General features: G+C 43.8%; 7 protein-coding genes across 11 annotated transcripts in view; 1 reads left to right on the top strand and 6 right to left on the bottom strand.

The window, feature by feature from the left end:
• rabgap1l (RAB GTPase activating protein 1-like) overlaps positions 1–24,521 on the bottom strand; it is a 63,529-nt gene extending 39,008 nt beyond the window's left edge. Inside the window, exons 1-13 of one of the 2 annotated variants that reach the window (XM_080006777.1) lie at positions 24,406–24,521; positions 20,248–20,467; positions 20,045–20,156; positions 19,451–19,646; positions 18,587–18,761; positions 18,020–18,174; positions 17,761–17,871; positions 12,411–12,477; positions 11,723–11,825; positions 11,300–11,466; positions 9,759–9,855; positions 4,083–4,176; positions 3,343–3,493 (exon numbers count right to left, since the gene is read on the bottom strand). In XM_080006777.1, the coding sequence (XP_079862903.1) occupies positions 3,343–3,493; positions 4,083–4,176; positions 9,759–9,855; positions 11,300–11,466; positions 11,723–11,825; positions 12,411–12,477; positions 17,761–17,871; positions 18,020–18,174; positions 18,587–18,761; positions 19,451–19,646; positions 20,045–20,156; positions 20,248–20,358 (1,539 nt within the window). In that variant the 5' untranslated portion in view covers positions 20,359–20,467; positions 24,406–24,521. The remainder of the gene's footprint in view (positions 1–3,342; positions 3,494–4,082; positions 4,177–9,758; positions 9,856–11,299; positions 11,467–11,722; positions 11,826–12,410; positions 12,478–17,760; positions 17,872–18,019; positions 18,175–18,586; positions 18,762–19,450; positions 19,647–20,044; positions 20,157–20,247; positions 20,468–24,405) is intronic. The other variant, XM_080006778.1, reaches the window with a different exon arrangement.
• Positions 24,522–31,602: 7,081 nt separating this feature from the next.
• Positions 31,603–45,507, bottom strand: fam163ab (family with sequence similarity 163 member Ab). 2 transcript variants are annotated; one of them, XM_080009548.1, is made up of 3 exons: positions 45,262–45,507; positions 34,081–34,194; positions 31,603–33,112 (listed from the first exon to the last, which is right to left on the bottom strand). In XM_080009548.1, exons 2-3 carry the CDS (start codon positions 34,171–34,173, stop codon positions 32,771–32,773), a joined length of 435 nt encoding a protein of 144 aa, XP_079865674.1. In that variant the 5' UTR covers positions 34,174–34,194; positions 45,262–45,507; the 3' UTR covers positions 31,603–32,770. The 2 variants fall into 2 exon arrangements, with proteins under 2 accessions (XP_079865674.1, XP_079865675.1); XM_080009549.1 differs by lacking the exon at positions 45,262–45,507 and adding an exon at positions 34,752–34,761.
• An 18,151-nt stretch (positions 45,508–63,658) lies between these two features.
• Positions 63,659–70,481, top strand: nphs2 (NPHS2 stomatin family member, podocin; the record flags this gene model as incomplete). Its single annotated transcript, XM_080024131.1, has 8 exons — positions 63,659–63,903; positions 64,214–64,344; positions 65,001–65,104; positions 66,039–66,111; positions 66,476–66,558; positions 67,547–67,806; positions 68,416–68,494; positions 70,266–70,481. The coding sequence occupies 8 exons, from the start codon at positions 63,659–63,661 to the stop codon at positions 70,479–70,481; spliced, it is 1,191 nt and encodes a 396-aa protein (XP_079880257.1).
• An 11,472-nt stretch (positions 70,482–81,953) lies between these two features.
• nrd1b (nardilysin b (N-arginine dibasic convertase)) lies at positions 81,954–107,952 on the bottom strand. 2 transcript variants are annotated; one of them, XM_080018941.1, is made up of 31 exons: positions 107,923–107,952; positions 105,227–105,436; positions 104,459–104,699; positions 104,147–104,228; positions 103,819–103,972; positions 102,968–103,041; positions 102,657–102,752; positions 102,245–102,367; positions 101,361–101,418; positions 101,033–101,106; positions 100,033–100,102; positions 99,754–99,831; positions 96,874–96,994; positions 96,673–96,731; positions 96,447–96,501; positions 96,238–96,342; positions 95,669–95,792; positions 95,441–95,527; positions 95,190–95,309; positions 94,429–94,480; positions 93,777–93,927; positions 92,699–92,826; positions 92,330–92,492; positions 89,423–89,454; positions 89,190–89,328; positions 88,972–89,019; positions 84,387–84,439; positions 84,182–84,265; positions 83,594–83,801; positions 83,400–83,489; positions 81,954–83,056 (listed from the first exon to the last, which is right to left on the bottom strand). In XM_080018941.1, the coding sequence occupies exons 2-31, from the start codon at positions 105,409–105,411 to the stop codon at positions 82,838–82,840; spliced, it is 3,273 nt and encodes a 1,090-aa protein (XP_079875067.1). In that variant the 5' UTR covers positions 105,412–105,436; positions 107,923–107,952; the 3' UTR covers positions 81,954–82,837. The 2 variants fall into 2 exon arrangements, with proteins under 2 accessions (XP_079875067.1, XP_079875068.1); XM_080018942.1 differs by lacking the exon at positions 107,923–107,952 and adding an exon at positions 107,777–107,898.
• A 6,213-nt stretch (positions 107,953–114,165) lies between these two features.
• On the bottom strand, positions 114,166–124,128 carry tdrd5 (tudor domain containing 5; the record flags this gene model as incomplete). Its single annotated transcript, XM_080024115.1, has 17 exons — positions 114,166–114,212; positions 114,295–114,376; positions 114,591–114,674; positions 115,887–115,934; positions 117,129–117,251; positions 117,352–117,552; positions 117,754–117,820; positions 118,009–118,218; positions 118,498–118,712; positions 118,802–118,950; positions 119,397–119,553; positions 119,754–119,810; positions 120,299–120,382; positions 120,840–121,006; positions 121,516–121,777; positions 122,215–122,420; positions 123,900–124,128. 17 exons carry the CDS (start codon positions 124,126–124,128, stop codon positions 114,166–114,168), a joined length of 2,388 nt encoding a protein of 795 aa, XP_079880241.1.
• Positions 124,129–128,667: 4,539 nt separating this feature from the next.
• Positions 128,668–137,574, bottom strand: rab3b (RAB3B, member RAS oncogene family; the record flags this gene model as incomplete). The annotated part of the gene is made up of 5 exons (XM_080007652.1): positions 137,453–137,574; positions 136,498–136,722; positions 135,366–135,484; positions 134,320–134,444; positions 128,668–128,852 (listed from the first exon to the last, which is right to left on the bottom strand). Exons 2-5 carry the CDS (start codon positions 136,720–136,722, stop codon positions 128,668–128,670), a joined length of 654 nt encoding a protein of 217 aa, XP_079863778.1. The 5' UTR covers positions 137,453–137,574.
• Positions 137,575–138,194: 620 nt separating this feature from the next.
• atpaf1 (ATP synthase mitochondrial F1 complex assembly factor 1) overlaps positions 138,195–144,179 on the bottom strand; it is an 8,097-nt gene continuing 2,112 nt past the window's right edge. Inside the window, exons 3-10 of one of the 2 annotated variants that reach the window (XM_080014500.1) lie at positions 143,431–143,493; positions 143,200–143,262; positions 141,395–141,445; positions 141,035–141,082; positions 140,781–140,876; positions 139,944–140,048; positions 139,616–139,772; positions 138,195–139,576 (exon numbers count right to left, since the gene is read on the bottom strand). In XM_080014500.1, coding sequence (XP_079870626.1) covers positions 139,563–139,576; positions 139,616–139,772; positions 139,944–140,048; positions 140,781–140,876; positions 141,035–141,082; positions 141,395–141,445; positions 143,200–143,262; positions 143,431–143,493 — 597 coding nt within the window. In that variant the 3' untranslated portion in view covers positions 138,195–139,562. Of the gene's footprint in view, positions 139,773–139,943; positions 140,049–140,780; positions 140,877–141,034; positions 141,083–141,394; positions 141,446–143,199; positions 143,263–143,430; positions 143,494–144,179 lie in introns of both variants that reach the window. The other variant, XM_080014499.1, reaches the window with a different exon arrangement.

The raw sequence follows: 144,179 nt of genomic DNA, 5'->3' as shown, positions 1-144,179 counted from the left end.
CCGGACAACAGCACTCAGCTCAGATCAACGCGGATCATCGATGGAGGGCGCCAAAATGAAATGAATGAATGAATAAATAAATAAACGAGTGCTGGGCTGAGCTGATGAAATGAGGTGCCTGTTCTGCGCAGAGTGAGGCAAAGGGACGCTGTGTCTCTCTGCCGTGCTGCAGTCACAGGCAGATGCTGAGACTGGCTTGCTCTGCCTCCCTCCCTCCCTCTCTCCCTCCCTCCCTCTCCCTCTCGCTCGCTCTCTTGTCCTGCTCAATCCCTTCCTCTCTCCAACTCTCTCTTACCGTGTCTCCACACACAAACCCCCCCCCTCTCTGTCTCTCTCCCATCTGTCTCTCTCGTTCTCTCTCTTGCTCTCTCAGCTATATTTGGACACCTTTCCTATTATCTCTTATTAACACTTCACTCTCGCAGTCCATTTCCCAGACCTGCCAACCTTGGGAAAATATTTTGAGTAGCACAAGAGTGGGAGTCTACGTGGCGTTTTACTGCAGCTAAATTACATCAGTAATTACCATCAGTAATTCATACTGTAGTCATCTCCTAATGAGGCTAAGCATATCGTATGCAAGCTACTATGGCTAACTATATACAGTCTACATATTAATCTCATTAGGATATACCCTGTTTACCATCTAGAGATGCATTGATTGGCCGATTCTGATTTCCGTTTTTTTAAATATCTGACCTGCCGATTCTGATGTTCATTCAATTGTATGTTCATAATAAAACATATTCTATTAACTAACTTTGACTTTGTTGTCCGATCATTTTGAGTTTATATCCATGATGGAACGGTCACTGAGTTCCAATAAAATGGGACTCCAAATGGGTCACCGGGTTTCAGTATAATGCAACCTTTAACTCTCACTGAATTATAGTAGGACACAACATATACCTAACATGGAAATGTCCAGTTCAAACTTCAAATGAAAGTCTTTCACTTTAAGTGCAAATATACATTTCTATTGTACTTATACGGTACTTGCCATTCCAAAATAAATTGCAATCATTACAAAAAAAAGTTATTATAATAAATGGCCAACTCTTCTCACTCTCATTCACTGGAAGTCCTCCTTCCCTCACCGTGCATTAAACCAGTCGGTGCTCGGGCTCAGTGGATGTTGATTGAGAGAGAGGAGAGAGAGGAGTTACAGAACCACAGGTCGTAGCATCTGGTCCAATCCAAGGGATGTAGTTTAATTGCCCAAAGAATGTTGTGAGAGAAAAATGATTACGATCAACTATTTTGAATGAGGACAAAGGCCTCTACCTCCAAAAGGGGTTTTTTAAAACATTTGTCTCTGTCTCCCCAGGAACCCCCCAGAGTTTATGTAAAGAGAAATGTTTTGCTCCTACAATGTCAATTCTAATATGAAAGAATCAGATCACACTTGGCCCTGTTTACCTTCTATAGAGATGAGGGACACTCAACAGGGTAGCCTAGAAGTGCATTGTCATGCAACCCGCTTCTGCCAGGTCAAGTTTGCAAGTGCCTGTTATTTCCATTGTCTGGGGGGGGGGGGGGGGGGGGGGGTGCAGACTTGTTGGAGACCTCTGACCCAAACCACACCCTGTTTTCCTTAATAAAGCCTCCTGTCTTTTTCTGTGATATCAGATTGATCCGAGATTAACCTCACCAATCATTGAAGAAGAATTTCTTCAACAATGTCCCTATTGTTTTGTTTGATTGATGGTTTTCCATAATTAAAAACATAAATGTTTGCCTAGTTCCAGCTGGCATTTCGTACCTGTGTATCTTAACCAAGATTGAAATTGCATGGTTGGTACACAAAATGCATGCTGGTCTCTGCATGCATGCAGGATGAACTGACGGAATCATAGAAACAGACAAGTGGAGTTCTACCACAGAGATGTGCTCGCTCTCTCTCTCTCTCTCTCTCTCTCTCTCTCTCTCTCTCTCTCTCTCTCTCTCTCTCTCTCTCTCTCTCTCTCTCTCTCTCTCTCTCTCTCTCTCTCTCTCTCTCTCTCTCTCTCTCTCTCTCTCTCTCTCTCTCTCTCTCTCTCTCTATAGATGACTGAGGGACTTGGTGGTCGCAGTGGACAACCTATTGTATCTTTGTTGTAATTCTGATATAAATTTTGATGATAAACATATCACAAAGGGCTCCAAAACAGCCAATCAGTAAAATGTATATATTATCAAACCAAATGCAGACTTTCATCACAGCCATTTGCATCAATGGCGTAATCATAGAGAGGAGAAGATGACAATGGGATAACCATAGCAACATGTGAAAACAAAAATTTAGTGAAGGTGAAAATGTCAGTGGAGGAGACGATTTGGTTCCGAAAGGGGAAGAACATCAATCTTTTGGTGGAACTTTGAACAAGTGACTCTCAAACAGAAGTTCTGTTAAACATGCAACAGCCGACCTGAACCATGAGTTAAAACAGACACAATGAGCTCTCTAGCTCTCGAGGAAGCAGGGTAGGTGAAAAGACAAAACCCCTAATTTTCAGTCCCTTGCTGAGTTTTCTTTGTAAATATTGGGTCTAAAATGATTGAATTTGCAGGATATTTCATTTAAAATGACAGTCTGATTTGAGATCTTTTAATTGTGATATAAAAAATATATGGGAAAGGTTTGGAAACTGCAAAAAAAAGATTGCGATGGAAAAGTTAGTGCGTTGAGGAGTTTTATTTGTGTTCCACATAAATTGTTGGGACTTTTCAACCTTCCTCAAAGCGTTTTTCAATTTTTTTGTCTCCAAAAGATTTAATCCATTAATTCCTCGAGTCAGAGCAAAACAGAGCAAACAGAAAACGAGAGAGGAAGCAAAGAAAAGAAGGACGTTTCGACGGGTGTTCCTTGTTCAGAAAACTACTGAGGAAGCGTCAGATGCAAAACACAAAGACCATGAACGCTACACAATCTCATCATTAGCGGAGCATAAAGGAAAGTGGGGGGTCGGGATTGAAAAAAACCCCATATTTTTTACAGTCGAATAATCGGATGGTGGTGTGAGCGATTAATCGTTTTAGGACCAGACAGGATCAGAACACAAAGCGCAGGCCGCTCTGAATCACAGGCTACAGATCAGATCCGACTGGAACTGACCATTACAAAAAATACTAATTACTGGCAATTTTCCAGAACCGACCTGTTGTCGAGGGAGATACCCGGATCCGAGCCGGGTCGGGTTTCATCTGGATCCGAACTAATATTGCAACAACAATATTGTTCTTGCAGCATGAAATGGAATTTTCTTTTTGTGATCTGAAACGGTGAATACATTGTGATTTCATCTCTCGGCACAACCCTCGTCCTCCCCACGAATACTGTGTGTGTACAGTGTGGTGTGTTACCTTGGTGATAAGTGTGCGGTAGTGCTCCAGCAGCGCCTCCTGGCTGTGGCCTCCACTCAGCAGCTGCCACACTTCAGCTCGCAGAGCTTCAGGGATGCCGGCTCTGACTAGAGAGGAGAGCGAGCGAGGCCGGCACGCCAGGTTAGCATGCCTACACACACACACACACACACACACACACACACACATACACATACACATACACACACACACATACATACACACACACACACACACACACACACACACACACACACACTTAATTCTTGGTGTCAAAAAACTATTCCAGTTGATGTTTTAATACCGTCCAGAACGTCGGCCAAGTTGCCATTTTCCCAGATGACCAAAGTGATTATTCCATTACCAAAAACCTGCGCTGAGTGTCCCAGTGGTGTGTGAGAGAATTACACCCCACATGTTTGACAAAAGACTGGAAATCGTTTCTTCTTGTTTTCCTCTTCTGTTGTCGAACTTCACATGCTCTTGTTGTGAACGGAATATGTGATACGTGTTACGTGTTGTGGTGGGCATGTGACATGTGCATCGTGTAAAAAAACATTTTAAAATCATTCTAATTAGTGTTCAATCTGCTTCCTCACATGTAGCAAATTGAGAATCATCACTGATAAATACTGTCAGGATATTCATCACCATTTAAAGTGCCCCCCCTTCCTCCCTCCCTCCCTCCGCATCCCTCCCCCTTAACCCCCTCTCACTCCCTCCCCTCCTCCGTCCCTCACCATCGGTTCAGCACCGCACCCCAGGATTCCAGGATCTTCTCAGGACAGTCCTTGGAGACGTCTCCTGTCCCGCTGGAGATTTCACTGTCGCTGTCTACAGTAAACAGGAAACAGGAAGTTGAGCCAGTACAAGCTACTCTGTAAGGTCGTTGTCAACCTTATTTAAACAAACAGAATAATCTACAACAGTTGACAGATTACAGTTGGATCATCCCCCCTGGTCTGGTTGACTCTTGGGAGCCAGCTAGGTTACTATGGCAACTCAAGCTTTCCCCATGCGGTGGCTATTTAGCGTCTGAAAGGAGAGCGCATGATAGGTTGCGTGTGGACGATTTCCAAAGGAGGAGGCCTTGGAAATCTTTGAGCTTTAAGTAAATTTAATAAAGCTGGGTACACTGCCCAAGTGATCACAACATGCTATATACAGTCAAGGACGAGCTTAAAATGAGGCATGCTTATACATAAAGAGTTGAGCGTCGTCTTGTAACTACGCCCCCAATCACATGTCTTGTTCCTTATACAATTCTGAGCAGTTTTAGTCTGATCGCTTTGAGACACGTTCAAGGTCCACTAAGCACATTGTGCACGAGCAGGATGATTATAGCAGTTAAACAGGTACATCTGTATCTAAAAGTGAAAAATCAGTACTTGAGAGTGGAAAATCCATATACAAGAGGAGAAAATCTGTATGTGTGTGAACACCATGTCTCCATACACTGATGAGGAGCAATGAAGCATTAGAATTAGAAGAAGAATCTTTACTGATCACACGACACGCCACACTACAACACATGCATAAACACACACGCACATGCTTTTGGAGGGTGGCCGGTGAAATGTTGCCTCTGCATTTGACCCATCCCGGCTTGTCCTTCCTCAAGGGGGGCAGCCAGGAGCAGTGGGCAGCATTCGACATCGCTGGTCAGACGATGATGTGTGTATGTGTGCATGTTTTTGGTGGGGGTCCTTACTGATGTTAGATGCAGGAAACCCCATTTGAGCACGGGGAGTACATGCAACTCCACACAGAAAGGCCCCTTATTGGGAGATAACCGCTAGAGCACAGTGCCAACAGCGGGAATCAATCCAAGGACCTTCTTGCTGTGAGGCAGCAGTGCAATGCACTGTGCCAGTGGAGGAATATGGTACGGCACACAAAGGAATATGATACGGCCTTCATGAGCTGGAAAATAACGAGATCTTTGAAATCAAAGTAAAGCACAACCCTCCAAGTTATGTGAACATAGATTATAATAGGAAAATTACGATTCATTGGTTTGATCAAAATGAGCTTTCGATTTCAAACTTCAAAATCTCAAGCAGGTTGGTAATTCTCCCCCTAATTTTGTGGGTAATATGGTCCGACACGGTCGCCATATTGGGGCGGTGAACATCTGCCGGTAAACAAATAAAGTGTGCGCTGTGGGGTGCGGGAACGGACTTTCATGAAATTTGGTTCTGAGTTGGGCAAGTTGCGGTCGGCCTCGTGGAAGCGTCCACTGCGCCGCATCCCTCAACTCACACTGGACCCACCCACCTGACACTAGGGCTGCAGGAGCATAATTCTAAAACTGTAAACACTATTCGAATGCTGAAATTGACATTTAATTGTGTATTTATTTTTTTTTTTTACAAATAATTTATCATAAATGTTTTGGCAAACGTTAGCGAATCAATTCACATGTGATGAGCAATAAAGTTCAATATAGGTTCATTCAGTTTGTTGCACAGTGAAGGCACATTAGAGAGAAATACTCCCGGAAACGGTGTGCAATGTCCGCGTCGGCGGAAATAAATGAGGTCACCGGTGCGTTTCCCGGTGTGTCTTTGACCAGAATGTCCAGTAATTCCACAGAAGTTGCGATGAAAGTGGGAAATAAAGCCAACCATCACGACGGAATGTCTTCTAGTGCAGAGGTTCCCAACCACCAGTTTGTGGACTATGCTGGGCCGTGGGGTATTTCCCACTGGGCCATGAGAACGCACTGGGAGGTTTTTCAGGAGCGATCTGTGATCTGCTCTGCAGCCCAGCAGCAGCAGGAAACAGAGTAAATTAAATACATATAGAGTTTTTATTTGCCCTGTTTGAAGAAAAGATCGCTCTGATAGGAGCTGCAGAACTGTGCGTAACCCCCCTGAGTACTAAATTTGAGTATTAAAAATAATAAAGCATAAAAATTTGAATGGGATTATAGAGGAATATCTGCAGCCGTAGCATCCGTTTTTCTGGGATTATTTTGGTGAGTAACTTAAAAGTAGTAATGTAATAAGTAACTTATTGTTTATTATTCTAAAGTCTAGATTTGCTTAAGCTCTTAACTCTTTCGTGTGTTGTTTTTTTTTATAGGGGGTCCAGCCCGCAGAAAAATCAGGGAAGATTTTATCAGAATTTTGAAATCTAAAACTATCTGGAACACAACAACAGCAGAAGCTACGAACATGGTTACGTCTTGTTTGAACTGGTATGTCATAAACACCTCCTGGTTGACGGCGAATTTAAAGCGATCAACATACAGAGCAAAAATTAGTGAAAAAACGGACCAACTTGTATTATGCATTTCATGCCAAAGTATGTCCAACCCAGCTAAAACTATCTGGAACACAATAATGACAGAAGCTACAAACACGGTTAAGGTGTTGTTTAAACTGGTACGTCACAAGGATCTCGTGGTTTAAATTTCATACAAATTGATCCACATATGGAGCAGATATTAGTGATAAACCGTACAACTGTGACCCCAAATATTCAGCTGGTCCTGCTTGACTGCCACGTAAACAAAATTAATAAGATGAGATTTACAGTGAGGCACTTTATGACCTCATAATTTTTTTTCTATAAATGTGCAGGTTTTGATTCAGAATTTACATTGGCACCGTGTCCAGTGAGCAGTTAAGACTCTATTGCTCTATAGTGGTTAGAGATTACAAACTATGCCTTTATGTATATATTTATGTACTTTCTGACCTGGTAGATGTCTGTGGATCTGTTTGATTTATATTTTATCTCTTTGGTCCCCATTACTTTGCCAGATAGAAGAAAAATAAACAAAAAAGAAGTCCACAAAAACTTGTGACCACGTCTTGTCGAACCCACTGAAATGTGCGAATGAGTGATGCGTTCAAGATCCAGCAAGTCGTCAGAGGAATAGAAGCCGTGCAATGGTAATTACTCACAGAAACACCACAATGTTTTTCATATTTCATGTAAATGTAACTTATTCCAAATGTAATCCAAAGAAAAAAGTCACCAATAAAATAAGTAAGTTCGTAAGTACTTAAGTATCGTAAGTTCGATATCGTAAACCTCCGTAAATACGTAAACCTACGTTATTATGTCAGCATTGACATACACGAGACCAAATGTCACCTTCCGTCACAGAGACTCCACATATACTTACACACAACAAGATAAATTGTAACAATGACAAGATTTGGTTTAAAGTAACAAATTAGATTTTTTTTTTTTTTTTTTAATAAAGGTCATATATAAACAGTTTCCCACAGCTTAACGTAGCAGATTTAAATGAAAAGAATATTGTGACTGACTCAAGGTCCATCACAATATATGGACGTAACTCCTTGACATAAGTCTACGATGTTGTCTTCTTCTTCCTATTTCGGCTGCTCCCGTTAGGGGTCGCCACAGCGGATCATCTGCCCCCAATACCTTCTGTTCTACTCATCTTCCTCCCTTACACCAACCGCCTGCATGTCCTCCCTCACCACAACCATAAACCTTCTCTTTGGCCTTCCTTGTTTCCTCTTGCCTGGCAGCTCCATCCTCAGCCTCCTCCCAATGTAACTCATCTCTCCTACACACGTGTCCAAACCATCTCAATCTCGCCTCTCCCACTTTTCCACCAAACTGTCCAACCTGAGCTGTCCCTCTAATGTACTCATTCTTAATCCTGTCCATCCTTATGAATAATATCAAGTTTAGTAAATTGTGATGCATTTCACAGAAACCAAAAAACTGTAGCACGTACCTAAAACAAATAAACTGGACCCTGTCTATGCTGCCTGCCGCTATATATTATAATTGTTATTATTCAAATAAAAGTTACTTATTGAGAAACAGGTGTTTTTCTTTACAAATCAAAACTTGATAGTTTCACAATGGCATAGCTATCAGTGCTGAAAAAAGAAACATATGTTTAAAAGGAAAATTGAATTGAATCGTGACCTTAAAATTGAAAGTCAAATTGAATAATGGATTTGGAGAATCCTGACACCCATACATATATACATGCATATATACATACACCCTATCCATAACGTGTTTATGGTTTTGGCAATTGATTGCCAGGTTGCTGCTTTATTAACAAATAGTCACAGTTTTTTTTGTTTTTTTTAGTTATAATGTGCATAATTTCCTCCTATTGCTTTATCATGTTGCTGCTGCATGTCAGCAACAATATCAGGAGCATGAGCCCATGGTCGTATCCTGACACTGAACCAGCTCCATTAGCAGGTGATGCTCATGGAAACACGTGCTTCATCGTAGAAAAGTGGCTTCTCTAAAACCCTTGTTTTAAGTGTTGCACGGTGTGGTGATGCAGGCTGTAAATACTAAATACACACACACACACACACACACACACACACACACACACACACACACACACACACACACACACACACACACACACACACACACACACACACACACACACACACACACACACACACACCGTGGGCGGTTTGAATAAAACAGTCTAATGAGTGTGGAATTATACGCTGATAGTGCTAATCAGAGTGATTCATCCTGCTAGCGCTCTGATAGCATTGAGTATGTGTGTGTGTGCATGTACAGTAAGTGCACGTGTGTGTGTGTAGTGTGTGTCCGTGCCTGTTTGTTGTTGTTGTGTGTGTGTGTGTGTGTGTGTGTGTGTGTGTGTGTGTGTGTGTGTGTGTGTAGCATCCACACTGTAAATGCAGTGGTCTGGTTAACAATGAGAGAGAGCTTTGGTACACCGGTGGAACCCATCCCACTCCATTTCACCATGTATATATGTACATACATATACACTGTATGTGTATGTATGTATACATATACACTGTATGTAATGTACATATATTTCAGGCTCGGTATTTACATTTATATGTTTAAGTGCAATGTTTACACAGATCCATCTGCATTTTAGTCCAAATCCTTTTTGTATTCATATATCTAGACTCTTTCAAATGCAATCTCTAAATTACCTCCAATTGGTATTTTTAGAGCTTATTGTGCATAATCACCAGGTGTCATGACATTTAACTGCATAAATGTATGACCGTATGTATATGTATGTGACAAATAATCTCTTGAGTCTTGAATTATCTGTACAGATATGTTTAATACCAAAGGTTACATTTCGCTATTTTAGGGTATCTTCACTTATCTGTTTATATATTTTAATAGCAATTTTACATTTTTTTATATTTATCTTATGTTACCTTAATATATATCTGTACATTTATTTTCCAACTACATTATTCACAGTACCCTACATTATCCGTCAAAATGTATCTGTATATATTTTTATTTTTCACTGCAATATTTACATTTTTCAGTTGAAATTGTACATTATATTTTGTTATTTTTATTTTCCATTTGCTTTGGCAATGTAACTGTATGTTTATCCCCCATGTCAATAAAGCTTTGAATTTAAATGATGGGGGGGAGGTTTCTACCTTCTTCCTGCTCCTCTTCCTCAGTCGGGGAGGAAGAGTCTCCTCGGTTCCTCTCGGCTTCTCTCTGAAGACTGACCACCTCAAAGACATCATCAGCCTGACACACGCACACACACACAAACACACAGAATTACAAAGAGAGAAACACACACACAAAGAAACACACACACAGTGTAAGCAGCGGGTTTGTGAAATTCAAAAACAATAAATTGTGTTTCAACTTCAAAGTTTTCATATTTTACCTGGTCGTTATTTTTATTATTTAACCCTAAAGTTGAATAATGTGGAGCAATTTAAAACTGATCACTCTGTTTTACTCTCAATGATCAATAAATAAGGACAAGGTTTTAAAAGCCTCTGTCTGGACTCTGCAGCTCTCTAGCACTCTCCAGAGGACAGAGGAGCCTCCTCATTCATACTCACAACTTCCTATCTGTCAGTGAAACAGTCTGCTAGTGAAACAGTCAGTCAGTGTTTGTATAAAATCAAAATTATTTGGTTTTGAGCAGTGAGCGAATAAAGTTTTGAATTCTTATCTGTTTACACAGTGATAAAATGATGACATAATGAATAATAACCAGCTGCCTCAGTAACCAGTCAGTAAGCCCTGAGTGAGAACCAGCTGATAAACAGACTGTAAGGAGGCTGCAGGTTACCAGCTGTGGTGTGGGGATGATGTGGTTTGAGCAGCCACACCTGTCCTGGGTCTAGGTAATTGGGCCCCGGATCAGTGTGGCTGTACACCTTTTGCTCGTTGATTGGTCTGACGAGCAAGAGGTAAAACCCCCATCCCCGCACGCACGCACGCACACACACACACACACACACACACACACACAGGAGAGGAGTCCTTGTCATGACATGTTGTCCATCTGCTCCAGGGCTTATTCCACCTAACCCACTCACTACAATAAACTGGTGTGGTTCTACTCCATTGTCTGTGTCTCTGTGCCCGAGGGCCCTGAAAACACCACTCGTGTGGCGTGTGGCAGGCGGATCTGCCACACCAGCATGTAAGGATGCTGCAGGTAAGCAATCAGTAAACAGCCTGAAAGAAGGCTGCAGGTCAGAGTTGCCATTAGAAAAAATGGCAGTGCCGGTCCAGATGTCCTGGAAGATTTAAATGTCCCAGATAAATGGGTGCGATTCCGGTCAAATATTATTTGTGTTTATTGAGCTTAAATACAATTGATATATACTATATAAAGAATATAATCCTGAAGGCATATAGATCCCGTCAGTTAACGCTACTTTAAAAATAAATAAATATTGAAATCGAACAATTTCCATACGTGAGCATATAGTAGCAAGTGCAGCTGCTTTTATTCACATTTCACTTCAATAAAATTGATAATATCAAAAACTAAATAAATATGGCAGGTAGGTCTTACTAAATAATACAATTTGTGGTGTTCACCGTCTTCATCGAGACGGCAGAACCCGGCAACTACCGTATAACGGAAACTCTGCTGCAGGTAACCAGTCAGTCAACAGTAACTGGTCAGTAACCAGACAGTAAGGAGGCTGCAGGTAACAGTCACCTGTCGCAGGGTCAGGTAGAAGGCCTCGCTGAACGCCTTGCGACTGTAGTACCAGAAGCGCTCATTGCTAGGATACACGCGCACCAGGCTCTCCAGCAGGAGGCGCACAGGCTCCACCACCTCCGTCACCACCAGGTCCACCGCCACCGTCATGAACACCTGCTTGTCTGCACACATGGTAGAAATGTTTCTACACTAAAGTGATATGACCAAAGTAATATCTAATCTACTGGTATAATCTCTTTAGAAAGAGCGAGGAGCAGGGATTTAGATCAGGGATATTGATCATGTCACTGATTACCTTTCAGAAAAATAGTAGCAGAAATAAACAACTGAAGAATAGAAACAGGAAGTGTGGAGGTTGTTCAGGTGGAGGGGTAGAGTGATAAGACTGATGGGGAGGTGGAGGGGTGGAGGCCTCACCTCGGGGCGTGTCCTCGTTGAGTGGCTGAAAGGCAGAGGTGTTGGGGTTCCACTTCCCTGTGATGACATAGGCCTTCCCATCCGAGCTCTTCCCCATCGACTCCTGATTGATTGATCAATCTGGGATTGTTAGGTCTGACAGGCATTAGCGGCCATTTTCAAACTAATTCATGGTCATGTGACCTTGGATAACATCCAGCCAGCCGGCCGTTATCAGTTAAAAAACCCAGACAGGTTGATAAGGTCTGGTATCGCTCTGAAGGGGGTTATTTAGTGATAATGACTGTCTGGCTGCACACTATCCTGCTTATTACACAATACTTACTCAATAAAAACATGCAGTGAGACAGAATATTAATTAGAAATAATTTTATAACTAGTATGTCTAGTTTTACAACCAGTAAGTCTCGTTTTGTAGCTTCCACTCAAAGAAATAGGCACAACAAGGTAGTGAACTGTTCTCCTACATAGGAATAAACAATTTACTGTAATAACAATAATTTAATACAATTATAACATATTTACTGTTATTCATAATAAAACTGGAAATCAGTTTTGCAGAATTGTATAAATGTGTATTATTTAACAGCTAATTTGTTAATGTTAATTGTTTTCTTCTAGTCGAAATAAACTCTCTAATGTGACCAATCAGAGTGGGGGATGAGGGTGAGGGGGTGGGGCTTCTCACCATGTCCAGGAGGTGCATGTCACTGTTGCGGACCTTCTGACCAGGACAGAGCAGCATCCCAAAGCACCTGCAGGAACAAGCCATTGCTAATCAATTGAGCTCATCAGACAGAACCAATCTCAGACTCATCCTCCTCCATCAGTCTGCTCCTCTGCTTGGAAAGACAGATTACTCTCATCTTATGCACTTGGTTTGTTGCATTCTCTTTGAATGAAATATTCGCTGAGCTTGTTCTCAGGGTTGAGGGAAGTTCATGAGTTTGACACATTTCACACACCAGGCAATTCAAAGACCTTCATATAAAAGACATAGTAGCAAAGAAGGATAAAAGTATAGAAATAAAAAGTTTAAAACAGATTAAAACACTGAAGTGAAATTTAAAGCAAACATGGCAGGACCCGAACCCACACCCACTTGGTGTTTCGGACTTAACTAGAAACTCAGTAGAATTTTTCTACACACACGGACAAATAAAAACCTAAAAAATTACAAAAAAAGGTCAAAGTTTAGTTTACGAGGCACTTCAAAACAACAACTTATTTCTCTTTTAAACTAATAAATATTGCAGGGGATGGTTGTCTTGCTTTTTGTAATATCTGAGCAACCCCTCTCTACGCCACATCTGAGAAACTCGTCTGCTTTGCAACAAGTCATAACCATGACAATGCCCACTGTCTCCATCACAGATCAGTTCCTCTCCATGTGGACACTTGGAGCTTCCACTACTCACTGTCTCCTTTCAGCTTGATGGCAGGGCCATGCCCCCTCCACATCATGGTCATAACTGTGTGCCATGAGGAAGGAGGAACAGTTTAATAATAATAATAAAAAATATTATTATTATTATTATTATTATTATACATATAGCCGCATACAGCAATTAATCGGGTCCAGTTTATTCATTTCAGGTACCTGCTACAATTTTTGGGTTTTTGTGAAATGGGAGAAATTTACTGAACTTCCAAACATCATGTAGTTACGTTCATGAAATTCCACTAATCAAAATGTCCTGACATTACGTATGAAGCAGCAGCGAAATATACTGAACATATAAACATAATGTAGTTAAGTCCATGTCAATTCACAAATCCAACATTCATGGCATCACATATGAAGCATTTCCATTTCAACCAGATGTGAACCATTGACAATAATAGAAAAGCAATAATGGAAAAACAAACATTGAAAGTTTTTCCATTCGCGTTCCCCCCCACAGTATTTTCCTTCTGTACTTTTTTTTTTTTTGCGTTGTACCACCCCCTGATGACTGATTTTTAGACAATGGTTTCTTTATTGCTTTATCTGTTACAATAACAAACACAACTTTTGTAATTACTTTTCATAACAATAACAATAAATACATTTAATTTTAGTAATATATAAAAACTTGTTAGTTGTAATCACTACTTTATCGTATTTTTTCTGATAATAATGTACAATTGGAAAATTCTGCTTAATATATTACTTGTCAATATTGTAATGCAGACAACATTGATGTAACTTTAACATTCCTTTGGCATTAGAATTTGTCAATATCACAAACACTTTCTGCCTTTCAATTAAAGTTTGTTAAGTTTAGGTGTAGGAAAATGTTTATAAATTACGTTTATTTAAAAAATATATATATTTTTTTATTTAGAACTTTATCTCATCATTGTTATAACATATCTTCTTGCATTGAAGTACATCCGGAGTATCAGTGATGTGGCATTTATGTGATAAATTACCATTGCATATCTTGTATTTTTCTGACACCGGCTGGATCTTGAACGCATCACTCAGTTGCCCATTTCAGTGGTTTCGAGTAGACGCGTTGACCAGTTTTTAAGGACCAGTTTTTATTGTATTTTTCATTAATCAGGCAAAGTAATGAGGACCAAGTACAGTAGAACAAGTACAGAGAGATCCCATCTACGCCACACACTGGACATGGTGCTAATGTAAATTCTCAGTCGGAATCTGTACATTTATAGTACATAGTATGATGACATCATAAAGCATTTTACTGTTAAGCTCATCTCGTTCATTTTATTTCTGAACAGTGACATGTCAGTTAACCAAGACAGCTGAAAATTTTGTGTCAAAGTTGTTTTGGTTTTTCATTAATATTTGCTCCATATGTGAATCGATTTAGATGAAATTTAAACCACAAGATCCTTGTAAAATACCGGTTCAAACGACACCTTAGTAGGTTCTGCCGAAGTATGTCTACCAGATAGTTGTAGCCGGGTTGGACATATTTCGGCATGAAATGCATTGTCTGTAATATCGATCAAATTTGGTTGGTTTCTCGCTTATAACTACTGCGTATGTGGATTGTTTTGGATAAACCTTCAACCAAGAGGTGTTTGTGACAACGCGGTTCAAACAAGACGCAACTGTGTTCGTGTGTTACGTTGAAGTTGATGTGCCAGATAGTTTTACACCTCAAAATACAAAGAATTTTGAAGTCTTTGAAGACTTCAGGCTGGAAGTCTAGACTTCATGCTGACACTACAGGCAGCAGGGCTCCAGTTTAGTCACGTTAAGGTACATATTACAAGTTTCGGAGGTTCATAGGTTCCTGAATCTGCCCTCCTGTGATAAAAAATATGGGGACGTTTGGAGTGGAGCGAGGGGCTCTCTCCTACCACGGATCTTTTCCTCTTTCTTTCTTTCTTCAAGTTCAAATTGGCGTTAAGGATGACCCGCCAGTCAGCTCTGGGGGGGTCTCATCCCTGCTGCGTGCTGCCCAGCCGGAGAGCGTTGCGGCCGGGGAGAGGGCAAAGGAAGCACCTGTGCTCTTGCTGTACAACTGGCTGTTTGTCACATGGTTGTTTCTCTGCTCTGTGCAATTGGCTCAGTTTCAATTTGAATTCATTCCTTTAATTTAATTTTCATGTTTCCATGAAATATGAAAAACGTTGTGGTATTTCTGTGAGTAATAACCATATCACAGCTTCTATATTTCTGACACCTTCCTGGATCTTGAATGCATCACTTACTCGCACAGTCCAGTGGACTCGACTCAACATGGTCACAAGTTTTTGTGGACCAAAGTTTTTTGTGTTTTTTCATGAATCCGGCAAAGTTATAGGGAACAAAGAGATAAAATATCAATGAAACAGATCCACAGACATCTACCAAGGAAGAAGGTACATAAATACACATACACACCTAGTTTGTAATCTCTAACCACTCCAGAGGGACGGAGTCTACACCGCACACTGAACACAGTGCCATTGTACATTCTGAATCAAAACTTGCACATTTATAGTACATGTATGATGAAGTCATAAACGATGATGACGCCAACTTTCTTAAACATAATGAACGAGATGCAGGTGAAGCAAGACCACCTGGATACTTGGGGTCAAATTTGGTCGGTTTTTCACTCATTTCTGCTCCATATGTGGATCAATTTGGATGAAACTTAAACCACCAGATGTCTGTGACATACCGGTTCAAACGAGATGTAACCGTGTTTGTAACTTCTGCCGTTCTTCTGTTTAGAATAGTTTTAGCCTGAAAAATTAGGGGGCCTGCGGGCTGGACCCCTTATAATAAATATAGCTGCAGGCAGCAATACATAGGGTCCATTATCGACACCAAATACAATTTTTCGAGTTCACATGGAACATGGCATCAGTTTGTGTTGTCACTCCTCTTTACATCAGCATTACTACTAAACCGAGTTATAATTTTCTGAGTTTCCATTAAACACAGCATCGGCTGACATAATGACGCAGTGGTGATGCGAGTTTTCAGAGTCCTTGTGACATGCAGAATTACTACTACAAGCCGATACACTTGTTGTGTATTATGACTTTATCCTAAAATTTAGAAGGTGGCTGTTTCCTACCTGTAGTCCACAGAGTCCTGCCTCACAGTGTCTCAGTGACTAAAATAAAACGGATATGGTCCGGACCCGTTGCTCTGGAGCTGAAAGAGAACTCCATGTGTGAGGACACAAAGACGGAATATGTTTTGGACTGTGGGTTGGACCCCTAATAATCACTATTATTGTCAGTCTTATTAAAGGGCTGAGTCTATCATGTCCTGAGGGATCCAGCAAGTTCCTGGATCAGAAGCTGTGATGGACCAGCACACTGGTACAGCAGAACAATCATGTCACAGCCTGAGGGCTGGAGGCGCCCCCTAATGGCAACAGACCTGTCAGTCAAATCCAACCCAGTTGTACAGTAGGCTTGGGCAAATTTACAATTAAATCGTCAATAGACTCCATAGATCCCGATTGACATTGATGACAGACGATTATTACTATTTTTTTTTTTATCTGCAAGGAAAATTCTGAGCATTGAAACGGTGTAAGTCCAGTTTACTGTGTTCTGAAACTGGAGCGGAGAGAGATGGGAAAAGGGAGAGAGGGGGCGGAGGCTCTCGCCCTCTCCGCTCACAGATGTTGAGTAACCACTTGTGATCAGATATTACTTCCCTGCTCTATATAAAAATCTTGTGATTATAATATAGAAATATATAATATAATCTCATAGAGATGTATATTTTAATCAATTCCTTAGTTTCTTACTTAACGTAACGTAATGTAAACCTAACTCATGAGAATTGGAGCCAAGTTTTTTTTCTTCCTTTCCAGACTGTGGTGCCACTTGTGCATGCCAGTTCCCGACCCCGTGCCACGTGTCTTTTTATTTTAGATGCAATGGGACTTCATTTAGCAAAAAACGGTTGTTTTTTGTAAATAAATTACTTGTAAATAATAAATCCTGAACTTCTGTACATTAAATTATATCACCCCCCCTGTGTGTGTGTGCAGTGTTGTCCTGTGGAATTGTTGTCTTAGTGTGGTGGCAGGAGTCCAAATTGCAACATAATGAACCAACAGCATGTACTCAGTAGTATGCTAGTATCTCCTCAGTAGTGTGATAGTATCTCCTCAGTAGTGTGCTAGTATCTACTCAGTAGTGTGCTTGTATGTACTAAGTAGTGCGCTAGTGTAAATGGTAAATGGAATACATCTTATATAGCGCTATTCTCAACTTGCTACCACTCAAAGCGCTTTACAATACTTGCCTCATATTCGCAGACACATTCATACATCAATGGCGGTGGCAACCTTGCAAGGCGCACACGTGCTCAACGGGTCAGAAAGGGGTTCAGTGTCTTGCTCAAGGACACTTTTGTGTGCTCCCGTGGAGGAGCTGGGGATCGAACGAGGAACCCTCTGATTACTGGACGACCTGCTCTACCTCCTGTGCCACGCCGAGGCAGCGTGGTGCAGAGGCTAGCACACTAGCACACTACTGAGTAATCAGCAGTGTGCTAGTGTCTACTCAGTAGTGTGCTAGTACGTACTAAGCAAGGTTCTAGTAGAAGTCGAGTGTTCTCTCACCTCTCAATGCTGAGCTCCTTGTTAGACGTCTGCTGCACGGACACCACAACCTTCTTCAGAACGTTCTGTCGCAGCTTGAAGTAGAACTTCTCTCTGTCCTTAGGAACCGGGCTTTACAAATAAAAACAATTAATCACAGAGTTTAATACTTTCTGAAATCATTTCAAGAGAAATATTATTAGAGATTTTTGGACAAATCTTCATAATTTATTCATAAAGTTGATCTGTTGCAGTAAAACAGTTATTTCTGGACGCTGACCTGTAGTTGCCCTTGCCATCATCCTCCTTCACCTCCAGCGAGACGCTGAAGGTGAACAGGTCTCCATCAGGGGACGGGGAAGGGTCACAGGTGTCGGACGCCGGACGAGACGAGCGCTTGAACGCCGTGGAGAAGCTGTAGAGGACACGACTCACCTGAAAGAGGGAGGGAGAGAACGAGAGTTAACAATATATTATAATATATTATATGCTACATACAAGCCTTTCTACTGATTCCATTTGTTAAATTCCATTAATGTCATTAATTATTAATTATTGCATTTATTGATTACAATGATAAATAAGAATTCATGTGTGGATTTATGAATTTGAGTTCTCTTCGCAAACACTTGTGTTTATTGAATTTGTTTAAATGTTAAATATCTAGCTGAGAAAAATTGGGGAAGACCGAGTTCCTTTATTTTCAAAGACATTTAGATATATTTTAGGATAGGATAGGAAATTGAAGGATATTTTGCGATGTGAGATCCAGAGACATGCACTAGGTGGGCCACCAGGGGGCACTCCGGCAGTGGGGCCCGGTGTGGGTGTGGGGCTCGAGACTCACGGCCTCCTGGATGTGGCAGGAGAAGACGTGGACCTGGAAGTCCTCGGAGCTCCGGTAGCTCTCGGTGAAGCAGAAGCAGTCATTCTCCAGCGCTCCCTCCTGGCCACGGGCGCAGAACAGCACCTTGTAGATGGGAAACGAGGCAATCTCCGTCCCAGATGCCTGCTCCACGATCCTGGATCGTGGGTATCATAAAACAGACACGTTTTTCTGTCTATGGAAACGACGGTCTAGCTATCTCGCTAGCTAGACTCTGTGTAACGAAAGTATGTTTTGTCTTTCCATCTATCTATCTACCTCTCTCTCTATCTACCTGAATGAGAAGACGTTCCCTGTGTAGCTTGATGCTAGGTTGGTGGGCAGGGCCATATATGAATATAATATCAATACTGCCATATGGGACTGGATATCATGTGGGAATTTGGTTTGTAATATCACAATATAGTCAATCAGTGTCTTTCCCTCGTCCTCAAGGCTGCATTACAGTAAATTTCATTAGACTCTATCTGCTTGGTCGTACCAATAGTGATATCCAAAATATTGTGAAAATATTCACATTGAGGTATTCCTCAAAAGATATTGCGATATTTGACTGTCAGTATCATCCAGCCCGGAAAAAAATTATTTGTTACAAAAGTGTTAAGTGTAAAAAATGGCTTCAAATAACTATACAATTTATGCATTTATTCAGGTACTAATAGATTAATACAAACAGCAAGTTGTTCAGGAACAGTTAAAATACCTGCAATGCAAGACATCCTCACCACTACAAACTCCTTGTATATGATAATGTACTTCCTATTCTGACCTCTGAGTCAAATCTGATGTGACTTGGTGCACAAAGCTGTGGGTGTAGTGTCGGACCTGACGGAGCCGTGCATCCCGGTGGGGACGTGCAGTGTGACGGGGATGGGCGCAGCACTCTCAGCCCGCAGGGTGCTCATGGCGCGCTGGGCCTCCACCTCGCTGCGCGGGGCTCGAACCCATGTACAGCCCAGATAGCACAGCTTACTGAACTGGACACTGTCCTCCTCCACCAGAGGCTCCAGAAGGGACCCCTCTGTGAGACAGAAAGGTGAGAGAGAGAGACAGAAGAAGGGGGGGGGGGGGATTAGGAGAGAGACAGCCAGCAGGAGAGAGAGACAGGGGGACAGAGGACGGGGGGAGACAGACAGGAGAAGAGAGACCCAGGAGGAGGGGGAGACAGGAAGAGAAAGAGAGAGAGAGAGAGAGAGTTACAGAAAAATAAACCATTGTCCTATCTGCACTTGTAAACTTGAAGTTTTTCACTTGAAAAACAGGAAGTTGAACAAAGAGCAGCTGTTTCCCGTGGATTCATCGAGCAAGGCACGAGGCCTAGTTCTAGCAGTGCTCGCACTAGCAGCGCTAATGCCTTTCCCACCAAAGGGGAAAGTAAACATGTCGGTCTATGTATCTCTCTGCAGTGAGACTGGGTACCGGGTGAGCTCTTCTCCATCTTCTCCATCTTCTCCACGCTGCTCTTCTCCTCTTCATCATCCAACACTTCCTGCATGACCTTCTCCAGCTGCTCACTTCCATTCACTGCCATCTGGGGGGGCGACAAATGCTGTGTGAACGTCTAGCAAACTCAAAATCAGATAAACCATCAGACGGACGGACCGACAGACAGACTGACAGACCTTGAGTCTTGGTTTTTCCTCAGACCCCGAAGGTGAAGCGGCTCCAGTCTGGACCAGAACAAACTCCTCACTGGTCACTGTGGCAACAGACTCTGTGGAGCTGCTCTCCATGGCTGGACCTGGATCAGAACCAGGGACCAGCACAAGGACCAGGGACCAGGACCAGGACCAGGGACCAGGACTAGGAGACGGACCAGGAGAGGCTCCTCCGTCTGAAGACCTGACAGGGGATGGCCAGTAGTTTCGAAAAGAACAGAAAAAATAGTATTTAGTTTATGAAGCAAAAATGCAGGAAAAGCAAAACAGGTTTTAAAATGAAGTTTAGTTGCGTCAAATGGTTCTCTTGCTCAAAAGCACTCTGTCAGTGCTGACTGTGGGGGTTTGGTCCTCTCCTATGATGAGACACTTTACTATTCTAATTATCAGCATGAGGGATTTGACCCAAGATCTTGAGTATTATTGGATTGAGATTGTTCCCAAGCATGGAGGAGACCAGCAGCAGAACTAGATTCACACACATGCAAGCACGTGCGCACACGAGCACACACACTCAACTGCATCTACAAAGTGCTCAGAACAAACAATTTAACACACCTGTCTCACTGCACCAGGTCACATTCAAACTATATCCCTCTCACTGCACCAGAATCACTTTCAAACTACACCTGTCGCACACTCTAACCTGTCTCACTGCACCAGGTTCATATGTGACAGGTGTTTCGGGTCTCAAGTAGGCCAAGGTAACTTTTTTTAAGTTTTCTTACGAATTATGAAAATTATGTGTCATACATTAAATTATGTCTCATACAATAAAATCTAAAAATATGAGAAGATATGCTTTTGAATGTTGGTACACCTAAACTCCTCTAGCAGAGAAAATGCCCCTTAAAGATCCTGAAGTTTTTCACACTTCAAAGGCAGGTAATGGGTGGGAAAAATATCTAGTTAACTCCACCCCCAACCACTCCCCCACTGGACTACCTGTCATCGTCAGTGGTTTAAAGTGTGTAAAGTGTGTAGAGAATAAAAAATAACACTTGAAAATATGATACTCTCCCCAAGTATGTTATTTATTTAATTTAAATTTATATGTATTTAAATCATTAATTATACAAATATTGGAAAATGCTTATTTCAAGTTAATCCATTAATTTTAAGCTTAAGTTATTTTTTTCATTCTAAGTTAATGCTCACTATAGTAGCATGACCCCTCTATAATTCTGTAACTTCTAAACATTCCCATTTCCTGCATTTATTATTTTATAAAATGATAGTTTGCGTTGTTTGAGTTGGCGATATAAATGAGAGCTTTGGCCCTCTTTTCGTAATAAATAACAACACAGAGACAGCATGTTTTCACAGAGAAGTGAAATTTCTTGCTTCTGGTGTTTATCTGGTATTTTTTTTAATCACATTGTTATGGAAGTGACGTCAGCTCTTCTTCTTCGTGGGCTCTGATGTGTCGCAACGTTTTTTACTATGCGAAGACCCGTGTAGTTTGGGTTAGTTTAAATCTTATTCTATCAAAAAAGTTTCACATTCTGACTTGACATCACTTGATCTGCATGTGTGCATCAAAGATCGCTGTTTGTGCTGTTGTTCTGAGTACCTCAAAAACTCATTTTAAAAAAGAAAGTTGAGAGATCGAAGAAAAAAACTTGTGAAACTTTCATTCATCATCGATTGAAAACAGGCATATGTCTGTTGACAATGACGCTGTGTTGCGTTTTGATTATAGGAGGGGTTTCAAACTAAACTCTGGAACAACAGCCAGTGAAACCAAAGATGCAAATCAATCACCATGCCTACACAATGCACCCCAGACCAAGCCACATAGATGAAAACAAGCTTACTTTAGTGACAAACTATAAGTATTGAGTGATTCAAAAACTGTTCTTTGTTGTTTCGAGTGGGTTCTTCAACATTGAAACTTTTGTCATGTAAAAAAAAAATTATAATAAAGACACAAAAAAACAAACAAAAAAAAAAAAAACAACACTTCGATCCTGGGCCTGCCTGGCTCTTGGGCGTGGCTCAACCTAAGGTAACATGGACGGGTGTGGTCAGAGCAGGTCTGGTAACAGGTGAAACAGGCTCCTCAGCACCAGCACCCCTTTAATACATCACATACCAGACAAATTCCATAATAGTCCACCAGCTGGACGGCAAAAGAGTGGGTGAGTGAATCTTTGACTCACAAACTGAAAAATACTACAGAGGACTAAATTATAACCCAAGGCAAAAAGGCCAAGGCATATTTTATATATACATGTATTATATATATAATATATTATATTATATGTACATATATTTGATTGATTTAGTTGATTTGACAGAATGAAACGATTCTCTTGAGAATTACATTCACAACTTAAAGCCGAACCAACTCTCATTCATCATTCAGGAAGTCCTCCCTTGCTCACCATGCGTCACACCAACACAACCAAACGAACCAAGAGTCGGTCAAACCAAATTACTATTATTTACAGAGTGACTCTTCAAGGGTAAGGAACCTCAAAATATCCTTTCATCACCCTGAATAGTTCTCAATTTCAGTATGTGCTGCTATTCTGTCTGGAACTGATTAATTATTACAGCCCTGTGCCTTTGATCTTGCAAAACAAGAGCTAGTTCCCAATTTTTAAAGTGGAATTTGACATTTTCCACAACGCTACCTGGTGAGCTTTCACGGTACAGTAGTGGGATGCAGCAAAAACGCTGCTTTAAGGAGCATACCGTAAAGTACTGCAATTTTCTGAATTTCATAGACAGTTCTAGATGTTCTATTCAATCATTAGAATATCCTGATTATAATGATTGGTTGTGAGATAGTTGTTGTGCATAAAGATATCGTTTCAGGACCATGACCAGAACCTGCAAGGTGACGGTTTGATGGGCTCGCTTATAGGTTGCAGGTCAACTGGCAATCAAAAGCTGATGCATGGTTGGCAACTTGGCAACCCCTTCCACAAGTCAGTGTCGTATCCTGAATGTTCTGTATCTATGAGGCAGAATGAGCATGATGGTGGAGTGATAGTCATATAAATGAGAATAAATATAAATGAGAATAAATAATTAAATAGTAGTGAGAAGTGAGATGGTGTGTGTCAGTTACTTCCATATATAGTAGTAGTAGGAGTAGTTTATAGTTATAGGAGTAGTTCATAGTTATAGTAGTTTATGTAATAGCAGTAGTTTATAGTAATAGTATTAGTTTATAATAATAACACTATTTTATGGTTATAATAGTCGTTTATAGTAATAGAAGTAGTAGAAGTAGTTAATTTAATAGTAGTTCATAATCATCAATTATGAACTACTTATAAATCCTGTATAAAATAACTATACTTGTGCTAATATTTATATCCATAGTCAATATTATCAACCACACCCATAATAATGCTGTCACAGCATTTTAATTTACTTTATTCTGTGGATAGAATCAGATGTCGTATATTCTGTATATTTTTGCACATTTTGTTTGTTTTTCTTTTAAAACTGTTAAGCTTTGTTTATGTTCCTCGTCTGTCTGAAGCAACGCACCAACTTTCACCAAGACAAACTCCTTTCGAAAACAACAACACATCCTCATCCTGATGCAGGAAGACATGCTAACACGCTAACCCCAGCTAGCAGCCCCTGACAGCAGCAGCAACAGAGAGGATTCAGCAGAACAACCCAGAACCAGGACAACCCAACACCAGAACTAGAACAGGGAAAACCCGACTCCATAACAACTTGACACCAGGACAACCTGACAGAATCAGAACCAGGACAACCTAACACCAGAGCAAGGACAAAGCAACATCAGAACAAGCCGACACCAGAACCCGAATCAGCATAAGCCAGCAACAGAACAACTGAACACCAGAACCAGGTCAACCAGAACCCGACACAAGAACCAGGGAAACCAGAACAACCCGACACCAGACCCGGTACCATAACCAGGTAAACCCGACACAAGAACCAGAACCAGAACCAGGCCAACCCGACAACAGTACCAGGACAACCCAACACCAGAAGCAGTACCGGGACAGCGAGCTGTCACACTGGGACCGTGGGCTAACAGGTTAGCATCTTAGCACGGTGGCTAGCGCTAGCTGAGTAGCTCAAAGTCCAGAACAGCTGAAAGCACGACTCCGCGCGGTGTCACCTCACGCAAACGGTCTCGTTCCTTCCGAGGAAACGTGTGGTCGCGTCGCGGGGGGAAATCTCCGGAGAAAACGGGTCAAAGAGCCGGAAGCTGCGGGACTTACTGGTCTGCTCTGGGCAGAGTTTGGAGCAAACCCGGGGCAGCGGACTGGGAATGAGGGGGGGGGGAAACGAACGATCCGCTGCTGGTGAACTAATGTTTTGAAACGACTCGGTCGTCAGGAGTCACTCCGGTCAGGCGCTGAATCGTCGACTCGCAAAATGAAAATATAGACAGACAGATAAGATAGATAGTCATTCCAGAGATATATATTGCAGTGTCACAGCGGCTCACATCAAAAAAAATAATAAATTATAATAAAGTAATACGTATCAAACAAAAAATAAGCATCGTTCAGCCGCCAGGAAGTCCTCGCTCGCTCGTCGTGCCTTACGCCGAACACAACTGAACGTCTCGTTCTGCCGAGTGACTCGTCGGGAGCCGGCTCTCAAAATATAATTGGACCATTCATCGCGACGTGCGAAACGCTGTGGTGCGCGCTCCCTGCGGCGCGCGATCACGACTGGTGACGCGGTGTCGGGAGCGAGCGCACAGCGCTGCACCCACAGCACTCCGCTCTTGCGGCGTTCAAAGTCACTCGAGAAAGGTAAGAAATGCGAGCATCCGACCCAGATATTGATTCAAATAAATACAAGAGTACTTATAAAGCTTTGCCAAAGTAAACGTACTTGTCATAGCCAGTGTCCAGATATAAGAGTCGATAAAACTTCAAGTACTGGACCTCTTTCCTGCAGATGATGCAGATCTTGGTTATAATTTACAATTAAATACTGTAAGTGATGTCATAGTCATTTACAAATATACAGGTACTCCTCACTTAACGACCGAGTTCAGTTCCCAGGACCAGGTTGCTCAGCGAATTGGTCGATCAGCGAGAACCCGTGTTATTTCACTGTAAGGGGGCGTGGCTGGTATATAACGTGTATATAGTATATAGACATTATACACGTATAGTATATACACATATAATATATACACATATAGTATATATATATATATATATATATATATATATATATATATATATATATACTACTCACAAAAAGTTAGGGATATTCGGCTTTCGGGTGAAATTACAGGATGAACCTAAAATGCACTATAACCTTTACAGGTGAACTTCATTTGACCATCTCTAAACTTTTGAATGCACATGTCCAACTGTTCAATGTTTCAGTACTTTTTGCACAACTTGCTGTTCTCTAACAAGGAGCTGAATGGCAAAATTCACAACGGGTGTTTGATCCATGAATTGACCAATACATTTCCTGGTTCAATTAGAGTTGGTATTTAAACAGTCCACTTCATCATGCTGTTCACATTTTCACATCATGAGACAAAGACGACACCTAACAACTGATCAACAGTACCTCGCCATTGTGAGGCTTCAAACAGGATGTTCTCAGAGGGAAGTGGCCACTGAGCTTAGAGTGTCACAGAGTGTCATCAGCAGGTTGCAACACAGATACAGAGACACTGGAAGAGTCACAGAAAGGCATAGAAGTGGACGTCCTTTGGCCACGTCCCACACTGATGACGCTTCATTGTGAACAGTGCCCTGCGGAACCTGATGATGAATGCCACTCAACTCCAGGCACATTTAAGGGAGGTGAGAGGCACCCAAGTGTCACGTCAGATCATTTGAAACCGTTTCCATCAGCGTGGTCTGCATGATAGACGACCTGCAAGAGTCCCTGACCACACCACCAGGCACAGGCATCATTGTCTTGCAGGGGCCAGGGAGCATTTATGCTGGACGAGGGACCAGTGGCCTCAGTGCTGTTCTCTGATGAAAGTTGATTCAAGTTGAGCAGGAACGATGGCCGCCAACGATGTTGGAGACGTCAAGGAGAGCGCTATGCATCAGCCACTGTTGTCACCAGACGAGCCTTTGGTGGTGGTGGAGTTACAGTGTGGGCAGGTGTGTCTAGTCAATACAGAACTGCCCTACACTTTGTGAATGGTACAGTGACAAGCCCATACTACCTGAATAACATCATTAATCCAGTCATTGTGCCCCTGCATGAACAACACAGGCCTCATTTCATCTTCATGGAGGACAATGCTCCAGCTCCTCAAGGTCGCATCATTAGGGAACGGCTGCTGGAGACTGGGGTACCTCAAATGGAGTGGCCTGCACTTTCTCCAGACTTGAATCCCATAGAAAACCTATGGGATCAGCTGAGTCGCCGTGTAGAGGCTCGTAACTCTGTACCCCAGAACCTCAATGACCTGAGGGCCGCCCTTCAAGAAGAGTGGGCTGCCATGCCTCAGCAGACAATAAGTCGACTTGTGAACAGCATGCGACGTCGTTATCAAGCTGTAATTGATGCTCTAGGGCACATGACAAGTAATTGAGACATTGACATTTTTTGTTGTGGTAAACCCACCACTGTTGTTGGCTTTTGTTTCAATAAATTGTTTGAGATGAGGAAATCACCATTGCATGCTTCTACTTAAATGCCCGACTTTCATGATATAATATCACTGTAGCGTGAACTTTTTACATTTTCCATAAATTTCACCGAAAGCCAAATATCCCTATATATATATCCCTATATATATATATATATATATATATATCCCCCTATATATATATATATATATATATATATATATCCCCCTATATATATATATATATATATGTACATATATATGTATATATATAGCTGGTCGTAAGTCCAAAAGGTCATTTAACAGGTAGTAGAGTTTCCGGAGTCATCTGTGACAGAAGGGTTCCAGCAACAGTGAAGGGGAAGGTCTACAGGACGGTAGTGGGACCAGCTATGTTGTACGGTTTAGAGGCGGTGGCACGGACAAAAATGCAGGTGGCTGAACTGGAGGTGGCAGAGTTGAGGATGTTGAAATTTTCATTGGGAGTGACAAGGATGGACAGGATTAAGAATGAGTACATTAGAGGGACAGCTCAGGTTGGACAGTTTGGTGGAAAATTGGGAGAGGCCAGATTGAGATGGTTTGGACAAGTGTGTAGGAGAGATGAGAGTTACATTGGGAGAAGGATGCTGAGGATGGAGCTGCCAGGCAAGAGGAAACAAGGAAGGCCAAAGAGAAGGTTTATGGATGTGGTGAGGGAGGCAGGCGGTTGGTGTAAGGGAGGAAGACACGCAGAACAGAAGGTATTGGAGGCAGATGATCTGCTCTGGCGACCCCTAAGCAGCCGAAAGAGGAAGCATAAGTAGTAGGGAGGTCTATTTGTCACATACATATACATATGTTCATACATATATGTAGTGAAATGTCATTGCAACGCATCCGAAGATTATGCACAATATACTCTAAAATGTACTAATACTAAAATGTGGTGATCAACACCAGGTGCTCATGCAGGCGACCACAAGGGGTGGTAGGTCGTTAAGTGAGGAGTACCTGTATACAAATACAAATATGAATAGATTAAAAAAAACAAAGTAACATGATGATGAGGGATTTTCGGCCCCATGAAAAGATATAACATTGGGCCCTACCACCCCAGGCCATCCCAACCTCGCACAATTGATGTAACCACACCTCTCCAGAACCAAATCTACCCATTCAAAGTTTAAAATATCTCTACCTTGGTAGGTTTGCAGCTCTCTTGTAGTCCAATATTCACAGTCCATTATCCAATATTTACAGTCCCAGGCAGTGAGCTTTAAGAATATACTGTATATAAAAGTTGGCAGAGAGATGTGTGCATTGAGCATGCAGTGCAATTCACAATTTGATGCATCTGATACATGTAATGTACTAAACAACATCTTTCACAGTGCAGCGCCATCTTTCCTCTGAATCACTTCCATATAACTGGCTATCTGCAGCTTGTTTTACGATATCCTCAGTCTTCCAGCTCCTGGAGCAGTACACTCCTCCCTCCCTCCCTCTCTCTCTCTCTCTCTCTCTCTCTCAAGTCAAATTTTGCTTCAGTGACCTATGAATATAATACATAGGCTGTAATAGAAGTTAAGATAAACTAGTATACTATAATTTTTAAACTTGCATACATGTACATCGGATATGTCACTTATTTGTTCATTGAATATTATTTTATTATGTATTAATTCACTATTTTGAGGATTATTGCTTGCTCACATCTGCTGTTCTTTGTGGTCTCTTGGCAGACAGTAAAAAGTGGTGACATCAATTAATCGCTCAATAGTCAATAAAAGCAGAAAGAAAAGTTGATGTCAAACCCCTATTTGAGGTAAACTGGTTTCAGCCTTCCCCTGGAGTTCCGGATTCCCATGTGATCTGAACGCAGCATCACACACTGACACCGACACACACAGATGTTTTGCAAATGTTTCATATTTAGGGGTCCAGCCCTACCAATTGTTATTAATGTAAAACAGACGTCAGTGGTCTATGGATACTCACTATGATTGTTGCATTTTATAGTAGTTTTGTATGTTCACATACAGTAGTTTGATTATACGCTCACTTACAGGCACATTTATGTACCCCGTGTTTGCCTACATTATATCCTGCAGGTTCAGTGTTACCATCTGCGATGCTTATGTTATCCAACACAACCATTTTTAATCTCTTGTTAATCCTTATCATTTTCATTAGAATGCGACTGTAGAAGTCACAAAGGGGGGAATGGTGGGGTTTAATTAGTAACCTGTTATGATTAAATCTAGTCACCGCTCATGAAAACCTTAATATGTTATACAAAAATCGATGCAAGAACAACCCAACTTAATACCAACTTTTATGAAAAACTATCCCTTAAAAATACCTTTGAATTGTAGTACACTCTGTAAACCACCAGATGGAGCCAAGGAGGACACCGTCTCCTGAGGTCATGTAAGGGACAAACCCTGACTGAAGAGTCAGCAAAAAAACAGTCTTTTTGTTTTTTTGAATTGGCTGCTGGTAGAAAACTACAAATGAACGCCATCTTCAAAAGAAGGCGGGTTGTGATTGGCTAGCCGAGATGCGACATCAGAGAACAGCTAAGAAACGAGACTACGATTGGCTCAAAATACATTTCTGATTATTGTTGGACATAAAAAGAGGCGAGATATGTAAACGAGCCAACACCTCATCACGACTATAAAAGGTATGAGAACAAAGGGAGAAATCAGTTCGGGTCTTGCGAAACCAACTCCGAGTGTCGTTGCTGCGTCTGTACTTATCTGATACACAACAAACTTGTACTCATCAGCTTCTGTTTTGTTCCAGTGATTTTTTTTTCCCCAAGGTTGAAGGTTGCAGCAAGAACCTGAATCAACCAACCTGAATCTTTCTGACTACGATAAAATCAAACTTTTCGGCCCGAATCTATCAAGCGACAACAACATGATGGCATTGCAGTCGAGTGATTGGTCAACCACCAGGTCCTCACCAAGATAGTGGCACCTGTAGATGAGACTGACGTCAGACTTCTGTGGATGTCATGGGTCTTATGAACCCACAGACAATCTGAATAAGATATGTATTGGGGGCAGTTCCAACACGGCACAGTTCAAGTTTCATCCAGATTGGTTCAGTATTGGGGATGGAGTTTGTGATCAGCAATTGGCACCCCGCCAAGAGGGCGCCACACATAGCGCATGCGCAAGTGCACCACACATAGACATGCTACAATTAAGAAATTGTTGCGCACAGGCGCAAATTGACAGAGTACACAGATCACCCGAGTCAGTAATCCAAACTTTACCAAGATGCTGTCAAGCACAGTTATAGTTGCGATTGGACTTTAACTAAAGGAATGTAAGATACAAACTCTTAACCATACAAAGTTACAAAGTGACAGGTATTATTTTACCAGAAGACATATGGATTAAACATAGCGTAGTGTATTAAACGTCATAAATATATGCGCTTCTGGAGACAACTGACACTAAAGTAAGTTCTACAAAATAAAAACCCAATGACATAACTGTCAGAATTTATCAGTATTCCATAGATATCAATGTGATACAATGAATACAAACTTGCTGAATTCTAATTACTGGTAACAATAACCATAAGCAATTACATAATACAAGGAGCATGTATTTGTTGTGTATGTGTTTTCAACTACTTTCATTGGATATCCTCTACAATTGAAGTTAGTTAACTTACCTTAGTTTTTATATATATATATATATATATATATATATATATATATATATATATATATATATAGGCAATTTTCTGTTGATTTACAAGGTGCCATACCTTGCCGCAACAAGTGAACTTCTGCAGTCACAAAACACACCAGAACAGAGAGCCAAAGCACACTCATCCATTGAACGGATGGATTGGGTAATCCATGGTAGTTGGCACTTCATTAAAGTTCAATAGTGTATTGCTGCCTGCAGCCATATTTTTCTATTCAATTTTTTAAAGACAAAAGAAAATAATTATATATAGAAAATAATGCATCTCTAGTGTTTATGCATTTGTTTAAACTGTTATTTCTCATTTGGTGTTAAATGTACATGTTATATTTCACTCTTAAACACTGAACATACCGTACATACATACATACACATGTTCTGATTACGGATGTATTTTGTTTATATTGTTGCCTATATATTTTTTCCTGATATTTCTCCTTTTCTGGTATGTATTTTTTCTGATTTAGATATTTTATATTCCTACTTCTTTTTGCAAAGCCTTCAGAGTTTCACTGCGTCGTACTTGCAGGATAAATGCATGACACTGTGGTGTGGGGTTGGTGTGGTTAAAGCGGTCACTCCTGTCTTGAGTCTCTCAACGCCAAGTGGTGTTTTGAGGACCCCCCCGACACAGAGACCCAGGCAGACATGTTGCAAACACACCAGTTTATTGTAGAGAGTGACAAGATGTAACAAGTCGGAAGTGGATGGAACATTGTCATGACAGAGGCCCTCCCTGTGTGTGTGTGTGTGTGTGTGTTTGTGTGTGTGTGTGTGTGTGTGTGTGTGGGGATGGGGGTTTTACCCGTTGCTCGTTGATTACTCTCACGAGCAACAGACGAACAGCGAACCGAAGACAGGTGTGGCTGCTTAAACTACACCACCCCACCGCCACAGAGCCAAATAAAGAATCTTGAATGTTCACAAAATAACAGTGCAACTTTAGGAAACATACCAGTACGACACCAAGTATTGCTTTAAATGCAGTTTATCTCGGTGTCCTCCTGTCTCTTTGAAAAACAACACAAATTGCTGTCAAGCCATTACAAATCTTTATTTGTCAAAAATGAACACAGTGAAATATAATAGTATTTTTTTTTTGTAGTTCCTAATATAATTACTTTCAACCCACATTAAAAGTCAAATGCCTTCAGGATAGTTACTAGACAGTTAATTAAACGGTTAAATTCTCTAGTTTGCTCATGTACTGTAGCAGGGACAGGACAAACACAGCGTCAGAGTCTTTTCCATGTCCCTGTTCACACGGTTCGGCTCCATTTTCTCAGCACAAATGTACATTAACAAACTTTCATGAACTCGATCTAATACTCACATCTGTTTCCTGACTGATTCATCAAATGGAGGAAAAATGCTTAATGTCTGAAAGATATTTTGTCTTGACGAGTTTCAAAGTGTACAGCACGGCAATCTGCATTTATTAATTGTTAATTCAGTATATATATAATTAAGTACAGAAACTGAAAATAATAAAACTTGAGGAGTAGAGTGTCCTGCGACCGCCCACGACTTTGAAGGTTATTTACATCACCAACTTTTTGCAACACTGGCAACAAGTTTCATTTTAAGCTTCTGTTGCAGCTCACCACCAGACGTGGCAACCCAACAGGCTTCATACAGCCCTGACTGTAAATGAGCGGTTTGCTTGATTGGTGATGTCACAAAACTGGAAAAGAAACACCGTGAAGGGATGAACCGTGATGGACGGATAGAGGGATGGAGAGGTGAACCGTGATGGAGAGACCCCCCCCTTGCATAGTTATCAGGTATCTATCGTCTCCCCACGTCTCTTCAAAGAGTTTGCCCCAGGAGAGGAGCAGGAAGTGGTGTGGTGTCTCACAGGAAGTGACGCGGCAGCAGAATGAACCAGTCAGTGAATTTATCAGTTTATCGTCTGTTGGTCTGTCTGTGTGTCTGTGTGTCTGTGTGAGTGTTTTTGCCTCCAAACGTCCGTCCACGTGAAAATTAAAAAACAGGATGTAAGAGAAATGAGCAGAGACGTTTTTGTTTTCTCAGTTTTCACATGATGTCAAAACAATAAAGCTGAGAAACGCGGAGACTGGGCAACTGTAGCTCATTTCCATGGCAACATGTTCCGTTCTGAGTAAGGAGGTAAGCTTCGCTACGATGTTAGCATGATTCAAAGACATTGCAGCAGCTCGTTGTCCAGTCAGTATCTGCTCCGGGGTCACACCTGGGTGCTGATGGCGTGGCTGTTAGCATAGCTGTTAGCGTAGCCATCGTGGCGGGGCTCCCTCAGGGGTGCGGCGAGCGCTCGGTTCTCGTAGAGCGTGGCCACGCGCTCGCCGCCGTTGCGCACGTCATCGTGCACGTAGAAAGGCGAGTCGTACGGGGAGCAGCTGGGGCAGTAACCATGTAGACGGGCAGAGGGAGGGATGGAGGGATCGGACAAGACGGAGGGAGAGAGGGAGAGAGGCGTGAAGCCTCCCCCCTCCATGCTGCAGCCCGGCTGAGAGATAGAGAGAGAGAGAGAGCCAGAGTCGGAGGCATTCTGCTTACAGCAGTAGTACTGGAGAGGGAGGGAGGGAGGGAGGGGGAGACACAACAGAACACCAGTCAATACAATGTATGTGTATTTTATACATATATACATATACTGTACATACAGAGAATATACAAATACCTTTACTCTACTAAACTGCTCATTATTATTATTATAATTGACGGGGGGGGGGTCATGCGTGACACGGCACGGGTCGCACTCCTCGCGTGGCTTTGTTTTGCGTCTACTTAGCACAAGTGCTTTCAATGTATATTATTATATTATTAAAATGATGTAGTTATGTTTACAATGATATATTGAGGGGGACAACTCTCTGGGGTCGGGACCCCCCCTCCCCGTAATGATTATGTTATGATACTAATAGTCAGTTATGCAAGACTTGCGAATGATTCCTTCACAGTGAACAAATCTTTTAAAGACTCAGAAGTCTGGAGTCACTGCGTCAAAAGGGTAGGCGAGCAAGTTAAACTTGAATTGAACTCAAATTGAAAAGAATTACAGAGACTAAATCCAAGTCCAAAGCAAAAGAAAGGCCAAGACGTTTGGCACAATATATATTGAATGGAACAGATTTACACTTCGCATTCCACCAAAACTAATAGTTTTGACAGAATTACATGATTCTTGTGAAAATTCAATTTAAACTCAGAGCGGAATTTAGGAATTCCTGCCTCTTGTCGTTCATCGTTCAGGAAGTCCTCCCTCGTTCAACGTGCATTTCACCAACTAAACCAAACTGAATGACTCTTTTCACTGAGTGACTCGACAAGAACTGAATCTTAAAAAAGTCAAACCTTTCATCAGTGTGTAGTCGTCACTTTCAGAGTGAAACTTATTCTGATCAACACTGATGGATTCGTACAACCTTGTAATTATATATTTCTTTTATGTCCAATTTGAAATTATTTCAGTGTGTGTGTGTGTGTGTGTGTGTGTGTGTGTGTGTGTGTGTGTGTGTGTGTGTGTGTGTGAACCTGCAGCCTGCAGTAGCACAGCACAGCGATGATGCTCAGCAGGATCACTGTGGCTAGAATCCCTCCAGTGATGACAACAGTTCCAGCTGTCATCCGCCCTGCTCTCAGTCAACCCTGCACAGGAAGAGACCTCATCAGACGAAACAGGAAGTGACATCATCACCCACTAAATATAAACCATACTGTGTCATCACATCAAAGTATGGAGCAAGACATGCCAGGACTTCTACGCTCTGTGACATGCCAGGACTTCTACTCTGTGAGGTAAGTACTGGAGGGGAATTTAGGTAAGTTTCATATCAGAGGATTTAAAACATATATTTAATACAATTCAGACAATTAAAACTATTATATAATTATAGAACCCAGAGTCGCGATAATTGTGCCGCCCCTTGCGGCCGCCTGCGCGAGCACCTCGTGTCGATTGCTTACATTTTAGTATTTTTAGAGCTTATCGTGCGTAATCACTGGGTCCATATTAGTATGACCGTATGTATATGTATGTGACAAATAACCTCTTGAAGTTGAAAACTACACAAACAAAAAAATGAACCATGAAAACATTTTAATAAAAAATGGTACTTAAAATAAAGTGTGCTTAACACCTGCAAAGGAAGGAGAGACAGACAGACAGACAGAGAGACAGACAGACAGGACAGGACAGGTCTCACATCAGAAGAGTGTTGACGGAGTGGGAACCAATCAGGTGAAAGGTCAGAGGTCACGTTGAGACAAAGAGAACCATCTGAAACAGAGAGGGAGGAGGGAGGTAAGGAGGAAAGTAAAAGAATAAAAAGGATTAAAACTGATATATGAAGTGATGCTGTTGTGCACCTGGCGTTTGTGGGTGTTGTCGACTCAAAATCGACCGGCTGTTGTGGGTGCACTAAGCATTACAAACCTCTCTCCCTTTCCATATTTAATATACATTATATAGATATATAGTGCTGTTTGTACTTTTTAAAAATTCAAATCTTGCCATCTGTCCGTTAAAATAAAGAATTGTCCTTATTGGAGCAAACATAAAATTACGTTTTCCTTATTTTATCGATTGTTTAAGGGATGTTTTTTTAGCATAATCATCAATAATATGCAGTGGTCCAAGCATCCATGTCCATGGCTCAGTGCCATTGAGAGCGTATCTTCCCTCCTATTGGTTATCGCCCAGCGCTACTTATTTGCATCACATTGAAACCAGCTCAACTTTCCTTTCTGTGAGCTCGTCGCCAGTCGTCGTTTCGCCCCGTGCAGCTGGATGATGCCGAGCTCTGTTTGAAATTCAGCCAGTCTGTCTGTCTGTCTGTTTGTTTGCAGCGCCTCGCCCCGTGCAGCTGGATGATGCCGAGCTCTGTTTGAAATTCGGCCTCTCTGTCTGTCTGTTTGCGGCGCCCCAAACAGACAGACAGAGAGGCCGAACAGACTGTTTGACTGTACCATAAGGCCAATGAAGATGCACCGCCTTGTATCTTCCACAGGCTGGCGTAGCAGCATAGAACGTTCACACAGTTAATATAAAACACAGTTTGTGTGTGTGTGTGTCTGCTGATCAGATTCTGTACACACATTTCTGTTTGAACAGAGTTCTATATCACACTGTTCTACATCCCCAGAGGCTCCTTCACAGCTCATAAGTAGGGTTTCTAATCAGGTGTGTTTGTGTGCGTGTGCGTGTGTGTGTGTGTGTGTGTGTGTGTGTGTGTGTGTGTGTGTGTGTGTGTGTGTGTGTGTGTGCACGACCAGCAGCTAGCTACATTTTTCCTGCTCCAATGTTATGTAGGAGAGGAGAAGAAGAGGAGAGGAGGATAAGGAGAGGAAGAGGAGAGGAGGAGAAGCTGCTCCTCCTCAATCTAGCTGGTTCCAGTATCAAACTGGTGGTACTGGGCAGGTCCAGCTGTTGCTAGGCGACCGTGCTGGACCTGGTTGATCTGTAATGGCTTCAGATCAGATTAGATTCACTTTATTTAATCCCACTGGTGGAAGTACCTGAATTAGGGAAGGGAGGGGGGAGTGACATCATCACTGAGCTACACCCAGAAACCAACCAGAAAACCCTGGAGCGACTCTGCAGCTCATGTGCAGTCGCAGCCTAAATCGCAGCAGGACGCGGTGCTGGTAGCACAGTGCTGCCACGACGCTGCAGCATCTAACCGCAGCCTTCACTTCATGCTTCCACCAGAAAAACAAACATATTGACAGCGTTCAATCATTTCCCAAAAAAACATTAACTGTGGACACACACACACACACTTCCAGAAAACTGCACACATATGCACATAAAGACATCAATACAGCACATGCACATGTACACACACACACACACACACACACACACACAGTGTTTCGATGGAGTCTATGTGCAGAATGAACCTGATTACATTTCTCTTGCAGCATGCAACATACAACATGCTGCGAGCGGCTGCATGGTCACAGTAGAAATGTAATCAGGTTCACTCCGCACTGTCTGTGTGTGCATGTGCTGTATTGATGTCTTTATGTGCATATGTACTCAGTTTTCTGGAAAAATGTGTGTGTGTGTGTGTGTGTGTGTGTGTGTCCACAGTTAATGTTTTTTGGGGAAATGATTGAATACTGTCAGTGTGTTTGTTTTTCTGGTGGAAGCTTGAAACTACCCATCATGCATTGATGCTACTAAAACCATGAAAATCCAAAATTCGCTTTTCAACCACGTACAACTTGTTAAGCAGCGTGTGGTGGATCTGCAGCTTGCAACACAGCGAACACCGGACACTGTTGCAGACAGGGGGTTGGTCCATTTAATCAGAAACTAAGTTGTGGCAGACGGGGAGGCTTTACCGGGTCTGCCCAATCAGCTCCTTTAGCACTGATTGGTAGGACCCGGCTGGGAGAGTTTTCATACATGTTGGCCCTTTCTCAATCTGCGTTCTTGTCTGTACTTGTGTTCTTGTGGACTTGTGAAACGTCATTACATTACATTACATTTAACGTCATCAGTCGCAGCCCAAATACTGTTCCAATTCAAAGTACGCATCAAGCCAAGTCCAGTCCAAATGCCCGGATGTGGACTTGCTCCGCCCATTTAATCGAGGATGCATCGGTGGTGACTTGTGTGGACTTGGGACAGCCAAATATCCCAGAATGCATTTCGCATCAAGCGGTGGTAATGGTATTGGTCCCCGGGAGTCTGTGCTCCCGAGTCGAACTTGTCAAGTCTGAACTACCAAGTCCGCAAGTCCGGACTTCGCGTACTTGGTATTGAGAAACGGCCATTGTTCTGTCTTTCAGTGGAGGGTGTGTGGTGCATGACGCCGAAGCGCCTGTGGTCCAGAGCACGACCGCGAGAAACAGACTCCCTGAGTTTGATCATCATCCCTTTTATTTTGTTTTCCCAGCAAGCCTTTGTGTTATCATTATTAATAAAATCCTTGCCATGTCGACGCTCCACTGCCAGAACGACTCTGTCTCCCTCCCTAAACCCGTACATGTGGGTAGAGACTCCCACAAGTATGTTCTGTTGGTACTTTCTGTTAAATGTACTTACAGTATTAAAAGTTTAAGTACTTGTTCTATTCAGTGTCCTGATATAATATGAGTCTATGATGCTCATGCAGATCCTGATTATAATTTACAATGAAACAGTCCAGGTGGAGTCATTTTCAGGCATAGATATCAATCCTTCCTAAAAAACAAATTTGTTCCTGGTTCCAGCGAGTATTTCTCTCCAACACTCGAAGGGTTAAGACAGTAAACGTACAGAAGCTGGGATCGACGCAGGCCGTAAAGTGTGCACGCTGTAAATCTGCAGCTTCTGTGTGTGTGTGTGTGTGTGTGTGTGTGTGTCTGTGTGTTCACGGTAGATTTATCCTACTGTGCATTAAGCTGCAGCTGTTTCCCTTGTGCTGCAAAACTTGCAGCCTGTTGTGATGTCCGTGCAGTGCACATCGAGTTCCAGTTTCTGTATGATATTATTTCTATTATTAATATTATAATTGTTATATAAACACAGGCTGGACCCCTCATAATTTTTTAGGAGCGATCAGCAATCTGTTCCACAGCAGCTAGAAACGGAGTAAATTAAGTACTCTATAATAATCTAGAGTTTTTATTTGCTTTGTTTGGAGAAAATACCACTCTCAGCAGAGCTGCCAAACCGTGCGTAACCACACTTCCCCCTACTAAATTTGGGAATAAGAATTTTGAATAAACTTGAATATTAAAAATACAATGCACACAATTTTGAATGCGATAATAGAGGAATATCTGCGGCCTTGATATATTTATATATTATTCATTTATCTTTTTAGTTTACATATATTTTATTTTATTTATTTAGTGTTTAAGGTAAAGCCTTGAGAATACACTTCTACACACTACTACACTTTGTAAATTGAGCATTATTATAATTATTATTATTCGACATATAGGTGATAATTATCGACATTGATCAATATAAAGAAACATATCGTGATCACATTTTTTGCCATATTATCAAGCCCTACAGGTATTTCATGGAAACTAAACATATTGAAAATGTAATTCAAATGTAATTCATGAAAAAGCCACCACAAAAATCCCATAAGTTCGACTTCTATTGTAAACCTCCATAAATATGTAAACCTGCGTATGTAGGCCTGCCTTACTGTCCTGTTTGTAGCATACTGTACTGCAAGTTACTGTATCACTGTCCTGGGTAACTGCATACTGCGCTGTATTGCTGTTCTGTTCGGTGTTACTGTATTGCTGTGCCGTACCGTCGTATACTGTACTGTATATCTCCATACACACTTTATTTACATACGCTTTACTGCACATATCTGAATATACAAATAGCCTATCCCATATACATAACTCTATTCCCTTTACTTCGATTTTGTACCCCCTCTCTCTATTACCTTTTTGAGTCTTATTTTATTTTATTTATATTGTCCTTTTCACTAACTGCATTACGTTTTAGGAATCAGTTTCAGTTAGCTAGCTAGGTAGGAATTAGATTAGCAATTATGTTCGGTTTAGAAACTATTGTGCATAGTCTCTGGGTGGGTTGCAGAGACATATCACTGCATATATGTATGAACGCGTGTATATGTATGTTACAAATAAACCTCTTGAATCCTGAAATATGTCATCATTGACGCACACGATATCCAACATCACGTACCATCCCGTACACTCCACATGTACCTACACACAACCAGGGAAGTTATATCAATAACAAGGTTTGGTTTAAAGTAAAAAATAAACAGTTGTTTTTAAGGAACCTCATGTAAGTAATTTAAGCATTGCACTGCTGCCTCACAGCAAGAAGGTCCTGGGTTCGATTCCCGCCTGGGGCGCTGTTGGCACCGTGCTCCGGCGGGTTATCTCCCAAATAGGAGCCTTTCTGTGTGTTACTAGTTTGCATGTTCTCCCCGTGCTCACATGGGGTTTCCTCCACCTCACGCCAGTAAGGACCCCCACCAAAAACATGGACGCTCATCACCTGGTCCCCGGGCGCATCCACGAATGCTGCCCACTGCTCCTGGCTGTGCCCCCGGAGGAAGGACAAGCCAGGATGGGTTAAACGCAGAGGCCTCATTTCACCGGCCGCCATCCAAAGCATGTGTGGTGTGCTGTGTGACGATTAAAGATTGTTCTTCTGTTCTATAAACAGTTGCATTACATTCTTCTTTCGGCTGCTTAGGGGTCGCCACAGTGGATCATCTGCCTCCAATACCTTCTGTTCTGTGCATTTTCCTCCCTTACACCAACCGCCTGCATGTCCTCCCTCACCACATCCATAAACCTTCTCTTTGGCCTTCCTTGTTTCCTCTTGCCTGGCAGCTCCATCCTCAGCATCCTTCTCCCAATGTAGCTCATCTCTCCTACACACGTGTCCAAACCATCTCAATCTTGCCTCTCTCACTTTTCCACCAAACTGTCCAACCTGAGCTGTCCCTCTAATGTAGTCATTCTTAATCCTGTCCATCCTTGTCACTCCCAATGAAAATCTCAACATCCTCAACTCTGCCACCTCCAGTTCAGCCACCTGCCTTTTTGTCTGTGCCACTGCCTCTAAACATAGATGATCTCACTACCGTCCTGTAGACCTTCCCCTTCACTCTTGCTGGAACCCTTCTGTCACAGATGACTCCGGACACTCTTCTCCACCCACTCCACCCTGGCGGTGCTCTCTTCTTCACCTCTCTCCCACACTCTCCGCTGCTTTGCATGGTCGACCCCAAGTACTTGAACTCATCCTCCTTCTCCACCTCCACTCCTTGTATTCTCAGCTTTTCGCCACCCTCCCTCCCATTCAGGCACATGTATTCTGTCTTACTCCTGCTGACTTTCATTCCTCTTCTCTCTAATGCATGCCTCCACTTCTCCAGGCTCTCCTCAACCTGCTCCCTACTCTCGCTACAGATCACAATGTTATCCGCGACCATCATAGTCCACGGAGACTGCTGCCTGATTTAATCTATTAACCTGTCCATCACCATTGCAAACAAGAAAGGGCTCAGAGCTGATCCTCGATGCAATCCCACCTCCACTTTGAATGTCTTCGTCACGCCTACTGCACACCTTACTACTGTCTGACTGCCCTCATACATATCCTGTACCACTCTTATGTACTTCTCTACCACCCTTGACTTCCTCACACAATACCACACTTCCTCTCTCGGCACCCTATCATATGCTTTCTCTAAATCCACAAAGAGGCAGTGCAACTCCCTCTGGCCTTCCCTGTACTTTTCCATCAGCATTCTTAAAGCAAACATTGCATCTGTAGTACTCTTTGCTAGCATGAAACCATACTGCTGCTCGCTGATCCCCACCTCTTCTCTTAACTTGTTGATCAGCTGTGGCTGATCAACTTTATTCCCCTGTAGTTACTACAGCTCTGTACGTCTCCCTTATTCTTGAAGATGGGTTGTCTGCATTACATTATAGAAAAGTAATCTATTAAACTGAATTTTCCAATTGTAGATTATTAACAGAAAAAATACAATAAAGTACGAATGAAAACGAACATTTACTTATTATATTTATAAAATGAAATGTATTTATTATTATTGTTATGTAAAATTATTACAAAGCCTGTTTTGTTATTATTCCAGATGCCAAAAAATAGCCGATGTCGGCGTTGGCTTATTTGAGAATACATAACAAGTGGTATAAGGATGTAGAATTGAACAATAAATGGAATAATCCTCTTTCCAAAATTAAAGAAGATCCAAAAACCACAAATAACAATAATGAATCTATGTGCATTAATAATATTGAAAATGCAGATTTAAGTTCAGAACATGAAAATATTGACGAAACATTAACTGATAAACAACAATATGGAATGTTTATGGACACATATTTCCAGCCACTTGATATTGTAGAGGAAGTATTAGAACAGCACTTTGATGACATTTTGTCCAGAGCACCAGCAGAAGGAACAACCCTCTACCTTTATTGGGAGATGAAACCAATGAAGCAAAATGTTTCCCAGTTCTTTTCCTAAACAACAATGAGAACGTTTCATTCGTGTTGTCCAAACTTTACAACCTCACCGAAAAATGTAGGCATATTGGCGTTACATTGAGAACACTTTTTAACATCTTGAACCAAGGCTACAAGGCTATAAATGGTAAGTCTCTGAGTGGTCGAACAAATCGAAAAATTGTTACTCGTCCTACACAGTTGCACTTGTTGCACAAAATCCGTAGAACTGGAAAACATGTCTAACACAACAAAACTGGACCCTGTGTATTGCTGCCTGTAGCTATATTTACTATTATTGTTGTTATTATTATGAGGCCATTATATTAAGGATAATATACTGTTATTTATACTACACGGCAGTACTCATATTTATTACACCAGCTTATTTGCTAGTGCTATCACTGCATATTAGTACCAAACACTGTTGCTTGCGTAGCGCAGCGCCACCTGCAGCTCATATTGGGCTACTAGTAAGCATAGTGATACTTATCATATCTTATCTTTTAATCCTATTCAAATCAGCATTGTTTGAGGCTGTAATAACTTTATTGATTATTGATTTTGATGGGTTTTTTTTTTACTTATTTAAAATATTTCTAGTGAAGTAAATATTCCTTAATTTACCGACCATGTCCCATGATAATGTGGGGAAAAAATGACAGTGGAATATTAACTTTGCAGAGGATGAACTGACGGAATCATAGAAACAGACGAGTGGAGTTCTACCACAGAGATGTGCTCTCTCGCTCTCTCTCTCTCTCTCTCTCTCTCTCTCTCTCTCTCTCTCTCTCTCGCTCTCTCTCATAAAGTGCTGCTCAATGTGTTTTTTAGGTATATCCCGCTGAACAATTTGACACCTTTAAACCGAGGACAAGGGCCACAGGAGACTTTAGGATGATACCCACTAATTATCAAAATACAAAAGAGAGCATTTAAATGTTGTGTTATAATTGTTAATAATTACAATTATGAGAGAGGGGGGGGGGGGTAGCATGTATCTTTGTTGAGTCATCACAGATAGAGATTGGTATCAGATATCGAGAAGTCTGCTGGTCTGCTGTGTTCCAGAACCTGATCCACTAGATCCACTGTGATCCACTGTGACCCACTGTGATCCACTAGATCCATTGTGACCCACTGTCAACCACGCAATACACTAGGATCCACTGTGGCCCACTGAGATCTACTAGATCCACTGTGATCCACTGTGACCTGCTGTGATCCACTGTGACCCACTAGATCCACTGTGATCCACTGGATGCAGTGTGACCCACTAGGATCTACTAGATCCAATGTGATCCACTATAACCACTTGATCCAATGTGTTCCACTGTGACCCACTAGATCCATGTGACCATGTATTTACCCAGTATCCACCCAGTATCCACCCAGTATCCACTCAATATCCACCTAGTACCCACTCAGTATCCACCAAGTATTCACCCAGTATCCACTTAGTATCCACCTAGTATCCACCCAGTATCCACCCAGTATCCACCTCGGATACATAAGAAGCACTTATCAAGTTCTCAAACCATTTGTGTTGCCAGGAAATCATGTCGATTTGGGTTTTGGCCGCAAATGTATTTGTTCACTAAAACTAAGCAATAAACATAAAATATGAAGTGATTATGTTTTGCCTTCGCTCATGTTCATCATTTTATTGTGCTGCATTCAAACCTTTTAAACATCTGATGTGATCAATGTAGAAAGTGTGAGATAAAACAGAGAAAGGCATCCAGTCCATGACCCCCGTGACCCTCTGCCATCACCCTCCAGAGGGTCAGGAGCCACCTTCACCTCTGGGTGAACATTAGAACGTTAGAGGCTGTTTGTTCGGCTGAACGCAGAGCGCACATCAGGGAACCCCAAAGCAAACAGGTGCTTCAGTCCGAAAGGTTCTAAGCAGTGTGAAGGTGGAGTTTCATTCCACTGCTCTTATCGTTTAATCTTATGCGTTTAGTAAATTTGACAAATTTGGACAAGAAAGGCCCGAACTGGGGTGAACATTGGGGCGAATCATCAAAACATCTGAGCAAATCTGGAACCACGCGTGGCTCTCCAGCCACAGGAAAGCACTAAACACTCGCTGCCTTTTGATAATTCAGCGACCTCGTCCAAACTAAGTTTTATAAGCTTTATATGAAAACTGTTTGTTATTAATAGCGACTTCACAGAAAAAGTGAAGCAGGAAGAAACCCAAAACTAATCTTTTACTGATCCATTGCTTTGTTGTTGTTTTTTTTCTTGATCACTTGAGCTGCTTCAGCAAATTCACTGCGGCCGCCTTTCACTTCTTGAGCGTGTGGCGGACCCCGCCACCAACGCTGGAAACAGCATATAGAGGAGCACATGCAGAACACAAATACTTTTTCTTATGAAGTGCCAGTTAATACAAACATGGGATGAATATCAAAGGTAGGATTTTTTCTAGCAAAACAATCTTCTGGACTTCCACTTTAACATGACTCCATAAGCAGTTAATGTGATCTTTATCTACAGTATATTGTCATGGTAACGTCTCCCCATTGTTCCTGCGGTTCCTCTGCTCTGAGTATCACGTTAGCCTGTGCGCTAACTGCGTTTCCTCCGCTACTGTGCTGCGGGCGCTCCCACGGGAAATCACAGCACTTCCTGTCGGACATGGGGCGGAGCTAAGTGGGTGGGGGGGCAAATGAACAGGACAGGAAAAGGGCGACGCCACAGTGATTTAGTCAAACCATCTTTACCCAAGTCCCTCTGCCAGAACTGGGTCAGTATGCAACACCCCCCACCTCACCCCCACCACACACACACACACACACACACACACACACACACACACACACACACACACACACGTCCTAACAGATCTGTGCCCGGGTGTGTCTGAGGTGCTGGTGACCCTGGCTGGAATAGAAGGACTAGTGCCTTACTCAACACACGCACGCACGCAGGCACGCACGCACACACACACACACACGCATCGTTCGTCTGGTTTCCTTTGACACCAACAGCAGATTTTCACATTTCCCTATGTTTATGATCATATTCATATTCATATGTATGTTTATACCAAGTCAATCCTTCCTGCTCCCCATCCCCTTGTTGTAATTTCTCTTTGTCTGGTGCACAGAGCACATTTAGCATATATTGTATATACGGTATTTCTTGTTTTTTAAGACTGTTTTTCTATGTGACTGTCTGTCTGCACTGCAATGCACCAACTAATACCATGAAAAACTGGAAATAGGTTGCAAAATAAACACATTCTGGTGATTTATCAGTTTCCTCTCAGTTCAACAGAATGCGGAGCACATCAGGAGTTCAAACTTTTTCTTGCCAGACTAGACTCAGGCCGAAGAGCCCTGAAGATGAATACATAAAATAAAATGAAAATTAGATATAAATTACCTTCCTAGAATATGTGCAGAGTGCAGAATAAGGCCACACAAATATAACATTTATCTAAAATCTTGCTGACAGAAAGCGCACATGTGTTGTGACGAACAAAAATATGATTCAGCGTCATTAATCCGAGGAAACACACACCGACGCAAACAAACAAACAAAAAACAACATCAAAAATTATAATTTTGCTGAGGACCCCCTGCAGCTCAACGCGGTTCCTAGCGGGCCGCAGACCCCCGCTTGGGAACCCCCTGTGCATCCCGCTCCAGTGTCACACCGAGAAAGAGCTTTTTTAAACCCCTTAAACCTTTAACCCGTTAACCGCGCACCGAATTCTACCTGCGGCTCCATCCGGGCTCCGGGCTCCGGGCTCCGGGCTCCGACACCGGAGCAGCGGGGGACGCGATGTCCGGGCCCGGGATGAGGAGGCTGCAGCCTGGGCACGACGAGAGGAGAAAGAACGACGTGAGGATCCCGCAGAGAGACCGACAGACAGACAGACAGGTCCTGGGACAGACAGACAAACAAACGGACAGACAGACAGCTTCTCAGACGGAGAGACAGGTTCTCTTAACATCTGGAAGTTCCGCGTTTCCACTGATGACCATTAGCTCCGCCCAGCGGGGACACGCCCACCCACAAACAAACGGCTCCTGTTTCTGTCCGTCTGCCTTAGAACCTGTCTGTCTTCTCTGTCTGTGAACCTGTCTGTCTGTCTGTCTCTCGCTGTGCCTGCCAGTCTGTCCCATCTTGTGATAAAACTCCAGGTCCAAACTGCTGCTTTGATTTTCAGTGACACGGTGATGAAGTAAAAAAACAACTGAAGTGATCAATAATAATGATCAGTTTATTCAAGCAGCCTTGTATAGATCAAGATCCATAATATAAGAAACCTGAAAACACCTTACAAATAGAAATATAATACATAATAATATAATATAGAGAAATATAACACACAATATATATAAATAAATACTACACAATAATACTATATATATATATATATATATATATAAAGATAACACATAACGATATAATATATAGACACACAATACATGATAATATAATATATATAGAAATATGACACATAATATTATTCATATATATATATGAAATAATATAACATAGAAATATAATACTGTTTACGCACACATTAGTTTAAAGGTAAAGTAAAAATATCAGTAATTAAAACCTTCAAAGCATACAGAGGCCACTGTCAGACACTTTGGTTCATACCAGTGATACTGTGCTGAAAATACAAGTACTTCTGTGCTGTACATAAGTACTTTTTTCAAGTATCTGTAATTACTTAAGTACAATATATTCAGTTTCAGATTTTTTGACTTTTACTCTTCAAAACAAATATCTTATACTTTTTACTCCACTGTTGTTACTTGTTACAAGTACTTATATACAGTACGTTTACTTCAATCAAAATGTCAACGTGTTACTTTCACTTTTACTAGAGTAGCTTGTCAGGGTGTTAGGGTGTTTGTACTTTTACTTCAGTAAAAGCTCTAAATTACTTCTTCCACCATTGGTGAAAACCAGTGATCCCAATCCCAAGACATTCTTCTGGAATGATGCAAGAACCAATCAGATGCTGCTATGGTGTGATGTCATCACATCTGAGCTGTGATGTCATAAAGTCATCATCAGTCGCTCTGTGCACTTCCTGGTGGCACCCATCGTCCTTTCACGTGAAAAGTTTGGAACAACTCTAAACTGGTTGTACTGGGCGGCTCCCAGCGTCACCAGTAGCATCTTAACAGAGAATCCATTGAAGGACCCTGAAGGTTGTATTGATCGCGTGGAACCAGATCTCGGTGCAGAGGCTGAGTCTGCAGCGACCTTCCATGTGCTGGAGGGGTAGAACAACTGAAGAGAGGAAGTACTGGAGTTAAAGTACACAAACAACTCAGAGTATCAGTTACTTTTTATCCATTATCATTAGAAGCGTTCATTTGAAAGAAGATGTATTTTTACTTCTCTCAACAACAAACAACAATGTGGATTCCTCTAATAATGAAATGTATGAATGGATCCATCAATAGGGGCAACTCGTGTTTTTAAGCCAGTATGGAAAATAGTTGGGTCCAGTCGACATATAAAGACCTATAAAGTGAAAGAATGTTGGATCTCCCATCATTTATATTTGTTTTCATGTTTTTTTTCATCTGGTCATTTCTTCATGCTATGTCTCTAACCTCCATGTCCATTTCAGATCGGCCCATGCCCTTTTGCTTTACTGTCACTCCGTTCCCTTCACCCTGTCTGCAGCTCATTCCCTCGTTAGTCCCTCAGTATAAATATCAGTTCACTTCCCTTTGTTCTCTGCCATATTGTCTCTTGCATTACACTGAGCTTCGCACACTACTACCTGTTTCCTGTACCTTCCGTCTGATCCTGATTCTCTGCCTGTTCCCTGCTGGCTGAGTTTGTCTTTTGTGGCTGATCTACTGGTTTTGACCCCTGCTTTTTTTTTAATAAACCTTGCGGATGTGGCAGACGAGGGGGTGTGGTTAAGCCGGGGTCTGTGGGTTACAGCGCGGGCTTACTTGCCGCCCTAGTGCAGCTGTGTGACTCAGCCCAAATGGCCCGATCAGCCCCATGGCGCTCATAGGTCCGAGTCGGCTGTGAGAGTTTTGTTTGTCTTGCAGTGAGGATTGCGTGGTGCAGGAGCCAAGAGCCTGCGGACCAGATCGCGGAACAGACACTGACGTGCACTGATCACTCTGATTTCTGTTTCATGTTCACGTTTGGCCTGCGAGCCTTTGGTTGCTTTATTGTAATTATTAATTAATTATTACTTTATTGTCGTTCTTTCTCCTACCGTGCGGGCACCTCACTGCCAGGAAGTCTCTCTCCCTCCCTGAACCTGTGTCGGTGGACCGAGCGTTCCACAGTGGACCTCTAACTTCTTACCTGATTGTTTTTGTCGTCCACTCCGAAAGACCCTCTAGTCCCCTGCTCCTTGCTCAGCTGGGTTTGGTACCGACAGCGTGTCAGAGCTGTCTGACACGGCCTCGGGTTCTTATTGAGTCTGTAGCTGATGCAAATTTTTTTGGACTTCCTCCTGGCAGAGCAATTGGGCATTTCCCTGGAGCCTCTGTCGAAACCCATCGACGCCAGAGCTCTCGATGGTCACGTTCTCTGTATATCTTGGTATATCAGGTAACCATCGTGAAAATCTTACATTCCACCTGAGATTCTTTCAATTACCAGTGATCTAGGGTTGCCCTTTGCTCCTGACACATAATTCACAGATTGCCTGGGGAGTGGGTTCCATTTAACAATGGTGTTCATATTTCAACTCAGTTTGCCTCAGATCTGCCCTGTCTCCTGTCCTTAGTTCTCCTCCTCCTACAGAATTCCCTGACCTGTCTGGGGTACCTCCTAAATACTTCTTCCTGGTTCTATGCCCCCGAAGGGCGGACCATACTCCCCGTCCATCCCTGGGATGAAAAAACGAATAAACCTTGTGGACTTTGACTTTGGACTTCTTACCTGATTGTTTTTGTGTCATGCTTATGGGTCATATCCGTCAGTAAGCATAACAGATGAAGGGATGTCAGGAGTTCAGTAATTATAGAGGATGACAAAGACTGTAAATAAATCGACCAATAAACTTTAAAAAAAAATTGGCCACACCCACACAGCCTGTGGTGTGCTGTGCAGGCAGCAGAGCATTACTATGACAACCAGTGTTCCTGTAGGGAGAGGTCACTGTGGGTTTCAGAGTTAATGTTATTTTTCCATTCTGGGATGAAGCTCTTACATGATGCTTATCTGGATCAGACCTGCTCTCTGCCGTTCTGTCTCTCTCATTACATCTCCCTATTCTTACCCGTCTATACAACAGGTCCCATCACAGTTGTGAGGACTCTTCTTGGATAGGTAGCAAGGATACTTCTATTTCCTGTTTGCCTGTGGCCACACAACTTCAAAGCATCATGGGTAAACCCCAATCTTCTCTTCCTCTCTACAGGTGCTTCACCCGTTTCTCTCTAATCGCCTTCTTTGGTTGTGGCCAAAGCTCATTGTTCCAAAAGGCTTTAAGCTCCTCATGATTGTTCTGCTGCTGCTTCAGATGCTTTATTTTATGTTGAGGTCATATCTATCCATACATCATTCCTTCCTTCTGGAAACTCTGCCATGGATGTCTCTTTGTGGCTAAAGGTTGTTGCGTTGTCGTCCTGTGAACATCTAGACCTGTGTCCTACTGTTTCCTGTAGCTCTTTGCAGTGATGTGATGCTTCTTCCGAGTGTTTCTCACCAGGTGTCAATTTCTCTGGAATGTTTCTCTTCCAGACCTCGACTTGACTCTAAATCCTCCAATTGATGTTTCAGTGGAAACACTTTTTTGTTTCCTTCTCCTTGTTGGTGGAAGTGATAAGTCCGTCTGACTCTTTAGAGCAGGGGAGGGCAAAGTATTTGGTTCAAGGATAGTATACTGTAGTAAATAGTAAGAAGTATTGAAGACCATGTGAGGGGCTGCAAGTTTTCAAGTTATGTTCCTCCTGCTCAATAAACAGCTGCAAAAAAAGTATTCCTTGTAATATTAATTTATTAATAAACCCGTTCTGTGGTGCAGAGAATCCACTTTTAGACGAATGAACCATCTCTAGATGGGACGTATGTCAAGCAGACCCAGCCGTATTACTTTATGTGCTGCTGACATCAGTCCTAACAGACGCATAATGGTTACTGGCGTCATCACCTGTAGAGGTCGGCAGTGTACGACGACAGCGTTCTGAGGAGGGGCTGTCAGTGTGGCTTTCATGTATAGCGAGTGGTAATCCTCCCACTGTCTGGGAGAAACACTGCTCTTCTCCCAGTTGATGGCGAAAACCAGGTGGGAGACATGCATCTTCAGAGACTTGGTGTGTGTGGTGTGTGTTGTGTTGGCTCTCACTAACTCTGGGGAGTGAGACAGCACACGAATATCTCCACGCACTTTAAAAAGATGCACGGCGTTAGGGAATAACCACACTGCTGATACTCATAGGTTATTCCCATAAAGGTAAAGCAGAGGAACCGCTTGTGTGCTTATAGGATGGGTATATGAAAAAATCGACTGAAGTGTACCAGATCAGGCGTTCAGGTCCAGCCACAGGGCATGATGTTATGGCCCTACCTGCTGATACCGCTACGGCTTGGGTAAGGTGGTGAATGGCGCCGGAGGTCCTTGCCACCTCAGCCACCTCCTCCAGAGATAGCGTCTCTCTGCCTGCTGTCAGGGTGTACAGAGAAGCCCTGACAACCGTGTGTGGGGCACAATCGGCGGCAGCGGACAATCCGCTGCCGCCAATTGTGCCCCACACACAGTTCTGCAAATCGAGAGAGGAGTCAATGGCACTTATTTGGCAGGGTGGGCTCCGTGTCCATCTTCCATGGCATGAGGAACAGGAGCGCTGCCAGTCCGGCCTCCACACGAGGGATGCCCTATATTTGGGCATCAACTCTCCCTTCTACAGACCTAAAGGGGAGGTAGGTGGAGACTGGCGCCTGGAAGGAGCTTTTTTCAGCGGCAGGCAGGCAGGCCACAGTTGATAGGCTGATGTGTACATTACAATTTTCAGCAAGGCGCGCATGTGTGCAAGGGAAGCCAATATGGACGAAGCTAGAGGGCAGAGCCTATGTGCAAATACAACGGATCCATTATATATATATGAAATTAAATTAAACTAGACAGAGCCCATCCCATCCCTGAATAAATAAATTTTGACTTTGATAATTGGATGTTGGAAAGGTCATGAAAATACATATAATAAATAAAATATAAATGGTGGGAAACCGGTGGTAGGCCGCAAGTTATAGCACAGACAGGAAGTTGTTGTTTTGTTTTTTTGTTGTTGTTTTAAAAAGTCAGTTGTGGTGAGGCTGGTGCCAGGCCGAGTGGCATCTCCTCCTGGGATTAAGAAAGTTCTGTCTCTGTCTGGATCTGGGTCTGTCTGAAGCCAGAGGATCAGCTAACCTACATTTTAAATCACATACCAACTACTGTGGACACACACACACACACACACACACACACACACACACACACACACACACAAACACACACACACACACACACACACACACACACCTCCATGTAGTGTCAAGCAGTTAGTGAATTTTTTTTATATAATCAATAATAATTCAATTTAATAATTAACAACTTAAAAATGTGCATCTTTATCCTCAAGTTGATATTAATTCTAACTGTATACTCACACCAGAAGCGATTTTAATGTAAAAGCTTCTTGTTGCGGTAGCCGGTTTCTCCGTACTTTATGATGACACTATTAATTTACAGAGATGTAATTCTAAAAACGTGGAAGAAGAATATTTGGGAGGCAGTTGTGATCCCTGGTGAGGTTATTAGTGCACTGAAGTAAAAATGTGAAAGTCTAAGTTCTCTGTTGAAGTTAAGTTCCTGTGGAGATGTCTCTAATACTGACAATGCCCCTATACTTGCATCTAGTTTGTTGAATGTACTGTATTACCTGGTGTCATATAGCATAAATCACATGGTTAGAACACATGAGAATAGGTATTGGAGGCAGATGATCCTCTGGGCGATCCCTAATGGGAGCAGCCGCAAGAGGAAGAAGAAGAAGATATATTTTATGAATAAACATAAAAATACCTGTCACTTAAAATAAATATATTTGCAAACATCTAAATTAATTAACGCAGGCATGTGCACATGAATCTGTTTATATGCATATACTGTAGTTCATCCAATTATTATTTTTTTCAGTGTTGTAGGAATGGAGGTCCAGTGTTAAATCAGCAGTTTTAATTTAATCATACACTCAGCCCCAACAGGGCCTGACGCTGCACATTCCACAGGTTCAGCTTCCTCCCCAACAGGACCACAGTGCAGGTCTTCTAGACCTCCATCTTCACCATCTGCAGTTTCTGTTTCCTCCCTGAAGAATGCAGGGAGAGAGAGATGACTCCCACGTGCAATTAAAAACACTGCTTGGTGTTGGAGAGAAAACATATGATTTAATCAAATCAATGTACCCAAACACAAAATGTCAAACTAAAATTGGAAATAAACAAACTGCAAATTGTATCCAAGAGCGTGGAGTGACCCAGGGCAACTCAATCTCCCCAGCCCTCTTCAACATTTATATCAGTGAATTGCAAAACAATTGGAAGGATCAGCTACACCTGGTTTTACGCTACACAACTCTTAAATAAATTCCTCCTTTACATAGACAAACTGGTTCTGCTGTCGCCAACTGAAGAGGATCTACAGCAGAACCTGGCTCTGCCAGACCTGGGCCATGGCAGTTAACCTCCAAAAAAACAAAGTTAGAATATTCCAAAGAAGGTTCAGATCTCAGGAAACAAATTCCACATTCACCCTGGGAACAAATCAAACCCAACAATGTGACAACTACACATACCTGGGCCTGAAGATCACTTCCAGTGGAAGTTTTAATTTGGCCATAAATTAACTGAAAGAAAAAGCCAGAAGCATCCACTATGCCATCAAAAATCAGTACACACAAATTATTCCAATCAGTTATTGAACATATTGCTCTCCATGGCAGTGAAGTGTGTGGCCCTCTTTTAAACCAAATTTTGGAAAATGGGACAAACAACCATGAGAAACTCTGCATGCTAAATTCTCTCTTCCCTGGCAGACCAACACCAGGCATCCTGATGCAAGCATCAGGACAGTGACATTTTTCAAAGAATTCCATCCACCCATCCATTGTCCTCCGCTTATCTGGGGCCGGGTCGCGGTGGCAGCAGGCTGAGCAAGGAGCTCCAGGCCCCCTTCTCCCCGGCAACGTTTTCCAGTTCCTCCTGGGGGACTCTGAGGCGTTCCCAGGCCAGCTGGGAGGTATAATCCCTCCAGCGTGTTCTGGGTCTACCTCGTGGTCTCCTACCAGTTGGACGTGCCCAGAAAACCTCCAAAGGAAGGCACCCAGGAGGCATCCTGGACAGATGCCCGAACCACCTCAACTGGCTCCTTTTGACGTGAAGGAGCAGCGGCTCTACTCCGAGCTCCTCACCCTATCTCTAAGGCTGAGCCCAGCCACCCTACGGGGGAAACTCATTTTGGCCGCCTGTGTTCACGAACTCGTTCTTTCGGTCACTACCCAGAGCTCATGACCATAGGTGAGGGTTGGGACCTAGATGGACTGGTAAATTGCGAGCTTTGCCTTGCGGCTCATCTCCCCCTTCACCCCAACGGTCCAGTACAGCGCCCGCATCACTGCTGACGCCGCACCGATCTGTCCATCTCACGCTCCATTTTCCCCTCACTCGTGAACAAGAATCCGAGATACTTGAACTCCTTCACTTGGGGCAGCAACTCGCTCCAAACCCGGGGGGAGCAATCCACCATTCTCCGGCAGAGAACCATGGCCTCAGACTTGGAGGTTCTGACTCTCATCCCGACCGCTTCACACTCAGCTGCAAACCGCCCCAGTGCATGATGGAGGTCACGGTCTGATGACGCCAACAAAACCACATCACCTGCAAAAAGCAGAGATGCAATTCTGAGGTTCCCAAACCGGACACTGTCCTCACCTGGGCTGCGCCTTGAGATGCTGTCCATGAATATCACAAACAGAATCGGGGACAAGGGGCAACCTAGGCAGAGTCCAACACCCACTGAGAACGTGTTTGACTTTGTCAAACATACAAACACAGCTCTTACTTTGGTTGTACAAGGCCCAGATGGCTTCTACCAACGGCCCCGGTAGCCCATACTCCCTCAGTACCCCCCACAGGATTCCCTGAGTGACACGGTCAAAAGCCTTCTCCAGGTCCGCAAAACACATGTAGACTGGATGGGCAAACTCCCACGACCCCCCCAGCAACCCTGCAAGGGTAAAGAGCCTGTCCACTGTTCCACATCTAGGATGGAATCCGCATTGCTCCTCCTGAATCTGAGGTTCGACAATCGGCCGGAGCCTCCTCTCCAGCACCCTGGAGTAAACTTTCCTGGGGAGGCTGAGTAGTGTGATACCCCTCTAATTGGAGCACACCCTCCAGTCCCCCTTTTGAAAAATAGGAACCACCACCCCGGTCTGCCATTCCACAGGTACTGTACCCGACATCCACGCGACACTGAAGAGGCGTGTCAACCAAGACAGCCCAACAATGTCCAGAGCCTTCAGAATCTCAGGGCAAATCTCATCCACCCCCGGCGCCTTGCCCCCGAGGAGCTTTTTAATTGCCTCAGAGACCTCTGCCAGGCATATGGACGAGACTTACCCCCAAGGCTTCAGACTCTGCCTCTTCCCCTGAGTACGTATTGGTCGGGTTCAGGAGTTCCTCAAAGTGCTCTTTCCACCGCCCGACAATATCCCCAGTTCGGGTCAGCAGTTCTCCTCCCCGGCTGAACACAGCCTGAGCCAAGCCCTGCTTTCCCTTTCTGAGTCTCCGAACAGCCAGAACTTCCTTGAGGCCAACCGAAAGTCCTTCTCCATAGCCTCCCCGAACTCCTCCCACACCCGGGTTTTTGCTTCAGTGCCCGCTGAAGCCGCGGCCCTTCTAGCCTGCCGGTACCTGTCTGCTGCCTTGGGAGACCCCCAGGCCAGCCAAGCCCGAAAGGCCTCCTTCTTCAGCTTGACGGCTTCCTTCACCGCCGGTGTCCACCAATGGGTTCTTGGGTTACCGCCACGACAGGCACCGACTGCCTTCCAACCACAGCTCCTAGCAGTTGCCTCTGCAATTGAGGTGTTGAACATGACCCACTCGGATTCCATGTCCCCAACCTCCCCTGGGCTGCGTAGAAAATTATTCCGTAGGTGGGAGTTGAAGACCTTGCGGACAGGGGCATCCACCAGGTGTTCCAGTTCACCCTCACTACACGTTTGGGTTTACCAGGTCTGTCTGGCAGCCTCCCCTGCCATCTGATTCAGTTGACAGCTCCTCTCCTCTCTTCACCCGAGTGTTCAAGACATAAGGCCGCAGATCTGATGACACGACTACAAAGTCGATCATTGATCTTTGACCTACGGTGGTCTGGTACCACTTACACTTATGAGCCACCCTATGCTCGAACATGGTGTTCGTTATGGCCAATCCATGACTAGCACAGAAGTCCAATAACAAAGCACCACTCGGATTCAGATCAGGCAGGCCGTTCCTCCCAATCACCCCCTTCCAGGTTTCTCCATCATTGCCCACATGAGCATTAAAGTCTCCCAGAGACTTTTCCAGGACCCCACCCAGAGACTCCAAGAAGGTTGAATACTCTGAACTGGTGTTCCGTGCATAAGCACACACAACAGTCAGAGCTTTCCCCTTAGCAACTTGTAGTCGCATAGAGGCGACCCTCTCGTTCACTGGGGAGAACTCAAACACAGCGGCACTCAGCTGGGGGCTCGTGAGTATTCCCACACCCGCCCAGCGCCTCTCACTCGGGGCAACTCCAGAAAAGGAGAGAGTCCAGCCCCTCTCCAGGAGTTGGTTCCAGAGCCAGTGCTGTGCGTAGAGGTAAGCCCAACTATATCTGGCTGGTACCGCTCCACCTCCCGTACCAGCTCCGGCTCCTTCCCCACCAGAGAGGTGACATTCCATGTACCTAGAACTAATCTGCGATGCTGAGGATCAGCAGGCCCAGGCCCCGCCTTTGCCTGCCGCCCAGCTGGCATTGCACCCGACCCCAATGCCTATCCCTGCAGGTGGTGGGCCCACAGGGTGTCAAAGAATTCCACCCAACCAAATAAGCAATCAACAAAAACTCAACTATTAAACCTATTGGAAAGAAACTATGAAAAGCCAAAGTAAGCTTCAATGTAATTTGGCCCTATAAAGACAGTGCAACACTGCAAAATATTTGACCACAGTGACTGACAAAATATTAAGAAAAACCTTGATGATGTACAGACTCAGTGAGCATAGTCTGGCTGTGGAAAAGGGCGGACACCATCAGAACTGGTAACCCAGAGAGGCCAGGCTGTGCTCCCACTGCAGGAAAGTTTGGTACGAGCTCAGAAAGTCTATAAAATAGCCTATTGACAATACAGGGCAAAAGTGGAGTCATGTTACAGGTGCTCCAACACCAGGCACCTCTGACAGGCGGTACAGGAGAATCCGAACCAGTAGGTTCGGAGGCAGTTTTTTCCCCGCAAACCATCAGGCTACTACTGCAACACTCTACTGGCTGGTCTACCATTCAGAATGCAGCAGTGCGCCTGCTTTTCAACCAGGCATATCACGCCTCTCTTCATCTCTTTCCACTGGCTCCCTGTAGCTAACCACATCAAGTTAAAATCCTCGGTGCTGGCCTACAGGACAGTCACTGGATTTGCACCCACATACTCCCCAACCCGCTCTCTGAGGTCCACAAATGAGCGGGTGGTGGTGCCTCCACTGCATGGAATGAGTTCTCAATCCAGGCTCTTCTCATGCACGGTGCCCCAGTGGCGGAACAAGCTACCCAGCTTGTTACGCTCTGCAGAGACACTCACAACCTTCAAGAAACACATGAAGACCCTGCTCTTTCAGGAATGCCTGACTGGACTGATTATTAAGCCGTTATTTTGACATAATACACATCATGAGTACTATATTTCACTAACATACAAAAATAAATAAACAAATAAACAAACAAACAAACAAACCAGCATGTAAATAAACAAACAAATAAATAAATGCTGTTCATACATTTACTCACCACACCAATTCATTCTGATTGCTTACAGCATCTTACACTTGTATCTGGTTGAATTAAGAAATAGGTGATCATGTGCTTAAGTTTGAGGTTGCACAACGGTCGATGTTGTCGATGATGCTCGTGTAAGTCGCTTCGGACAAAAGCGTGAATAAATGTTAATGTAAATGTAAATGTTTTCCACCTTCTTTTTTTTTGTGTTTGTTTTTATTATATTCTCTATTTAACTTATTATTGTGATTGTTATTTCTATTGTTATTTTTTATTAATAAATTCATTAATTTCATTATTGTCTTGTATAATGCAGGGAGAAAGAGATGACTCCCATGTGCAATTAGAAGTGAGAGAGAGGGAGAGAGGGGGGGGGTGGGAGCGAGGGAGAGAGAAGGGGAGGGGGAGAAGAGAGAGGAAATAGACAGGAAGAGAGCGAGTGGTACGTTCCTCTCCTTCTCACCAGGACTCTTGGACTCTTTGGGGTTCTTCAGTTTCATCGTTTTCTCCTGAACGTCTCGTACCAGGTACCGTGTCATTTCATGTAGTTTTGATATTTAACTAATTTCATATTATTTCACATGAGGTTGAACAGTCACTTTACAGTCCATCTGTTTTGTGTAAACTTGTGTATTTTCTATGTTGCGTTTTCTTTTTGAGCATTGTATTGAATTGTCATTATAAGAATTCCAGTGATGCGAAGATAGAAGCAGCTGCATAATTGCTCTCTACATTTGGATAACTACTATAAAAACAAGCTAAAAATAATGATATTAAGAAAATAGGAGACACTAAATAAAGATTAATCTGGTTGTTCATGCCCTGCCAGTAGACACAATCTTTAGCCCTATGTAGGCCTCCTTCCAGACCAAGATGAGAGGAATGTCAATGGTGAGTGATTTCTCTCCTCAGTGCATCAGGGATGACAGAACATTCACCCCTCAACACTATTCCCAATTGAAAGCTCAGCTCCTCCTGGAATGGAGACGTATAGTTTGGCCTGATTTCACTTGGTGTCTTCGTCTTGTCGTTTGGCCATTCCTGGCGCATTATTTTGATGAGAGTCTGCAGTGTTTTATCCTCTTTTGTCGCAGAAGAGATCGATTGAGTCTGTCTTCAGAGATAGGTTAGTGTTATACCATATTTACAGTCCCTATTCCAGCATCCACTGAGCCATACAATGAACATTCAGGAAGATAGGCTCTGCTTAAAGTGTCCGCGAGAAACATGTCTTTTCCTGGTACGTACACTAAGTCCAGATCATACCTCTGAATGCACAGCATTGTTCTTTGAATTATTTTGGGTGCACTCAGTAGTGACTTTCTTACTATGGTCTCTAGAAGAAAGAAAGAAAGAAAGAAAGAGACTTTATTTATCACGCAACACACCACATGCTTGCACACACACACACATGCACATGCTTTGATGGTGGCCGGTGAAATGGATCCTCTGCATTTGACCCATCCTGGGTTGTCCTTCCTCCGGGGGCACAGCCAGGAGCAGTGGGCAGCATACGTAGACGCACCCGGGGACCAGGTGATAAATGTCCATCGCTGGTCAGACGATGATGGGTGCATGTTTTTGGTGGGGGTCCTTACTGACGTGAGGTGGAGGAAACCCTATGTGAACACGGGGAGAACATGCAAACTCCACACAGAAAGGCTCCTATTTGGGAGATAACCCGCTGGAGCACGGTGCCAACAGCGCCCCAGGTGGGAATCGAACCCAGGACCTTCTTGCTGTGAGGCAGCAGTGCAATGCACTGCGCCACCAAGTGGCAGTGGTGGTAGTGGTTTGTGATCACTTTGAACAGTAACTTTGCAGCCATAAGTGTGCTGTTGGAACTTTTCCATGTTCCATGTTCCATGTTGAATACCATAGTTAAGAACTCTTGTTCTATTTGGGCATAGCCTCGCTCTGTTTATGTGAGTGCTCCACTTGCGAATACGACAGGCTAACCCTTCTGCATGAGTGCTGCACCCAAACCTGTGTCTGAGGCGTCACCCTGTAGTCAGTGGCCTCAACACCAGACAGTGGTCTGAGAGATGAGGGCAAAACTTGACCAGGTAATTTACCTTACCCAATAGCCTCTGAATTGCTTTCCCATCTGTTGGTTTCAGCTTCTGTTTGATGGCAGGCACCATTTCAGGATCTATTTTTAGTCCATCCATCGTCAGGAGGTGTCCTTTGTACATGGCCTCCCTTTGTCTCGGTTTGAACCTGTCTTCATTTAGCTTGTTGCCCTTTTGTCTGCATTGGCTCAGAAACAGTCTCAGCTTTTCATCATGATCATGCTCAGCTGCCTCTTGTTTCTCACTTTGTCCTGTGATCAACACATCATCTGCAATAATGAACAGACCAGGCAGATCCTTCAACACTTGTGTGTGTTTTCACTGGAAGATCTCAGGAGCCCCATTTCCATCCTCAGCCATTAATAGCTTATAAATGGAGTGGAGAGCATTGTCAGGTCACTGGACTACTCTTCTAGCTTGACATTCCAGAAATCACTTTTGACGTCACACACAGTAAACACTTTGTCTTGGGACAAGTTTGGGAGTATGTCTTTAATGGTTTGTAGTGGGAAGTGACGCTTCAACGCCTTGTTCAAGGGTCTTAGATCGATGCATACTCTTGGCTTCCCATTCTGCTTTTGTACAATGACTATCCCGCTGATCCAGTCTGTGTTGCATTCTATTGGTGTGATGATTCCTCTGCGCTGCAGGTCCTGCAGTTCATCCTTCAGTGGCTTCATCATGGTCAATACTTTACATTTTCCCAGTGGCCTCAGTTTGCTTTTGTTGTACATTATTAGTACACTCTTTGTGTCTTCAGGTTTTGTGTCAGGATAAAGCAGATGAATTGGAATGATATTGCAAGTAGCACCACAGTCAATTTGGAATTGTACAACATCCTTGCCCAGGAGCATGCCAGCAAAGAGCTCACTGCATTCATATTCTCCATCTCTGCTTCAGTAACACAGAAACACATTTCTTCATACTCATCACTCTCTAATTGTGCTACTTTGTGCACATGTTTTTTTTCTTTGTTCTGGGCTTGCTCTACCTTTCACTGCAAAGTGCTTATTTTTCGCACACAATTGCACTTCTTACTGTACACCAGACATTTCTGTTTGCATCTTTCATGCGTATCCCCACAAAATTTGCATTCCACTGTGTTGCTAGTTTGTCTCTGGCACACTGCTCCTTGCAGTGCATGCATCTCTTCCACCATCGATCCGATGATGGCTTTAATATTCTCCCGAGACGGCTCAGCGGCCCTGCACAGCTGCATACATGTGTTGAGCATCATGTTCTTCTCGCGGAGCAGTAATTCTCTCATGCCTGTGTTGTTACTCTCACACACAATCTGACCATGAATGAGTCTCTCAAAGTTACAAAGTTTCATGTTTTGGCCAACAATTTCAATTCTGTGACATAACTATTAAAGATGGGAGGTAAACTCTTTTTACTTATTCGAGTTTGTATGAGTCACTCACTAAAGAGAGTGGGGTTTTTGTGTCACTAGAGTCACCAAGTCAGTCAACCAGAGCTTGAGGAATCCCCCACCAGTCCCTGCTCCCATAGACCTCTGCCGGCCAAGCTGGCTAACTCCCGGTTTAGCCCTCTGCTAACTTGAATGGGATAACATAATTTAATTGTGTGGCTCTTCTAGACTTTCCAAATTCAAATTCAAATTCTGACAGTGAAATGAGTCATTATGCCGGGGTTTTTGACACTCAAAAACTATTATCCACCGTTTTATAGCCGCTCCTTTCCCCATGATTGTGTGTGGGGAAAAATGCTTTTTGGGACCCTGTCGGACCCACTTGTTATTACACGGTTTGACCATAATGTCAAATTGGCTTCAAAGCCCATTGCTGTTCCTGGTGACTTGCTCAGAAGAAGCACTCAACCTGTTTCAGTGCTACTATCACTCACAAGCTCGCAAGTCAGATCTGCTCAACTCGAGTTGACAGCCAAGTATCAAGTCATCCAATCACTCACTCGTGGACATGTGACCAAGTCCCTCTTACCCCCCGCGCTCAGAGCAGGGGGCAGGCTCCGGGCTGGGAGAGCGAGTACTAAGTTGAAACAAGCACCAAAGTGGTTTATTTTCACACAGGGCTGGATTAATACAGTAAATAACTTGATCAATTTCCACAAATACAGTTACTGTAACACTGTATAAGAGTTGCACAAAGTGTGAGTGACACGTTGTCTAGCTAGTAGCAGGTAGGAGAGGCAAGTCAGTTAACAAGTTTTTGGAGACGAGGACTCCGGAGTCAATAAAAAGAGTTGTTCATTTCAAACGATTCCTTCATGACTCGCACATAACTAATAACTGTCAATAGTCTCACTGGCTCCTTGTTTTTTTGTAAAGAAACAATAATGTTCATCAGTCTCGTGAGCACTAGAGTTGCAATGATCATCAAATTTTTCGATTATGTCATCCATCTCCCATGCATCCTGTAAGCTGTATCACCCATCAGGGTATCCAGTAGTTCTCTAGCACTCTTGCTAGAGATAAGGAGAAGATAGCTGAAATTTGATTTTCACTTTCTTCTTTTCATCCGAGTAGTCTCAAAAATCAAAGTCAAAAAAAGATCTCTCACCCAGAAGACATAGCAGATGCGTTTGTATCGTTCTACCACGAGCTATATGATACATGATCATCTGACGATTCTTTTAATAAGAAAAAATTAAAAAGTAAAACTTCCTACACTGAACCAGGAGAAGGCAACAAAATGATTTGTCCTATTCAAAAAGAAAGATTGAAGATTGAAAGATTAAAAAATAACAAATCACCGGGGACATATGGTTTACCAGGAGAATTTTACAAGTGATTTCTGGATGGATTCCAGGACCTAAGTTATTCACAAGGAGGGCAAGGATCCCACTCACTGTGACGTGAAAATGATTATACTATACTGGCTAAGATAATCAAAAAAAATGTATATGAAACCTAATTAAACCAGATCATTAGATCAGTGATCATCGATATGGTTGATTGGAGCTATCTCCTTTAGGTGTTAACTAATATGGGGTTTCATCCCGCCTTGATAGGCTGGGTGAAAGTTTTATATTTACAACAAAAGTGAGAGTAAACGGATGCCGCTGTAACCTTTTCAATATTAGTCCTTTGCTCTTCACAATATGCATTGAACCATTAGTGTAACTGAAGACACAAATGTAATATCAAGGGAATAAAAGATGAAGGAGGGGTAGAACACAAAATTTCACTTTTTTCTGATGACATTATGATGTGCATAAATGAACCTATCTGGATAGTACCAGCTATTCTAAAGAAATCGAAGTGATTATGGGGAAATATCAGGCTATAAAACAAATGACTCAAAATCTAAAGCAATGAAGATCTTCAGTACATAGCCTACACAACTGGGTGAAAGGGTTCAATTACATAGCTCTGACAAAGGTTTTAGATACCTTGGAATTAATACCACCCCATGCACCAAAAAACGATACAATGTTGTTACTATGCCCTTGATTACAAACAATGCTGTGCTGCAATATTAATTGATCTTGCTAAAGCATACTACACTGTAGACCACCCACTGTTTTTGGGACAATTAAGGAGCATTGGTGTCACAAAACAAACACTAGCTTGGTTTGGTAACTATCTGTATGTACTCAGTCTGTTAAATCTGACAATCTGCTGTTACAGCCCCTGCCCATCTCTTAGGGAGTGCTACAAGGCTCCATCCTAGCCCCTGTTCTTTTTGCCATCTACATAAACAATATAGATCACTCAGTAGGGAACTCTTCCATCCACCTCTATGCCAACTATACTGTTATACTCTGTTGTGCCCCTCCTCCTGTTGTCCGTAAAATTCTTCAGGAGAGTTTCTGGGGAATTCAGCTGGATTTCTCTTCCCTTGGCCTGCTCCTTTAATGCCAGCAAGACTAAGGTCGTCTGGTTTGGCTGTATCAACTGTCTGTCTCCCCAACTGGTCCACATCCTCTGTTGGCCAAGAGCTGTAGTCAGTGAACACTTATAAATATAAATGTAATATAGGCAGTTTGGATTGACGGAGAGTTTTATCTCCATTCCGGTTTTCAGGGACACTATTAAGAGCATTCTGGTGCACATCTGCAGATGCTTTTCTATGATATACCCTGCCCTGTCATCCCCCTCTACATTTCTTCCCTTTGTTCGCTGCTCTGTCCACTCCTAGTCATAGCCTAGTTCTCAAGCCCTCTGGTTACCTTCTCTTCACTATGTGCGATGTTGTGTGTGTGTTATGTGTTCACCGGTGAGTGCAGCGGACTTGTCCCAATTAGCTCTGGTGTATGAGTCGAAATTATATCTTGGCACCTCGAAGCAGCGGAAAAGGCACTCCTGAGTCCCACAGCCATATCTCACTCATCGACCGCTGAAAAGCCCCGAGCACCATGCCCCACAGCCACAGAAGACATCCCAGCTCCCAGAGAAGCTGCAAGCCCACGGAGTAACAGCCACGGGGAGCATAAGCTCCTTCGCGCAGCCCAGCCATCCACCGCCTGCTGCACATGTGGACCACAGAACAGACAACGGCAGACTGCCCTCGACCCACAGCCCGGCCCCCCAGCTTTGAGTGCCCCGCACACCGAGAGCGCCAGTGAACAGATACCTGGACAACCAGGTTCGACGACGGGAGTCCACCCCTCCCGCCCCAAAAGGAGACCACATACTGAAGGGAGCTTGCACCGAGCACACCCGGCCAGGGTGTTTTTTTTTCTGTTTTTAATCCCAACCCCCATTCCCACAGGAGGTCTTTTGCCTCATGCTAGGCCGTTATTGTAAAAAAGAATTTGCTATTAGTAAACTTGCTTCATAAAATAAATGTTGATGATGATGATGATGATGATGATGATGGTGATGATGACGATGATAATTTAAGTGTGTAAAAAAAGATAATCCCATTTGAACTCATTTCAATTTCATGACAATGTGATTCCACTGGAATAAGATAAAACATCATATGGATCTACAGCTCAGCCACAAATCTGAGCATCATGTTATCTTTATTTATTTGTTTTTTTACAAGCATAAATAAATTCATTAACTAAATAAACCCCTGCACTTTCAGCGGCCCCAGACTCCAGAGGCATGGAGGAGGAGGAGGCAGGACCGTCCATCCTCATCGTCCCTGCCCAGCATGACAGCCCTCGGAAGAGCTCCAGGAGGGACAAGGAAGAGCCCCGGGCCGCCTCCAGAAGGCACCAGGCCTCCTCTAGGGGGCGCCAGACCTCCTCCAGAGGGCCCATAGCCTCCTGTAGGGGGCCCCACGCCAAGCCGCCCCGTCCACACAGAGAGGCAGGAGGACAGGCGGAGGACAGGAAGGAGACTATGAGGTCGACTGTGGTGGACGTAGATGGAGTGAGAGAGAAGATGAAAGGAGGGGAAGAAGAGGAGAAAGAGGATGAGGAGAGTCTTCTGGAGGCAGAGAGGCAGGAGGGTGAGACAGAAAAACAATGTGCTTTTTCACATAAAATGACTAAACATTTATGGCAGTTACGCCTACCGCTCAATACTCGTTAGACCAACCAATGAGCAACAGGTATGCAGCAACTCTGATCCTGGGACCCAAATTACCTATATCCAGGTGAGGTGTGGCTGTTCAAACCACACCATCCCCACACCACACATTATTCTATGTCTCAGTGGAACACTGGCCCCTCCTGGGAATCGTAGCCTTAACGTGGTGGCGGGGTTTGTGTGCCCTGATGAACCTGGGGACTATGCTGTCTGGCGCCTCGGTGCCTGGTACCCCTCCCATGCCAGATTGGCCTCAAGTGAAGGGCTGGACAAATAACGATACAGAATACCCCAATGTAAAGACCTGAAACGGCTGGAAGAACCTCGTCCGGGCTAGGGAGAATGGGGCCCACTCCTAGAGCCTCCTAGGAGTGAAGATCGAGCTGAGCCAAGAGACCAGGGGTTAACGAAGTTCTCAATTTACCGGTCAATCTTCGTTCTACCCCTCACCTATGGTCATGAGCTCTGGGCCATGACCGAAACAATAAGATCCCGGATACAGGTTGCGGAAGTTGAATTGAGGTAGTTTGGGCATCTGGTAAGAATTGTTATTATTCTGGAAAAGGCCACTGGAACGATTATATCTCCCAGCTTGCATGAGAACACCTCAGAATCTCCTAAAAGCAGTGGAGGAAGTTGCTTGTGGAAATGATGTCTAGGCCACCCTGTGGAGTCTGCTGCGTCCATGACCTGGACCTGGATGAGCACTATGAAAATGGATGGATGGATGGAGTGGAACGCTGGATTCTGAGTGGTCAGAAGCAGAAATCAGCAGTTTCTGAATAATGATGGTTACTCTGTTAATGTGTGGCACCACCTGGTGACGCTATGTAGAAACTACAATGGAAGACTTGAAGAGGTGTGTAAAATGAAGACGTGTCTTGTGAATCTCTTGGTTCTGGTTCCTGTGCAGGCAAGAAACCTCGAGGCCTGGGGCCATGTGAGTGGCTGTTGATGGTCCTGGTTCTAGCGCTGGTTCTGCTCTTCCTCCCGCTCTCCATCTGGTTCTGTATCAAAGTACGAATCTCCAATCGCTCACACACAACAGCAGCGCGTAGACACGTTTCAGCTTGTGTTGAACCTGCTGAGACACCTCACACCTGCTTTACTCAGTGTCTGCCGCAGGGGGCGCTGTCACACCTGCGCACCCAGTTTACTTGGTGGAATTACTAATACAGGTTCTCTTCACTTAACGACCCTGTTTAACGACCGTTCGGACATACGACCAGCTCTCTGACCAGTCTGTATTGTGTGCTGTGTACAATGCCGCGGCGTGCGCACTGCGTCCGCGGCGTCTCAGCATCAAGCATCTCATCTCATCCCCGCTCTCAGTTTCTGTCTTGTTGCTGCAGTCTGTCAGTATTCACTACACTGGCGTTCGCAATCGCCACGGCCCCCTTACCGTGAAAAAATGACCAATTCGCTTAACGACCTGGTCCTACGAACGGAACTTGGTTATTAAGTGAGGAGTACCTGTATATCAAAGCTCCCAGATGAGATTGCTCAAAGTTATTATTATTATTATTATTATTATTATTATTATTATTATTATTAATAATACTACTACTACTACTAATAATAATAATCTGGAAACAGTAACTTTAGGGCTGGGTTTTATATATAAAGCAATATTGTAGTTCAACATCTGCAATTTGTGATAGTAGTGAAATAAAGATATGATTATGATTATACACAAATTGAGACTCAAGTGTTAGTGATGATGAGAATACTCCCCCAATATGATGTTTGAAATATTACAGGTAGCTTTAATTGATTAAAAAAAAAAAATTCTCCAACATCCTACTTTACGTTACAGTATTTTTAAAGATTTAATAACAGATATCATTGCATGTCTTAAACTGTATATATACTGTTTATAGCATAGTTATTGTGTCATTTCATTCAATTCAATCTTTCGATGTCAATTCATTCAGGGCTGTTTGATTGACAGGTGGTAAGAGAGCATGAGCGAGCAGCAACCTTCAGGCTGGGTCACCTGCTGACGAGCGGAGCCAGAGGACCAGGTGCATAATGGGAGTTCCACTTCTTCACGAGATTTAAACTATTTTGTGAATTGCTTAGAGCAGTTCAAGACTAATAATCTGCTTGTCTGTCTGTCTGTCTGTCTGTCTGTCTGTCTGTCTGTCTGTCTGTCTGTCTGTCTGTCTGCCTGCCTGCCTGCCTGCCTGCCTGCCTGCCTGCCTGCCTGCCTGCCTGCCTGCCTCTCTCTCTCTCTCTCTCTCTCTCTCTCTCTCTCTCTCTCTCTCTCTCTCTCTCTCTCTCTCTCTCTCTCTCTCTCTCTCTCTCTCTCTCTCTCTCTCTCTCTCTCTCTCTCTCTCTCTCTCTCTCTCTCTCTCTCTCTCTCTCTCTCTCTCTCTCTCTCTCTAGGCCTTCTCTTCCACCTGCCATGGGTGGATGTGTGTCAGAAAATTGATGTCAGGCTGAAAATGCTCAAGGTTCCCTCTCAAACGGTACAAAAAAAACCCATGAAACATTACAATATACACAGTTTTAAATCATATTAAAATCCACTGGGAATTCAAATATATAAACCCTTCTATTTTATGTCTGTTTATGTACGTAATGTGTTTGAGTTATATGAGATGTGTGGTGATGTTTCTATTACTCATTGCATGAGCTCCAGGTCCAGGAAGTTAACGTGCTGTTTCCATGTTTTCCCCCCAGCCGTGCACTGGTCAATCAAATGGGTTGAAGCTGATTGTCACTACACATGTGCCGTCTCACTTTTCGGCAATAGTTTAGTAAACACTTTTCTCTTTGCAATGGCGATGCATGCGTGGCACGCGTCGCCTCTAAGTTTATGTTTAAGTGACGATTATCAACTTTATTTCTGGCGTATATCTAATTAGGTTTCATTTTCATATATATTTTCTGTTTCATCACCATGAATCAACTTTTTTGGAATTGTTTTTGAAAAGAGACAAAAACACAGCGAGGAGAAATGAAGATGAGGGATTTTAACAATACATATTTTTTTCAACATTTTTCTTTGAAAGCTCCCTTGGTGAGCTATTACTTCATGGTATGATAAAACAAGTTCTTCATCCTGGGAAAAAGAGCTTGTTCACGGTTTGGTATGTTGTGCCATAGACCTATAATAACCACTACTAGTACTACTGTTTTGTCGTAAAAGCATCTATATGGGCATGCGTACATTTGCAGTACAATACATATGGCGGCAGGTGGGGAACAGATTCAGGTAGTGACTGATTAGTAAATCCACAAGCTTGACTGTAAATCCTGGAGTGGATTTTTGCTTTCTTAACATGGATTTTTCATCTCTGTTTGAAATGCCAGGACCTCTACATGACATAGAGGAGGTGTTTAGCTTGTTTATCTTCACAGTTAGCTTGGTGAGCCCCCACAGCGTTACAGAGAGGTTAAACAGCTCCATACCTTTCCTTATATGCACGCATACATGCACACCCCTGCCCCCAGGTGGTAACTAGAGATCTGGTGAGGACCCAACTGAGCTCCATCTGCCTCTACCGAGTAGAGAATGTCACCCAGTGCAGCACGTCTCTGTCCAACCCCACGGAGGTGGTCCAGACCCTGGTCCAGGAGGCCGTCAGGACTGTGGTGGCCCAGCATGACTTCACCCACGTCCTGCTGAACAGGAGGAGCGTCGCCCAGAAGATCCAGGTGTGCGCCGATGCCGTGAGCGGCCAGTGGGGAATACGCGTGGAGAGGGCGGACATGTAGGTACCACAAGGTGATACCAACCTGGTAGTGATGGTTTATAGTCCCAAATGTAGCTGCATTTAAAAATAAGGTATGATTTAAACCAGAACTTAAACGTAATGCTGGAGCTAGGCTAGTTGATCACCCCTGCAGCCTTACAATGAGCAAACAAAACAACCCAAATCAGTTACATTACATTGCATTTAGCAGATGCTTTTATCCAAAGCGACTTACAATTATTCAAACACCGACGGACGCAGCCATCAGGAGCAATTAGGGGTCTAAGTGTCTTGCTCAAGGACACTACAGCATGCTAGCAGGAGGAGCCTGGGATCGAACAAGCAACGTTTAGATTACTAGACGACCAGCTCTACCTCCTGAGCTACCATCCCCTCAGTTGGATTCAGATTCAGCATTCTTAGTTTGTTTTGATTCAGTTATGATAGACCGGAGGTCCCTCTGTTGGTGGAGTGGAGAGGTTTTTCTTAAGCAATCTGTTCATAATCTGTTCCATTGTGCTCGAATCTTATAAGAATTGAAGTACATTTTCGGTGGAAACTCCCAGATATTAATTTTGCATATTACATAATTTCAATCGTTTTTTTCGCTGGTTGTGTCGCCCTCAGACAGGAGCTGAGCATCCCAGTGGAGCTCCAGCAGAGTCTGTTGGCTCAGACGGAAGCCAAGGCCCAGGCTCAGATCAAGGTGAGGAGCGTCTCATCTCCTCATTCTGTTAGAAGAACCCCTCACACCTTCACCGAACACCTGAGAGTCACTGCTGGGAATCAAGCTGAAAGTTTGAAAAGAAGTAGAGAAAAGTCCAACCTCTGACTAAGACACAAAATTAGCTTCTTGCACAAACAGAGCAGTAGGACTTCTCTTTAGGGAGTTAATATTGTGACAAAATAACATCCTGTAGTCTTTTTTCAGAATATATGCAATGCTTGTGCATGTCGTGAAACACCCCTTTCAATTTTTTGACCTCTCCCTACGTCACAGGGATTAGAGACACAATACAATTGAGTACAATTAGAACCTACCTAACTACACCCATAGCTGGAGAAATAACACAGAAAAAAACAAGCGCTCCTGGGAAGACCAGTACAAATCTTTTAAAAGAAAGAGGAATTAACACCAACTGTCCATGAAAAAAACCTGTGCGGTGTCCCGGTGCGTTGTCCCCCACAAGCTTGCAGAACAGCAACCAAAGTCGGAACAAACTTTTAAATGACATCTTTAAATGAGATCTAAAATGAGTGAAGATTCAGCAACTGGATTGCTTATTTCCTACCTCAAATTTGTTCAGAAACAGTTTTTTTGTTGACTGATAACGTGAAATTTGTGAAAGTTACAGACTAAATGCATCAATACCCGGAAGCAAAGCTCAAACACCATTGGCTCACAGAACCCAAAACTTGTGCTCAAACACAATTGGCTCACAGAACTCGGGGCCTTGGAGGTTAGCTCTTCTGACAAAAAAAACCCCTGCAGTTTTGGAACAGGCTGGTGTAGAGGCATGTTAGAATGGCTAGAATGCATAATCTGAGTGGTACTTTCCGCCAAAAAATTCAAAAACATGTTTTTGGGACCTCAGATACCTATATTAACTTGTGTAAAAAGGAGCATAACGGTCTCCTTTAATAATCTGCATCTATGAGTGCTACAACTCCAACCAGGGATTTGCAGAAATTCATTGTGTTTTTTGCTTTACTTCACGTTGAGCGATGGGAAATTAATAAACCGGTGTATTGTTGTGGCACTGTGAGGACAGTGTGATGGAGCTGAATCATCTCTGCAGCAAAGTTGCATCTTCCCTGTTTTCCCAAAAATGTAATGTGAATTTTCTGCAGGAAGTGACGAGATCTTCTTGTAGATGGTGGAATCCGCTTCCCTCAAGGTCACAATTCCAGTTTGATCAAAACAAAGCGCTACTCTACTCAGCTCTCCTCCCTGGCATCGTGTACTGTAGCGCCATCTACATGAACAAACCAGTCAGTTCAGTCTTCGGCTCCTACAGTCTGCTGCAGAGAGGAGCAGGTTCCTGGTTCAGAAAGTTGAGAAAATACTCCAATGCCTAAAATTAGCACCAAATTTGTTTCATCAAGAATTATTGCTAAAATTGGGCCCAGGAGCAGCTGGGTCCACCAGGTGGAGGTGTAGAAATCACCTCGCTGCCCACAATCACCATGAAGCCGGAACCTGGAAGCTGATTCACAGTCACTTCTAGTTCTAGCCATTAAAAAAAAATGCATTATTCATGTTTTATGACCAAATGAGAATAGGCTGTATGTGTTCTCAACTTGGGGTCCGGGGACCCAGGGGGTCCTTCCAGAGGTTCCAGGGGGTCCACAGCCAAATGATTACTAGTTAACCTTCACCGTTATTTCCTTTCCAAGACCTGAGCACCGTTAGAGAATGTCCAGTAATGACTGTTTGGATCCTAGTTTCACTGTTATCTCCCCCGTCTCCCCCCCAGGTGATCGCAGCAGAAGGGGAGAAACTTGTCTCCCAGTCTCTTCGGGAATCCCTGGATCTCCTCTCTGCGCCTCCTGCTGCGCTCCAGCTGCGCCTCCTGCAGCTCCTCGCCGGCTCCCCCCTGCTCCTCAGTCTGACCTCCGACTTCTCTGCTCTGCCCCCCCCACCACCTCCCCCCAAGGCTGGGGAGGGAGACACTGACTCACCCATGATGTGACACTGAGATGGTCATTTATAATCTCTTTAATCTGTTTATAGGATTTATATAAAACACAAACACACATCCAGAATGATTTGATCTAACTGTTATTAAGAATAAAAATAACATTTAACAGTGCAAGATAAAAACTGGTTGAGTTGTTAAAAAAGTGAATTTGTGAAAAGTGAATCCTCCGCTGCCCACAGAGCCAGCTGATGTCAAACTAGGATGCATCATATGCTTCCTTCCTACTATATTCTAGCATTCTAGGAAATAATTTTGGAAGTATCCTCAGAAGTAACCTAGGAATTATTCTATGAAGTATACTAGGAAGTCTTCTTAGGGGTAACAGCGAAGAATCCTAGGAAGTATCTCTTTGGAAGCAAAACATGGAAGTATCCCAGGAAAGTATCCTAAGAAGTAAAGTAACAAACCTAAGAGGTATCCCGAGGGGATTTGAGGGGGATATCCTCAGCGTATCCTTGGAAGTTATCTAGGAAGTAACCTAGGAAGGATTCTAGTGAATATCCTATGAAGTAACCTTGGAAATATTCTAGGAAGTTTACTTGGAGGAATACGAGGAAATAACCTTGGAGGTATCCTTAGAAGTACCAAAGAAGTTTACAAGGAAGTATACTAGGAAGTAGCCCCTTGGAAGGGGGTCATTGTTCCTTCAGCTTTTCCTGTTTCTCGTGGTGCTGCTGCTGGGGGGTTTTGGACCAGCTGGAGCCAGTTCTGCTGGGTCTGCTGGCTCTACTGGTTGATTAATCTCTGGAACATAAACACAAGTGGAGGAATTGGTGCTATGGAGCAGAACATCTTGGGGAGAGTTTTGGCCATTTTAGTGATATGGGTGGAATTCCCCCTTTTAAAGTTGGAGCTGCTCTACCTCGGGGCTGCAGACGCTCCCTCTCTTGCAGCTGGACCTGCAGCTCCTGGACCTGCAGCAGTGCCTCCTGCAGTGCCTCCTCTGCCTGCAGTACCCTGCGTTCGCACTGCTGCAGCTGGAGCATCAACACTCTGGCACCCACACACACACGTAAGGGAATTCTCCCACCAGTGGTGGCCCTGTGGAACAGTAGATTCTACTCAGGGCTATGTGTCTTTGCATTCACTTTGACTCAATGATGAAAGATTTGACTCTTTTATGAGTCAGTTCCTGACAAGTCACTTAGTGAGAAGAGTTGTTCAGTTTGGTTCAGTCACTGTAACGCACAGCAAGCGAAGGAAGACTGCCTAAACAATTAACGAAAAGAAGCATGGGAGGATGTGCTGAATGAAGAAGGACAAGAAGAGATGCTCACTGTGAAAGGAATTCTCACTCATTTAGTCCTGTCAAAAGTATTGGAATTCAGTGAATACAGATTCAGACTCAGTTCAGCTTGTGTGTGGCTGCATTTACCTGAGCTGCTTTCACACATGAACTCCTGACACTGTCTCGATAATCAGGTCTGGACATTGTCCGGAGTTGACCTTTCGCACATGTAGTACACAACTGGAGATTGTCCAAGTCAGATACGTTCCCGCCGACTGGAAATACTCCTTTTGGTGTAGGCAAGGGGCGGAGCCTGGGTAGAGCATGCCAGAGGCAGGATATGACTGAATGATGCATGACGTTGCAGAGTTTTACTGAACACCCAGGATGGCGAACGAGGCTGCTTATCAGTAATTGTGACTTTTTTTTGCGTTGATACTCCATTAATTTGGACATTTCCGCAATATAAACGTTATATTGCAGATACATAAAATAATTTCTTCTTCTTTGTCCTCATATGTTATGGTGGTAAATGACCCTTCTTCACCCTCGGCAAGTGGTCGTGTTGATGGCGTCACCAGTCGCATGATCGTCATCAACCACAGCATGCCCGCTTGTTCACTGTAAAATCTCTGGACAAACACTTGCTCTGTTCACACATACCGCTCAATCAGACATTACGCAGACTTTGTACTTGGGTGTTGGCTGGGTAAAGTCCAGATGATGTCCAATCCAAATGATTCAGACATTTGCCTTCACACATACAGCTCCTCGGGGTAATGTCCTGTTAATTTCAGGGTTGCAGTGTACGTGTGAAAGCAGCTCTAGTCACAAACTAAACAAACAAACTATTTTGCCAGAGTTACTCCAAACACGCAGGCAGAGAGGAAAACAGACAGGCAGGCAAACAGACAGACAGACGGACAGATTGGGGGGAACTTACTGTAGCTCTCTTTGCAGTATTCCCATAGTGTTCAGCGCATTAAATGATTTATCACTCTCTAAAGTAATTGGCCGAGGAACCAGCTCCTTAGTCTGACAGACAGACAGACAAAACAGTCTCTTCAGTTGCAATGGCATTAATTGATAAAACAGATTGTTCTGAGTGATCTCATGGTACTAACATGTTAGAGTAGGGTACTAGCATTGCAGGGTTTCGGGTTATATTCCCTAGAGAAGTGGTTCTGAAACTTTTTTTAGTAGTGTATCCCCTCTAAGATCTTTTTTCAGCTGAGTATGGCATTCACTGGCATTGGGAGAAAAAAAAGAAAATTGACATAAATTATGTACTGTATGTATGTTGTATGTGTTTTTTTTAAACATTATTTCTAACCAATATTTTATAACACCGTTTGTTTTTTAACATTTTCAGAGTAACCCTGCAGTACACCAAAGTACCCATAGCGTACGAGTCCCCCCATGTGAAGAACACTGTCCTAGAGCAAGGCACTAGCACTGCAGGGTTGGCGGTTCTATTGCCTAGGGCAAGGCACTAGCACTGCAGGGCTGGGGGTTCTATTCCCTATCTGTGTGGTTGTGGGTTCTGACCCCCTCCAGTCCTCTCCCAGAATCCTCTCTGGGATGTTCCCGTCGTAGCCAATAAGCTTCATGACAGCGTCTACCTCTGCAGCTCTCTGCTCCTCAAGTGCTGACGGCACCACCTGCGGCACCAGCATCTACACACACTTGGTGAAGCTGACCAATCAGGGGAGCTGTATATGTGTCTACATATGACAGAACACAGCACTGAAAGGTGGAAGTTTTGACCTGGTCCCACACAAATCCATCAGAACTGGACTGAAAGGAGTAGGTTCTGAGTGTATTCCTTCATGACAAACAGTGTGTTCTGCTTCTTCAAAATGTTAAAAATTCACAGCTTTTGTCCATATCTGCATCAGCACTCCCCTGAAATCGCACGTTGGTGTTCTGTCGCTTTTCTCAAGGACCAAAAATAATGATTTAAAACAGTTTAGTGAACGAGTCGTTCTTCTCGTCTTTACCTGAGAGTCTGCGCTGTCTCCAGTGTTGGGGGAGGGGTCGGGATCCTCACCAGCTCTGCCTCTCATCTCCAACAGCAGAACTCTGCAAATGTCTGTCCAGTCACTGCTGGCAATCTGAGGACACACACACAGCAGAGGCTTTTAGTAATTTCTACCAGTCTATCAGTCAGTAGTGGAACCAATATCCATCCATCCATCTATTTACACATTACAGAGACTTAGCCAGAAACATCAGCAGACACATGCCACATACTGTACCTGAACGTGTTCAAACCTGTAGTTTGTTCAGTTCTTGTGTCTGGATTTCACCACTACTCCTCTGAGCGTCCTTGTCTAGAATGGTCCGCCATGCCCTGGGGTAGAAAACAAAAGCCCTGGTTAGCCTAGCGTGCTACATGCTACATCACTGCTAGCTGATGAGCAGTATCCACCAGTCAGGTCTGAACGTCCAAACTGTCTCCACTCAACGGAGTTTAAAGTTAGGGTTCTACTTTTTAAACATAAGATTGTAAGGATCAGGCCAAGTGGTGGGAGAAGGAGTCACGGAGGCAGTTTTCAATCAACCGGTGTTGGTTTTATTTTTCTTTCACCAGAAAAAAACAAACTGCAAATGAGCCGCCTATACCAACTCACCAGGCCCAAAAAGGACTGATCTTGTGTTTTTGTTTTTGGGCCTTTCAGCTGACATGATGACATCCACTTTTCCAACTCGCGGCACCCCTTTTCCCTGCACAAACCCCAGGTACTTTGACTCCTGCTTGGCCAGGGTGCACTTATCTGGGCGGATGGTCAGGCCTGCCACCTTGATCCTCAACAGCACTTCCTTCAGGTAAGACAGGTGCTCTTCCAAGCTGGTACTGTATACCACAATGTCATGAAGGTATTCAGCAGCGAAGGAGTCTGTCTCCCTCATCAGTCTGTGTCCCTCCCTCTGTCCATCATCTTCTGAAAAGTTGCAGGAGCTCCATGAAGGCCGAATGGAAGCAGTGTGAATTGGAAGTGGCCAAAAGGAGTTCTGAAAGCTGTTACCCCCTTGCTCTCCTCAGTTAGTGAGACCTGCCAGTACCCTTTACAGAGGTCCAGAGTACTGATGAAGCTGGAGCTACCTAGTCTTTTAACAAGATCGTCAACCCTAGGCATTGGGTACAAGTCCCGTTTACTTACTCCATTGACTTTTCTGAAGTCCAGACAGAATGTGTGCACCGTCTTTCTTGGGGACCAGGATGATCGGGCTACTCCACTCACTGGAGGAAGGCTCAATCACCTCCATCTCGCTCATCACACACAACTCTCTCTTCAGCACTGGTAATGGACGCTCAGGGACTCGATAGACTGGCTGCAGAAGAGGGGTTGGATCCTTCAAGGGGATGTGATGGCTTTCTACCTCAGTCCTCCCTGGAGTCTCCAAAAACAGGTTGACGGGCAAGTTGTTAAGCTCTTTTCTTCTCTCATCAAACAGGTGAGATAAATCAAGTTGATTCTCCTCTTCTTGACAAATGGGTAGATATTGTTCCCCTGACTCCTCTTCTTCCTTCACAGCATTGATGAAGAGAGAATGGGGTGTAGGGGCTTCTTGAACAGAGTGGGGGTACCATCTCTTCAGCATGTTGATATGGAAGGTTTGAAGGGGCTGCTTCCACTCTGGTATGCAGATTTGGAAGGTCACCTCACCCATCCTCTGCTTGACCTGTTAAGGGCCCTGCCATTTCACCAGCAATTTGTTATCAGACGTTGGCAAAAGTAGGAAGACTTGCCCACCAAGCTCAAAGCTCCGCTTCCTGGCTAACCAGTCATACCATTCCTTTCGTTTGGCCTGTGACTTCAACAGGTTCTCACGAGCCATTGCTGTAGTCTTCATGAGCTGCTCACGCTTCTTCAGGACAAAACAGACTATATTCATACTTTTTGGCTTGTCAGACTCCAATATCTCATGAAGCACATCCAGAGGGCCTCTCACCGGATGGGCATAAAGCAGCTCAAAAGGTGAAAACCCAGTTGAGCACTGGGGAACTTATGCAAACAGCAAGAAAGGCAGCGACTTGTCCCAATCCTTCCCTGTTTCAGAGACAAACTTCTTCAACATACCCTTAAGAGTTTTATTAAAATGTTCTACCGGTCCATCGATCTGAGGGTGGTTCTAAGTCTTTTAATTCCTAACATTTCATAGACTCCGGAAAGCTCATGAAGTTGGGACCTTGATCAGTGAGGACCTCTTTGGGGATGCCAACCTGGGTGAAAAACTTGAGCATCACTGTGGCTACCTGCTTAGATGTCACCTCTCTCAAAGGGTAGGCTTCTGGATATCTAGTAGCGTAGTCACAGATAACCAAAATTAACTTGTTGCCTGCCTGGCTCCTTTCATCTGGGCAACAAAGGCCACCCCAATGTGCTCAAAGTGGGCACTGATGACAGTGAGTGGTATGAGGGGTACAGGTGCTGTATGCTTCCCTGATGTGAGCTGACACTCTGGGCATGTTTCGCAGTATTCCTTGACCCGGCTATACATCCCTGGCCAGTAAAACCTCTTAGATATGCACATAAAGTCTTCATGAAGTCCAAATGACCTGCCTATGGGACAATAAGCCCTACCCTCAGCACCTCAGCCCTACGTGCCTCAGGAAGGACAAGCTGTTTACAGTAGTCACCTTGCCTGTACAGAAGACCATTGCATGCGATGCCTCTGCAGCTTGTACAGTGCATTGTGCTGCTGCAGCACCCTGCACACACACACAAACACACATGCGCATACACACACACACACACGTTAAGGAAAAATAGTTATCAAACACATGTAATTATTCCAACTGATTTTTCTTTATTTTTTATCCAGTGTGTGTGTGTGTGTGTATGTGTGTGTGCACAACTCCCTCTGTGCTGCTCTCGTCACTCTCCAGAGACTCAGTCAGGTTATGCTGGAACCGCTCGGCATTCTGGGAAACAGACTGATCCCTCTGCTTCACCTGAGACAACTCACTGAGCACACGTACACACACGTACACACACGTATACACACGTATACACACGTATACACACACACACACACACACACACACACACACACACACACACACACACACACACACACACACACACGCACACACACACTGAGTGTGGTCGTTTGCAGTTACTTAATAGTTAATAGTTAATAATCAGTAGTTGATAGTTAGTAGTCGGTTGTTAGTAGTTGGTAGTTAGTTGTCTGTAGTCAGTTGTGTTGGTGTGAGGAGGACTTGTGCAGCTGCTGGATGAAGGTCCTGCAGCAGCACAGCTCGGCGCTGAGCTGCAGGTTCAGGTTCTTCTGGATCAGGTTCTGGGTGTGGAGGCCCCTGACCTGCCGGGGGACCCGGTCCACCAGGGCCACGTAGCGCTGCCTGCAGGGGGCGCACTGGGTTAGTAGGTCTGTCAGTAGGTCAGTCTGTCTCTCAATAGGTATGTCCGTTTGTCAGTAGGTCTCTCCTGAGGTGAGTAGGTCAGTGGTTCTCACCGGACCGCAGCCAGCAGCTTCCCTCTCTGCACCCTGCACGCTGACCTGTCTGATCAGCTCGTGGAACACACTGTTGTAGACGTGTTGCTCTGCCCGCAGGAGCTCCACCAGCGCCTCCATCTGGACACAGCAAGGAACAGCAGCACTGGACTGGTGCTGCTCAACCTGAGGCCCCCGGACCAAGTGAGGGCCACAAGCTGCGAGTCACACATTATGTACATCACATTACTTTATATTACGTCATTGACTATTTATCAGAGTCAGGTGCTTCTATCAATTTCTGTTAGAGGAGGGAAAGGAGATAGAGTGGAGCAGTGCTGGGCTCATTACTGTAATATATTACTTGTTACTTGTTGCTCTTTTCAAAAGTCATTATTTCTTACACCACTCGTTATATTACTTTTCCGTTACACCCCACAAAATTTGGAATTGCATCCTGTCTCCTCAAAATTCAGAATTTGCATGTGCGCCTCTGTGTGTATGTCAGGGTTCAACTACTGGCACTACCTGTGTCTTCCACATTGAGTAAAATGCGTTCCGCGCAGTCGTCAACACTCAGCTTATGTAGCGGCGGAGCATATGTGCAGCTGTCCTATCACATGAGTGTGATCAGATCACGTGATGTATTTGTCATGACGTACAGCAGATATACCCAATGAGACCAAATGTTAACAAAATCTGATTTCTTCGATCATGGATAAAAGCTCAAATTGCGGCGCGACGATTACAAAAATGGATCAACAAAAGTAAGGTTGTCACAATTTTTTGGGGGGGGTAACTGTAATATTATTACTTAAATGTTATTAGTTATTCATTACACTACTCGTTACTGGGAAAAGTAATGTTATTACTCTGATTGGCCAACACTGGAGTGGCGTATCATCTGCATAGCAGTGGGAGGAGCCATGGAAGGACAGGAGAGGAGGGGAGGGAGAGAGGGAGGAGGATTTGGAGGTAAACTGAGCCAAAGAACAGAGGTGGAAAACCTCCATCACAACAGACTCCGCTCACAGTTCGACACAGTCACGATGTTTTTATTCATATTATTTATCACTATCATCATCTTAAGATTCCTTCGCTAACCCTTCCTTCAGAACCTGAGAGACAGCACTGAGTTCCTCCGTCTCAGGACTGAACTCCTTCTGCAGCTCCTCCAACACTGACATCAACTGGAAACCTCCCATTTGCCACTGGGGCACCTGTGTACACACACACACACACACACACACACACACACACACACACACACAGGCACCCACGCATGCACACACGCACACACACCACATTGTGACTTAAAAAATGTATATTTGTGGGCCATATTTAACAAAGCTTAATTTATCCACACATTTTATCTTTATGTTTTCAGAATAAAGCAGAATATAAAATGGAATATTAAACATATTAAAACAGAATATAACAGAATAGAAAATAGAATAGAATATAGAATATAAAACAGAATAGAAAATAGGGTATAAAACAGAGTAAAATAAAATATAAAACATAATAAAACAAAATATAGCATAGAATATAAAACAGAATAAAACAAAATATAGCATAGAATATAAAACGGAATAAAACCGATTACAAAACAGAATATAAGAGTAGTTTGAGGTTTTCCTTGGAACTCACAGTGAAGGAAACTGAGGGAGTGTTGATCGTCCTGCAGCTGGATGGTAAATTTACTGGAGGGGTGGGGTGAGAGAGAGAGATCGAGTACAGTACCGTTACTGGTACTGTAGTGGTACTGTACTGGTACTGTTTCCAATGAACTTAAGTGGAACTGGTGTAAAATATAAACTGATCTGATTCATTTCTGTGTGTTAACGGATTGATGCTGCGTTCAATGGAACTTGGAAATTACCGTCTCACTGCAGTAAATGTATTTATTTGCAGGTTGTGAATTCTACAAAAATAGAGTTTAGATCCAAGTTACAGTGTTTTCTAATAAAAACAACGCAAATGGAACTTTGAGCCGTCTAGTTGCCGTGACGAAAACCTTGTTATCGAAGTCATCGGCCAACAAATTACAACTTAAATAGCCGCTCCAGTTTTCCCAGGAGGAGGCCAGAAAGCAGCATCTCAGCTGTTTATTTTCAACTTCTCTTCATGACACTCGAACACTCTGCTGCTGCATCTCATTTTGCTCAGTCAACAATTATGGGATGGAGCTTTAATCCCATCTAATCTCCAGTTATTGACTCACTCATCCTAGAGCTTCAGTCCCGTCGCTCCGTCATGTTTCACAAAGTCAAACTCGTCTGTGTTCGGAGCGTTGTCCAGACCAACTTCCAGTCCACTACGGGGGGGGAGTGGCATCCTCCTCCTCTGCGTTGCCATGGCGTCGCACAGGAAGGAGATGTCCCTGGATCAGAGCAACAGACACCTTTATCCTCCAGTTTTAGGGACATTACACAGGGGCTAGGCTAGCTGATCCCATCTACAGCCATGCATTGGGCTAACACAGTTAGCATGCTGCCAGTCGCTATCTCAGTGCTGGATGAAAATGGAATCGACCTTCTGGACTGAATCTGAATAAGATAATGATATACTTTCCAAAAAAAACTTAAGTATCCATTTAAAAGGAATCTTTGTGTCGATAATGATTGTCTACTATAGTACTACTGTACAGTACTACAATACTATGGTACTACAGTACAGTACCAACGTCCAGTACTACAATACTACAGTACAGTACTACAGTACAGTACAGTACTACAATACTCCAGTACAGTACTACAGTACAGTACTACATTATTACAGTACAGTACTCCAGTACAGTACTCCAGTACAGTCCTACATTATTACAGTACATTACAGTACTACAGTACAGTATTACAATACTATGGTACTACAGTACAGTACTACAGTGCTACAGTCCAGTAATACAATACTACAGTACAGTACTACAGCACTGCACGTGTCACCGGCTGCTCCAACAGGAAGCTGAACCTGCGACGACCCAAAGGGTGAATCCAGGCTCCATCTGGCCTCGGAATCCCACGGATCTTTGGGACCAATCATGGAAAATGTGACATATTTTGATATTTTGGGGATGAATATCAATGCTTTCTTTGGATATTCACACATAATAAATGTGTTGGAACCTATCATTAGTTATGTGTATATTATGAGCATTGATTAGAACAGTAGAACAGTCTGAAGTTCAGAAAACTGTGTTACTTTACTGTACTAGATTACTTAAATGTAATGCCTAACTTTACTGTAATGCTCCAACATTGAACTACATCACCATGTCACCAGGCCAGATCTAGTCCCACGTCACAATATATCCACATCCTAGTACATTTTTAGTGTTCTTTTACTTTCCAGTGAATATAAAGTGAATATAAAGTGAATATAAAGAGTTTCCTGTACCTTGTGTTTCTGCGTCGCTTCGATCTGAGGGAGTTTCACTCTGGAACCTTTTAATAAAACAAGTTAAACCGATGTGTCACAGTTAATGTCTCTAACCTGTTTAGTGTTAAGTGTGTATTTAAGATCCTTAGTTCCACTAGTTCTGGGTCCACCCTCTGACACAGATGTAGATGGACGAGGTTTTCCCGCGTGTTTTTGGGCCGAAATTTGGCCCAAGAGGTTTCTTATGGAGAGAAGTAGCAGTAGTGGAATAGAAATAGAAAATGATACACAATACAAGTTAAACTGCAGAAGAGTTGTAAAAGTCTTAGTTCTCGTCCAGTCTTCAAATCCCTTCATTATTATCATTGACCTACATGCCACCAGTGGAAAGTAGCAGGAGAAAACGATGAATGTTGAGAATAAATGTCAGATGTTTTCAGACATAGCTGACCATGATGCTGCTAATCACTAAACATATAATAATTATAATACATTTGTAATACCCCATGCATATCCATATTACTATAGGAATAAGAACCAGTTGGATTTCACTTTGTAAACAATGCAAACTAAACACCATATAAACAATTTCACACATGCAGTATAAAATACATTAATATACTCCTGTGCATACAGTCTCACACGCGGCAAAACGGAGGCATAGGATCAAGGTTTAAATGTTATAGTTTTACCTTTTTTCTCCGCTGAATTTTTTCGGTTTTGACATTGTTTTCTCAAGGTGGCTTTATCTCTAACTTGTTACTCCAACTGTACCCTACTCACTCCCTCCTAACTTCCTACTCCAGCCTCCCTCCACTGGTTGCACTGTTGTGCAGTTCCCCAGAGGCAGTCTGCGTTGCCGGGGAGATATTTGCACATGTGCAACACTTCCATGCCCATGTTCCATAATTTGCTGTTACTGACAGTAGATGTTGCTAAATAAAGAAGACAGAAGATCCACAATATCAGGCATTTGAAGTTTGCTTTCTCTTCAGATTGTAAAGTCACTGTTGAACAGATTTGACTGAAACAGAATGGAATTTAATTATGTAATTACAGTAACTAGTTACTAGTTCTAGTCTGGTTCCTTTCACACTGAATTAGAAATGAGATTTACTGGATTTCTGTGGAACATCACACTTCGTACTGCACGAAACAAACCAACGTTATTCCAGATCAAAAAGAAATACACATGAATTAAAGTCAACGTCACCTTCAGATGTACAGCAGCATATTAGCAATTACTGCATGTTCATATTCCTATGTCTGGAGGCTACAGGGGGTTTAGGATTTTATCTATCTCTCTGTCCATCCACTCGTCTTTTTTTTCATCGATCTTTCTGAAATAAGAACCAGTGAAAACCATCATGGTTTTAATGTTTTATTTTATTAGAAACAAACAGAGATAAGGAGGGAGGGAAGAAAGGGACAAGGGAAACAGAGGACTGATCTAAACAGTGCCTAGACTAGTTCCTTCTCAGAATCCGATCAAACAGATGTTTTAATTTTTAATAAATCTCTACGTTGAGTTTGTGATGTGACGAGGGAACAAGGGAGGAAAAAAGAAAGAAAATTAGGACGAGAAGAAGAAGAAGAGACAGATCTTTTACTCCTGCATGGAACGTGTGACCGAAGAGGCCCCACACAGAAGTCAAACTAAACAGGAAGTCCATGAGAGTAAAAACATAACACCAAGTTCTGATCAGTTTGGATCAATATTCCGTAGTGTGAATATTCTGTTGGCCTGATTTCTTTTTCGATTGATCAGTGATCGGCTCCGGCTGATGGATCACGTCGTCCTTTATCAAACAGTCTGGTTTCCTAAATCAGGGGTTCCCAAACTGGCGAGGGGAACTATACAGGGGTACGCAAAGTTACAGACACTGATATTTTTACATTCATCAATACGTATCAGTATCATCAATATTGTTTTTCACAAAATATATTTACTCAGCTTCACTGATGACGGAGAAGGTTTTAAGAAGAAAAGAAAGAAAGAAAGAAAGGTTTTATGAGGTTGTTGAAATTCAATTTAGGAAAATCGAACGACAGAATGAGGCATTTGGGAACCCCTGTTCTAAATTATAACCATAACTAAACCATAACATCAGATCTGCTCATAAGTATTGATCCAGTGTTTTATTCACCGGTTAAACTGATATCAGATCATTTATAATTTCACTATTTTCTTGTATGTGTGTGTGTGTGTGTGTGTGTGTGTGTGTGTGTGTGTGTGTGTGTGTGTGTGTGTGTGTGTGTGTGTGTGTGTGAATGTGCGTTAGTGCAGGATCTTGTGGTAGGGGTGCAGGAGGAGGGTGGAGGTGAAGGCTCGGATGTCAGTGATGGGCGTGGCCTGACTGAGTGCCGGGCATGCTGGGAGGAAGGTCAGCCGGGAGACCTCGCCGTACGCGGAGCAAGGGGCAGAGTCAGAGGCCCCCTGCTCTGCAATGCATTCCTGCTTTGCCGGGTCGTTCTCTGCCTCACCAAAACCCACCACCTGACATACATACATACATGCACACGTTCCACACGTGCACACGCGCGCGCGCACACACACACACACACACACACACACACACACACACACACACACACACACACACACACACACACACACACACACACACACACACACACACACACACACACACACACACACACACAGAAAAAAAAATGCACAGCACGCGTACGTTAGTACGCACACACACACACACACAAATATAAAAATACACACACACACACACACACACACACACACACACACACACACACACACACACACACACACACACACACACACACACACACACACACACACACACACACACACACACACTTACGTGCACGCTGAGCTTCCTGCTGGTTTCCTGTCGATGCTCCATGAAGCAAGAGAGAAGATCCTCCTTTGTGAGAAGCTGCAGAGCTTCAATCTACACACACACACAGACATGGGTAAGTGTGTGTGTGTGTGTGTGTGTGTGTGTGTGTGTGTGTGTGTGGGTTTGTGTGCGCGCTTGCGTGTGCGTATGTGCACCTCTTTGTGCAGCCGGTCGAACACGTACTGCTGCGTCAGCACCTCGTACCAGTGGCGCTCCACCTCCTCACCCAGGTGCGTGTCCTCGCAGCGCTTCAACTGCACCAGCGCCATCACCTGGGTCCTAAAGCCTTCATGGCTCAGCTCCACCAGCCGCTGGCCGAAGCTCTGCAGGAACTGCTCCACCTTCTGCTCCACTAAATCAGTGCTGTGTAGAGAGAGGGGGAGCTTCATATGGTAAAGAAAGAGAGGGTGGGGCCCACCTCAATGCATAGAGAGAAGGTTGAGCGTGCTTCATATGGTAAAGAAAAAGAGGGTGGAGCCTGCTTCATATGGTATATAGAGAGAGGGTGGAGCCTGCTTCATATGGTATATAGAGAGAGGGTGGAGCCTGCTTCATATGGTATAGAGAGAGAGGGTGGAGCCTGCTTTATATGGTATAGAGAGACAGAGAGGGTGAAGTCTGCTTCATATGGTATAGAGAGATGGAGAGAAAGGGTGGAGCCTGCTTCATATTGAATAGAGTGGGTGGAGTCCGGCCTCATATTGTATCAAGAGGATGCACAGAGAGAGAGGGTGGAGCGTCACCTGAACTTGGTGGCCTGCGTTTCTACGGTGACGGAGAAGCCCAGCACACCAGAGGTGTTCCTGCAGGTGGGATACACCTGGTACCTGCAGGGAGGAGGGTCAAAGGTCACACCATACCAGGGAAGAGAGGGTCTTTTAAATCAGCAAACTGCTCATTGTCAGTAGCTAGTTAGGGGCCGGTTAAGTGGACACGAGGACAACTGACCCCAGCGTCTCCTTGGTCCTCAGAAAGTCAAAGCACGGCTCCTCCATGTGCATCTTGGAACACAGAGGGCAAAAGTCACCAATATGGTTTCATTTACATACTGTGTATTATTAGAAGACATTAGAAGACATTAACTCTTTGTGTAAACCACATCTCGGAGGAAGATGGAGGGAGGGAAGGAAGGAGAGATGGAGAAGGATTGTTGCTAGTATCTATTTCAGTTGTACTACTCACTATTAATTGAGTACAAGTGTCGCAGGACGAACTGAACTGAACTCAGGGGTTGGCCGCTATGAAGGGCAGTGCGGGTTTGTTTTGTTTACTTCCGCAGGTACAGGATCCTAAATGTGGGCGTGTACATGGGACAGCTGCGCGGGAAATAAGTGGTGACAGCTTTGCACCTTTTTACTGCTGCAATGCTTAAAAGAAGAAACAGTGGCTCCATCTAACAACTGGACACTTATTTTAAAATTGTTTATAAAGGACTACTACCAGCACTCACTACAGTGGACACGGCTCCCCCCGCTTCAGTAAGCTGAGCGAAGCTAATTCGCAGCAAGATGCCCCCCTTCTTCACAGAGGACTTCCACAAACTTCTGCAGAAGATTGGAGTGCCGGAAACCAAAATTCACCTGGTAAAAGTGAACGTGGAAGTCAATGGACTATGTGGAAACAACAACACTTTACCATAGACTCAAAACATGGTAGCTCAGGAGGTAGAGCTGGTCGTCTAGTGATCCAAAGGTTGCTGGTTTGATCCCAGGCTCCTCCTGCTAGCATGCTGTAGTGTCCTTGAGCAAGACACTTAACCCCTAATTGCTCCTGATGGCTGCGTCCGTCGGTGTTTGAACAATTGTAAGTCGCTTTGGATAAAAGCGTCTGATAAATGACTAAATGTAATGTAATGTAAAAACAGTGAACAAGATAATGCTAACATACGGCTACTTAGCACCAACAAGACGACAAAGAAACAGGACGGCTTTGTGCCGGGTAATAAATCTCCTCCCTGGAACCCTCTCGGTGCTAAGCCTATGAGTAAATATTTTCCCTGGGAAATGAGAGGACGACTAACAGGCAGAGCCCAGCGCCCTGAGATCTGCGATGCGAGCGGCAGACCTACATTATCATCCAGGCATCGTGCCACTTCAATCCCTGTCCTTGGTAGGACACAACCGTGGACAGCCCCGACAGTAACTCAGAAAGTAAAAGGCTACAGCGACAGCAAACGACTGGGCCTCAAACTTTAATTGTGGGTGACTTTGCTGTAAAGGATCTAAGAAGCATGTGCAGTCAGAACACCAAAATATTGTGCTTTCCCAAAGATATGGTCTCTGACACGACAGAGAGAATCCTGCATATCGTGGCTGCACATTCAACTGTGAAAACCATCATAGTGCACATAGGGACCAATGATGTTGTGAAACAACAGTCAGAAGTGCTGAAACAAGACGTTATTGATCTGCTGAACACAGTCAGCTCCTTGAATGCCGAGGTGTTTATCAGTGGCCCTCGATTGCCAATCAGAAGAGGAGTTGAGAGATTCACTAGACTGTTGCCACTGAACACATGGCTTTCAACTGCATGTATTGCGCATTCAGTGCAATTTCAATTTTTTCAATCTATTTCAGGCAGATGGACTTTGCTTTAACAAATCAGGAGTAAAAAAAAAAAGATGCATGTGCCTCGTTTGCTATTGTCAACAGGCTCACAAACCCTCCTGTGTCAGTAGCCTCTGAACTTCTATCCACCAGGTCCTGCAATGAATTAGTCTCCTTCTTCACAGACAAAATTATGAAAATTAGACACACAGTCAGTGCCGTCATATCAGGTACAGGATATGTGCTGTCCTCGTGTCCACTAAAAATCACTTCAAACACACAATTTGATCCAATCAACCATAAAAACTTGGAGGACATTATACAACATCTTAAATCCTCCTCCTGCTGCCTTGATATCCTGCCAACAGGCTTTTTCGAAAATGTTTCAAATCGCATGGCCTCAGATCTTCTACAAACTGTCAACATGTCTCTTCTCTCAGGTTTCTTCCCACTGGCCCTGAAAACAGCCGCCATCAAGCCACTCTTAAAAAAGAACAATCTCAATACCTCACTAATGAAAAATTATAGGCCCATATCAAAACTCCCGTTTTTAAGTAAAATCATTGAAAAAACAGTTTTTCAACAGCTGAACAATTTCTTGGTACTACACAACCATTTTGATGTCTCCGAGGCAGGATGTCAAGCACACCAGAGCATTGAGACTGCTCTTGTTAAGGTCTTCAATGACATCCATCTAAACACAGACAGTGGCAGAATTTCAGTCTGAGTATTACTGGATTTCAGTGCTGCATTTAACACGGTCGACCACAAAATATTACTAGACAGACTGTAACACTGGGTTGGACTTTCTGGCACAGTACTAAACTGGTGTGAATCCTACTTTAAGGACAGGGCCTACTTTGCGTCTATAGGGATCTACACAACTGAGCGAACAAAAATGACATGCGGAGTTCCCCAAGGCTCTATTCAGGGGCCTCTTCTGTTTAACATCTACATGCTCCCACTGACTCAGATTATGGAAAACAACAAAATACTGTATGTTACCATAATTGCCAGACGACACACACATTTACATAACCATATCACAAGGGGACTATGGTCCAATACAATCACTGAGAAAGTGCATTGAACAAATCAACGATTGGATGTGGCAGAATTTTCTCCAATTAAACAAAGTCAAAACTGAAGTCATTGTTTTTGGAGCTAAGGAAGAACGACTAAAAGTCAGCACTCAGCGTCAATCGGTAATATTAAAAAGCACAAAGCAAGCCAGAAATCTTGGTGTAGTCATGGACTCTGACCTAAATTTCAACAGCTACATTAAAACCATTACAAAGTCAGCCTACTATCAACTTAAGAATATGTCAAGGATTAAAGGAATTATGTCTCAGCAGAATTAGGAAAAACTTGTCCATGCATTCATCTTTAGTAGACTAGACTACTGTAACGGTGTCTTTACAGGTCTCCCTAAAAGATGGATCAGACAGCTGCAGTTGATTCAGACTGCTCCTGCTCGGGGCCTACTAACACCAAGAAAGTGGATCATATCACTCCAGTTCTCAGATCTTTACACTGGCTTCCTGTCTGTCAAAGAATTGATTTCAAAATACTACTGCTGGTTTATAAAGCACTCACTGGTTTAGGGCCAAAGTACATTTCAGATCTTCTGCTAGGTTATGAACCATCCAGACCTCTCAGGTCGTTTGGGACAGGTCTGCATTTTTGTCCACAGAGTCAAAACTAAAAATGGAGAAGTAGCGTTTTGTTTTCATGCACCGCATCTCTGGAACAAGGTCCCAGAAAACTGCAGGTCTGCTGCAACTCTCACCTCTTTTAGATCAAGGCTGAAGACTTTTCTGTTTGCCGTTGCCTTTTACGAAACTAAATATTGATTTCCTGGACTGCACTGTAACTTTGACTTGATGCATTCTATTTCCATCCATCCATCCATCCATCCATCCATCCATCCATCCATTATCTATACCGCTTATCCTCGTGGGGTCGCGGGGGGGCTGGAGCCAATCCCAGCTGTCATTGGGCGAGAGGCGGGGATACACCCTAGACAGGTCGCCAGTCTATCACAGGGCCGACATACAGAGACAAACAACCATGCACGCTCACATTCACACCTATGGTAAATTTTTAGAGTCACCAATCAACCTAACCTGCATGTCTTTGGAATGCGGGAGGAAAACCAGAGGAAACCGGGGTTCCCGGAGAAAACCCGAGAAACCAGAGAAAATGCAAACTCCACGCAGAAAGGCCCTAACCCAGAACCTTCTTGCTGTGAGGCGACAGAGCTAACCACTGCACCACCATGCCGCCCTGCATTCTATTTCTCAACTTTAGGGTTAGTTTAGTTTAGTTTTATGTAAAGCACTTTGAATTGCCTTGCTGTTGAAATGTGAATACTAGTGGCTTTGTGCTCACTGTATTAAAATGGCTTTGACCTATCTGAAATGGCTATTTCAAATTACTGAAAGATCTCCAGCCCGGTTCTCTCGCGACATTAATACTTATCCATTAGCAAGTACTGCCTTTTCCTGTTATTACTAGTAACACTTGAAATTAAACTATGAACCAGCTGTTTAGACTAGTAATTTCTTGTGACAGGTAAAAAAGACACTGTAACTGGTAAAATAAAATATGTTACTAGTAACAAGGGGAGAAAGCACTAGTCACTAATGTATAAGTACTAGTACTCAATTAATAGTGACTAGTCAAATTTAAATTGATACTAGTCAGAGGGAAATATTGAAGATCTCAAACACGGAGCCCCATAGGATAGGGGCTGGATTGTCCAAATTGTTACTATATAACATTGCAATAGTTCCTAATATCTAATAAAGTAAGTATAAGTACTAGTACTTAATATATTTTGACAAGTAAAACTAAAATCGTTACTAGTTAATGTTGGAATAGCAACTAGTAACTAAAATATCAGTACTAGTAACTTGTAAAAAGCAACTTGTTTTATGGATTAAATGTTAAAACGGCTTGCCATAGATGTGTGTGTAGTTCCTCACCACTAACAGCTCCATCATGGCGTGTTCTCTGAGGTTCTTCAGCCCAGACTGAAACACAAAGACAGGTAGTTACAGACAAGAAGTCACAGCGAAGAGGTCACAGACAGGAAGTCACAGATAGGAAGGCTCAGACAGGAAGTCACAAACCGGAAGTCACAAAGAGGAAGTCCCAGACAGGAAGTCACAGACAGGAAGTCCCAGAAGGGGGCAGGTCCTACCTGGTAGTAGACAGTGACCTCGGAGTTGGCGTCGCCCTTGTTGAGGGACTTGACCTTGCAGATGTAGTGTTTCTGAGGGAGCTCCACCACCCGGAACAGCACGGGCGCCTCTGCTGGCAGCGGCTGGAACTGCAACTTCCTGCAGGAGGCGACAGACAAACCAGCTCAGGGCCCCCGACAAATCAGAGCGCCCCATACAGGCCGTGTGTTTGTTGTAGATGCAGGTTACTTACTCTATGAAATACTGTAGGAACTCCTTGGACTCCTGTGAAGAGAAGAAACACCAGATTACAGCGGGTTCCAACCAAATTACTGCATGTCACAGCCAGATTACTCCGGGTCGCGACCAGACTACTGCAGATGGAAACCGGACTACTGCGGGTCACAACCAGATAAATGCAGGTTCCAACCAGATTACTGCAGGTTGCAACCAGATTACTGCAGATTCTAACCAGAATACAACGGGTCACAACCAGATTATTACAGATTCCAACCAGAATACTGTGGGTCACAACCAGATTACTGCAGGTTCCAAATTAGATTACTGCGGGTTGCAACCAGAATACTGTAGTTTCCAACCAGATCTCTGCAGGCCGCAACAAGATTACTGCAGGTTCCAACCAGATAACTGCAGGTCGCAACCAGATTACTGCAGGTTCCAACCAGATTAGAAACAAGAAGAAAGAAGAAACAATCTTTATTTGTCACACAACACACCACACTACAACACATGCTTGCACACACACACACACACATGCACATGCTTTGGATGGTGGCCGGTGAAATGATTCCTCTGCATTTAACCCATCCTGGCTTCCTGTCCTTCCTCCGGGGCCACAGCCAGGAGCAGTGGGCAGCATACGTAGACGCGCCCGGGGATGTAGACGCGCCCGGGGAAAAGACGCGCCCGGGGTACTGTGTGTTGCAACCAGATTACTGCAGGTCGCAACCAGATTACTGCAGGTTCCAACCAGATTACTGTGTGTTGCAACCAGTTTACTGCAGGTTCAAACCAGATTACTGCAGGTTCCAAACAGATTACTGTGTGTTGCAACCAGTTTACTGCAGGTTCAAACCAGATTACTGCAGGTCGCAACCAGATTACTGCAGGTTCCAACCAGATTACTGTGTGTTGCAACCAGTTTACTGCAGGTTCAAACCAGATTACCGCAGGTCGCAACCAGATTACTGCAGGTTCCAACCAGATTACTGTGTGTTGCAACCAGTTTACTGCAGGTTCAAACCAGATTACTGCAGGTTCCAACCAGATAACTATAGATCGCAACCAGATTACTGTGGGTTACAACCAGATTACTGCAGGTTCTAACGAGATTACTGTGGGTTGCCGTATACGTAATAGCCATGGAAAATGAAGAAGACAGAGCCGGAGATTAACACACAACAAGATGGCATAAGAAGGCGAGCGGAGCGACATACAAGTCAGTGAGAGACGGATTTTTTAGTTTATTTATTTTTTAAATATTTGTCATATTCATTTGTACGGAGCCCCTTATGGGATATGTAAGGTAAAAAAAATGACGGGAGATTCATGCAACCCATTTCCCTTCCTCAGAGTAACTGTGAGCGAAATAAAAATCAACCAAAAAAAAACACCAACCAAAAAAAACAACTCAGGGTTTCTTGAGCGATAACGCAATAAATCCCGAGTTACTATGAAGGAAAAAAATAACAAAGAATCTCCCATCAACTCCCCTCACCCATGTCCGCCAAGGGCTACACACATTTGCACTCACAGTTGTTATCCCAATAAATGTGATTTTCCCGTTTAAATAGCCTGGTTAGTAAGGCACGTAAATACTGCATAATCACAAAGGTCATAAATTAACCTTCATTGTGAAACCAAAAAAATAAAAAAACTAGACTGGAGTAACCGCCACCACCACAACAACAATAATAATAATGAAATTAATTAGCCATCAAAACATTTGTTAAATAGGTGATTGTTCTTGTCCATTCACAGATCATGGGCAAGAGAAAAGGCTAGATCACAGATTTCTTTATAAAAGAGCCCAATATGAGGAAGTAACAAGGTGAGCACATTAAACCAAATGTACCAAAGAAAACAAATAATATCAGGAGGACATAGACTTCAGGGGCCTTGTTAAAATGTAATGTAATGTTCCCTGTAATGTCTACAGGGAAAACAAAATTAGGAGGGTGAAATGCTCAGTCACTGGATGTGACATCTGCTGTGATTCAAAAAGTAGATTTAACATGGTAATAAGCAAACGTAGCAAGTGGAACTTTAAAGCTGTATCAATTGTTTACAAATCCTTCAATAGATATTGCTTTTTTTTTAAAATGTTTTTCACGTCTCTTGAAGACCCGAACTTACATTCCAAATTGAAATGTATGGAGAGGACACAGTGTGTTGACGGTGACAGTAAAGCCGGACTGACCACAGTCATTGTCACGCAATGTGACAGCGACTGAGCCAGGTCAAACCCTGCCTATTGATTGATATTCCTCATATTGATTCCTTAGATGGATTCATATTCCTCACATTGACTCCTCATATTGATTGATATTTCTCATATTGATTCCTGAGATGGATTCATATTCTACACTTTAATGCGCATATCTGTATATACATAATTGCCTATTCCATATACATAAGCATATTCCCTCTATCTATTCCATTTTATTTCATTTTATTTTATTGTATTTTATTTTATTCTATATATATATATTTTTTATTCTATAAGTATTCGACTTAGTGTATTACGTTTTAGGAGTCAGTTAGTTGGTCTTTTAGAAAGAAATTTTTCCTAGGACATATTGTGTGTTATCAACGGGTGCGTTGCATTACATTTCACTGCATATATGTATGAAAGTATGTATATGTATGTGACGAATAAACCTCTTGAATCTTGAATCTTGAATTCCTCACATTGATTCCTCATATTGATTGATATTTCTCATATTGATAAATATTGCTCATATTGATTATGTTCCTCATTGATCCCAGATATGGAGTGATCTTACTGTATCGATTGCTTTTCCTAGTATTGATCAATATTCCTCATATGAATTACTCTTTGTGGTATCGATTGTTCATCCTGGTATTGATTGCTCTACATGGTATTGATTGCTCATTCTGGTATTGATGCTACACTCACTGTGCTGCTCAGGTTGCCCTGCACCAGGCCCTCGGCGTAGAGCTGTGAGCGGAGCTGGAGGTAGAAGCTCATCAGGTCGTCCACGCTCAGACCACTCATGATGGAGTGATACTTCTGAACCACTGACCAGCGGGAGTGCTCCAGGATCAGTAGACGCACGTCCCTGGATGGAGTGGGTGGGGGGTAAGGAAGGAAGAAAAATAGAGAGATCTTGTACAAAACTGTCAGACAGATGGGAAGACGGTCAGATAGACGATCAGAAGGATAGACAGACAGACAGAGAGGGAGACAAGCTGGCAGATAGACAGACAGACAGAAAGACAGGGAGACAAGCTGGCAGATCGACAGACAGAGAGACAGACAGGTTACTTGGCCAGTCGCTCTGGTTTGATCAGGATGTTGAAGTAGGTTTTCTTCAGCTGCTCAGTAAACATGAGGAAGACGCTGGGATCAGCAGAGAAGTCAGCGAGGTGGTCAACGATGAGACGGAGGAGGAGCTGGGGGAGGAGAGAGCCGTGAGGGGAGAGGAGCTGAGGGAGGAAAGAGCAGTGAGGGGGGAGGAGAGAGCCGTGAAGGGGAGAGGAGCTGGGGGAGGAGAGAGCCGTGAAGGGGAGGAGCTGGGGAAAACGAGAGCCGTGAGGGGGGAGGAGCGAGCCATGAGGGGAGAGGAGCTGGGGGAGGAGACAGCTGTGAGGGGGGAGGAGCGAGCCGTGAGGGGAGAGGGGCTGGGGGAGGAGAAATTTGTGAGGGGGAGGAGACAGCCGGGGCTAGGAGGGTCTGGGGGTCTCTGTGAGTGTGCACATATAATATCTCCATCTCTCCTTGCTCCTATTGACCTATACTGATCTCAAATGACCCTTACAACCTCTACTGATATCTCCTGACCTCTTATGACCTCTACAGAGCTCTTCTGACTTCTACTGACCTCTAAGTTCTCTAGACCTCTAATGACCGCTACATAATCTCTTGAACTTGAACAACTCTAATAACCCCCACACACCTCTAATGACCTCTAAACACCTCTACATATCTAATGACCTCTATTGATCCCAGCAGTTCTCTAATGACCGCTACAGAGCTATACTGACCCCTACAGACCTCTACAGACCTGTGCTGACCGCTAAGCTAAGACGATCTACGAACGATGTTTCTAACTTTCAAATGCTGACAAAAAGCACACAACATACTGACCGAGCTGGTCTTTGTTCAGAGGTAGATGTCAAACTCTGATGCCCCCCCCAGTGTCAGGACGGCTGAATCACTTTACATCTTTCATACTGAAGACTACACTTTGGCTACCTCAATGTCATCAGGATCTCTAGCCCCATTTCTTTCTTAACTTGTCTTCTTACTTTGCAAAAGAAATCTCATCTCATCAGGATCTCTGTCCCCCTTTATAAATCTCTATGTAATTTGTGTGTTTGTGTGTATATGTGTGTGCACTCACAGGCAGCTTGTGGTTGAAGCCCCTAACCCGGACCATCAGCCCGTGCTCCCCGGCCACCAGCTTGTACTCCAGCTGGGCAACATCGGCCTCATAGGCCGGCTCAGCCAGGTTGTGGGCCAGGATGTTTACCAGCAGGTCCAGCAGCACCAAGCTGCAGAGACAACAATATGGCAAGAATAATGAATCCTATATCAATAGCAACAATGTAACAACAATAACAACAATAATATAACAATAATGACAATATTTAATGAAAAACTATAATTTATTATAAACAATACCGGTAATAAAAAATAAGACACCTGTCTTTTGTATGACTTTTTTTTTACTACAATTTTTTTATTCATCTTTATATTTTTTTACTATGTCTATTAAATATAAATATATATTTTATTTTTACTGTTTTTTTATTCATTTGGGTTTTTCTTTTGTTCAGTCCTTTGAAGAGATGTTTACAACCTGCACATTTAGTATGCAGTTAGATGGTGGACGCACAGCAAGACACCACACACACACACACGCACACATGCACACACACGCACACACACACACACACACACACACACACACACACGCACACACGCACACACACACACACACACACACACACACACACACACACACACACACACACACACACACGCCATCTTACTTGTCAGGACTCTGCTGGATGACAGGGGAGAGCAGGTTGAAGCGAACATAAGCTGCAATACAACAGAGCAGACTGAGTGTCCAGCAGGGAGCGCTGAAATTTTTGACGTAGTAATAGTCATAATTATGAGATGCTAAGTAAAAATTTTGACTTCGATTTGTTTTATTTTTTTTAAGTTTTCTAGATGTTTCCTTTGTCTCTAGTGGAAATGGGTTACCTATGTGTTGTCTCAAAAAACAACAACAAAAAAAAAAACTTAATCGGAAAATAAGTAATACAGAGATGTTTGGTAAATGTATTGTAAAAAAAAAAAACAACAACAATAAATAGATTTTCTACGGTCAACAATCAGTTGATAAAATAAATGAAATTTAATTTAACTGAATTCATTTTACTCTCTTATTGTTGACTGGGTGGCCATGGTTTGTTGAGCAGCAGGGGGAGGAAGTCTAAAATAGGATAAAAACTGTGTACAAACAGAGTACACGCTTTAAAACAGACACACAGTAGATAGAGTAGTATGGTGTGTAGTAACACGTGTAGTACTGTGTGTAGTACTGCGTGTACTAGATACTAGTTTGTTTAAAGTAGAGAGACTGGAGAATATTAAACAGTACGAATGAACATAATGTGATGAAGTAGTGGCTGAAGCCAAAATATGGAAATACAATCAGGGTGATGAATAAGTACAAACTTCTAGTAGTGTGGAGGACTCTGTGCAGTACTGCACAGTACTGTGTGCAGTACAGTGCAGTACTGACCTTTGGGGATCTTGAACTTGTTGTCCTTCTTGTACCACAGACTCCCTCTGTCGCTGCTGACGACGCGCACTGGGAAGTCGCTGTCCGGACAGTCCGACGCCTTCAGTGCAAAGTCCGTCGCTGGATAAAGGATGTGGAACAGGAAGTGGTCACGAATAGTAAATGTTGATGCTGATCAAACTACTGCTAGATACGCTGCTACCAGGGGGCTCTGCACTGCAACACAGTGTACTTAACAAGGCTCCACTGACCGATGAACTGGTTCTCAGCCGGCAGGTGGAGGTCAGAGTTCAATGGGAAGTCTCCTTCCCAGAGTGTGGCCCACTCCTCAGGAACATCTGAACACACAGGAAACAGTCAGACAGAATATAGTCACACAGACAGGAAACAGTCATACAGTGTGAATGTTTATGTGTTTCTCAGGTTGTGTGTTTGAGTGTGTGTGTGTGTGTGTGTGTGTGTGTCTGTCAATGCTGCACCCTCCACACTGTAGCTGGTGTTGAACCATCTCTCCCTCAGTGAACACCGTCCTTCGTGTTCCGGAGACAGAAGGAGCAGGTTGGCTGTCGGTGGGGTGAGAAGGGAAAGGGCGGAGCAGATCACCTGCACACACACACACACACACGCACACGCGCACACACACACACTAAATTAATATTTAATCTACAATTTAAATACTATTTTATACGTTCTTCTACCAGTATGAGATATGTCTGAATTTGCAGAGACTATAAGAACCGTTAATAGGCTTCACTAGAGGATACTGCACCTAAGATAAGAGATGGATGCAGGTTCCAGCATATAACCTGCAAATAAAGGCCCTCCTTTGGCACAGAGCAAGCCATGCCCTCAGGCCACACACCCCGGCAACGCGCCCCCAGGAGTGGGAAGTAGCATTGCTGTCAGAGCGTCCATTGACGTATCGTTATCATGAAAACAGGTTAACAATGTTTAAGATTTTCAGTTCAGATTCAAACTTTCACATGCTGACGAAAAGCACACAACATGCTGACCAAGCTGGTATCTGGTCAATGATCAGGGGTCATACCTGGGGGTCGTAGTGGAACATGAGCTGGTCTCCAGTCAGGAAGTCCTCCTTGGGGAACAGTTGCATGTTCTCACAGACGTTCTCCACAAACTCGATTGGGTCCGTCTGCAACACAGTGCACGAGAATCAACACCAGAACAGGTGAACACCCTGAGCTGCCGTGTATATGTGTGTGTGCGTGTGCGTGTGCGTGTGTGTGTGTGTGTGACCTGCTCCTGGTAGTGGAACTCGTTGGCTTCAATCTTCTGGATTTCCTCGTAGATCCTGAAACACAGGCAAAGATAGTTTGTTAATAAATTTGTTTTAATAAAGTTTGTTGAACATGTGTGTGTGTGTGTGTATGCCTGTCCGTCCATGTGTTCTGTGTGTGTGTGTGTGTGTGTGTGTGTGTGTGTGTGTGTGTGTGTGTGTGTGTGTGTGTGTGTGTGTGTGTACCTCTGCTGGGGTCCCAGGGTCTGCAGCATTTTCATGTACTGGAACACCAAGTGCACCACCTGCAAGGAGGACAGAGTGAGGAGGAGCGCCCCTTGGTGGCATGGTGCAGCACTGCAGCAGCTCAGTCACCAGAGAGGTGTGCTGTATGTACTGCAGTGTGCACTGTCAGTAACGTTGTACTGCATAAGAAACAGCGAGTACCTGGAAGACGTTCTGCAGGCCCTGCTCCGTCAGAGTGATGGAGATGGAGAAGATGGAGTAGGTGGAGTTCTGGTCAAAACCTGTCTCACTGTTTCCTCCAAACAGAGCCAGAGCCCAGCACCTACACACACACACACACACGCACGCACGCACGCACGCACGCACGCACGCACGCACGCACGCACGCACACACACACACACACAAAGACAGACAAAAAAAGGTTTGTAGCAAGAGTGTAGCAGTATTGTCATAAGTGTGTAGTAGTTGTGTAGTACGTATGTAGTAGGTGTGTCGTAGGTATAGGAGTGTAGTAAGTGTTGGACAATTCTCACTGAGTGGCCAGTGAGGTTACCCTGATTGTCTACAGGAAAACAATCATATAGTATTAAAGATATTTATTCTGCAGAATAAAGAGAAAGATACAGATACACTTCAAAAACAGTGATGATGGTTAGTCTGCCCTCGCTTCTACCGAAGAGGCTGATATACTGATAGGTTGTGTGCCATTGGTCAGGTGTCATTCACAAGACAGTGCCCCCCAGTCATACCCCCCGGTGCTTCCCTCATACAATGATTTAACACTCAAACTCCGGTCACAAATACAATCTTATGTGCTATTAAACAAACCACAATACTCTGTCAAGCCCGCGGGGGTTATCCCTATCTCCACACAAGGTTGAGTGAAGATTGAATGTGGTCTGGTCTTGTGACAATAGAGTATTATAGTTAAAGAACAGTTTCTTCAATGTGAGCTCTAAATGAGTCATTCAAATCCCAGACAATGTGTTTTAAAAAGCTTCATACTGTAAGATACTAAAAGGTCGTGTTCTTATATAACACATATGAAACATCATTCAAAGCATTGATCATCTACATTTTATCTCACAGTGTGTAGTAGTATTGTATAAGGTGTATAGTAACAGTGTAGTAGTAATGTAGTAGGTGTATAGTCAGGCTGCAATTATTTTGATAATCGATTAATCTGATAAAAACACAAAATCTAATTTTATTTCCATCATTTCATTTAAAAAACAAAATGTTATTCCAAATTGATAACATAAACACAAATAACAGACCCAAACCTATGCTATAAATTTACTGTGCAAAGGATATTATGCTTGTTTTTTTTGTGCATAAAACAGGTATTTTTTTACGTTGCTCCTTGCCGTGGTGTGCATGGCACTTTATTCCCCATCAAGTAGCCACTTATGGTGAGTTGAGTCTGAAATGAGAAAGACAGTATGAGTAGGCATAATAGCACATTTCACTTAAAAACTCAATACATGCCTTATTGTTTTAGTTAAGGATTGCTCACGTAAAAGGCCAGTAACCCAAAGGCCAAGTACAGACGGGACACTACAATTTTATATAATATTATATAATATTTTTTTATTTACATATATATATATATAAAATAGATTTTCTCCAAACAATGCAAAAATACAAAAGCTCACTCCTTACATACCGTGCAGTGTCTGACTCCAGCCTAATTTCAGCTAATTAACACTTTGAAATAACTTAATCATTAAATTGCCATAATTACAATAACTGAGTAGCTCTATCAGGTAGTGTTAATCAGCTTGCTAGAATAACATTAGCTATACTTCCTCTGCTCTACCACCAGCTAGTTAAATACACTTGTTGTGCAATTTTGAACTAGATTTGACTTAATAGACCATTCAAGCTGGATCGCGAGCAAACACCGGCTGTTAAATAAACTAGAAGAACTACCTGCTGTGAGACAAATGATTCCTCCCTTCAAAAAGCAACCCATGCCATGGGTCTAAACTCATTTAATTAATTAAGATTTTGTAGTAACTTACCCTGCTGTTGAGTCCCCTTCATCCATGGCTCCAACGTGATTTCGTTTCAGGTATTCTCTCATTAGCGTGGTGCTCCCGTCTCATGCAAGTTCATAGTTTACATAGTTTGCAGCTAACACAATTTTTACTCTAATTTAATGTGAAGTGCTCCCATACTATAGATGATTTTGGTCAAACAGTTTTCTCCGCCCCTGCCATGTTTCAAATGTTATTTTTTTCTTGACGTGACATAGCCAGCTTCCCAACACAGTGTGCAACAACATAGACCCAATGAATCAATAATGAAATTCATTGCCAACTCATTTTATAACCAAATTTTATCGATTAAATTGATTCGTTGTTGCAGCCCTGGAGTATAGTAGCACTGTTGTAGTAGTAGTGTAGTAGGTGTGAAGTAAGTGTATAGTGGGTGTGTAGTAATAGTGTAGTAAGTGTATAGTAGGTGTATCGTAGGTGTGTAGTAGTAGTGTAGTAGGTGCATAGTGGGTGTATAGTAGCAGTGTAGTAGGTGTATAGTAGATGTGTAGTAGTAGTAGTAGTAGTATAGTAAGTGTACAGTAGGTGTATAATAGGTGTATAGTAGATATGTAGTAGTAGTAGTAGTTGAGTAGGTGTATAGTAGGTGTATAATATGTGTATAATAGGTGTGTAGTAGTAGTATTAGTGTAGTAGGTGCATAGTAGGTGTTTATGTATATAATAGGTGTTTAGTAGTACTAGTGTAGTAGGTGTATAGTAGATGTGTAGTAGTTGTATAGTGGTGTACAGTAGATATGTAGTAGTAGGAGTGTAGTAGTTGTATAGTAGGTGTATAGTAGTAGTAGTAGTAGTGTAGTGGGTGTAAAGTAGGTGTACAGTAGTAATAGTGTAGTAGGTGTATAGTAGGTTTATATTAGGTTTGTAGTAGATATGTAGTAGTAGGTGTGTAGTAAGTGTATAGTAGGTATGTAGTGGATATGTAATAGTAGGTGTATAGTAGGTGTATAGTTGTAGTAGTGTCATAGGTGTATAGTAGGTTTATAGTAGGTGTGTAGTAGTAGTAGTAGTAAGTACTCACTTCCTTCTGAGAAGTGACAGGATGCTTCCTGCTCCTTCGTGACCGATCAACCACGAGATGTAGTGAAGAGGCTTCACCCTGGAGAGAGACAGGAGATGAGACAGGCAGAGAGACTGACAGGCAGACAGACAGACAGGCAAGCAGAGAAACAGACAGACAGACAGGAAGAGAGAGACAGACACGCAGACAGGCAAGCAGAGAGACGGACAGGCGGAGAGACAGACAGGCAGAGAGAGACATACAGGCAGAGAGAGACATACAGGCAGACAGACAGGTCACCTGTAGTGGCAGCCCTGGGGGGGAACTGCCCAGGTGATGGTCAGTGCATGGACCTTCCTCACAGGAACCACTGGATGAACACACACACACACACACACACACACACACACACACACACACACACACACACACACACACACACACACACACACACACACACACACACACACACACACACACACACACACACACACACACACACACACTTTGTCAGTCCACAATACTGTGATGTCCCACCCTGCTGCCTCGTGTCTCACTTCCTGGTTTTGTTGTTTCTCGGGGATGGTAGCTCAGGCGGTAGAGCTGGTTGTCTAGTAATCTAAAGGTTGCTGGTTGGATCCCAGGCTCCTCCTGCTAGCATGCTGTAGTGTCCTTGAGCAAGACACTTAACCCCTAATTGCTCCTGATGGCTGCGTCCGTCGGTGTTTGAACAACTGTAAGTCGCTTTGGATAAAAGCGTCTGCTAAATGACTAAAATGTAAATGTAAATGTAAATGTTCTCGCTTGTGTGTTTGTGTTCCCTGCCCTGACCACCTTAGTTTACCTTACCTTCCTTCCCTCCTTGCCAGTTCATCTTTGTATTAATGTGTCCAGCATTCCAGCATAGTTTTGATTCCCTGCTCGGTTTCCGTGAACTCGCCTTTGCCTTCTCCCTGGCGGACTGTTTTCCCTATCTCCTGACCACCTGTGTACCGAACCGCCTTGCCTTGCTACTCCCTGTCGGATTGTTTGCTCCGCTGACTGTCTACCTGTGGACCGATCCTGTTCAAGTACTGACTGTTTTCTTTTATCAAAGTTTCTGTCTCAAAGTCGTGCTATTGAGTCCTCTTGCCTGTCTTTCCACCAGTTGTTACACTTAGAAGTTAATGTTGACTCCTCCAACTATTAAACTGTTAATAACAACAAAATACACTGATGGCAAAACAATGGCACTGATAAGATAAATACAGTCATACTCGTTGTACTAATACTACTGATACTACATAATGGCAGTTCTTACCTCTGTAGAGTTTGTTGAAGGCCGGAGTGTCGAATGGTTTCTGCAGGTGAGAGAAATCTGGCTGCGGCTCACCACTTAAAACACACAACACGGCAGGATTACACCAGGATTACAGTCCCACACCTGGATTACAGTACTATAGCTAGATTACACCTAGATTACAGTACCACTCCTGGCCTGGATAACCCCCAGATTAAACCTGGATTACAGTACCACACCTGGATTGCACCTGGATAACAGTACCAAACTGGGATTACATCTTGATAATGTTTGTTTTAAACACGCCACCATTTGGTGATGTGTGTTTGGTGTTTGTGTGTGTGCTTACTTGTTGGGCACCTTGCTGAAGATCTCCTTCACCCACTCCTCCAGAGTGTCCAGGGTCTCTTCACAACAGAGATTACACCATTAGTGACGTCCAAACATAATTTTGGTTTAATCTGAGACACTGTGGCGTGGGGATGGTGTGGTTTGAGCAGCCACGCCTGACCTGGATCTAGGTAATTGGGGACCCAGGGTCAGGGTAGCTGCATGCCTGTTGCTCAATGGTTTGTCTAAAGAGCAACAGGTAAAACCCCCATCCCCACACTCACTAAAGAGAGGAGCCCTGTCATGACCTGTGTCCATCTGCTCTGGGGCTTCTTCTATTAAGCCCCTTCTCCACAATAAACGTATGCGTTTTCTACAACCCTTCATCTGTCTCTGTGCCGGAGGGCCCTGAATGCGCCACTTGGGTGGCGTGTGGTGGGCGAAACTGCCACACGGACTTTCTGCTTCTTCTGGTTTTAGTCTGGAATCTGGGTCATGTTGCCATGGAGACAGATCATCTCATACCAAACAGTTCTAAAGCAGCCATTTTGAATCCTAGTGCTCCTTATTTTACCAGAATCGTATTCTGACTTTTTTTCTTTTTAAACTCTTGGTTTATTGTTTCCGTGGTGTGCACAATATTACAAATTGTATTACAATTTATTATATTTGTTTTAAACGCAAACCAATCAGTGAAAATTGGTTTTATGGATTCACCAATTCCAATATATGAACAAGTATTAAAACTTAGTCTAAGCGTGTAAAGGGGATCAACATCTATTTGCTGTGAAATTTGAGGATCAATTTTAATAGAAGCAGAAGCTATTTTCAGGGCTAACAAAATGGCCGCGGGTCTGCTGCTCTGATGTGTGTCACCACGGCGTTGGGCTACGGTCCTCGTACCCTTAGACTGGACGGCCAGCGTCATGTAGTGAGCGGAGTAGTGTCTCCTCCAGAAGTCCCTCAGACGCTCGTAGGTGTTGATGCTCTTCTCTCTGGGCTCGTGCTTCAATGTCTGGGCGTTACCTGTTGGTGGCAGCGGAAAGCAGCTCAGGATGTTGGGTCAGCAAGTCAGATCGATATAAGTGAAGTTAGTTTGGATGGTTAACTCAGTTGGGTTACTTGGGTGTTTGTTAACAGCAGCAGTCTGAGGAAAACAGGAACTGTTAAGTATCTGAACGTGATGCTACCTTATTCTACTAAAGCAAATTAAGACTAGTTCTAGCAGTAGTAGTACTAGTAGAAGTAGTACTAGTAGTAGTAGCAGCGGTAGTACAAATACTAGTAGGAGGACTTCCTGGTGACCAGGACTTACCCCAGCAGAACTTGCCCATGGGGTGTCCTGGTTTGGCCAGACTCCCAAAGAGCATCTCCTTACGATGGGAGTCAGACGGCCTCGCCAACTGGTACTCTGGTGGGAGGGAGAGATGGAGGGAGGAGAGGAAGAGAGGAGATGGAGGGATGAGAGGACGAGTAGAGAGAGAGGAGAGAGGAAGACAGGAAGAGGAGAGTGAGATGTGGAAGGAGGAGGGAGAAAACAAAGGTGAATTAACTCTCTGGGCGTGCTCCTCAGAGCCGCAGGTAATTTCCCAGAATGCATTGCAGCAGCGATTCAGTGTGACTGACCGCTGTCCACGGCCTCCACCTCCCTGTCGATGGCGTCCTCGATCATCAGTGGGCAGATGAAGAACTGAGCCCATCTGGACACACGCGCACACGCACACACACACACACACACACACACACACACACACACACACACACACACACACACACACACACACACACACACACACACACTTATTTGCAGCTTATTCACCTCTGTTTTTCCAAAGATTTGAACTGGAACCAGCAGGTTGTTTCCCTGGTAACCAGCAATATACAACATTCGACTGAAACTGTTCACATTTGGTGACTCTGGGTGTGTGACGTTCGCCGATTCACCAATGTTCTCTGAACATTTTAAACATAAAATATGCTAACAATGCAAATTCTATCAACTTCTAAGTTGTTCAGTGCTGAAAATTGGTGAAAGGTGAAAATTACCATTTTTGTTTTTGTCTTTAATTTTAGATTTTTCATCTTCTCTTCCTACATCGTTGTATTTAATGAAAAATCAAGATGAGCTTTATCATACTGAACTGTATTATAATGCAGGGCTAATGCAGGGTCATCTGCCTCTACATCAAACCACCGTCCCAGGAGTCAATTTAACTTAGCTTGCATGTTTGAAATTAACTCTGACCTGCAAATTAAGAGTGTTTTCAGAATAAAAAAACGGAATAAAATATAAGATAACAAAGCTGTTTTTATGATCACGTGAGGCAATATTAAACAGTCCACTCAAAAAAACACATTAAAAAAACAGTTTGTGTTTTCCCTTGGTGTTCAGCACGGTCCCCAGAGTTCCCCTGGGGGGCCCGTGAGACACGGCTGCAATGTTTCATACTGTATGGCGCAGGGTGGGGGGTCCTGACCTGTCCAGCGCCTCCCTGAAGTGCTTCCTCTGGACATCGAACTGGAAGATGGTCCGCTCACAGTCCGTGGACGCGTTGTCACTGCCGCCACGTTTCTTCAGGAAGGCGTCAAAGCCATTCTCAGCGGGATACTTCTCACTGCCCATGAACACCACTGGGGGGCGGTGTGCACAAAGAGAGGAGGATGACCTCAGAGCGACAGGGGATATGCAGGAATGCAGTGAAACAAAGTGTTCGGGAGGTTTAGTAGAACATCTGACCTTCACATCCTGTCTCGCTGTTCCTCCACATAGGAAGAGCGGGACAGGTGGTCAGATGCTGTACTCACTGTGTTCCAGGAAGTGTGCGAGGCCAGGCAGCTCCTCTGGGTCGCTGAAGCTCCCGACAGCGATGCACAGAGCGGCCGCAGACTGGGGGAGGGTGGGGGAGAGGGAGGGAGAGAGGGAGAGGGGGATAGAGAGTAAGGGAAATAACAGTGAAACAATGATCCAATCAGTCATTATTAACTAGTTAACTAGTAATGTTGCTGGGGTTGTCTGAAACCTCCTAAAGGACCCCTGGGGGCCCCAGACCCCACGTTCAAGGACCCCTGGGGGTCCCCAGACCCCACACTGAGAGCCCCTCTGACCCAGCATCTCACCTGCTTCTCAGAGCTCCCTCTCTTCATCCCCTCCTTCTCCTCCTCCAGCTCCTCAAAGTCGCTGTCCCCCTCCTCCTCTCCATCCTCCTCTTCCTCCTCTGTCCCTTCGCCTGAGTCTCCCTCCTCATCTTCTTCACCTCCTTCCTCCTCCTCCTCGTCCCTGGCCCCTCCCCTCCTCCTCTCCGCCTCGCTCAGGTCAGAGATGAGCAGCGCTCTGAGACCGTTACTCAGCTTGATGTACCTGCAGGAGGAAGGTCACAAGGTCACATCTGTCTGTCTCTGTCCATTTTTCTAAATATCTATCCTTCTAACTCTCCATCTATCAATCAGCATTAGCAGCATCGGGAGTTGTAAATAAACCTCATGGGGGAGGCGGCGCGCAAAAAATACTTTAAGTTAAGTGACTCTGTGGGCAACAGGGTCAGTTTATGGTAGCGAGCCACAATAAACACACGCCCCTGCTCAGCCAGTGACATATGAGTGCAACTAGTCAAAAGAAAGTTCCCCAAATTCTAGAGTTTTAAACCTTAAATAAAATAAAATTTCATTGTTTTCCCTGAGCACTGACAAGTGCAATGTCCCGTTTCTGAATGACTGAATAAGCTTAACATAGAATTTTAGACTCTACATTCCAAGTGAGGGCCACATCTTAAGATGAAATAACTAAATAATTTTTTTGGCACGCTTAGGACCCGCAGAACCCTGCCGGGCTTCTGCGGGTCCTTAGGTCCTAAGGTTATCGGGCAGAGTGATGGATGCCTGTCTCACCTGTACTTCTTTGGGTCACTGGGAGACTTGATGATGTCGGGGTCCCCCAGATCCTCCTCGGGTGGTTCCTCGGCCCCGTCTCTTGCAGCCGGTGGCCCCAGGGGGTCGGGCACGGGGGGCGGCTCCCCCCGGTCCGGGGCCGATGCAACGCCACCCCCACTCGCTGACTTATTGGTCTGAGGCATTTCTGGGATGTTGGCTCTGTAAGACCTGGAACCAACACCGTGGTGTGGGGATAGTGTGGTTTCAGCAGCCATAGCTGTCCTGGGTCTAGGTAATTGGGGCCCAGGATCGATGTGGCTGCATACCTGTTGCTCATTGGTTGGCCTAACGAGCAAAAGGTAAAACTCCCATCCCCACACACACTCAGGAGACGAGTCCTTGTCATAACACATGTCCATCTGCTCCAGGCTTATTCCACCTAGCCCACTCTCTACAATAAACTGTGTGTCTGAAACCCTTTGTCTGTGTCTCTGTGCCGGGGTGTCCCTGAAAACGCCTCTTGGGTGATCTTTAATAGGCAAAACTGCCACACTGGTGCCTGAACAGGGACTCTCCGCCACTGGATAGGGACACAGGAGCAACCCTCTCCTGACTGGCAGCAGCAGAACCCTGGGTGTCCGGCGGAGGACCAGTGGAGAAGCAGCCGCAGCAACCACTGGCAGCTAGCTACTCCACCCAGCAGCCGACGCCGGGACCATCCAGCAGCCGCAGCAACCACCACAGGTAACCGCTGGCAGCTAGCTACTCCACCTAGCAGCCACTGCCGGGACCATCCAGCAGCCCAGCAGCCATGCCACCCCTCCAAGCAGCCCCCACAACGGCTAAGTTCAGCAACGCCTTCATCAGCTAACACAGCAGCCCGAGGCCCCATGCTCAGGAAGGGAGGAGGGGATAGTCTGTCGTCGCTCTGGGGGAATGAAGCCGATGGGCCGTGGTGCCCCAGGAAGGGTACCAATTCTGTTTTGTTTGACTTTTTTGTTGGTTTGAGGTATGGGATCCCTGTTTCAGAGTCCAGTGTTTGGCCAGGCATTCTCCCTGGCCTCAATTTGGTGTCTGTGGTATGTGGTGTAGGGATGGTGTGGTTTGAGCAGCCACAGCTGTCCTGGATCTAGTTAATCGGGGCCCAGGATCAATGTGGATCAATGTGGCTGCATACCTGTTGGATCACTTGTCATGAGACATGTCCATCTGCTCCAGGCTTATTCCAACTAGCCAACTTTCTACAATAAACTGTGTCTCTGTGCCAGAGGTCCCTGAAAACCCCCCTTGTGTGGTGTGTGGTAGGCGAAACTGCCACAAACACATACTGTGTATATATGTGTACACACACAAACACATAAACATATATGTGTGTATATAGTGTACACACACACACACACACACACACACAGTTCCTAACCTTCTGTATTATTTCTATAACAACCAAAATGAAATTCCTAGTTATTCATCAGCTCCATATCCTTGTAAATGACTATGATTCAACCTGTTGTGTTTTATTGTAAATTTTAATTAGGATCTGAATGAGCATCATCTGCAGAAAATAAGGTTCAGTAGTACTTCCTACTGTAGTACTTTCATAGACTTTGTTATATCAGGACTCTGGATGAGACAAGTACTCTTAATTGTAACACTTTAAGTGCATTTAGAGAAAGTACTTATATACTTTTAATGAAGTAAAAATGCAAATGTGATACTTTCACTTTTATGAGAGTCACTTTGCATTTGGGGATTTGAACTTTTACTTCAGTCAAAGCTCTAAGAAGTACTTATTCCACTACAGGTGTCAAATGAATAAATCTGAATGAATGGATGCACATCGAAACAACATGGAGTCCAGTTTGGGGACTTTCCAGTGTCATGTCTTCACTGAGCCCCGTGGGTCCTGGAAATATCCATCTTCTACTTAGTGTTTAGGTTTGTGTACATTGACAATTTCTTATCTATCAGCAGCTTCTGCTGGGGACCCCCTGTAACCAACACTAAGCCGCTTCTGCTGTGGAAGCAGTAAAGCTGCTTATTAGCTTCAAATAATCCTCACTCTATTATTATCATCAGCAGCAGCAACCAGCGGTCAGTTATTTCTGATTTCTGAATAATGACCGCCGTGTGATTATAATGACGGTTGCCACGGGCAGCCACTTCTCCTGGTTTCATGTCCCGCGTATCACTGCGCCCACAAGCTAATGCTAACACTAGCTAGTGGCGCCATCTGGTGATGCTACATAGAAATCATAATGGAGGACCAGGGATGAAGGCTGACATCAATATAACAATCAACGTCCCATTCAGCCTCGCATTTACAGATGAAGGTAAATACTCAATTTGACATTAATACGAGTAAAGAAAAAAGAACTGCACCTCTACGTTGGTGCAGTGCCTTGTTGTGACTATGTTTCTCAGCGGAAGCTCTTGTTCGCCAAAAATCTAGACATACTAGTAATAAGACTAGTCACACTAGTCCTAAAATCATTTCTAATCAATATTGCGTCTCAGTGCATTGTTTTATTTAGTAGGTATAAGCAGGACGTGCGTCCTAACGGTCATTACCACTAAATATCCCCCTTCAGATATATTCCAGAAGTGGTCATCCTGTCGGGGATTGTTTTACTTATAATAATCGTCTGGCTGCACATTATCTCTTACTTAATGTTCGTAAAATATATAAAAATACACAGAAAACGTGTAAAACTCACCGTTCTCTGTATGTATCCTGTATTTATAGACTCGGTGGGCGGAGCTTCCGTGCGACCTGACCGGAAGCTGCGTTTGGGCAAAACAAAGCGCGCAACGCGCCCCGTGATTGGGGGAACTCATGCGGCCTCGATGCAACAGACGACCTGATTGGCTGTTGGGGACAGCTCGCGCGGTTTAGTTTTTGTTTTTTTGAGAATATGCTAAATACAAACAAACAAGGCACATTTCCATTATTCAACACAAGATATAAATAAAAGATAATTAAAATGTAAAATAAAAATGGGGCTATCTCAAATGAACATAAGCATTTCTAGTAAAGAAAACAAATTACGTGCTTTCTTGTCTCTCACAAATGTATTCCAATGGTTCAAACTGGGTTCAACACAAGCCAAAGTTCCTGTTTTCAACAAAAACACCAAACTTAAACGTCCTCCCTGTCCGGGTGATAAATCAATCTCCTTGGACTGTAGCTATCACTTCAGAATGATGTACAATGGAGGAAAACATGTTCCATACGTTCAATTTGCCTTTCACACAATACACCGCTATTCACATCATAATTGAATCTTAATCTCAAGAATTTGTTTGTTGGATAAATCTCATGAACATTAATTAAAGTTTACCTCTTTTACCCGAAGAGGAAGTGAAAACGAAATATACCTTCGGCTTCAGATTCCCTGACAACATATTTTCTTCTTACTGGGTTGGGGTAACATTCATTTAGCAGAATGTTTCTAGTACTAAACTAATAATAAACTCTTGGTACATTTATTGTCACACAAGTCAACCCAGGAGAGAGCTTGGAGTACCACGTCTTCCTTAACCATTGAACTCAAGAGAGGCTGGTATGTCTTTCAACATTCTATTATAGTTCTTAACAGTACATTCAAGTTCAAGTTGGAATTTTTCCCGGAACTAACAAGTTCAAGTGATTATTTGGCACATACATACGGTCATACATATATGCAGTGTAATGTCACATATTCATTATCATACATTTAATGGGGAGCAGCCCAGACCCCTTTGGATCTTCATTCCTCTGTGTACACAGATGTTCTACTCAGCAATTTGTATCTGTTGTTCCTATGTGATGTGAAGTTCCGCTTGTATATTAACTTCCAATAGAGAAGGACTTGCTGATGGAAAGCAGAGAGCTAAACCGGTAAAGAGCTACAGTCAAAATCACACCACGTCATCCTTTCATACGTAATGACATTTGTTTCTCCATATGAATTTAAAAGTGACAATATTTATTCAGTTAATCTTTCTCATTGATATGGGTAAGGAGAAGGCTGGTTAATGAGTCTGGACAGACTATCCATTTTGGGTAATAGAACTCAACCAAAGATAGTGATATCTCTCTGGAGCCACCTGTTTAGAATTGACTTACACTTGTTTATATTATAACAAATGTTTGTATTGTCAGTTGGAGAGATGGCGCAGCCACAGGAGCCTCTGTATGATATCCCCGAAACAGCCCCGCCATCAGAGCCGAAATGGACGGGGCACCAGAGGGGACAGGGTTCTCTGAAGAGCGTCAGCTTTTTGGACCGTCTGCTGCTCACCGTGCCCGTCTGGCTGCAGCTGTCAACCAACCCCGCCACTGCTCTGAACATCCTGCAACGGGAACCACCTGGGGTCGGTTTCACACATACATAGATAGGCCTACATAACATACAAGCATAGATACATATCTATACACATGTATTAGGGTGACCAGATGCCATCAAAGCAAATATGGGACACATTGTATGTTTGTGTGGGTACACCTTTTTTTTTTTTTGAGCCACATTTTTCTTGTGAGACCGAAAAACAACGATGGCAAATTCTGCAAAAAACTGTCAGAGAATTGCCTTCCATCGGCTCCGCCCGGTTATAAGTACTTTCCCAAATCACTCCTCCCAACAGCTATATAAATTCTTAAGTCAAATTTTGATCTTCCTCTGTAATATTTGTGACGCTGCCCATAAACCTAACTTTGTAATGACTGGGCAACAAAGGTGACGCCCAATGCAGCATTTTATGTGATCCATGGAAGTGCTTCAAGTGACTCCAAGACGAGGATCCGGTTTCACTTGTCTGTGAAAATTTTCATTTCCCTGTGTTGTTAGGATTTCTACTCTGTGAGGTGAGTACTGGAGGTAAGTTATGGTAAGGTTTCATTTAGGAGGATTTAGATGTATATTTAATACAACACAGACAACTAATCCTATTATATAATTATAGAACCCAGAATCGTGATTGACGCGCCGCCCCTTGCGGCTGCCTGCGCGAGCACCGCGTGTCGATTACGCACATTTGAGTATTTTTCGAGCTTATAGAGCTTGTGCCTAATCACCGGGTGTCATGACATTTCACTGCATATATGTATGACCGTATGTGTATGCATGTGACAAATAATCTCTTGAACTTGAACTTGATGTTTTATCCTTAGAGATAATAATCCTCAAATATGTGACCTCCTTCTTATCCTTCGATCATATGATGGCTGCAGGGGATGATCATGTAAAGTTAATAATTAACATTTATCTCGATTCAATTTATGCCGGAGGCTTTTGGAAATTGGCTTTTGAAATACTGTAAGGCCAAGGGAATTAGATTCTTTTAAAAATGAAGTTGTGTCCTCTGACAACTGAATTATTATTTGTCTCCCCATCACATTTAACCCTTCAATGCGATTGTTTGACTAAAATAGATCCCATTTCTGCAACCATAACAATAGCGGTGAGCTGCCACATCCGTGACGTATTCCCCTCTTAATCCCAAATCCTGAACAAGTGCCATGTCCCAGAGCTACAGAACTGTTGATTCCATTATATAGCTGTGGCGGGCCAAGGGGGCGTGGTCGAGCCACCGCTGCAGACAGGCGGTGCGGGCTCCCATCCCGGAGGCCGCTCAGCTGCTGGGGATCGGGCGATTCGTCCGATCCAGGACCAGGAAGTAATTTAGGTTTTGTTTTTTCGCGCAGTGAGGGTTGAGGGACAAGCTTGCGTACAGACCGAGACGAGCGCTGGGCACAGCGAGCCGGACATGTCATGGCGGCAGAGCGCCTAAGCTCCGCCATTCTGGACTCTTTCCCTGTTTGTCAGCGAGCCTTTGACCTTTCCCTTTTGGCTCACAAGCCGCCTTTTGTTGAAATAATTAAGAAATACAAGCCAACAGGCGCTGTTTTGCTTCCACCTGCCTTCTCTCTCTCATTCCCTGGCCCTGGGCCAGAACACATCCACAATAGTTTTCCTATTACACGTAAAAATCTCTTTCCTCAAATCCAAATAATGCAGTGTTTCAATATGAAGAGATGCTCAACAGAATAAAAAGCTTTATAAAAATCTAAAAAGAGAACAAACCCACTTTCTTGAATCGCATCACCATAATTTAAATCTATCAAAGTAAATCTAATACAAGTCTTGTGTTATTACGAATTGAGCTTCCTTTCAAAAATCTTGATTGTGTCTCATTAATTATGGTCAAAATACCTTCCTTCAGCTTCGCAGCGATAGTGTTGCAATACAGTCGGGTGAACCCAAATGCAGGACACAACGGAGGCTCAGGAGTAGGTGCAAGGATAAGGGTTCATTGAAGAACAGGCAGGGGTCAAGACCAGGGGAACAGTCAAAGGGAAATCTTATCGGCAGGGAACCAGGGTCCAAGGAAACAGGCAGAGAATCAGGGTCCAGGGAGCAAAACACCCATCAGGTGGACGGCCGGGCAGCTGGAACCCTGCTTAGAACGGAGGGAGGGACCGGATCTGGGGTACCACTTGGGCCACAGCAGGTGCATCCTCAGATAGACAAGGCAGCAACAATTGCGGCCTGACAAAGGCCCAAGACAAAAAAACAGGTGAGGAAACAAAAAACAGCGTCCCTCTGCCCGACCTCGACGCGGACACGGCGGACTCGGAGCGACCCTCGATCATGACAGGTTTTCCTCAGTGCGTCCCAACCAAGTTGCATTTAGAAATACTGGGATATTTTGTTTTGTTGGTTTGTGTCCAGATGTTTTGGCCAAATTTTCAATAAAACAATTATCTGACATGTATTGTCATCATTCCTCCAAAATTACTCTCTCTCTCGCTCTATTTTGCAAAAAACAAAAACAAAAAAATAACACATTTGATTCAAATATTCAAATGGTCTAACATCTGAGATTGAGCAATTGGGAAATTTGGAATTGGTATCGATATACAACTGTGTTTTATAGAACCTCGGAACCCTTAAATACTGTATGTAGAGGTAACATGACCAAACAGGACCCTGTGTATTGCTGCCTTCAGATATATTTATTATTATTATTACTACTACTATTATTGTACTATTAAATCTAACACTTTAAAATGTGCTGGGGTCAATATCCACAGAAAATGTGTTGGTGCTGATTTAAAAAAATATTTTAACACCAACAAGGCAGATTTTATTTATTGGCTCCTTATTTACCTTCTTTAGTTCAAATGTCACAAGACCTGAGAAGCAGACAAGTTGGAACCGACCAGTTAACCGTGAAGTCTAACAATAATTAAAATCCAGAGTCCAGGACCATCAAAACCTCCAGAACCTCAGCAGGCTTCTGACATGAAACTCACGGCTTTAGGTTTCACTCTGACGCTGAGAGGGATCGATGCTGCTGGACCTCGTTCTCCACCGGAGGATCGCTGTGGATGACCCAAGGCCCCCACTTCTTCTTCTTCAACGTGCTAGGTCCAGTTCAAAATCCCCCGAAGCTGCATGGCAGGGCAGCCCTTCCCCAGCAGAGGGAGACACCAACAATGTAGAGTGGTTATACAGGTACTCCTTACTTAACGACTGACTTCCGTTCCTAGAACCAGGTCGCTAACCAAATTGGTCGATAAGCGAGGACACGTGTTATTACACGGTAAGGGGGCGTGACCATTGTGAACACTAGTGTAGTGAATACTGAGACTGCGGGAACAACATTGAAATTGAGAACGGTGATGAGATGAGATGCGTGACACTGAGCCGTCATGCACGCAGTGCGCACGCCGCAGTATTGTACGGTCACATTTTGGCACAATACCAACTGGTCAGAGAGCTGGTCCTAAGTCTGAACGGTCATTAAACATGTAGGTCTTTAAGTGAGGAATACCTGTATTCAATACTTGCTCACTTGTCACATAGTAAAATGTAAAACTACATGACCAACAGTACTTTGCATCTACAACATTGTGTGTCTATGATAAATAGAGAATGTTTGACATGTTCTAGTTTTCCTTTCAGTGTACCTGTTCAGTTTGTGTTGGCAAGTATCCCGCAGAAGTCTTGCCCTTTCATGCCAGTTCATGTGGTTTAAGGTAATGAAATGTCACTGTAACTTTGTAATTGAAACTAAATCAGAATCAGCTTTATTGCCATGTAGGTAATCAGATTACATATGAGGAATACAAATGTATTGAAGTGTTCAAGTTTAACCCCCCCCCCCCCCCAAAAAAAAAAAACAGCTGGCAAGCAGCGGTATTATACAGTACGCAGTACAATAGCGACTGGTCGTAACTCCGAACGGTTGTTAAACAGGTATGTCGTTAAGTAAGGAGTACCTGTAGTTTGGTTTCACAAGGGCCATGACGAGAGCCCTCTCCAGAGGCGGAGCAGAGACCAGGGAGTCCATACTCACTTGACCCTCTTCATTTTCTTCGCTTTTTCTTCTTTTGCTTTCTTTTCTTCTTAAAGTGTATTTTTTTTAATCTTTAAACCAATGTCTGTGTTAAGGGACGGTTTGGAGGGTTTGTGGGCAAATGAACATTTTTTTGTACTTATTCGGATAATAATCTTTTTATCGAATGACCATTCTAGTAAAATCTGATTTTCAGGTGTGTGTCGGCAGAGAGGATGCTGGGAATTCTGTTATTTAGATTTATTTATTTGTCTTGCGTACAGATCTGTATATTTATTCATGTTTGTTTATTCATATTAATTTTATTTCATTTCATTTTCTCCAGGAGAGAAGATAAAGCACAAAACACACACGGTGCTTTGCAGCTCTTCTAACAAATGAATGCAGGACTTTGGGATGAAAAGTTCCAGTTTATTTTTTGAAACTCCAAAAATCTGAAAACTTGAGACGAAGCAACAAAGAGCTCAAACTGAATCTGAATTTAAACGGAATCTTCATTTTTCTGACATTTTTTTTCTATTTCCAAAAGAAACAGGAACACAGACAATAAAAAGAACAGTCTTTAAAAAATCAAATTAAAATAAAAAATAATATAAAACACAAAATTGAGCTGGAGGTTAGGTACCAAACAGGGGGAGCGGGGACCCCGGAGGAGATGTCAGATCTGGACACAGACAGACAGGATGCTGAATGTGAGTATGTGTGTGCATTGTGGAGTGTATGTGCACCATGGAGTGTGTGCGCACCTTGGTGGAAGGTCTGGATGTGACCCAGGTCCAGACCCGGGTCAGCAGGTTCGGGACGGCTGGTGAGGCAAGGGCGGGCGTGCTGCAGGGGTCAGGGGTCACGGGTTGCGAGGGGTCGAGGTGGAGGCCGGCCCCTTCTGGACTGAAGCCGGCCGGAGTGTTGTCTTGGTAACCAGGGGTGGACGGGGGCGGGACCTGGAATGTTATTTTTTTTACGCCAAATTTGATTCTATAGTATATTTTTTGTGTGTTATCTGTGTTTTGAGTAACTGTGAAAAAAGGTTGACTTAGAATACCAGCTGAGAGGAAACTGGTTTCGGTGGAACGTTGATCTGCTCCCTGAGCGAGCACTCGCTCTCCAGGACTCCGGGATTCAGAGACTGGTCACACACATTCATATGAATATAAGTTATTTAATATCACAGTACTGTGGCTAGACTTAAGCAGAATATACCTTTTTATTATTCTATCGGGGAACTTTTTTTGACACCCCAACTCACACCCACGACACCAAGCAGCCTCATAGCGGCCCCGGAGAGCACCGACGGCACACATTGGAAACCAACAGGTGCAAGCCACCAGGACGCGAACCCAGCCAGCAGTGGGCCCACCCGGCAGCTCCCCCTGCCAACCACGCCCCCACACCAACCCACCAGCGCTCAGCCACCTGGAAAACCCCAGTGCTCAATGTATGCTGTTGACAACTGCAGTTAAAATTGCGGGGTGTGGGGGTGCGAGTCATCCAAGCAAGTCAAACCCGAATCACTTGCACCCCTCTTGCCCCGCAGACCCTGGTCTGGTGGAGTGTTGTTTGGGGTAAGATTTATGTGCAAGTCTATGTGTTCTAGGCTAATATGAGTGGAATCTAAATAAGCAATAACAGCATTTAAGTTGTTCCTTTGAGATATGCTGATCAGACTGAATAAACGGTGGATGAGTGTCCTTGACAAGGCCTGTTTGGTCTGGGTGAATTATAAATGGAATTAATTTTTCAATTCTGTTGGTAAGTGCTTTACTAATAATCTTTAAATCACAATGAATTAGGCTTATGGGTCTATAACTGGAGGTGAGGGTAAGGTCCTTATTGGGTTTGAGCAAAACCGAAATGAGAGCAGTATTCATGTACAGAGGCATGCTGGAGGTTGACTGAATCTCCATAACCATTCTAATGAATAATTGGGAATGGTACTTTTACTGTTACCATACAGCCCAGTGCAGAGACGTAAAGAGGGGCAGGTGCTAAAAAAAAGAAAAGAAAAGACCTCCAGCTCCAGTTTGAGGCATCTTGCCACTCTAAAGGGGTGGGGGTAAGACAGTGAGTTAGGAAGTGTTCCATTACACACAGTGTTTTGTTTCCTTCTATCAGAAAACAGAGCTGCACAGCAGAGCGCAGATCACGGCATCCTCGATGGTGGGCATCGGGGCGCCCGTGCTCTGTGTCCCGCTGTGCATGAATATGCATATCTTGCCCAGACAATCCGCTACCTCTATGCCCATTCACGCTTAAAAAGGCAAAGGGGCAGGTACTTGGGGCAGGTACTCAGGGCACCCCCCCCCCGCATAAGCCTGCTACCATAGAACTAGGTACTAACCTGGACCTCCACTGGTTCCAGGTCAGGCATTTCAGGAAACGCTTCATCCTGTAGAACAGGACACAGCAACTCACTTTCAGTTTCAACTTTGCATGCACAGAACAGAGTACACACAGAACATATAGTACAATAAACACAGTACATATAGTACAGTACATAGTACAAACAGTACTACACCATTCTAGTCTCTCCAGGAGTTTTGTTGTGAGCAGAGAGCAGAGACAGCGTTTCCTGTTCCCAGTGAGAGCCGGGGCCCATTCCTGCGGCACTAGCCTAGCCCCTTAACAGGCATGTTATTGGCTGCTATTGGTTACCACATGACTTATTTTTACATTAAGTTGCGCTACATAGCTACTTTACGACATATCGTGAATAAGCAGTGGATAACTCAGCAGCTAGAAGGGTGTTACAAAGTGGAATTTCAGGGAGTATTCATAAGGCGATGGTAATCGGATTCCAACTTTTTTTTTTTTTTTGTGTAGTTTCAGCTGGCGTTTCGTACCTGTGTATTTTGACCAAGAATTGCATTGTTGGTACACAAAATGCGTGCAGGTTTTTCAGGTGTAAATATCGATTGTAAAATATGCCAATGAGATGTGCTGATGAAGACGGTCAACACCACAAACTTGATTATTCATTTCGATTTAAGCTTACTTGTTAATTTATTAAGTATTCAACAAAATTGTGTAGTCTTAATTAAAGCAACCGGACTTCTTGTTCACTTCTTACTTACGTTAAGAGTGCTGTGCAATGTTCATTGTATAAAAATACTGTTTTTGCATTTTATCTTCAGATTTTTTACCACTATTTTTCTTTGATATTCATCTTGTTTAAAAAAAGAGGATGCTAAATTGGAATATTTTCATTTTACAATGCAGATTTATCTTTTAATATGGTTTTTATTCTGGACAATTTCATTCCACCAATAAATGTGTTTTCAAAATACATCATGGCATTCAACTGTCTTCTTTATCTTCAAAACAATTAAGCATTTTACAGAAATTGTGATTTTTATTTATATCTTGATGAATATCGTTATCGAATGGTTGGCCAGCACTAGCTCAATGTTACAAAAAAGACAATCCTGCTTTGGCTTTTTAATCCATTAACAATTCTGGATTCAAATAAACTTCAAATAAACTCCAAGTTAAATAAAGTTTAAACTCTGTTGATTTGGGACTGAAAGTGACAAGCTAGTGTAGAAGTAGAAGCTAGTAGAAGCTAGTGTGTGTGTTTTTCGACCTTAAGACACTGCTGCTCCCTGGCTGGTTGCTGTGTTGTGGGCCTTGCCTCTTCCTCCACCCCTTCTTCCTCCTTATCATCTTCAAACAGTCCTTCACCAAGGTAGAGACTCACTGGGTTCGACTGGACACAGAACTGAGAGAGGGGGATTCATGATCTTATAGTGTGTGTGTGTGTGTGTTTGTGTGTGTGTGTGTGTATGTGTGTGTGTGTGTATACTGACTGTGGCGCTGTGGCTGGGGCTGCAGTTGGTCGCATGCTGCTGCTCTTGCAACACTCTGTGCACATACAGGTCATCCTCTGTGTGCGTGTCACACAGGGAGAGCTGCAGCACGTTGACATGGTAACCGTGGAGCACGGCCATCAGGGGGCGCTCACAGCAGAGCTGCCGGAAGGAGGCAATGGCCACCGCACTCCACGCCCCCTGCAGACATATACACTGGTCAGTTGGAGCTCCCCCCCTCAAAAGCACAGAGCCACACCCACAGCCAATCACAGTGCCACGACAACAGCCAGTTACAGAGCCACACCCACAGATGTCACAGAGTGGCCCCAAGCACAAATTTTCCTCATGGAAGCAGTTATGGGTTCAGCCAGTAGGTTGAGCGTTGAGTTGTCTACCCACATTGGACGGTTGGACACCGGCCAGCGCTGAGGGAACGGCTTGAGCTGGAAGCTGCGAGTAGCACGACCTGGAACAGTAACAGCAATTTAACTAATTTAACTAAGACTTCACTAGCTTCCTAGCAGAACATTATAATAATGACCTCCAAGACATGCTGCAGAGTAAAGAAACAATATGTAGTACAACATGCAAGAAACCCAAGCTGTGTTTGTTTAAGTTCTATCAATCTGTAATTTGACAGGGAGGTTCTCCTACTTGAGGAACTTGAGCTGGTGGGTGCTGACCACGCTGAGGTCTCCGTAGTCCACATAGTAGACCTCCACCTGTTCTGGGGCCAGCAAGCGGTGCACCACCACCCGGTAAAACCAGAGCAGCCTGGGGGCTACACAGCACACCTGACCCCTTCGCACAAAGCGCTGGGGGAGCCGGTACCTATCTGACACCTCTGGACAGGTATAACAGCTCCTGCAGGAGAGAGATTCAGGAGGAGAAAGACAAGGAGATGGTAGCTCTATTTAGCATGTGTCTCTAATCAGCACTTTGTTTCCATTAAGTTCTGTGTAGCTCTATTTAGCTCTATGCAGCTTTACTAGGCCACGCTCTTTAGCCCTGTCCAGCTCTATTTGGCTCTGCAGCTCTCTTAATCTCTATGCAGCTTTATTTAGCTTTATACCGCTCTCTTCAGCTCTGTGCAGCTCTGTTTAGCTCAGTGTAGCTCTATGTCACTCTCTTTAGCTTGGCTACCTCATCTCTAGCATCATGTCCTCCAGGCCTCGGGCCTCCTGGCTGCCACTGAAGTGGATGTAGAAGTTGCTGGGGGACTCCACCTGCTCCACCAGCACGGCCGCCAGGGTGAATGCGGGACGTAGTGTCGGGGGCTTCAGCCGCAGGCCCCTCATGGCGTCCAGGGGGACCGCTGAGTTGGGATGCACCCGGACCAGGGGGTACACCTCTGGAACCTGCAGGGGGGGCTAGACTGTAACTGTGATGATGCTCTTTCTTGTGTTGTTCCGGTGTTTGGGCCTCCTAGGAGTACACCGGTTCCTACCTTCTGCAGGGTGGCTGGAGTGGAGAGGGTGATGGTCTCAGAGTCATGGTCAACGTCCAGGTCCTGCTGCGCCTCCCAGGGTGATCCTCCAGAGCTCAGGTAGAAGCTCCCACATGGCGGCTTAACGTCGGCTCCAGACTCCTCAGGACCTGCAGAAGACAGAGTGGTTTCTGTTTCCACCAGCTCAACGCCCTACATCTCTACCATCCTTCACTCTGTGCATATCCATCTAGAGTTCTGGGCCAAAAATGCATTTAAAGTTTTTATACTTCTTTTTTTTTTTCCCCTCTGTGGACAAACAAGAGACTGGATCTCTATTTACTCCATTTTCTGAATAAATACACATGAACAAATTATTCTTTTTAGAAGCAAACACCCGAAGAACTAGTATATACAGTATGTCGGCCTTACTTTTTTCAATGTTTATTTAATACAATTGATTGACCTGGATCATGTTTTATTTGTTATAATGGCAAACTTATTCTGATAAAAAAATCCTAACTGTGGGACAGACAGGACAGAGCAACAGACAGACTGACAGGACAGAGAGACAGCCAAGAGTGACAGGTAGACAGACATATAGACAGGCTCTGACCAGGCTGTGAGACACTGTTAATATCTCGGACAATCCAGTGCCGGTCCTCGTTGCCCCCTGCTGGCTGCAGGTGGAAGATGTCACTCAGGGCCCCTACCAGCTCTAAGACACTAAGGAAGCCACTCTGCAGCGTTGGCAGATCCTCCCCAAACTCTCTCTGGAACAGAGCAGTCATGTTGAAACCCACAGCAGAGCAGCCATGATGGAACCCTCACAACAGAGCAGCCATGAGGGAACCCTCAAAACAGAGCAGCCATGATGGAACCCTCACAACAGAGCAGCCATGATGGAACGCTCAGCGGGGACTTTGTCTGTGATGGGCGGGCCTTTACACTACGTGGGTGTGGCTTTGCGTACCTTATACTCGACTGGTAGGCGGTGAACTGACAGCCCCTGTTCACTATGCCCTACGACCTGCAGTATGAGATATAAGAGATAAATATCGTTATGAGATCATCTCACCATACATAATCTTTAAAAAAATTAAAATTAATGATTGAGAAAAGATATCAGGTCGGAAATATTCATATATTTTATACTGAAAGTAAAAAGATCAGATACACTTTAAATTACTATAAAGTTCAATGTGACAAAACTTAGCGACTCTTCAATATAGTAGAATATAATGTAATAAAATAGTTCCACAATATTTTTCACTTTTTCCAAATGTTTCACTAGTTATTGGAGGTTTTAACAATGTGAAATAAGTCAGAGTAATAAAGCAGGCTATCCTGTCAGTTCAAATCCTCCTATTTAGGCAGAATATGAACTGCAGAGTCAGTGTGATCAGTTCAGAGTTGGCACAGCTAAACTCCAGATTGACTGGGGCATAATACTGTAATGATAACAATAACAACAATAATAATATTTCTGTGGCATGATTAAAATATTGTCGGTGTGACCTTCTGTAGCTTGGCCTTCAGCTCCGGACTGACTGACCCTGCGTCTCCGCCCGCCAGGATCCGCTGGCGAAGCTCTGCTTCCAGCTGCAGTAAAAATTCTTCCTCAAATTAGTCTGTGCAAATGTTTATTTTAATTCACAGCTGCTCCAGATCGATAGGAATAACATTTTAATTTTGATTTCTATCCGGTTGAACTGATCAATAAAATCTTTATTCATAACCGTAGAATGCGTATGTCTGCTTAACATTTGTTTTGTTTATTTATTCGTCTTTACATATATATTTATATTAATATATTTAATTAGTACTTAATTGAACTAAACTGAAAAAGAATAAGTCCACATCATCATCAAAAGATTTGGAATTTCTGTAATTTAAGATGATTAAAATAATTTTGTTTGAAATATAAAGCAAGAAAGCAATCAATTGGTCATCTTCTAGACCCATCCGCATTCTAGGGTTAACTTCACATCCCCTGGCAGGACATGACTCCACGCCTGGCAAGAAGGGACATCATACATGACAATAAGTGAACACACACCTGAATGAGGCTCTTCTTGAAGTCCAGGCCATCCTGAACCGGCTCAGGAACTGGATGCCGTCCTAGTTCCCCGTGCTTGTTACCCACAATCCTCTGTGACCCTGATGGTAGTGGCCTACAGGAAGTGGCTGAACAATTCTGGTAAACGCTGAGGGGGGCTGGAGCTTCTGGGACAGGAATGAGGTTGGAGGGGTTTAACTGGACGCTAGTGGACCGTTATCGCTGCCTTCACTAACATGCTACTGAAACTAGGACTGACGAGATCAAGAGATTTTAGTTGATGAATAATTGTCATACAAATAATTGCAATTAACAATTAAATTAGTATGCCACGATAAAAAGCTATAAAAGGTATAAAATAAAACTTGATACATGTCACCGGCTGCCGCCTATCTTGCCTATAGGAGGAGCCGGCCATGGACAGCCCTATTGGTTAAATTGTGTAGCTGCAATTTGCGATTTGTGATTGGAAAATTGCGTTCTATTAAATTGCAATGTCGGTTTGAATTCGATGAATTGTTCAGCCCTACTGCAAATCCGTGAATTAAATAAAGTATAACTATGTATTATTATGGAATGAGAATAGAAAAAAAATAAAATCTCATAACTCACCTTTATATCATGATATGTAATGAAAGATATTCTTCCAGAACGTTCTACCCATCTCCCTGCTCACCTTGAGTCTCTGGTCCTGGGGACATGGACCAGGGGGTCCTGGTTCCATCTGGTCTGGTGGGCTTGATGGGTCTGGTCTTGGGGGGTGGTGTGGGAGTCTTCAGGCTCAGCACCGAGCCCCTCCGGCCCTGCTGGACCTGGACCAGGTCCCCCGCCACCTCTAGCATCTCCCCCACCGAGAAGAAGCCCAGGTCCCCCACCCGAAGCGGGCGGCCGAAGCAGCGCAGGAAGCGGACCTCCAGCTCCGACAGGCTGAGGGGGCCCTGCAGGGAGAGGACCATGAACGACTATGAAGGACCACGAAGGACCATGAAGTACCATGAAGGACCAGGAAGGACCATGAAGTACCATGAAGTACCATGAAGGACCATGAAGTAACATGAAGGAGCATGAAGTAACATGAAGGAGCATGATGTACTAGGTACTGTAAGGAGTAAGAAGTACTGCATAAAGGACCGTGAAGGGCCAGGGAGGACCATAAAGGGGCAAGAAGTACCAGGTACTGCATGAAGTACTGTGTTTCTCTCCTAGTATTAAAATATTATCACTCAATTAAACCATCTATAGTTTCTAAACCATCTTGTCATTCTTGGCAACTGACAGCTGATGCATTGTTGCCATGGTCACTAACTGTTGGTGTCTAATGGTTAGCGTAGTAGCTTTTGCCTTGTTGCCATAGAAGCAACCGGACCTGTCCCACCTGGGAGAGTAGCATGCGGAGCTGGGTTCGGAGCTGGACTGGGAGGGCTGGGGGGGTACGGCCCCACCTGGGAGCAGGGCCCCAGCACCTGGGGGAGGGGCCTCGTGAAGAGAAGAAACCAGCCTGGCGCCTCTTTGTCTTATTCTTGCAGCTGTTCTGCCTGGAAACCAACTCCTGGATTCTACGAGTACTGTCATCACTGACAGCTGGAGGAGGACAAGAAGAGGAGGAGGAGGCGAGAGGAAGAGGAGAAAGATCAACCGGAATTAAAGATCATGGCTCTCTGTCAGAGTGGATGATGTGACCTGAGATAAATCCATAAATTTATCGCACTAATCTGATCAATGAATGAATTAATGGTCATTTTAAACTCTGGCCTGAGTATCAATGCAGAGCAGACTACAGAACATCTCCAGAGAAACATCTGCCTAATCAGACCAATATAATGTAATCTGATCTAATCTGGTAAAAATGACTTTACTATACAAGACTTTCTTTTTCACTGCTATTACTACAGTATGACTCTTGCATTAATAATGCTGAAATACTGTAACTGATACTTAACATAGAGTAACTGCTACTGACCACATTGGGCTGACTAGTCAACTTTGTACATAGATGTGCATGTTATTTCTTGTCTCATTTTAAGCTGTATCTCATCCTTGACTGCAGTGTTTTTGCTGCTGCAAAGGCTGATTTTCCCTCAAGTTGTATCTTAAATCCTACGAGCCAGTCTGCTCGGAGGACGTTAGTCACTACTTTATTAGTCTTGCATACAGGGTAGCGAGACCTATCTTAACACTTTGTTTTGGTTGTGTGCCAGTGCTAGAGAAAGGTCTGGCTAAACCCACTGTCATTCTGCTATAGGGGAAAAAAAACGCCCTTTCTTGTTTGTATTTTTTAATCCAATCACAATCGTCTTGGGCCGTGCTAAGCCCAGATGCAGCAATGGTACCCTTGCAAATTAGTGTCAGATGGGAACTTGTCTTTGGTGGAACCTTTGCACATAGGGAGGTGAGCTCCTGGCATTATTAATATGGCTAAATCCCTGCATAAAATAAAAATTTAAAAAAGGGCCACCTAAAACAGGAAAAGACATGTCAACTATGTGACAACTTTTAATAGTTAAAAAAACAAATATAACTTGATCATGGGTGACTTAGTTTCGCATAGCCACCCTATCTCCACACTTCGTTTTAGCGCTGTCAGCGCACCTCATGAAAACGGTGACATGCAGACAGTGGAAGGGGAGAGAATGCCTACTGAAATAGTCGCCCAATGGCAGGCTTTACACCAACAACCTACGTCGGTGAGTCAGACGACTAGTTTATTAGTTTGACATCACCCATGACCTTTGAACTCTGACCTGCAGCTCTAAGGAGGTCAGAGTTCAAAGGTCATGAAGTTCACTAATCTTGTGCTCATCCCCAAGTCCTAATTTGGGTACATAAAAAATAATTCATTAAACTAAAAATGAACTATTTCTATTCCAAAAATAGTCCATGTGTGATATAATAAAAATGAAAATAGTCCTTGATTGATTTAATTAAAAATACAAAGAGTCCCCGTTTGAATTAATAAAACAAAAAGATAAAACCTGTTTGATTGGCAGCGTTTTGCCAATGTGTTTATTGTTCATATCGTAGTAACTAAAAACACGATACATGGTGCAGCCCTGTTTCCACCTTGCAGGACGATGCTGCCGTCCTCCAGGAAGCTGAAGGACACCACGTCGGCCATCTCCTTGGCCATGTCCAGGACATCCCTGAAGCCCAGAGCCCTCAGGGGCAGGGGATGTCCCACCATACCCAGGTAGTCCTTCCTCAGCTGCTCGGGGGCCACACCCGCCTTGGAGGACACCAGCAGGGAGCGCACGTCGCTCCTCAGACGCTCCAGGAGCTGCTCCCGACTCATCACCTGCAGGAAGACCAGGACAATTTAATGGAGCTTCATGGAACTAAACGAATGTGGTGATAAACATACGAACGAGACACTTCCTTACTATATGCATTTAAGTATATTCAGTTTCTGAAACGTTTGACTTTCACTCCACTACATTTCAAAGCAAATACTGTATCTGTACTTTATACTACATTTTTAACAGTCAATCTAGCTTTTATTTTTTATTTTAATTAATTATCATTATTAATAATCATTAAATCATATACTTTGTTGTAAATTACAAGTAGGATCTCCATGAGCATCATCTGCAGTAGAAAAGCTCTCATAGTAGTTTATGAAGTATTATAGACAGTTATATCAGGACACTGGATATAGTAAGTACTTCTACTTTTAACACCTTAATTACATTTAAAAGCAAGTACTTAGCAGAGATGTCATAGGGGTACTTGCACTTTTATTCATCTTGTACTTTTACTTCAGTAAAAGGTCTAAGTACTTCTTCAACACTTCCTTAGGAGTGTTAATTATGTAATTACTTATACTGAGACCTCTGATCTCCCTGCGAGGGTTATTTCATGATAATGGCCGATTGGCTGTACATTATCTCTTACACAACCTAGCATTAGCTATATTCCCAACCACAAATGCTGCCGTTGTCTGTGCAGCTTCTACTCACCACCCCCTGCAGTGCATAAGGAGGTTGGATTGAGATGAAGTCAGCTTTGAGATGAATTCAGATGACTTTAAACCCTGGAATTCTCTGGAACAAGCCGGAATGAAGCTCAACGGACTACCGGGCGACGTCACTGATTGGAAAGGGATGATGCTGCATTTCTCGGCAGTCGTAATTCGGGATCAGCAGTAAATGTGTTAGAATCTGTTACGGTTTGAGCCTTTTCTAATTAAAAAAAAAAAACAACGGAAAGGAAACTTTGTTCAGTAATAACGGTACGTGCGGCCATGTTGCCGTGACGTCAGCTCTGTTATCTCGTCAAAACACTTTGCCTGGAAATTCAGACTTCAATGGCAGTTCCTTGTTGTGCTCAGTAAGATGTCCGATTTTCCCGAGTGCTTTTGAACGCGGCAATGAGGGACCGAAAACGGGTCCATGTTATTGAAATGAATTTAAATTAAACTAGACAGAGCCGATCCAATCCATCCAATTTGAATTATGATTCATTATTATTTATTTATTATAATGATGTGACACTGAGAGATGTCATTCTAAAAACGTGGAAGAAGAAGAAGAAGATTTGGGAGGCAGTTGTGATCCCTGCCCGTGCACTGAAGTGAAAATGTAAAAGTCCAAGTTTGATCTCTGTTGAAGTTAAGTTCCTGTGGAGATGTCTTCAACGCTGACAATGCCCCTGTACTTGCATCTAGCTTGATGAATGTATTGTATTACCTGGTGTCATATAGCACAAATCACATGGTTAGAACACATGGGAAAATGTTATATATATATATATAGATAGATAGATAGATAGATAGATAGATAGATAGATAGATAGATAGATAGATAGATAACATCTAAATTAATTAATGCAGGTATGTGCACGGGTATGTGCAGTTTCATTTTTTTTCCAGTGTTGTAGGAATGGAGGTCCAGTGTTAAATCAGCAGTTTTATTTAAACTGCTGATTATATCATGCCCTCTCTCACTGACGCTGCACATTCCACAGGTTCAGGTACCTCCCCAACAGGACCACAGTGCAGGTCTTCTAGACCTCCATCTTCTCCATCTGCAGTTTCTGTTTCCTCCCCGTTTCCTTCCGCGTGCAATTAAAAACACTGCTTGGTGTTGGAGAGAAAACATACGATTTGAAATCTATGTACCCAAACATATAATGTTCATATGAATTGGAACGGATTTTCATGAAATTTGGTTTGTTATAAACGTGAGAAATTGAACATGATACGTGTCATGTGTGCCTCATATTGCTTTAATTTAACAATTGAGCATTGATTATTTGACATATTTTAACATGTTTTTTAAACATTGGACATCTTTTTGTTGTACATTGTTTCAATTCTGTGAAACTGATGCCTGAAATACCTTCTTTTCGTACTCTTGTTTCTCCACCTTGAGCTTCACCTTTTTGATGAGAATTGTTTCGTACTCAATCTCGAGTTCCAACGTTCTCTTGTACAGAGACGTCACATTGTTTACAACTTGTGATCCTCTTGCCCAAGAAGTGAGTAGGCTCAGGGGGAGGAGAATTTCCCTCTTCTTGCTAAATTAACATAACAATAGAAGCAATTCATACGTTTTTGGATAGAGAGCACTTGAAGCAGTTTATCCTATGCGCAGACCACCACCATGAGCAAGTAATTAAGGAGAAATCAATTACAGCCAAGTGTCCACACTCTCAACGTCTGTGTGATGATTCAAGTTAAGAGCAAATTTAATTAATTTTTCAGGAAATGACATTCCTGGAGAGTCCCCGCCACGGTGGTGAGTTGTTGCTCGTGTTGGTGTAGAGCACAAGCCTGTACTGCCATCTCTCATCATGTATTAGTGGCAGAAAATAAAGGGAAATGGACTGGTATTCATACTGAAGCACTAACAATGGAACGAGCTGCAGGCAGGGTAACCAATGGAAGATTTCCTCACAGTGCCTCAGTCATACCCTGCACATATTTACCAAATTGGATGATGATAGCTCAATGTGTTGATGAGTTATGGATTTTTTTTTGTAAACTTTGAAAATAAATTGGGGCCAAACAATAGGGCCCAACAAATGTCCATTGAATAGATTGTATTGGAGCAGTCCAGACATTCTGCGAACCAAATTTGATGAACATTGGACCATATCCATAGGAGTTAGGAAAAAAACGCTTTGGACAAAATTCAAAATAGCGGAGATACCTTGTGCATGACCCAAGGAATCCATGAATTTCGTTTCTACAACCATCAGTTCAGAAGTCATTATGCAAAACATAAAAGTGTTCGTTATTGCGCCACCATCTGGCCGATGAATCCCGTTGTTTTGTGTTTCCTAGTTTTGGAACATGTCAAACCAATCTTCCAAGTTTGGTGTACATGGGTTTCACGGTTTCTGAGTGCCAGGCACTTTTAGCTGTAGAATGGCAAGGAGAATAATAATAATCGGAACAACACTTCGTGCAGGACCCCTAATAATATATTATCCAAATAATCTGTATTTTAGTGCTTACATAACTCTAGTAATAATAATTATGATTATTATGATTATTATATTACATTTTAATATATAAAAACAACCTGAATAACCATAAGATCATGGTTAAAGATTCATCTTTTTATTATACTAAATTGCAGCTATAATACATACATACAAACATTCACAAATTTGTACAATCACTTTGTGCTTGTCCCCGCATTGGGGTGAACTGTAAGACAACAAGTTTACAACAACTCTCTGAGTGTCCATGATAAACTGCATGAAAAGAAACCCATACTCAACACCATCAGAAGATCTAAATCTATCATTTACGAATTCACATAAAAATAACAATATGAAGATGTTGTCTATATTTTCATTATATTTTTTCTATGGAGACACATCCTACCGTCACACTGTGGTTCCTCATCTTAATATTCAACAGTTAATCCACTTTTTTTGCCCACATCACTCCCCACACCTTCTCTTTTGTGTAATTATTCATTTACACGTTAAGTTTTTTTCAATATCTGACATAACGTCACAGAATCTCACACTTCCAGATAATGTGCACAAACACAAACTCCTCACAGAGAAACACTGAATAAAGAAACATCACTTCATGTCACACGACGACAACACGCTTTGTGCTCTTCAGGGCTGGACCTCAGCAGTCAGTCGCATTGTGCCGGACCTAGGTCTGGGCCTGGTCCTGGGTCTGGATCTAAACATGGAGCCTCATTGTGCTGGACTTGGGTCTGTTCCTGGGTATGGTTCTGGTCCTGGGTCTGACTGAAGGTGTGGGTCTGGACTGAAGGTCTGGGTCCTGGTTCTGGTCCTGCGTCCTGGTTCTGATCCCAGTTCTTTTTCTGGTCCTGGGTCCTGGTTCTGGTCCTGGGTACTGGTTCTGGTCCTGGGTTCTGGTTCTGGTTCTGGTCCTGGGTTCTGGTTCTGGCAATGGTCCTGGCTCTTTCTTCTATTGAACCCGATTGTAGCTCAGCTATTAATAAGACACTCTTCATACTGTAAAACACATTTATATTATTTAAAATCTGGGTCGATCCAACTGGTTTGGGCTCCTGGGGGTTTTGGGTCACTGGTGGTAAGAGATGGTTCTGGTGGTTCCAGATGGTTCTGCTTTTTTTGTGCTTTTAGCTCAAAATTCTCTGAAAGGACGTCTGCTCTGAGGCGTTAACGTGCTGGAGAGGCAGTGCTGTGCGGAGCTCCCTCACCCGCCTCTTCCTCACCCCCATCTGCTTCACCCTCCCTGGGACATTCTGGGGGAGAAATGGGTGTAAATGGAGAAGGAACACATGGACTGAAGCGAAGAAGTGACTGAGTAGTAGAAACCATTTTTCTTTCTTTCCCCTGTTGGATTGTGAGGCTGTGGGGGGGTTAAGGGGGAGTATCAGCAGCACTTCTGGGGGAGCTGGGGAGGCTTGTCACTCAGCCGGGTGGTCTTGGGCCCAGGCACCACGGGGGCTTCCACATCCACACGCTCCGACATCTTGACGCAGATGATGTCGACCAGGCGCTCGAACACCTGCCGCACGTTGATGTTCTCCTTGGCGCTCGCCTCGTAGTACTCGAACCCTGCACGCGGGCACGTGTACACGCACGCATGCATGCACACACGCAGACACACACACACACACACACACACACAGTTAAATAAGGACCAGGATCTGAGCTCCAAGTCAGTGTTTCTCTGCCTCTTAGCAGGACACAAGATAAGATAAGATAAGATAAGATAAGATAACACTTTTAATCCCTGTGGACCTCTGTCCTAACTGCACAAAAAAACTCTATGACACAGATTTGCTCCAACTTTTGGGGTAGAAGTCCACCGGACGCCTTGGTGCAGCATACGGGCGCGGCGTGGCCTGCTGTAAGTGCATGCTTCCTATTAAACCGATGTTAATCCACTGCTGCGGTGCCACATAAGCCGCCCGCGGTCCGCGCAGCTCGGTGCAGCATTTCTCTTTTTGCGCGAGAGATCGATTTATTTTTCAACTGCGCTCGGCTACGCGAGCCTTTTCGATAGACTCAGGAGATAAAACTACACAGAAATGTTTTTGTAAAGAGTGCAATGCTTATTGATCAAGACCCATTTTAAACACGAGGAAGAAACACACTGAGGGTGTGTGTGTGTGTGTGTGTGTGTGTGTGTGTGGTGGGGGTGTTTCATTGTTATTTCATGCATAAGTTGTCTGGTTGGAGGGAACGTGTCCAGGATAGTGTGGAAGGAAAGGAGAGAGGGAAGTGAGGAGAGCCCTTGCGAGTTGAAGAGAGAAAGGGCTGGCAAAAAAGCGGCTTCGGCTTTCCACAGAGGTTCCATCTTCTTCTCCTTCATTGTGTCTATCTGGTCGACCCCGCCAAGCCTCACAGTATTAAAATAACACATGATTAAAAATTCATGATGTTTATTTGTCACATACACATAAATACAAGCATATATATCGAGTATGTAGTGAAATGACATTGCAACGCAACCGCAGATTATGCACAATAACTAACAGGTCAATAACTGACTGGCGCAATAACTAACTAATTAACTATCTAACTTAAATGATTCCTAAAACACAATTAAATTAGTAAATCAAATAAAATAAGAGTCAAAAAAGGGTAATATACAAAGTAAGAATACAAAATAGGAATAAAAGAAATAGACTATTATTGTATATACAGATATGTGCAGTAAAGTGGCATGTGAATAAAGTGAGGTAGTGTGTGTGGAGATATACAGTACAGTATACAACAGTACAGAACAGCAATACAGTAACACCGAACAGAACAGAAATACAGCACAGTATGCAGTAACCCAGTACAGTTATACAGTATGCAGTACAGTATGCAACATACAGAACAGTAAGGTAGTGGGGCCTATAGGTGTATCTCAGTGGGGGCCCCTGGTGAGTTCTGCATTGACAGTCCCTATGGCTTGCGAGAAGAAATCTGTCTCAGTCTCTCTGTCCTAACTGTGTGCCTGCGGAGGCGCTTGCCCGACTGCAGCAGCTGGAGTAAGAACCCCAAATCCATTGTTGGGTGGTGAGGATCCTTCATGATCCTGCTGGCTCTGCTAGTACACCTCATGGTGTATAAGTCCTGCAGGGAGGGGAGGGTAGTTCCAGTGGTACGTTGGGCTGAATGCACCACCCTCTGCAGGGCCCGCCTGTCCTAAGCAGTAAAGTTCCCAAACCAGGCAGTGATGTTGCCTGTCAGGATGCTCTCCACTGCACTACAGTAGAAGGACTTGAGGATCCTCACCGAGGCTGAATTTCTTCAGTTGCCTGAGGTGGTAAAGACGCTGCCTCACCTTTTTCACCAGAGTGTCTGTATGTATAAGTCCTCCGTGATGTGGACACCCAGGTACTTGAAGCTGCTCACCCTGTCGACAGAAGACCCATTCATCATCAATGGCACGTGCATCCTCAGTTGTAATCCTCTGTAGTAGTTAGTTATAATGCGCAGCCCCTGCCACAAGCGTCTGTTGTCTCGTTGCTCCATGTGTAGCTCCACTGTGTCTCTGTATGTCCATATAGTATCCTTCACCGCCCTCCACAGTTTGTAGAACCCCGATTTGTAATTGTCCATGTTGCCGGATACAAGACTGTCATTGTAAGCGGCTGTGCGAGCATTCAGAGCGCTGCAGATGGATTCATCGACCCGCGGTTTCTAGTTCTCTAACCGTGGGAATGATACTGTCTGCTGTTCCATCGTGGCTATGGAACTCATAGCAATGTGCGTAAACTGGCTGATGTCACTGGAATTTGATTGAAACATGTCCTAGTCGACATCCCTCAGAGCGTCCTGTAGCATGGCCTCTGCACGGCCTTGGTCTGACCACCGCTTTACTTCTCTCGTCACTACCATTCCACGTACAATGCTCAGCTTCTAAATAGGAAGAAACAAGATGGCGGCGTGATTCTCGTTGCCGTCAGTGATCAGGCCCACTGCGACGGGGTCGTCAGCAAACTTGATGAGGTGCTGGAGCTGGACCGGGATACACAGTCATGTGTGTACAGGGAGTACAGTAGGGGGCTGAGAACGCAGCCCTGGGGGTATCCTGTGTTCAGGGTGAGGGTGCTGGACGTGTCCCTTCCCACCCTAACCACCTGGGGCCTGGCTGTGAGGCAGTCCAGGATCCAGGCACAGAGCAGAGTGGTCATTCCTAGCTCCAGCAGCTTGACAGCTAGTCTGGTGGGGACTATGGTGTTGAAAGCTAAACTGTAGTCAATAAACAGTAATCTCACATAGCTCCCTTCCAGCCATCCAGGTGCGTGAGCAGTACCTGGAAGACCGCGTCAGCCGTTTATCTGTTCGGCCGGTATGCGAGGGAGGCGCAGATGTAATCCTTAATCAGTCTCCCGAAGCACGTCACGACCACCAAGATGAGGGCCACCGGACGGTAGTCATTCAAGCAGGCTGGAGAGGCGTTCTTCGGCAAAGGGATGATAGTGAACCCTCTTGAAGCAGGATGGGACCACCATCCAGGGAGGCATTGAATATCCTAGTGAGCAGAGGGACTAGCTGCTTAGCACAGGTCTTCAGTCCTCGCCCAGCTTTGCCATCTGGGCCTGCAGCTTTCCCGGTATTCACACGCATCAGAGCCCTCCTGACATTATGCTCAGATACTGAGAGGGCGTGCTCATCCCCAGCGGTGTAACTCAAATTAGCCGGCGAGCTAGTGGTGTTGTTGCCAGCCTCATACCGCGCACAAGAGAAGTTCAGTTCATTGGCTAGGGAGGCGTCCACACTCGTGATTGGGGGGCGGGCTGCTCTTGTAGTAAGTAATAGTCCGCAGCCCCTACCACAAGCGTCTGGTGTCTCATTGTAATTGTCCATGTCACCAGATACAAGACGGCATGAAATGGTCAGCTGTTCCAGATTCGGCGAACAGGAGCGGGAGAGAGTCTTGATGTTGTTGGGGTTACACCAGCTTCTGTTGGACATGAGGCAGATGACTCCACCCTTGGATTTCCCCGACTCCCCAATCTGACAGCGCGGAACACGGAGAAGTACTCGGCTGGATGTATGGCGTGATCCGGCACCAGCGATTCAGCCATGTCTCCGTCAGGCAGAGGACGCAACAGTTTCTAGTGTCCCATTGGAATCCGATCCTTGCCCGAAGGTCATGCATCTTATTTTTCAGAGACTGGACATTGGCAAGAAAGATCCTGGGCAGAGGTGGACAATAAGGTTGTGTCCTCAGTCTGGTGCGAATGCTGCCTCGCCTTCCGCGGTGCTTCCTCCAGCAGCGCTTCCGTGGAACAGCGACTCCATTGTTGTTGTTGTCTTTGCTTATCGTGATTGCGCATAAAATCTCTACCAGCCAGTCTGGATCAACGGATAGATGCGGTGGAAAAACAGTGGAAAACCACGCTGTGTGCCGCGCCTGCACTCTGCGCCAATGTGTCCGGTGGGCTTTACTTTACGACCGTTAGTTTCAGGAACCAAAGCATCGTCTGAACGTTCTGCAGCAGGAAGCAGCTCCTCTGCAGCAGGAGGAGGAGACTGAACTGAGCAGTTAGTTCCAGCAGAGGAGCAGCAGCTTCAACACATGGCCACAGCGGTCACTGCTTCCACCTCCATCCAGACGGTCTATTCATAACGACACCTGTCTGTGATAAATCTAATAATCAACTTATTAACTGATATTATCTTGATGAGATGGAATCATCTCTGTGATCGATTTTCCCATCTAAGATCTCGCCACTTCCTGCAGAAACTAAAGTTCTTGCAACGTTGCAGTAGAGATGATTCAGCTCCATCACATTGTCCTCACAGTGAGTGGCGGGTAAACTTCCAGTTTAGTCTGGACCAAACCGGGAGGGGGAGATCTGAGGTTTTGAGATGTCAAACAGCCTGAACCAGAACCACCAATTAGACCAGTTTGAGGTGGAACCAGGACACCACCTGCTGCTGCAAAGGCTGGAAGAGCTTCTCTTGCACTACTGACAGTAGTAATACCGACAGTAATGATAGAAGTACTACTGAACTCACATTCCCCTGATGTCCCCTGAATATGACACTGTTAAACCTTTAAAATATCATCTGTGCTGCTCATCAGACTATTATTATTATCGTCTCATATCCATAATCTATGGAGAAACATCTTCACTTTCTATGATCAGGGATTTGATCAATCTTCTGATCAGCTGATTATCTGGGCATTGATGTTTAATTGGTTATAAATGGGATCATCGCTGCAGTTCAACGGCTGCATCAGAGTCAAACTACAAAGGTTCGGTGTAAATGTTAAAGATCAGAAAACAGCTCAAGGGCATAAAACCTGTAGAACAAAAGCGGCAGCCAGCACACACACAGTGCATCGTTGTGCCCCAGGTTAGCCTCCACCCATCTCTCTGACTCTTTCAGCTGATTATAAGTTGAAAATGTTAAAGCTTGTACAAATAATATGAGGCCGGAAAAAACGTTGCGCTGTTTGTTTCGACCAAACTCAGTGATTTCCACTTTTGGAAGAATGTAACTTCCACTGGAGAATGAAGCCCAGACAGTGAGACAAGTATAACTGCAGGTCAGTGAGACTTGGTTTAACTTATGCTGGTTCTCACAATGCATTGTCAGAACATTTAAAATACTTGTTGTAAAGGGAGTTAGTAGTAGTAGTAGAAGTATAGTGTAGTGTAGTAATATAGTATAGTAGTATAGTATAGTAGTATCGTAGTGTAATATAGTAGTATGGAGTAGTAGTATAGTAGCATAGTATTGTAGTATAGTGTAATAATATAGTAGTATAGTACGGTAGAATAGTCAGTATAGCCGTAGTATAGTATAGTAGTAGTAGTATAGTATAGTAGTAGTATAGTACAGTAGAATAGTCAGTATAGTAGTAGTATAGTCAGTATAGTAGTAGTATAGTATAGTAGTAGTATAGTCAGTATAATAGTAGTATAGTATAGTAGTAGTATAGTACAGTAGTATAGTGTAGTCTTGTAGTTGTAGTATAATTTAGTATTAGTATAGCGTATTAATATAGTAGTAGTAGTAGTATTGTAGTAGTATTGTAGTAATAGTATAGTAGTTCCTGATCTCTCACCTAGTTGGTCAGAGAGGTGTTTTCCTTTCTCTGGAGGAACCACACGTTCCTCGTCCATGTCGCACTTGTTTCCCACCATGATCACTTGAGCGTTGTCCCACGAGTAGGTCTTTATCTGGGTGGCCCTACGCACACATGTGCAATTGCACGCACACACGCGCGCGCACGCGCACACACACACACACACACACACACACACACACACACACACACACACACACACACACACACACACACACACACACACACACACACACACTTCTATTAAGACCTGCAGTCAATACAATACACCAAAATGTGATCAGATCTCTAACACAAACAATATTAAACATTTTCATTTAATTATTGAGCAAATTGATCCAACATCAAAAGTATTTGTCAGAAGAAGTCACAAAAAGTTATATTTTCCATTCATCCGTCCACAGAATTTTCTTCCTTCTGGCTCATCCAAGTGGTCTTCAGCAGCCATGTTCTTCTTGCAGAGCAGTGTCCGCTTCCATCCTCCATGCTCACTGTTCTGCTTCAGTGCTTCCTGGTGGTGGACTCATGAGCTCTGCAGATCCTTTGATGTTCCCTTGGGGTTCTTTGTGCCCTCCTTCGATATTCTACACCTTGCTCTCTGAAGACCGCTCCTGGGGAGCATAACCACGGTCTTGAGTTTCCTCCATTTGTCCACAATCTGCCTGATGGTGGATTCCAAACCCTTCTCCAGCCTGAGAAGCAGCAGGTTGTCAGCTCCTCCTCTGGGTGAGACGTGGTAGGTGGTGAAGACCAGAGCCGGACTTTTATTGTTGGAAAAATTAGATCAATAAATTAATAAAAAATGTTAATGTTTTTTGGGTTATTTGTTCAATTCTATCTGGTCTTGGTCCGTTTTAGGACGTGAAAGAAGATATGATCACAGTTCAGGTCAAATCTATGCAGAAATCCAGAAACTGTCCATCAACGGAGCAGATGACTTAACAAATAGAGACAGACAGGCAGGCAGACAGGAAGGCAAGCAGGAAAGCAGACAGACAGACAGACAGACAGACAGACAGACTTACCAGTCCTGCACGGCGTTGAAGGACTCCTCATTCGTGATGTCATACATGAGGATGAAGCCCATGGCTCCTCTGTAGTATGCTGTAGTGATGGTCCTGTAGCGTTCCTGCCCCGCCGTGTCCTGCAGCCAAACACACACACACACACACACACACACACACACACACACATTAAACACACTGGGAGCTGGGTGCTGGTGTCGGCGAGGGGGGGCGGGGTCATCCGAGTGTGGCATGTACATGTTATTGTTTGTTTATATGTTTATATGTGGTGATTCTCCCCCTCTTGGAGTAGTGATTAGTTGTTTATAGACCCAAACATGGTAAAATATTTCACCAAAGAGAGGGATTGCCGGTGGCTCTGGGAGCTGCCCAGTGTAACCATTGACCCTAAAGCAGGCCTTCTTGCTCCGTCACACACACACACACACACACACACACACACACACACACACACACACAACACACACACACACACACACACACGGCTTTGGGCCACAGCTTGCATCATTGACAATGATGGTTGCCATGGCAGCAACTCTTCAGACGCATCTACTCTGTTCACACACACACACACACACACGCACGTACACACATGTACACAGCAGTGTCCTCAGTGGTAATTAGAGGAGCCTCATGTGGTGACAGTGTGTGTGGTTGTGCACCTATGTGTGTTTGTGTATGTAAAGTTTGGAGTGTGTGCTGTTCCTGCTAAAGAGAGCTAATCACAGGCGATTGATCTCTACTGAAAGCATGTGAGATGAAGGTATAAATAGACACAAACATATGCACAGGCTCCTGCTGAAACACTAGTCTGTCTGCAGTAAAAATAAGATGCTGAACGGTGAAAAAAAATGTGTCACCAATGTGTGTGTGTGTGTGTGTGTGTGTGCGCACGGTGGGTGTAGACATCATCATCCTCAGTGTGAATTAATGTGTGGTGAGAACATCATGTGGGAGGGAACAGTGTTGCTGTCTGTCTGTCTGTCTCTCTGTCTGTCTGTCTGCCTATCTGTCTGTCCGTCCGCCCCTGAGCAGGGCACTAGCTCCCGGAAGGAGCAGCTTGTAAATCTCACTAGAGCTCAGCATCAGTGTCTGTGCGGGTTTCATGTGAAGCTCCCAGTAGCAGCCTCACCCAGATCTGCAGCTTCACCCTCTTGTCGTTGCGGTAAACCGTCTTGACCTTGAAGTCGATGCCCACGGTGCTGACGAAGGAGCTGCTGAAGGCGTCATCGGCATAGCGAAACAGGAAGCTGGTCTTCCCCACACTGCTGTTCCCGATGATCAGTAGCTTGAACATGTAATCGAAGTTCTGGTCGGAGCCGTCACGCTGCCCGAAGCGCTGGTCAGCCTTGGCCATCTGGGGGGGTGGGGTCAGGGGTCAGGGGTTGAACCATCTGCTCACTGGGTGTTTCACATTTCAAACATGTAACTACTAGTGGTTAGAACAATTTGTTCAAAGTGAACAAATCTTTGAAATGATTCAGGAGTCTGGAGTCACTTTGGCAAAGGAGTTCTCTTGTTTCATTCGTGATTTGTTAACTGCAGCCAGACACAAAGCTGGCTGAATTTTGACGGAACTAAATCATTCTTGCGATTATTCCATTCACGACTTAAGAGCCGAGCTGACGCTTCTGATTCATTTGAATGAACCAAACGAACCCTGAGTGGGAAAAGGAACACATCTTTTCACTGACTCACCCATAACAAGTACATTTCATCACAAGTAAATGCCACGTTTGAAGGGAATAACTCCAGGTTTTTTTTTTAAAGGGAAATGTCACAGGAGCTAGGCTAGCTGATCCCATCCGCAGCCATGCGTTCAGCTAAGATAGTTAGCATGCAGCCCATCCCTACCTCTGTACTGACAAGCCTGGAACCCCGCCTTATCAGGTAGGGTAAGGGGGGGTTCTGAGATCGATAATGTACCCGAAGTTGTGTAATAACATGATCAGTTTGATGTCATATAATATAACAATAAATGATCAGTGACACGGGGGGTACCAGACCATATGCATCTGAATGATTCAATTAAAAAAAAAATTTAACTGGATGACAAGGTGGAGCCGAACAGCGGGAAGAGGATTTACCTTCGGTCCGTGGATCCTCCTGGAGGTGGAGATGAAGATGTGGACCTGGTGGATGGAGCTCTGCACCTGATGGAGATCTGAACCTGGTGGCGTCCTCCTATCCTTTCGAACGAGCGGTTCAATTCCTCCGCAGCTCGTTCCTCTTGCCTGGATGCTGTTCCTGGATTCGCATCTCAGTGTTGGAGCCGCAGCCTGTTCAGCCTCCACCTAGAGAAAAAAAAAAAACACCACCTTCCGTCCGAATGGACTGGTGACGCAAGGACGATTATTATTAAGTGATTCGGTATTCTGGAGTCACTCCGGCAAAAGAGTGGACTCTGTGAGTCTGAATGTGGAACTGAACGGTCACTTATGAACCTCGAGCAGCGTGGATCCAGCAAGCCGCTCCACTGTCCACCCAGTGAGTAGCGAGAGGGCGAATCCTCCGACTCCCAAACAAAACAACTCAGGATTAAATTCGTGTGCGAAAATACCCTGCATCACACCAAAATTGGAATTTGTGACAGAATAAGACGATTTCCGTGAGAGTTCCATTCACAACTAAGAGCGACTCTCGTCGTTCATCGTTCAGGAAGTCCTCCCTCGCTCACCGGGAACGACTCTTGGCACCGAGTGACTCGCCGGGAACGGCTCTGCAAAATGGGCCGAACCTTTCATCACTAGAGCAGCGCTTCATGTCAGTGACTCAGAGGAGGCGGAGTGCGCATGTCAGAGCCAAGCAGTCAAAAACAGACATTCCAAGAGGATTTTAAAAAGGTTTTATTGGAACAGACGGGACATTTTAAATAAAACACGTTGAAACACTTTATCTCAGGCGTTTGATTCATATCATTACATTCACAGCGCAGAGCTGATTCCTTCACTACACAGTTGGCCACGTTTTCCGGTACAGGAATCGAACCAGCGACCTTCCACGGTGTACTGCACAGCGACCAGGCTGCAGTTAAAGGACCACTTCTTTATTTTCTACCCAGGTTCTTATCAACATGTTGGTTCCATCAGTTCTAACAGTTCATGCACAACCTTTTGAAACGTACCCTTCTGCAGCTCACTGGGCTTCCATGCAGTCCAATGGGGCAAACAATTGTAACTTAAACATTAATCTACCTTCAGAAAAATGGAAACTCAATATTTACGAGGATCAATAACACAGCAGAACAAATGTCTTCATATGTTGTGCTGAAAAGTTACAACTCTGTGCATTTTAATCAGGCTTTATTAACTCTGTCGAGTAAGTACTGAATGTAAGTTAAGGTTAGTTTCATTTAGGAGGATTTAAAAGTATATTTAATACAACAGACAATTATAGAACCCAGAATCGTGATTGTTGCATATATGTAGACCGTACATACACATGTATGTGACAAATAACCTCTTGAATATTGAATCTCTTTCGCACTTCTGCAAAATCGCTTGTTTTGCTAAAGAGACTAGAAACAGGAAGTTGCACTGCCTCCTACTTCACCCTACTCTAGTCAAGGTTACACGGTAATTACCAGAAGTACAGTAAACACAATACTGTTATAAAGGACATCATTAAAACATGTGACTGCAATGCAAGTTTCCAGTTTTGTAAAAGGAGAGTTATTTTTAAGTCTTAAATGTTTGCCCCATTGGATTGTACTAAGGCCGAGAGAGAAGCTGCAGCAGTGGTTTGACCTAGTCTCACAGCGGTAGGAGCTTTTCGCTGTCTCGTTCATTTCAACACACTAAACGATTGGAACAAACGATGTCACTTTATGGTGATCGGTGCCAGAAAAATCCTCCATGTGGAGAGCTGAGGGACCCGACTCACGTTGCCATGAAGACTGCTGCTCTGCCCAAAACAAGAAGGGAGCCGCGATTTTGAATCGCACCATCCGTATTTTACCAGAATCTCCATCTGAGTTTGTTTTACTTCAGAACATTAAACGCTGATTTATTGTTTCAATGTAGAAGCTCACAGCGTATGCTGAGCTTTTCTACATTTGAAAGGATTTAATGTAAACTCAAACCTGAAGAAAGTGTTGGAACTGTGACAATAGCCACAATTTGTTGTAAGATTTGAGGATTAAACAAAGTCAAAATGTCCACAGGACTGCACACTTTCCTTCTCTGACACACAGAGCCTTTACCAGGAAGTGGCTCAGAGGGAGGGAGTCTGATCCCTCCCTCCCTCCCCACCCCCGAGGCCGCTCTGCTCCAGCGCTGCGATCAGCTCCATGTGGCTGAAGTGGGAGGGGCGGTGGTTGAACGTCTCCACCAGCTGGAGGAGCTGCTGCTGCTGCGAGCCGTAGAAGAGCTGCACCTGGTTGGCCAGACACTGGGCCTTATGGACAGACTTCGGGGGGGAGGGAGAATAGCGGGGACAAGCGAGATAGATGACCAAAGTGAGAGGGAAACAGAAATAGAGGAATACAAATTTTTAATGTCCTTAGAGAGAAACATTCACTTGATTGTTAACATCAATCACGTGATCACAGCCTCAGCTTATTGATCGGTCAAGACTCACAATGAACGTTGGGTCCATCTCAGCCATCATCAGGACCACTCCCCGGTCCTGGAGCTCTGTGTAATGGTACAGGACCAGCTGGGAGGGGGCCATCTTCCCCATGGTCTGGAAGGACACGGTCCAGTTGGGGTCAGAACCGGACCAATTAGGACCAGAACCGGACTGGTAAGGACCAGACCCGGACCAGGTACGACCACAATGGGACCAGACCCAGGGCGGTAAGGACCAGACCGGTTAGGACTAGACCCCGACTGGTTAGGACCTGAACCAGACCGGTTAGGACCACAATTGGACTGGTTATAACTAAACTCGGGCCGGTGAGGACCAGACCCAGACCAGACAGGCCCTCTACTGCCCCCCTGGTGGACTGTTCTAACGTCATCAATTCTCACCTCAGTAAGAACTGGAAACTGATCAGTTCCTATTGATCTGCAGTCACTAGTAATTATCAGTGCTTTAAAAATCAAAAAGGCTGTTTGGTGCTGTCGGTGTTTTGCTGATAGTGTCTGTTTTATTCTGCTCTAAGAAATAAAAAATATAATGTACAACTGATCGAGCAGCAACCGTTTAAGTTAAATCACATCTCGACTGCCCGAATGGAACTTAAAGCAGCTAAAACTTCCGTATGCTTCTTCTAAATGTGTAAAATGGAAGACTTAAGTGTTTTAAAAATAGAAAATATTCTATAATATAAAGAGTAATATAGTCTATAATATAAAGAAATTCTCTTCAATAAATTTTGCTTAAGAAAACAAACTGCATCTGAAAAAATATATTTATTTCCAAACACCCCATGCATGTGGGGTTAAGCTGGCATGCATGGGGTGGGCACATTACCTGGATGTTGATGAGCGAAGTGAAGTGCAGTTGGTTTCCAACCCACTGACCAAGGAAGAACTCATAGCCCTCCTTCTGAGGGAGAGCAAATAGGAACTGGAGGAGAAGGAGAAAAGAGTTTTAATTTAATGTCATTTTTATTATTTGTTTTCCATTTTCTTTGGCAATGCAAACAAACATAAATGCTTCCCTGTGCCAATAAAGCCTTTTTTGAATTGAAAGAGAGAGTGAGACAAGAGGAGTGTGCTTCTCACCGTGGGGCAGGACTGGGATCTGCTGAACATCAGCCCAAACGTCTGTGTCTGCAGAGAAACACAAACTCAGCTTAGTTCCAGTACGCATCACAAGAGGGAGCACCAGTCTATCATAACCTGATCAAAACAGGTTTCACTCAGTACAAAATACTGTGTACTGCACTAAGTACAGAGACTAGACAGTATTTTATTAAGTAGTACGCAGTGTAGAAAGTTGCTGTTATTTTATATGTATTTTCTTTGGCAAGCAGAGTGGGGCAGATTTATTTGTTTTAGCGCTTGTGTGAAATATTTATCGGTTCATTTTATGTAAATATATAGAAAAGAGAAAAGCTATAAGGGTGGCGGAGCAGAACTCACTGGAATCACCGCGCTGATGGTGTCCTTGGTGGAGTAATACTTCATCCAGAGCTAAGAGGAATAATTAAAACATTTGATTGGTTTGGTTTCTTCTTGGAGACTCCGAGCAGATGAGCGTCACGGGAAGATGAAACTATTGATCCATAGGAGGAAGTTCAGGTGTTACAGCAACAGAAAGCCGACAGAACAGTGTAGGTCAAAAAGAGATAGGGAAAAAAAAAAGAAATATAGTTTAACAGTAATATTTAGACATGTATAAAATTTATAATTTGATAACATCATTTACCTATCGTATTTCCTAAAATAGTGAGCAGGGCCTTTATAGGAAGCAGGTTTATATTAGTGGCAGGTTCTTATATCCAATTCCCCTCTGTTTAATTATTAATTTTAAGTATTTGATCATATTTTAGTATGAAGCCTACTTGTTTTCTGATCTGCTCTTGTTAACCCTAAATTGTTTTTACTGCATTATGCTGTTAGTACAAACGCAACACTTTGCATACCTAGGGTGGGGTATCGTTTCAATTTTATCGATTCCAATTGTGCTTATTGAATCCAGTTCTTATGGAATCTCGGTTCCGATTCCATTGTCTTTGAAAGAAAAAAAAAATATATATTTCAAGAATAAAACTAGCCAACCTTTGTTGTTGGCACATTAATGCTATAATCAGTAAACTGTGACAGGAAGGTTTCTTTTCTCCTTCATTTAGAGTTCAAGAGATTATTTGTCACATATATTGTGTCATGAAATTTCATTTCAGGTGATTACGCACAATGAGCTTGAAAAATACTAAAATGTGCGTAATTGACATCAGGTGCTCGCGCATGTGGCAATACTAAATACTCTTATAAGGAATGATCAACAAAAACAAACCAAAACTATTTAAATAAATAATGGCAAAATATAACTAAAATATTAGAATATATACAAAATATTTAACAGACAGTTATGAAGCAGCAACAACGTAAAAAAAAAAAAAAAAGTTGATGTCTGCATCTTCGGCAGTAGAAAAAAACTCACTCCTCTCATCGGGGGTAGAGGAGGCCTGTGCACACAGGTATGAGGGTGGTAGGTCTTCCCACACGAATGACAGTTTTTCGAGTGCCCGTGAACGCAGCATCACGTCCTGCTTTGGCGCACTCCAGAGTGTCTGTGTCTTCTTAATGCCAGAGAACGAGTCCACTAGTTAATCGACCACCGATGCAGTCGTTCTCAGACAAATAAAAAAAATATATAAAATGGGGCACGGTCAGAATGAATGAATCAAAGTTTAAACACAACCGTGTCAGTTTGAACCCTATAAAAACATACCTGGTACATTTATTGGCCGCAGACTCTGTTACCCGCTGTACCTTACAGACAGGGACGGGGCCCCCTCACCCCAGCACAACACTTGATTGGGGTGGACTTCCCTCAGTGCGCCCCAACAGAGTCGCGTTGCTCTGGGCAGGGACCAGCCCACGTTCACTCAGTGCAAATGGTCAGCAGCTATGTCAGCTACCCACCCCAGCTGTCTTGAAACATGGACCAAGGAGTCTAACGCAGGACTGAGTCAGAGGGTCTCATGAAACCCCGTGCCACAATGAAAGTGAGGGCTGGCGGGAGCCGGCTGAGGTGGGAGCCGGGCCCCTCCAAGGTCTTTTCCCCGGTCGGTATTTGGGGCAGGCCCTTATTTGTTCGGGTCGACTACGCCCCAAGCATGTATTACCGGCTCAGTTTTTATTTGACAACCGGTTTATATTTGAGGAAATAAATAAATAAATAAATATAATAATATACACACCTCACACTCATCCAGACCTACCTCTGCAACCTCCTCCCCTGTCTTGTCCTGGATCAGCTCCAGGTTGAGGATGGAGTCCAGCGTCTGGGTGGAGAGCGTTGGCAAGTTTGCACAGAGGAACCACCAGCAGCAGATTGGTTGTACTGGGAGGCTCCCAGTGTCACAAGCAGTAGACTGGTGTGTCACTAGTAGCTGACTGGTTGTACTGGGCAGATCCCAGTCTTCCCAGTTAAACCCCTACATCTCGCTCACCTTGTCTCTGGTGAACCCTCTGTGTGTTCTGTCACCGCCCGGCGTCTTGTCCTGGTTCTCCATCTGCAAAGGTTCAAATGTTAGAACTATTGAAGACATATTTAGGGTTCAAACCCTGAATGGGTAGAACCCTATTGTTTTCTTGTCGCTTTATTGTTCTTCTTCTTGTCTTATGCTGAGTCTCATATTGCTGTGAACTGGAACAAGCTAGAGACATTAAACTTGGCCCACCAACTGGAAATGACGTACAAATGCTTCCCAAGAAACATGAGCCCAATCAGCCAGATAGTAGCACTGTAAGGCCCAAAAGCTCAATTTTGGAAAGGCCAAGCCCCTCACACCGTGACTGATTGACTCAAAATTGACAAGTCCAGCTCAATGTAGTCTACAAAGAATCCTCTTGGAACATGAAAGTCCACCATGATGGATTTTTTTGATAATTTGCATAATGTGAAAAATAGTCATGTGAATAGACTTATTTTGGATTTTAACTGTATCAACACCAAATTTGGTATACATCATTGCAGGATTGAGAGACAATTCTATTATTAATGAGCAAGATCGGTCAAAAATATCTTTGCAAAGGTGGGGTTGAGCGAGAAATAGGCCCCAACTCAAATTGTATTAGAGCAATCCTGATTAATCTCAGTGGAGAGATCGGCACTGTCCTGAATGTACGTACCAAATTTCATTCAAATCTGATAAAGGGGGGGCAAATGGCAAACATTTGAGTGCGCAATTACTGAAAT

The sequence above is a fragment of the Zeus faber genome, assembly GCF_960531495.2.
Source record: "Zeus faber genome assembly, chromosome: 1".
Taxonomy (NCBI): domain Eukaryota; kingdom Metazoa; phylum Chordata; class Actinopteri; order Zeiformes; family Zeidae; genus Zeus; species Zeus faber.
Note: the sequence above shows the minus strand (reverse complement) of the source record. Positions and strands in the feature narration are given on the sequence as shown.

What these genes read in the sequence shown, in the direction of transcription:
- fam163ab (XM_080009548.1), bottom strand. Translation starts at nt 34,173, where the DNA reads ATGACAGCTGGAACTGTTGTCATCACTGGAGGGATTCTAGCCACAGTG. An exon ending in TGTGCTACTGCAGGCTGCAG is followed by an intron (nt 33,113 to 34,080) that starts GTTCACACACAC and finishes CTCCCTCTCCAG; the next exon opens with TACTACTGCTGTAAGCAGAA.
- nrd1b (XM_080018941.1), bottom strand. Translation starts at nt 105,411, where the DNA reads ATGCCTCAGACCAATAAGTCAGCGAGTGGGGGTGGCGTTGCATCGGCC. An exon ending in GCTTCAACCACAAGCTGCCT is followed by an intron (nt 92,827 to 93,776) that starts GTGAGTGCACAC and finishes CTCCTCCCCCAG; the next exon opens with CTCCTCCTCCGTCTCATCGT. An exon ending in TCGACCGGCTGCACAAAGAG is followed by an intron (nt 83,490 to 83,593) that starts GTGCACATACGC and finishes GTGTGTGTGTAG; the next exon opens with ATTGAAGCTCTGCAGCTTCT.